General features: G+C 42.3%; 7 protein-coding genes across 8 annotated transcripts in view; 2 read left to right on the top strand and 5 right to left on the bottom strand.

The window, feature by feature from the left end:
* Positions 1-9,095: 9,095 nt before the first annotated feature.
* Positions 9,096-24,455, bottom strand: LOC106606232 (synaptopodin 2-like protein). The gene is made up of 4 exons (XM_014202382.3): positions 24,128-24,455; positions 21,934-22,085; positions 19,371-20,113; positions 9,096-17,474 (listed from the first exon to the last, which is right to left on the bottom strand). Exons 1-4 carry the CDS (start codon positions 24,227-24,229, stop codon positions 14,779-14,781), a joined length of 3,693 nt encoding a protein of 1,230 aa, XP_014057857.3. The 5' UTR covers positions 24,230-24,455; the 3' UTR covers positions 9,096-14,778.
* Positions 24,456-40,081: 15,626 nt separating this feature from the next.
* zgc:153169 (N(4)-(beta-N-acetylglucosaminyl)-L-asparaginase) lies at positions 40,082-43,840 on the top strand. The gene is made up of 11 exons (XM_045720431.2): positions 40,082-40,242; positions 41,076-41,214; positions 41,307-41,445; positions 41,564-41,720; positions 41,822-41,867; positions 42,318-42,356; positions 42,544-42,632; positions 43,077-43,092; positions 43,175-43,242; positions 43,454-43,558; positions 43,697-43,840. The coding sequence occupies exons 2-11, from the start codon at positions 41,106-41,108 to the stop codon at positions 43,838-43,840; spliced, it is 912 nt and encodes a 303-aa protein (XP_045576387.1). The 5' UTR covers positions 40,082-40,242; positions 41,076-41,105.
* An 808-nt stretch (positions 43,841-44,648) lies between these two features.
* On the top strand, positions 44,649-58,197 carry LOC145850185 (ras-related protein ORAB-1). The gene is made up of 6 exons (XM_045720453.2): positions 44,649-44,938; positions 54,879-54,951; positions 55,358-55,453; positions 55,851-55,946; positions 56,616-56,747; positions 57,011-58,197. Exons 1-6 carry the CDS (start codon positions 44,925-44,927, stop codon positions 57,206-57,208), a joined length of 609 nt encoding a protein of 202 aa, XP_045576409.1. The 5' UTR covers positions 44,649-44,924; the 3' UTR covers positions 57,209-58,197.
* A 339-nt stretch (positions 58,198-58,536) lies between these two features.
* LOC106606239 (centrosomal protein of 68 kDa) lies at positions 58,537-67,756 on the bottom strand. The gene is made up of 6 exons (XM_045720467.2): positions 67,239-67,756; positions 65,654-67,031; positions 65,333-65,538; positions 63,315-63,437; positions 62,969-63,065; positions 58,537-62,133 (listed from the first exon to the last, which is right to left on the bottom strand). Exons 1-6 carry the CDS (start codon positions 67,557-67,559, stop codon positions 61,976-61,978), a joined length of 2,283 nt encoding a protein of 760 aa, XP_045576423.2. The 5' UTR covers positions 67,560-67,756; the 3' UTR covers positions 58,537-61,975.
* A 15,594-nt stretch (positions 67,757-83,350) lies between these two features.
* On the bottom strand, positions 83,351-91,798 carry LOC106606249 (succinate dehydrogenase assembly factor 4, mitochondrial). The gene is made up of 3 exons (XM_014202399.3): positions 91,608-91,798; positions 85,469-85,582; positions 83,351-84,237 (listed from the first exon to the last, which is right to left on the bottom strand). The coding sequence occupies exons 1-3, from the start codon at positions 91,684-91,686 to the stop codon at positions 84,128-84,130; spliced, it is 303 nt and encodes a 100-aa protein (XP_014057874.1). The 5' UTR covers positions 91,687-91,798; the 3' UTR covers positions 83,351-84,127.
* Positions 91,799-94,278: 2,480 nt separating this feature from the next.
* LOC106606259 (T-cell leukemia homeobox protein 1) lies at positions 94,279-98,738 on the bottom strand. 2 transcript variants are annotated; one of them, XM_014202409.3, is made up of 3 exons: positions 97,991-98,738; positions 96,730-96,967; positions 94,279-95,536 (listed from the first exon to the last, which is right to left on the bottom strand). In XM_014202409.3, exons 1-3 carry the CDS (start codon positions 98,418-98,420, stop codon positions 95,326-95,328), a joined length of 879 nt encoding a protein of 292 aa, XP_014057884.1. In that variant the 5' UTR covers positions 98,421-98,738; the 3' UTR covers positions 94,279-95,325. The 2 variants fall into 2 exon arrangements, with proteins under 2 accessions (XP_014057884.1, XP_014057889.1); XM_014202414.3 differs by having other exon boundaries at positions 96,730-96,931; positions 97,991-98,736.
* Positions 98,739-142,654: 43,916 nt separating this feature from the next.
* Positions 142,655-144,179, bottom strand: part of LOC106608657 (transcription factor LBX1-like) — a 3,836-nt gene continuing 2,311 nt past the window's right edge. Inside the window, exon 2 of the mRNA XM_014206750.3 lies at positions 142,655-144,179. This exon is cut by the window's right edge and continues 1,026 nt beyond it. The gene's annotated coding sequence lies outside the window, so the exon portion shown is untranslated.

Consider the following 144,179-nt stretch of genomic DNA (forward strand, 5'->3'; position numbering starts at 1 on the left):
TGCGAGGACGATCAGCTGTCCGTCCTGTCTCCCTTAGGCGACTCACAGTATGGACATTGCAATTTATTGCCCTGACCACATCTGCAGTCCTCATGCCTCCTTGCAGCATACCTAAGGCACGTTCACGCAGATGAGTAGGGACCACGGGCAGCTTTCTTTCGGTGTTTTTCAGAGTCAGTAGAAATGCCTCTTTAGTGTCCTAAGTTTTCATAACTGTGACCTTAATTGCCTACCGTCTGTAAGCTGTTAGTGTCTTAACGATCGTTCCACAGGTGCATGTTCATTAATTGTTTATGGTTCATTGAACAAGCATGGGAAACAGTGTTTAAACTCTGCAATGAAGATCTGTGAAGTTATTTGGATTTTTATGAACTATCTTTGAAAGACAGGGTCCTGAAAAAGGGCCGTTTCTTTTTTTGCTGAGTATATATAGGGCAGGTAAGGAGGTGATGGAGTCCAGGTGAGTGTCATTATGCGCCTAACGCTGGTGACAGGTGTGCGCCCTAACGAGCAGCCTGTTGACCTAGAGGCCGGAGATGGCGCACACGTGACATTACTACATGATTCCATATGTGTTATTTCATAGTTTTGATGTCTTCACTATTATTCTACATTGTAGAAAGTAGTAAAAATAAAGAAAAACCCTTGACTGAGTAGGTGTGTCCAAACTTTTGACTGGTACTGTATGTGCCTGTTGGTGTTATTGGATCCATATGTTACACTAGGGTGTGATGTTTTGTAAATTGGTTACATTACATACTCACAGATAATTTCAAGTTGTCCCATTTAAAAGCGTGTCTGTGCAAATCTGTGCTCTGCGTTATCGTGAAAGTGAGGGTAATGTAGTCTACTGTAGGAAAAATTGGAAGTAGACAAAGCCAGGAGTGCCATCATCCCCCACATTCTTATTCTCACTTTGTGATGATTAATTTTGCGGTCATCATTAATGCCTCTCTCGTCCCTGCGTCATCACCTAGAAGAGAGGAAAGAAGAGAGGAAAATGAACCATTTACACCTTGCCTCTTTATTTGAAGTTTCCGTTAGGACGGAAGGTCAACAGTGACACAGGAGGCCTGAATGTTTAACCTTGACAGTGGACCTTGCAGGGCTTCACTGTTATCACAAGGAGCTGGGCTAAGATTGAATGAAACTCTGGAATGGTAGTGTTGTGTTATGGGGGAATTGTTGTGTTATAGGAAATTGATCCATTAATCACAAATATAAACTGCTGGCATAATATATTGTATTACACACTCCCAGTGGATTTCCCAGGTGAGAATGGATATCCCTAATTTATTTCCCATAATTCTCATTTTTATCTTAAAACCTCACCCTCTGCATGGACCAAGTTCTTTTTTTTTCTGGACTAATTTCAGTCTTGGTTTATCCGTAACAGATATAGGCTACTACTGTAACTCTACTGTTAAACCACTAGCATGTTCAATTGTATTCTGACTGCAATGTAAAAATGGGAGTGTTGAGCAGCCATAAATACTTTTCACAGCCCTATATATAAGTGGCAGGTTTACAAATGGAAAACATGCCAGCTAAATGCTGGGTTTGTAGTACTAGAATTTGTTGAAAATATAGCCCATAGCACCATCATGTGGTGAGTGGTTGTTAGGATTTCACTGTTCTCTGTAGAGATTGACCCTGGGCCGGATCAAGAAATCATGGCTAAATGATATGGCTAAATTATGCTCTCTAGTGTATTTTGAACATTGAGAGCGGGCTCCTTTGGTTGGATAAAAAAAAAAGTTTTTAGGAAAAGTATGTAATTATTGTATTTTTTTTGCCTCTTGGGCCCCCTATGGGCTTGGGCCCAGCCCCTGACTCACACAATTGACCAGTCACAATGATTTGTATATATATATATATATATATATATATATATATATATATATATATATATATATATATATATATATATATATATATATATATATATATATATATATTTTAATCAGTTACCCAATCAAGGAAGGGACCCCCAGGTACCCACATCGGCCCCCTACATCCTGTTCTCCCCCCATCTGATGATAAGCAGTGTCATCAGCAGGCTGTCTACACTCATTGAGAGCGGACTCCTGAGTCTTCCTGAGGTTGGCAGCTGCAGTGAAAAAATATGAAATATATACCACATATATAATATACACTGTATATATAACATTTACAGTATATATTTCCTTAATATATACAGTGCCTTCAGAATGTATTCAGACCCTAAAAATTGAGCTAAGGTGCATCCTGTTTCCAATGATCATCCTTGAGATGTTTCTACAACTTGATGGGAGTCCACCTGTGGTAAATTCAATTGATGGGATATGATTTGGAAAGGCACATGCCTACCATATGGTCCCACAGTTGACAATACATGTCAGAGCAAAAACCAAGCCATGAGGTCGAAGGAAATGTCCGTAGAGCTCCGAGACAGGATTGTGTCGAGACACAGATCTGGGGAAGGGTACCAAAACATTTCTGCAGCATTGAAGATCCCCAAGAACACAGTGGCCTCCATCATTCTAAAATGGAAGAAGACTCCTCCTAAACTGGCTGCCCGGCCGAACTGAGCAATTGGGGGAGAAGGGCCTTGGTCAGGGAGGTGACCAAGAACCCAATGGTCACTCTGACAGAGCTCTAGAGTTCCTCTGTGGAGATGGGAGAAGCTTCCAGAAGGACAACCATCTCTGCAGCACTCCATCAATCAGGAATTTATGGTAGAGTGGCCAGACGGAAGCCACTCCTCAGTAAAAGGCGCATGACAGCCTGCTTGGAGTTTGCCAAAAGGCACCCAAAGACTCTCAGACCATGAGAAACAAGATTCTCTGGTCTGATGAAACCAAGATTGAACTCTTTGGCCTGAATGCCAAGCGTCACGTCTGGAGGATACCTGGTACCATCCCTACGGTGAAGCACGGTGTTGGCAGCATCATGTTGTGGGGGTGTTTTTCAGCGGCAGGGACTTGGAGACTAGTCAGGATCGAGGCAAAGATGAACGTAGCAAAGTACAAAGAGATCCTTGATGAAAACCTGCTCCAGAGCGCTCAGGACCTCAGACAGACCAACAGGACACCGACCCTAAGCACACAGCCAAGACAATGCAGGAGTGGCTTCGGGACAAGTCTCTGAATGTCCTTGAGTGGCCTAGCCAGAGCCCGGACTTGAACCTGATCGAACACCTCTGGAGAGACCTGAAAATAGCTGTACAGCAACTCTCCCCATCCAACCTAACAAAGCTTGAGAGGATCTGCAGAGAACAGTGGGATAAATACAGGTGTGCCAAGCTTGTAGCGTCATACCCAAGAAGACTTGAGGGTGTAATTGCTCCCAAAGGTGCTTCAACAAAGTACTGAGCAAAGGGTCTGAATACTTATGTAAATGTGATATATCAGTTTTTTATTTGTAATAAATTTGCAAAAATGTCTTAAGCTGTTTTTTCTTTGTCATTATTGGGTATTGTGTGTAGATTGATGAAGGAAAAAATCGATGTAATCAATTTTAGAATTTGGCTGTAACTTATCAAAATGTGAAAAAAGTCAAGGGGTCTGAATACATTTTGAAGGCACTGTATATATATTTTTTCATTATATATTTTTGTTGATGCCTCTTGGGCCCCCCCATGGGCCTGGGCATGGGGGCTTCAGCCCCGGTAAGCCCCTGCATTAAGCCAGCCCTGGATTGACCAGATATACACTGAACAAAAATATAAATTCAACATGCAACAATTTCAAAGATTTGACTGAGTTACACTTCATATAAGGAAATCAGTCAATTGAAATGAATTAATTAGGCCCTAAACTATGGATTTCACATGACTGAGAATACAGATATGCATCTGTTGGTCACAGATACCTTAGGAAAAGGTAGGGGCATGGATCAGAAATCCAGTCAGTATCTGCTGTGACCACCATTTGCCTCATCTCCTTCGCATAAAGTTGATCAGGCTGTTGATTGTGGCATGTGGAATGTTGTCCCATTCCTCTTCAATGGCTGTGCGAAGTTTCTGGATATTGGCAGGAACTGGAACACGCTGTTGTACAAGTCAATCCAGAGTATCCCAAACAGGCTCAATGTGTGACATGTCTGGTAAGTATGTAGGCCATGGAAGAACTAGAACAATTTCAGCTTCCAGGAATTGTGTACAGATCCTTGTGACATGTGACTGTGAATTATCATGCTGAAACATGAGATGATGGTGGCGAATGAATGGCACGACAATTGGCCACAGGATTTCGTCATTGTATCTCTGTGTATTCAAATTGCCATCGATAAAATACATATTGTGTTCGTTGTCCGTAGTTTATGCCTGCTCATACCATAACCCCACCTCCACCATGGGGCACTCTGTTCACAACTTTGACATCAGCAAAACGTTCGCCCACACGATGCCATACACTCTGTCTGCCATCTGTCCGGTACAGTTGAAACCATGATTCTCCAGTGTGCCAGTGGCCATCGAAGGTGAGCATTTGCCCACTGAAGACGGTTATGACACCAAACTGCAGTCAGGTCAAGACCCTGCTGAGGACGATGAGCATGCAGATGAGCTTCCCTGAGACAGTTTCTGACAGTTTGTGCAGGAATTCTTCGGTTGTGCAAACCCATAGTTTCATCAGCTGTCCAGGTGGGTCATCTCAGACCGTCCCACAGGTGAAAAAGCCGGATGTGGAGGTCCTGGGCTGGCGTGGTTACACGTGGTCTGCGGTTGTGAGGCCAGTTGGACGTACTGCCAAGTTCTCTAACACAACGTTGGAGGCGGCTTATTGTAGAGAAATGAACATTCTGGTAACAGCTCTGGTGGACATTCCTGCAGTCAGCATGCCAATTGCACTCTCTCACAAAATTTGAGACATCTGTGGCATTGTGTTCTGTGACAAAGTTGCACATTTTAGTTTATCTTTTTATTGTCCCCAGAAAAAGGTGAACCTGTGTAATGATTGTGCTCTTTAATCAGCTTCTTGATATGCCACACCTGTCAGGTGGATGGATTATCTTGGCAAAGGTGAAATGCTCACTAAAAGGGATGTAAACAAATTTGTGCAAAACATTTCAGAGCAATACGTTTATTTTTGCTTCTGGAACGACTGGAACTCCCAACCTTCCAATCACATGAGCATTATCACCTTTATCCTAACTGATGCAGCATACTGGCTATAAATAAAAATGCTTAAGCATCAGGTTGCCCATCTGTATTTGTGCTAATCATTAGCTAGTTCTGTACTTCCCAAATTTTTTCAGTCATGCCCCCCTTTCATCATGGGTGATGTCCTGTGGAGGCTGCTGAGGGGAGGACGGCTCATTTTAATGGCTGGAACGGAGCGAATGGAATGGCATCAAACCATGTTTTTGATGTATTTGATACCTGCCAAGTTTACGGTTTTAATTACCGTTTTACTTTTTTCATTCAACTTTTTCACCCCAGACGCTTTATCTGGACACGGCATCCACCAGTCGAAGCTAAGCAGGAACATTAACATTATGCCTTCTAATTGCAGTCGCTGTACTCATAATATACGGGAGCAGTGTTGCCAACTTAGCAACTTTGTCGCTATATTTAGCGAGAATTCAGACCCCTCTAGCAACACATTTTCAAAAAAGCGACTAGCGACAAATCTAGCAACTTTTTCTGGTGTTATTGGAGACTTTTATGAGACTGACGTGAAAGCACGTATCGTTCTTACTCATCTCAGCGAGCAGCGGGTGCTGCCGTGGGCCCCACCCCCATCCCAAAGCACTCACAGGCGGCCCAGTCCTCGCGCAGCAGTCCCTCCCAGCTGCAGTCAGAGCAGGAGATGTTCACCCCTCCGCGTCCAGACTGAAAATGAATCGCGCATGCGGGAAGCCGCCGCTGGCTGATCCCACCCTGGCTTACGTAAAAATAAAAAAATAACCTGAATTAGGGCCAGACTAGTTACCATAATTTTCTCACATTGCCATTGACCATTTTTTCTATTGTCTTTTTTTGGTCCATTTAGATTGTTATTGTAGATTGTATACAAAAAATGTTATGGTTAAAAATGTTCATGTTTTACTGTGACTTGTTGTAGGCTCCTAAGTGGACCAAACCAAATAAAACATTTTTTTTTTTTTTAAACTAAGTAACTCCGCCAGAGTGTCTCTTTTGGGTCACTTTTGCCGGTCCCAAGCCCGGATAAAGGAGGAGGGTTGGAATTGTAACATCAAAAAAAAAGTATCGACATAAGAAAGTTCATTTGTAGTTCTAAACATATTTAGTGTGTTTTTTTCTCACTTTTTGTCTCTCCCACGACGTTATTCCTCTCTCTTACAGCGTCCATCACAATTACATGCACATGGCCAATTATGCAAATTAGGTGATGATGTCCTTTAGTGAATTGTAGCGACTTTTAACACAGCCAATAGCAACTTTTCTTACTGAGGAGTTGGCAACATTGTACAGGAGAACGATCGCCTTATTGCGAGGATAGCTGTGCTGCAAGCCCAGCTTCAGACGCAATCGTTAGGCAAGGGTAATTTAAGGGTAGGAAAGGATGAAATATTATTTGTGCCACCAATAAGTACAGATAGTAGTATAAATCCCCTCACACAGTCCCCGCAGCCGGACAATTTTCTCATGGCTTCTGGAAGGAAATGCTCAACTGGTGTCGCTCATTCACCCGACAGAAACTTTCAGCCGTTCTCCCCATTAAGCAACGAGTCGGAGTCAGAGTCTGAGTCTTCTCTGGTCTTTCCTCCACCCATTACGGGGTCAGAGACGCCGAAGGCTCCCACCATTAGCTCTGACAAATTGAAAACCCTAGTCATTGGCGACTCCATTACCCGTAGTATTAGACTTAAAACTAATCATCCAGCGATCATACACTGTTTACCAGGGGGCAGGGCTACCGACGTTAAGGCTAATCTGAAGATGGTGCTGGCTAAAGCTAAAACTGGCGAGTGTAGAGAGTATAGGGATATTGTTATCCACGTTGGCACCAACAATGTTAGAATGAAACAGTCAGAGGCCACCAAGCAAAGCATAGCTTCAGCGTGCAAATTAACTAGAAAGATATGTTGGCATCGAGTAATTGTCTCTGGCCCCCTCCCAGTTAGGGGGAGTGATGAGCTCTACAGCAGAGTCTCACAACAATCGCTGGTTGAAAACTGTTTTCTGCCCCTCCCAAAAGATAGAATTTGTAGATAATTGGCCCTCTTTCTGGGACTCACCCACAAACAGGACCAAGCCTGGCCTGCTGAGGAGTGATGGACTCCATCCTAGCTGGAGGGGTGCTCTCATCTTATCTATGAACATACAGGGCTCTAACTCCTCTAGCTCCACAATGAAATAGGGTGCAGGCCAGGCAGCAGGCTGTTAGCCACCCTGCCAGCTTAGTGGAGTCTGCCACTAGCATAGTCAGTGTAGTGAGCTCAGCTATCCCCATTGAGCTTCGATCTAGGTTGGGCAAAACTAAACATGCCGGTGTTCGCCTTTGCAATCTCACTGGAATAAAGACCGCCTCCATTCCTGTCATTATTGAAAGAGATCGTGATACCTCACATCTCAAAATAGGGCTACTTAATGTTAGATCCGTCACTTCCAAGGCAGTCAATGAACTAATCACTGATCATAATCTTGATGTGATTGGCCTGACTGAAACATGGCTTAAGCCTGATGAATTTACTGTGTTAAATGAGGCCTCTCCTCCTGGTTACACTAGTGACCATATCCCCCGCACATCCCGCAAAGGTGGAGGTGTTGCTAGCATTTACGATTTTCAATTTACAATATCACTGAAGACTATTGTAGATTTTCTCAAGTTGGTTCTGGAAGTATTCAAAGGGTGATTATAAGGTTGCATAAACATGAGTAGTGCTATCCCCCCACAATTTTCACATTTGTTTTCTGAATATATAAATAAGGAAGATTAGCAGCTGCTACAGGACTAAGATCGAATCATACTACACCGGCTCCGACGCTCGTCGGATGTGGCAGGGCTTGCGAACTATTACAGACTACAAAGGGAAACACAGCCAAGAGCTGCTCAGTGACACGAGCCTAACAGACGAGCTAATGCTGGATGCTGGCATTCTAGGCAGAGTTGCAAAGAAAAAGACATATCTCAGACTGGCCAATAATAAGAAAATATTAAGATGGGAAAAAGAACACAGACACTGGACAGAGGGACTCTGCCTAGAAGGCCAGCATCCCGGAGTCGCCTTCTTAACTGTTGACGTTGAGACTGGTGTTCTGAGGGTAATATTTAATGAAGCTGCCAGTTGAGGACTTGTGAGGCGTCTGTTTCTCAAACTAGACACTCTAATGTACTTGTCCTCTTGCTCAGTTGTTCATCAGGGCCTCCCACTCCTCAATAAATCAAATTCATCATGGTATATTATTGAGGGGGTCAAATTGACCTGTCTCTAATATCCAGGGGGGGGGGGGGGGGGGGTCATGAGCTATTCAAATGTAAGTTACATGCCTACCTATATTTTCTATTGTCTAATGCAATCAACATTATAGCGAATTTGGGGGTAGCCCCAACTGGGATTTGAACCCAGGTCCAGCAAATTTTCAAGCCAACACCTTATTCATTACGCAAAGAGGTCCAACCCTCTTGATGAGGTTGCTAGGTGTTGGATTACAGTCGCTATGTTAACCCCTTCCTTTGGGAGACCGTGTTCCCACGCTTCTCTACACCAAGTCCCTCTTTTTCAAGGAAAAGTCTGATTTTGTACTGGCTTCTTGGAACTGATATTGATGTGAATTCTTATCTTAATTCTATTCAGTTGGTAGGTAGCTGCATGTTTGTTAGGCTACCTTTTACAATTTAAAGACCATTTTCTGGCTGTAGAATCTGTGTTATAATTAGGTTTACTGTAATTGTTTTGAATATCACATGGGTATTCTCTTAGATTACTAAAACAGACAGACAGATAGATTGATACTCCAATAGTGTACTTGAATTGGATAAAAATGTGTTATTTTGGGGAAACAATGGCATTGTGTTTGCATGTAGATTTTTATCCTGTTCTGGACTGGTTTTCTGTAGTACAATAATATTGTGTATCTGATAATTGCAGTGTCACACAGTGAACAACAGGGGGCAGTGTGGAATCAAATGATTCAGACAATTGGAGACATGTCTATGTTTTATTCCTCTAAAAATAGCTCATCTCTCAGTCAGTGAAAAGCTCTTACTGCGGCTTCATTAACAGACATTTTCACACTCAAATTATAAGTCTATTATTGTATTTTTACACATATGCACAACATATTACATACTTTAAAACCTATAATGACATAAACACAACAGATAGCCTGTTGGGTTAAATTAGATTTATACATTTGAAAAACAACTAAAAATAACAACCATTTATCACCATCAAAAAGGTATGAGTCATGAACCCTGTCAGTGAATGGGGGTCGTATCCATATCCAAAAGCCTGTATGTATTTGCAGTTAATTACCATCAGCTGTTTTCAGGTTTAGAATAATATGAACGGTTATGGTCCCATTCATGACTGGGTTCATTCTCAGTCAACTCTCCCATTTTATACACTACCTGATCACCTCCATGTTTCAGAGGCACCAATGGGGTTGTCCCTCTTCTCTCTCTATCCTCCTCCCTCACTAGGCCTCAGAACCCAGGCTTTCCTACTCACTTTCTTCTCATTTCTAACGGCTGTGGGAAATCCTTGACAAATCCAAACTAAAGTTTTTCTCTCATTTCACACTTTGACATATCTCCCCTCCTCTAAATGCCAGTGAGAACCTTGACTCTGGGTTTATAACCGACACCCCTTTCAAACATTTGGCAGGGACCGTATGTCCCTGCTGCTTCCATATCTGCAGCCCCTCTCATGTTTTTAACACTTCAGTCAAAATAAAATAAAAAATACACATCCATCATTGGTGTCATTTGTTTTAATACAACGTGAGCGGTGACATCGACACCAGACATCCAGAAAGGGCACACTAGTCTGGGAAGTGCTAGGTTGGTGTGTTCATCCAGTTCGGTTCGCTGTCCTGATCAGCTCTGCAAATAGGCAGTGACAGGAGAGCAAGACACCTGTTGACTACGAGCCCAGCCAAAACAGATAGCATTTCTCGCTGGCCACTGGGAGCCAGGGATCTGACCACCAACACAAACAATGCAGAGAGGTCTAACAGAAATTATCCCTCCTCTCATCTTCCAAGGAAGGGCTAAAGCAGACTGGAAGGGAGCCCCAGCCCTAGGTCCATTAAATATTAGACCTAGCCATTGCCCAATGAAAAATGAGCAATGACCTCTTTTGGAGAGGTCCAAATGTCAGTGGTTTCCTCTGAGTGAAGCATCATGGTGCTTGGCACTCGTCTGATGGTGCTCACATTGAATCAGCGCTGCTCTGACCCCACCGCTTTTCACCACTCTCTGTGTTAGCCTCACCTCTTCCTCCTCTGTCCTCTCATCAGAGAGGGAAGACACAGGAACTCAGCAATCCTCCTGTGATCTTTTTTTTTTTTTAAATCCTACATGTCAACATTTCAAGTTTCAAAGAATAATTCAGTACAGACTTTCTCACTACCATGGCCCTTTAAACAGTACTTAGCTGACTGTGTAGAAAGATAAGCCTTACACAAACCTCCTCCAGGACAGGCGTACAGTGGGTAGACTACTGTGTATGTGTGACGTGACTGGACCAAATTCCTCTATTCAAATGTCCTGATAGACAATGATTCAACAGACAAACCAGACAAACACGTCAGCAACAGCATGTGCGACAAGCAAGCTTATTTACGACTGCAATCACATGGATGACTATGATTTAAAGTCTATCATAGTGCTTAGTTTACCTCATGCAAACCATCCAGAGCTTGCGAGATCAGGATGGTTCGTATGAGGCTAGTTCTTAGTGACGTTGATAGCCAATTACCTCTACTGCACAAACAAAAGGGTTGAAAAGAATCGAATGAATGGAAACACATTTCTGAGTTTCAGCAATCAACCATTCATTTAGCGAGGGTTTCAAATTATTATAATCCAACACACTTAATACAGTGGCTTGCGAAAGTATTCACCCCACTTGACATTTTTCCTATTTTGTTGCCTTACAATCTGGAATTAAAATAGATTTTTGGGGGGTTTGTATCATTTGATGTACACAACATGCCTACCACTTTGAAGGTGCAAAATATTTTTTCATTGTGAAACAAACAAGAAATAAGACAAAAAAAATGAAAACTTGAGCGTGCATAACTATTCACCCCCCCAAAGTCGATACTTTGTAGAGCCACCTTTTGCAGCAATTACAGCTGCAAGTTTCTTGGGGTATGTCTCTATAAGCACATCTAGCCACTGAGATTTTTGCCCATTCTTCAAGTCAAAACTGCTCCAGCTCCTTCAAGTTGGATGGGTTCCGCTGGTGTACAGCAATCTTTAAGTCATACCACAGATTCTCAATTTGATTGAGGTCTGTTCTCAATTTGATTGAGGTCGAGGCCATTCCAAGACATTTAAATGTTTCCCTTAAACCACGCAAGTGTTGCTTTAGCAGTATGCTTAGGGTCATTGTCCTGCTGGAAGGTGAACCTCCATCCCAGTCTCAAATCTCTGGAAGACTGAAACAGGTTTCCCTCAAGAATATCCCTGTATTTAGCACCATCCATCATTCCTTCAATTCTGACCAGTTTCCCAGCCCCTGCCAATGAAAAACATGCCCACAGCATGATGTTGCCACCACCATGCTTCACTGTGGGGATGGTATTCTCAGGGTGATGAGAGGTGTTGGGTTTGTGCCAGCGTTTTCCTTGATGGCCAAAAAGCTACATTTTAGTCTCATCTGACCAGAGTACCTTCTTCCATATGTTTTGGGAGTCTCCCACATGCCTTTTGGTGACCACCAAACGTGTTTGCTTAATTTTCCTTTAAGCAATTGCTTTTTTTTCTGGACACTCTTCTGTAAAACCCAGCTCTGTGGAGTGTACGGCTTAAAGTTGTCCTATGGACAGATACTCCAATCTCCGCTGTGGACCTTTACAGCTCCTTCAGGGTTATCTTTGGTCTCTTTGTGTCACAGTTGTCTTCAAGAATGGACCAAGGCGCAGCGGGTATGTGGATATTCATATTTTAATTCCAAAAAGGAGTAAAGCATCCACCGGACAAAAACAATACACAAGACAGGAACAGTCTTGCAGGCACACAAAACGCAATGCAAGAACAACTACCCACAACCCCAAAGAAAAACACACACTACTATATAGGACTCCCAATCAAAGGCAACTCAACACACCTGCCTTCAATTGGGAGTCCAATCACCCACACAACATTTAACAAACACAAACCCCCTGCCACATCCTGACCAAAACTAACACAATTACGCCCTCTGCTGGTCAGGACATGACAGTACCCCCCCTCAAGGTGCAGACCCCGGAATGCACCTAAAAAAAGAAAACACAAAAAAATCCCCAATACCCCAACAAAACCAATAAACAATAAGGGAGGGAAGGGAGGGTGGCTGCCGTCACCGACGGCACTGTGCTACACCCTCCCTCCCCAACCCAACTATCCTGGAGGTGGCTCAGGTGCAGGACGTGGACCTCGCTCCACCTTCGGCGTCGCCCACTTCGGTGGCGCCGATAGCTGCGCCGGGCAGACGGGCCACTCGGGCTGACCCTGGCAGACGGACCACTCTGGCTGGGCCGGAGGACAGGCGGGCCACTCGGGCTGGGCCGGAGGACAAGCGGGCCACTCGGGCTGGGCCGGAGGACAGGCGGGCCACTCTGGCAGCTCCGGGCAGTCGGGCCACTCTGGCAACTCCGGGCAGTCGGGCCACTCTGGCAGCTCCGGGCAGTCGGGCCACTCTGGCAGCTCCGGGCAGTCGGCTCTGGCAGCTCCTGACTAGCGGGCGGCTCCGGCGGCTCCTGACTGGCGGGCGGCTCCGGCGGCTCCTGACTGGCGGGCGGCTCCGGCGACTCTTGACTGGCGTGCGGCTCTGGCGACTCTTGACTGGCGGGCAGCTCTGGCGACTCTTGACTGGCGGGCAGCTCTGGCGACTCTTGACTGGCGGGCAGCTCTGGCGACTCTTGACTGGCGGGCAGCTCTGGCGACTCCTGACTGGCAGGCAGCTCTGGTGACTCTTGACTGGCGGGCAGCTCTGGTGACTCTTGACTGGCGGGCAGCTCTGGTGACTCTTGACTGGCGGGCAGCTCTGGTGACTCTTGACTGGTGAGGCTGGGCTGACGCACTAGATGCCTGATGCGTGGGGCTGGTACAGGACGTGCCAGCCTGAAGACACGCACCTCCATGCTAGTGCGTATGGCGGGAAACACCGGACCGTAGAGGCGCACTGGCGGTCTTGAGCGCAGGGTTGGCATCACCCCTTCCGGCTCGATGCCTACTTCGCCCTGGCACATGCGGGGCGCTGGTACTGTGCCTACCGGCCTGAAAATCCCAGGCCTCACCACTGCCCCAACCCCAAAGCATGGGACCTGTCCAGTCTGCCCTACAAGGGTACGGGTAGCTGGCCTGGGGCTCCAATCTCGCCCCGCCAAACAGCCCTTGTGCCCCCCCCAAAATAATTATTGGGGCTGCCTCTCGGGTTCCCTTAGCTCCCTTATTTTGTCCTCCCAGAATCTTCGCTCATCCTGCCAAGTCCATCCATCCATGCTGTTCTCCTGTGGCTTCCTCCTCTTCCACTGCTTGGTCCTTTTGTGGTGGGTAGTTCTGTCACAGCTGTCTTCAGGAATGGACCAAGGCGCAGCGGGAATGTGGATACTCATAGTTTAATTCCAAAAAAAGAGTAAAGCATCCACGGTGAAAAACAATAAGCAAGACAGCAACAGTTTTACAGGCTATACAAACGCAGTGCAAAACCAACTACCCACAACCCCAAAGAAAAACACACACTACTATATAGGACTCCCAGTCAAAGGCAACTCAACACACCTGCCTTCAATTGGGAGTCCAATCACCCACACAACATTTAACAAACACAAACCCCTGCCACATCCTGACCAAAACTAACACAATTACGCCCTCTGCTGGTCAGGACATGACACTTTGTTGCCTCTCTGATTAATTAATCCTTGCCTGGTCTGTGAGTTTTGGTGGGCAGCCCTCTCTTGGCAGGTTTGTTGTGGTGCCATATTCTTTCCATTTTTTAATAATGGATTTATTGGTGCTCTGTGGGATGATCAAAGTTTTAGATTTTTTTTATAACCCAACCCTGATCTGTACTTCTCCACAACTTTGTCCCTAACCTGTTTTGCAGAGCCCCTTGGTCTTCATGGTGCCACTTGCTTGGTGGTGCCCCTTGCTTAGTGGTGTTGCAGACTATGGGGCCTTTCAGAACAGTTGTATATATACTGAGATCATGTGACAGATTATATGACACTTAGATCGCACACAGGTGGACTTTATTTAACTAATTATGTGACTTCTGAAGGTAATTGGTTGCACCAGATCTTATTTAGGGGCTTCATAGCAAAGGGAGTGAATACATATGCAAGCACCACTTTTCCGTTTGTAATTTTAAAAAAAAAATTCCACAAGTTTTTTTTTTCATTTCACTTCAACAATTTGGACTATTTTGTGTATGCCCAGTATATGAAATCCAAATAAAAATCAATTCAAATTACAGGTTGTAATGCAGCAAAATAGGAAAAAACGGGGGATGAATACTTTTGCAAGGCACTCGTAAAAACATTTTTTGTTAGGTACTGAACAAGCTCATTGATCAGTATTTGACCACCTTATTACTTTATTGTTTTGCAGATATTTGTTTTAGGGCTGAGATGTGTCCAGTTCTTAGTGACAGACATGGTCTCCCACTCCCACCTGATCACATGGCACCTGGTCTCCACACACACGGCTGGACGCCCACCTTGGTGGCGATGAAGCGGGGTTTTGGCGCCTGCATGGCATTCGCCCTTAGGGGAGTGGGAAGGTTAGCAAGGAAAGTAAGCTCAGGGGCACTCTGAAACTGCTTGGCTCCTTGGAGCCCACTGTAGGACACTCCAGGATAGGGTGCTTGGTGGGGGATGGGGATGGGGTTGCGGACAGGGGTAACATTGATTCTGGGCAGCCCAGGCAGGCCCCCTGAATAGGTAGGAGCAAGGACGGAAGGTGGGGCAGAGACAGGAGCTGGGGCAAAGAAAGGGGGAGGGTGTGGGGAGAGAGGAGCAGGGGTTGGGGAGGTCATATCGGAGCGGGTCAGGCGCTCTCCCAGCGTTGTGGCTGAGCGAGGAGCGATCACGGTGGGGGCCAGGCTCGGGGCTGACATGGGCGTGGGTGTGGAGAAGCGTTTGATCTCATACACACGGGCCGCTTTGACTGGGATCTGTCTGGGAGGGGTCATGGTGCTGCCCACCATAGTAGTGTACCCTCCCTGCTGCTGTCTCTGATCCTGGTAGGAGGGAATCGCCGACAGCTTGGCAACGCTACCCCCGAACATAGCTGAGTTGAGCTGGTAAGGCTGCCTTCTCATGAAATCCAGAGCTTTGATTCCCTCCCTCTGAAAGGCGATCCCTCCTTTGCCTCCCCAGTCCCCCTTGTCAGACCTGCTGGTATCTCTCTGTGGCCCCACAGGACAGGAGGGGGCCAGCAGAGGGTTGTAGCCGATAGGCGGGGGGGCGCGGATGTTGGGGGATAACTTCCATTGTGAGTTGATATTGGGGTTGGGAGCATCCTGGGGCTCGACCCCTGGGCGGGTGACCTCCTGCCGGTAGGCGGGCTCCTGTGGGGTGTCTACCACATACTGGTCCATGCGGCTCTGCCTGCGGGCAAACAGCTGAGCACCCTTGCCTTCTTCCTGGGGGATCTGAGGGGCCTCGTGGATGACACGGGGTTTGGGGGCCACCAGTGGAGGCATCCTTCCCCGGCAGACTTCAGCACCCTGGTCTTCCTCTGCACCTGACTCAATGCCCATCACACTCTCTGAGTAGCTTCTGTAGCGGGGCCTGTCATCCAGGTTCTGCACCATGTTTAGCAGGTCAGGGTTGGGAGAGTTCTTCTTCTCAGCAGGGACTCGGAACATGGGCCTCCTGCCGCTGCGCCGACGAGCCTCCAGGAGGATGCCGGTACGACCACCAGGGGCAGGTGGGACCTTGGACATGGGGGATCTGAGTATAGGTGTTGGGGTTGTGGGGTTTGGGAGTGGGACAACTGAGACAGAAGCTTGGGGCATCTGGGCAACAGAAACTTGAGGTTGGTGTATGGGGTCAAATGACACTGGAGCTGGGGCTGATTGAGCCACTGAGACTGGGGCTTGGGGTATGGGTGCACCTGAGAATGGTGATGGAGGAGGAATTGAGGGTACATTGGCAAATGATCCTGGAGGTGGGGGTATGGGGCCACCTGAGAATTGTGCTGGGGGTGGAGGTATGGCTGTGAAGGAAGCCTGTGGAACAGAGGGCATGGGTGGTTCTGCCAGGTTCTCCACAGAGAAGGCAGGACAGGGATGAGTGGCCAGTGCTGAGGCGGAGGTGGAGAAGGGTCCTCTGGACACAGAGGGCGGGGGAGAGAAGAAGGCGGGATTACCACTTGGAGGCGGCTCTGATGAGGTGGAGAAGGGAGGTCCTACAATAGACACAGAGGTCGCCGGGCGCGGGGCGCTTTTGGTGACGACGGGGCGGAACACAACAGGAGCGGTGGTGGCTCGGTTGGTCACGAACCCTGGGTTGAAGGGGCGGGCTGTTCTGTTGAGCACAGAGCTGGAGGAAAGTTCTGGCAGCTGTGCTTGGGGTGGAGGTATGTGAGTGGTTAAGATCGACACTTGGGTGGTGATTGGGTTGGGTGCCACAGTCAGGGGTGACTTCACCATGCCGGCCGTGCTCACTGGAGAGTAGGCGACGTCTCCATTAGCCATGCTGTAGGCAGTAGGAGTGGCTGGGGCCGGTGCCATAGGCCTCTCTGCCACAGACCGAGCCTCCTCCTGGAAGGCTACAGGGGGCGGTGGTGCCATAGGCTGCTGAGGCTGGTACATCTGTGGTTGTGTTTCTGGCTGGGGCTGGCTCTGTGCATATGGCTGAGGCTGCTCCTGGATCTGTGGTTGGTTCGGTGATTGGGTCCTTATCTGAGGTTGGGCGGCAGCCACCTTCTTGGCATGCTCAGCCGCCCTCTTCCTCTGTTGTTCAAACAGCTGGGCGCCCTTCCCAGAGATGTTACTCAGGCCGGGACTGGGGGCATCTTCTGCCCCGTCCCCTCGCTCTCCACCTGCGGTCGCCCTCTTCTCCAGGGCATCCAGGTAGTCACTGTCCCAGGTGGTGTCGGGAGCGGCCGAGAAGCCATCCTCATCAAACTCCGACTCGCTTCCTGGGAAGAGACCATCTTCCTCTGGGGAATTGTGCTGCATGTCCTCATCCACGCTGCCAAAGCTGGTCAGCGTGTACTTCTTAGAGCGCTGCCTGCGCTTCTTGAACATCAGTACGCCCTTGGAGTTGGGGTTGGGGGCGTCTGTCAGAAGGGAGGCGATAGAGCGGCACTTGGTTCTGGCCTCCTTCACCTTTTTGTCTTGAACCGTGTCACCCCGGTTCAGTTCTGTAGGGGTCAGAGAGCATGTTTTATGGTGGGTACGTCTGTAGAAATGCCATTACTGTTTCTATGTCATCTTGGTTATGGTCATTTCCGGTTTCAGTCCAGTCGCACATTTTTTTTAAAAGCTCTGGATGAAATTTATATTCAATTCTTTAATAGGAGTTATAATTCATCTGAACTGATTAACTTAAATTGGAACTGAATCTAACATAATATACACAAAAAAGATCACGGGATAGTCTTTTATAGGGTGGACTTTGATGCATTGACGACAGTAAAGGGGGATTTTTTTTTTTTACCAGTGATGAACGACCAGATGTAACCTTTAAATGGAGAACTCAGCATGACACCAGGTTCTAAAAACAGCAGGGAGAGTCTTTAACAAGCATCCATCTTCTAAGATGCTACCAGAGCACATCCGGTAAAATGACTGGCAAGCCACAGGCTTTTCACATTAACCAAGGTAAAGGAAAAATCCCTAGTTCCCAACTTCTAACTTCACCAAATAGCATTAACGGAAAGTGTTAACGGAAAGTCCCATCTTCTAGGCAGAGGTTGTACATTTCCACTACTTTGTTATGGTTTTTCTTAGCATAGGGAGGCTAAACCTATGATCCCAATGTGCCCAACTATGTAAGGAGTTGTTATTTAATTTGTCACCGGCAATGTCCCTGAACAGGACATGTGAATGCGAACCTGTAATTAGGGACACCTAGGGATTAATGACATTTTATTTCTTTAATTTCTTAAAAAAGCAACATCTTCAAATAGTCTCAGCCCTCCCTGTCCTGAAGTTTATGACTGACAGGTGGACATGTTGTAAATATTTTCTATTTATGCACTTTGTCAGGAGTTTATTATTTGCATAAAGTATGAAATAATCATATACTCTACTGTAGATAACAGAGATTCTCTGTCATTGTAACAAAGTATTTTTATGTATGGAATTTCCCTTTAATCTGCCATTTAATCCATCTGTCTAGGGATCGTTATTGCTTGGCAAACTCAAAAGATTCCAACTACTTATTTGATCCTGCTTCAGGTGGCTTTTCAAAATGAGTTTTAGTGGCTGATATGTTTTCTCACACCAACATAATTGATTCATTTTTACTGATCCGTTCTTGGCCTTATCTTAAAACCATACATTTCTGTGTTCCTTTGGACTAAGTGGAGCATTTGAAACATCTGTGACGGAACGTCATCCCATAGCAAACCTCGTAATCTCTGATACACAAACATGCATTCTTCAGCTGTTAGCCCAGGTCACTGGTCCATACATCAGCTGCCTGACAGACTGATCAGAGCAGAGGGCACCCCGCCTCACTATTATTAGCTATTGGTGTATTGGTGCCTAACCATCCGACCACGTGTGTATGTATTTTGTATATTCATATGTGTATGAATGGAATGTTATCATATTTTGTTTACTCTGTTTTACATGTGTCTTACATATACATGTAAATATGTATGTTTTTCTTAAACGTACCCTTGTTTTTTATTTCAGTCTTAGCGAGATGTAGCAAGACATGAACGTGAGAGGGGAATATAGTGGAGGAGAAGGAAAGAGTGATATATGAAAGTGGTCAGAGAGGGAAAGTGAGACAGGGGAGAAGGACTCTGCTATTTGATACCAGATAGCAGCTGCATGGAAATGCTTTTCCCAGTTCATACATGCAGTGCTCAGGTTACCGGGCAACTGAACCAGGGGACAAATATAGCCCCTGTTCTTAAAAGGGCCCCATGCAGACTAATGCTGTCTCATGGGGAACACTCTGCCTTTACCTGAGAGGACAATGTAATTTGTTATGCAGTGCCACCCTCAACTAGCCATTACATTACTAATTATTTGTACAGTAACAAATCCCGCATCACCCTATGGGTCATGATTTGTATACTCACTGGCTTGCTTGGCCTTGTCCATGTAGGTGACACAGAGCTCCTCGTCCAGAGGGGTGTCTATAGGCCCCACCATGGGCACCATCTGCCTACGGGAGCTCAGCTGCATGGCCTCCTTGGCCCTCTCGGGTGACACCAGTGGGACAACGTTGGATGGCTCCTGGAAGGTTCTGTCCTCCTCCACCACTCTGTCCTGCCCTGAGACCTGGTCCTCAACCGAGGAGATGATAGAGGATGTCTCTGTGGAGGTCTGGGAGGACCACATCCCTGGAGGGGGCTGGTAGATCACCTCCCTGCGGGCCACCCCTGGCAGGCCCTCCCCCCCTCCTCTGCCATCCAGTAACCCGTGGCCCTGGAGCCCTGGGTAGACCCGGGCATCTGGGGCACTGTCATAGCCGCTAAACTCTGAGGTCTCCCCTCCCTCCGGGGAGGCTCTACCGAAGGCTTTTCCGGGTAAGTTGCTGGGATTTCTGTGCTTCTGCCTCCTCTGCCTCTCGTTGGCCGCCACTTCTGCGTCACTGTCTGTCTCTCCGTAGTAGGCCTCGCTGCCTGGGGGCGAGGTGAGGCCTCTGCGCACCATGGGGGATAGGAGGGAGGACCTGCCATGGGGGACCTCCATGACAGTGGCTGTGTGGTGCAGTCTGGAGGAGGGGGACATGGCACGCAGGGTGGCTCGGTACTCTTTGTCGATACGGGGTGATGGGGCGCGGGTCAACAGCACCACGGACTGGAAGCCTGCCGGCGCCCTGTAGGAGCAAATTCACAACACGGTTACTTAACTATTGTTGGTCATACTGTTCTGGCTTATCCTATTTGTGTAGCACTTAATGATGGTTTAGAACTTAATGATTGATTAAAACTTAATGATGGAGTAAAACTTAATTATGGAGTAAAACTTAATGATTGATTAAAACGTAATGATGGTGTAAAACTTAATGCTGGAGTAAAACTTAATGATGGAGTAAAAGTTAATGATTGATTAAAACTTAATGATGGAGTAAAACTTAATGATGGAGTAAAACTTAAATGATTGATTAAAACTTAATGATTGATTAAAACTTAATGATGGAGTAAAAATGAATGATGGAGTAAAAGTTAATGATGGTTAAACCTTAATGATGGACTAAAACTTAATGATGGAGTAAAAGTTAATGATTGATTAAAATGTAATGATGGAGTAAAACGTAATGATTGATTAAAACTTAATGATGGAGTAAAACGTAATGATGGAGTAACAATGAATGATGGAGTAAAACTTAATGGTGGAGTAAAACTTAATGAGGGAGTAAAACTTAATGATGGAGTAAAAGTTAATGATTGATTAAAACTTAATGATGGAGTAAAACTTAATGATGGATTAAAACTTAATGATGGAGTAAAACTTAATGATGGAGTAAAAATGAATGATGGAGTAAAAGTTAATGATGGTTAAAACTTAATGATGGACTAAAACTTAATGATGGAGTAAAAGTTAATGATTGATTAAAATGTAATGATGGAGTAAAACCTAATGATGGAGTAACAATGAATGATGGAGCAAAACTTAATGATGGAGTAAAACTTAATGATTGATTAAAACTTAATGATGGAGTAAAACTTAATGATGGAGTAAAACTTAATGATGGAGTAAAACTTAATGATTGATTAAAACTTAATGATGGAGTAAAACTTAATGATGGAGTAAATCTTAATGATGGAGTAAAACTTAATGATGGAGTAAAACTTAAAACCTCATGGATCGGCCCCTTTTTTTCAATTTTCGCCTAAAATGACATACCCAAATCTAACTGCCTGTAGCTCAGGCCCTGAAGCAAGGATATGCGTATTCTTGGTACCATTTGAAAGGAAACACTTTTAAGTTTGTGGAAATGTGAAAGGAATGTAGGAGAATATAAACAATAGATCTGGTAAAAGATAATACAACCTTTCCTTAGTATTTTTTGGTACAATCATCTTTGAAATGCAAGAGAAAGGCCATAATGTATTATTCCATCCCAGTTGCAATTTTGATTTTGGCCACTAGATGGCAGCAGAGTATGTGCAAAGTTTTAGACTGATCCAATGAACCATTGAATTTCTGTTCAAAATTTTGTATCAAGACTGCCCAAATGTGCCTAATTTGTTTATTAATAACTTTTCATGTTCAAAGCTGTGCAATCTCCTCAAACAATAGCATGGTATTCTTTCACTGTAATAGCTACTGTAAATTGGACAGTGCAGTTAGATTAACAAGAATTTAAGCTTTCTGCCAATATCAGATATGTCTATGTCCTGGGAAATGTTATTGTTACTTACAACCTCATGCTAATCGCATTAGCCTACGTTAGCTCAACCATCCCGTAGGGGACCCACCAATCCTGAAGTTAATGATGAAGTAGCCCTTAATGATGGAGTAGCACTTCACGATGGAGTAAAACTGTATGATGGAGTAGCACTTCAAGATGGAGTAAAACTTAATGATGGAGTAGCACTTAATGCTAATATAGTATGTAAAACAATATGTTAACGGCAGGGTTATTTGACAGACAGGTGTACCCATCAATGGTGAATGTAATTGCTCTCTGACCTCTTGACCTGGATGTGTAGTATTCCTGGGGAGCTGTCCATTATGGTCATGGCCTGGGCGTGGGACAGACCTCCACATGGCTGGTCGTTGATGGACACCAGCTCATCACCCTCCCGCAGTCCTGCCCTGCACGCCTTACTGCGCTTACGCACCTACACCAGCAGAGAGACAAAATATCACACACAGTATTCAATGTGAGACTGCCAACAGCACCCATTACAATACTCTCTCTTCATTACGATCTCTTTTTCTAACCATCACTCTCCCTCTCTAACTATTTATCTCTGTCATCTCTCCTTTTATCTGAAAAGTGATATTGCATGGAGAACATGACAAAGCCGCTCTTGATGTCGAGTCTTGATGACTTGCTCTGACAGCTTGGACGTGCTACAGACATTGCCCACAACCTGTGGCAGAAGTGAAACCCTCTTACCCACTTTATCAGGGAAATGCCAGCCAACACCTCTACTCCCCCATGCACTCTCCCTCTATTTGTGTACAGGGTCAACCGATAGGCAGCAGCTTGCCAGTCCTATGCTATTATACTGTGTACATGTAAGTTGTGTAGTACCTAGTATATTGCAGAGGAATTTATTTATCCTAGACCCCTAGAGGTTACTCTAGGATATGATACTGAAAACATCTGCATATTGAAAATGTTATGGCTACGAATACTGTGCATGTGTTCATTGTTTGGATCTGAGGCCGGGTATACAGGGTTCAACCCAATTCATCACTATAAGAATATTCAGGGCTGACATTGTTGACCCGTAATTATATCACAGGCCCCAGTTAGCTAACCCCATCAAAGTGGCCCTGACTTTGTGTTGCTACTTGAGGAAGGGGACATTAATAAGTCAATCAGTCACCTTGTGGTCTTAGCTCCTGGCTGCTGCCCCTGCATCAAAACACACACACGCACGTGCAGATTCACATGTGCACACACACACACACACACACACACACACACACACACACACACACACACACACACACACACACACACACACCTAACATGATTATTCCGCCTCCATTTCTGAGGTCAGGGGTCATACGCTTTTAGATTGGCCGCCACAGACACAGCTGTCTGTTCAGATAAGGTGAGCTGACGTCCTAAGCTCCTGTGCAGCTCACCTCCATGTTGGATTATGATCTACTATTTTTGAGGAACCATTATTCTAAGGGCTCTGATAATAATATTGTTCTCTATTGTGCAATTCAGGAAGTAGGGTACGGCCGTCGTGTTGATGCAACCTATGAGATCTCAAGAGTGTGTGCATGTTGAGGCTACATGACCTAGAACCCTCAAACACAACTCTGGACCTCGAAGCCAGTTCCACTGCATTTTTACATTGTTCCCCTCTAATCAGGGACTGCTTTAGACCTGGGACACCAGGTGTGTGCAATTAATTATCAGGTAGAACAGAAAACCAGCAGGCTTCAGACCTCGTAGGGTAAGAGTTGAATACCCCTGACCTATAAGAACCTTTAACTCTGGTAGAAACTGGATACATCAATGATTACATTGATGTACAAAATACTACAGTTTACCATAGAATACTACAGTACTTACTATAGAATTCTGTACTAAACTGAAGAATACCATACTACACACTGTAGTATCCCTCGATCATGTGTATTACTTACTATAGAATGTTGTCGTATACTGTAGAAGACTATAGTAAATACTACAGTATAATCTGCTAAAAAGTCTGCAAAAGCACCACTTTTTTAAACTATAGTAAATACTACAGTATTTAATTTGCATATACCCTACCTATTCCCTCCCCCATATTCCAACACTACAGTCAATACTATAGTATATAAATATAGTAATACTATAGTATTTAGATCATAGTGTAATATAGATTTTTTTTTATGGGTACATTCCAAGCAGTAGAACTTTAAAGTTCAACAGCTCTATCAAACCCTCCAATGTCTACACATGAGACCCATTCCAGAACAGACACATGAGTCATCCTCAGGCCTTTTGGCCCCTGCCCATGGTGGCAGCCAATATTCCATCTGAACCACAGTCACAACCCTTTATATCCCACTAATTCCAGACTCCATACAGTATATCATAGAATGCACTGTCATCGTAAAAAATGAACACCCACCATTTTTTTCTACAATTATTCAGAGCGTATCCTTTGTAACAGTTTTACCATCCTATCTTTCACTGAAGCCATACCTTGGCCACCTGAAGTGGTTTCTGGTGCTCCACGCCCCCCTGGAGACGAAAGCCCCATGGTGCTCCACCGGACAAGGTGATTATAACCTCTTCTGACACCATTATTGTGTGATACCTTCCCCTTTTTTGTGTTTCTGTCCGTTTGTCTGTCTTTTTGTCTTTCTGGGGGGGCCCTCAATGCGTTTGCTCCATAGTTGTCAGGGCCCCCTCAGAGAGCTATGTCCACTCTCCTTCAGCTATAATGTCCTGGAGCTGACTTCTCTCAGCCCCTACTCTGGCACCTGGGCACACATACACACACTCTCCCACTGACACCCACACACACTCTGAGTATATGCTGATAGGGTTGCAGGCTGGAGGAGCTGACATAAAGAGAGAGAGAGGGGGGAGAGAGAGGGAGGGAGAGAGAGAGAAAGAGAGAGAGAGGGGAGAGGGAGGGAGAGAGAAAGAGAGAGAGGGGGAGAACGAGAGAGAGAAAGAGAGAGAGAAAGAGAGAGAGGGGGAGAACGAGAGAGAGGGGGAGAGAGAGAGGGAGGGGGAGAGAGAGAAAGAGAGAGGGGGAGAGAGAGGGGGAGAGAGAGAGGGGGGAGAGGGAGGAAGAGAGAGAGGGGGGAGAGGGAGGAAGAGAGAGAGAGAGAGAGAGAGAAAGAGGGAGAGAGAGAGGGGAGAGAGAGAGGGAGAGAGAGAGACGGGGGAAGAGAGGGAGGGAGAGAGAGAGAGAGAGAGAGAGAGAGAGAGGGAGAGGGATAGGAAAAAAGAAGGAGAGAGAGGGGGGAGAGGGAGAGAGAGAGAAAGAGAGAAGGTGGGAAAGGAGAAGATAGGAGGGGGTGAGAGACCTGTGTCTGCTTACACAGAGAAATCCTGGCCTGAGTGAGTGAGGGGAGGTTCTAACTGCACACTTGTCCTGTCACTAAGACAGCAGAGTTGAACTTTCTTTCTATTTAACCTTTATTTTATAAAGTAAACATAGTCATAAAAACCAACACATTCATCAGTAATAAGGTCCTCAATCAGCGTTCTGAATTGCCCTAGAGCCCTCAAACTCAACTCTGGACCTCAAAGCCAGTTCCACTGCATTTTTACATTGTTCCCCTCTAATCAGGGACTGATTTAGACCTGGGACACCAGGTGGGTGAATAAAAAATAATAATAAAAAAAAAAAAAATTATATATATATATATATATATACACACATATATACAGTGGGGAGAACAAGTATTTGATACACTGCTGATTTTGCAGGTTTTCCTACTTACAAAGCATGTAGAGGTCTGTAATTTTTATCATAGGTACACGTCAACTGTGAGAGATGAAATCTAAAACAAAAATCCAGAAAATCACATTGTATGATTTTTAAGTAATTCATTTGCATTTTATTGCATGACATAAGTATTTGATACATCAGAAAAGCAGAACTTAATATTTGGTACAGAAACCTTTGTTTGCAATTACAGAGATCATACGTTTCCTGTAGTTCTTGACCAGGTTTGCACACACTGCAGCAGGGATTTTGGCCCACTCCCCCATACAGACCTTCTCCAGATCCTTCAGGTTTCGGGGCTGTCGCTGGGCAATACGGACTTTCAGCTCCCTCCAAAGATTTTCTATTGGGTTCAGGTCTGGAGACTGGCTAGGCCACTCCAGGACCTTGAGATGCTTCTTATGGAGCCACTCCTTAGTTGCCCTGGCTGTGTGTTTCGGGTCGTTGTCATGCTGGAAGACCCAGCCACGACCCATCTTCAATGCTCTTACTGAGGGAAGGAGGTTGTTGGCCAAGATCTCGCGATACATGGCCCCATCCATCCTCCCCTCAATACGGTGCAGTCGTCCTGTTCCCTTTGCAGAAAAGCATCCCCAAAGAATGATGTTTCCACCTCCATGCTTCACGGTTGGGATGGTGTTCTTGGGGTTGTACTCATCCTTCTTCTTCCTCCAAACATGGCGAGTGGAGTTTAGACCAAAAAGCTCTATTTTTGTCTCATCAGACCACATGACCTTCTCCCATTCCTCCTCTGGATCATCCAGATGGTCATTGGCAAACTTCAGACGGGCCTGGACATGCGCTGGCTTGAGCAGGGGGACCTTGCGTGCCCTGCAGGATTTTAATCCATGACGGCGTAGTGTGTTACTAATGGTTTTCTTTGAGCCTGTGGTCCCAGCTCTCTTCAGGTCATTGACCAGGTCCTGCCGTGTAGTTCTGGGCTGATCCCTCACCTTCCTCATGATCATTGATTCCCCACGAGGTGAGATCTTGCATGGAGCCCCAGACCGAGGGTATTTGACCGTCATCTTGAACTTCTTCCATTTTCTAATAATTGCGCCAACAGTTGTTGCCTTCTCACCAAGCTGCTTGCCTATTGTCCTGTAGCCCATCCCAGCCTTGTGCAGGTCTACAATTTTATCCCTGATGTCCTTACACAGCTCTCTGGTCTTGACCATTGTGGAGAGGTTGGAGTCTGTTTGATTGAGTGTGTGGACAGGTGTCTTTTATACAGGTAACGAGTTCAAAGAGGTGCTGTTAACACAGGTAATGAGTGGAGAACAGGAGGGCTTCTTAAAGAAAAACGAACAGGTCTGTGAGAGCCGGAATTCTTACTGGTTGGTAGGTGATCAAATACTGTTATGCAATAAATCAAATATGTTATGCAATAAAATGCATATTAATTACTTAAAAATCATACAATGTGATTTTACGTACGTAAAATGTATGCACACATAACTATAAGTCGCTTCGGATAAAAGCGTCTTCTACATGGCATACTTAGCAGACACTTTTATCCCCCCGTTCCATGGGGATGCTGGCTTATGTTACCTTCTATGCTTCCCACTGTTGTGTTAAGTTGGCTGGATATCCTTTGGGTGGTGGACCATTCTTGATACACACAGGAAACTGTTGAGCCTAAAAAAAAAAAACACCAGCTTTTCAGTTCTTGACACAAACTGGTGCGCCTGGCACCTCCTACCATACCCCGTTCAAAGGCACTTGAATCGTTTGTTTTGCCCATTCACCCTCTGAATGGCACACATACACAATCCATCAACAACCCCTCGACAACCGCTTCATTTATCTATGAAATGTATTCTAAATGTACATCAGTCGGGTTTTAGACCAGGTCATAGCACTATCTCTGTTACATCCCTAGTTATACATGATGTGGTTAACTGTATGAATAAAAGGCAAAATTGTGCTGCCCTTTCATTAACCTGTCAAAGGCCTTCGATACTGTTCATTACTCACTGCTAATTCAGAGGTTTTCCTCATTTGGCCTATTTCAGGCTGCATCTAACTGGTGTAATAGTTACTTGACAGATAGAACTCAATGTGTTTCTACCGATGGTGTTAAAGGTAGACTCAGTGGAAAAACGATGTCACGAGTAGCACCATAGAAATTGAGATGAGCGAGATGCAAGACTTTGGTCTCACACGGTCAGTATCTGCGCATTTGCACAGGTTTGCTTCCTGTTGTTCACAGTGTTGTAGCCAGGGCACCAAAATAGCGGAGAAGTTGAGCCTTGCACTTCAACGCTCTTAGTTGTTGCGGAAATTGACCCACTATGCTGTTTACTTTCTGCATCTACGTCATATCGCTGAGTCTACCTTTAAATCAGGTTTTTGTGACATAACGAAAGGGGGTAGGGGTTGATTCTGGGTCCTGTATATTTTACTGTTTACATTAACAATATTGACTTGACTGTAAAAAAAATTGTAACCTGCACTGGAATGCCGATGGTACTATTGTGCATGTTATTGCCACCACGGTTGACAAGGCTCTATCTGAACTACAGTCTGCCTTGATTGTTTTACAGAAAACATTTATTGACCTGAAATGTGTATTGAATGCAGATAAAACTAAGTATATGTTGTCTCTAGAGCACATTAAAATGACTTAGATGGTTTAAGGACTTCGGATGTACCCATATTGATTGGGTCTTCTGCTTACAAATATCTGGGGATCTGAAAAGACAAAAAGCTGTCTTTTAAAAAGCATATCGATGAGAAAGTTAATAGGTCATGTCTCTCGCTAAATAGTAGAAAGCAGATTATTCAGTCAACGTTTATACCGGTCCTAGACTATGCCGATATCATCTATATAAATGCAGCTGCCACTTCATTAAATACGAACTACAATTTTAGTACTCATTACTGCATTCTCTAGCAGAAACTTGGTTGGCCTTTGATGCCACGTAGGTTGATACATTGCTATGTTTTAATTTATGAAGCCCTTTTACAAAAACTCCCACTGTACCTAACATCATTACTAACCTTTAGACATACTGTATGTTACCACACCCAGTTACAAGGATGGATAACTCTCTACTGAGTTACGTAAAACCTGCAACATCAGCAGTGTATCAAATACGTGTTCTCCCCACTGTATGTATATATGTACTGTATATATTTATTAATTTTTTTGGGGGTGCTTGCCTATATCATTGAGTTAATAAAACAGCATACAAACAGACAGCTCCAAAATGCAGGTGTATCATCCTAGCTCAGTGCTTCTGTGGTGGTGGGGCAGGCCAGAAGAAAATAGGAACATTGCACCGTGATTGGCTCAGCACTGCACCGTGATTGGCTCAGTTTTCTGTCACTCATGGGGACACTACGTCACCACCTTTAGTAAGGGTAGACATCAAGAATGTGAGCCCTTTGGGTCCTGTCATAGACTTAGATTAGAAGTGCCCTTCCAAGAAGGCTCAAGGTCATTGGCCACAGATAAAATGATGTCAAATCACGTTATATGTACAGTAGCTTTGATTGGACTGATCATGTCAACATCTTACTTTCAAGGTCTTAGCTAGCAGTCATCATCAGTTGTCATCAGGTCGACAATCTACTAGCAAATCCTTTTTAATCCCTGTCAAATGAAGAGAAATATTAGATAAAACGTTTCGGTGCTCATCGGCCATTGGACATAAAGATTACACAACAAGTTGGAAATCGCAAATTCAACAAGGAGTCGTTTGGAAGGAATCAGTGGCTAACTGCAAGCATTGCAAAGAAACCACTAACCGCCTGCTATTCAATGGAGTGGCTGTGTTTTTCCCCCCCGAATTCCCACCATAAATCCAGAGAATGCCATACTTTGATGACAAAGTTTAATGACAAAATATGCCCACAAAAGACCGCTGCGCCACCTTCACAAGGTGAGTCCAAAAATGTATTGTATGCTGCGGCATATATTATGTAATATGCAAGGGAGAAATGTATACTGTGGCTAAGAAAGTAATATTAAGTGTATGTTGTGTAGTAAGCTGTTAGTAACCCATGTGCCTCATCCTAATAATTTTCCCCAACACGGTATTGTAAATACATCTAGTGGTTAGAGCATTGGGCCAGTAACCGAAAGGTTGCTGGATCGAATCCCCGAGCTGACAACGTAAAATCTATCATTCTGCCCCTGAGCAAGGTAGTTAACCCAGTTAACCCAATGTCGATTAAGACAGCCCCCCGCACCTCTCTGATTCAGAGGGGTTGGGTTAAAAGAAGACACATTTCAGTTGAAGGCATTCAGTTGTACAACTGACTAGGTATCCCCCTTTCCCTTATCGTTCGTGGCCCGGTGTGAGCTTGTTTGGCTAGTGTTTTGTACAGGTTTGACAGTGCTGCCAATAGTACTGGTGGTGCTTGGCTTTCATTTTCTGTTTATATGCCCCCTTTATTTATCCTACGGTTCTGACCTGTACAGGGAGTACACTGTAAGAACGGCCCATGTTCTGAATTCTGTCACTGCACATTTAAAAAGTGCTGAACAAATAGTTCTATTGACTACGTCCGTCGTAGCTTGCTCATTAATGTCTTAATCGAAATTATGGATTGCCTCTTATCCGCTTGTCATCCCCTTATGCCATAGTTTGTACATCTCAATTGTCAGTAGAAACCACATTTGTTAAAGCAAGTCTGCCATATCAGCTATGTTTTTTTAAAAGGCAGTAAAGGAGGCTAAATGAACTGTTTCGCTGCCAGACAAGGCTCTGCTGAAAGCCAGGTGTAGCCGTGGGAAGGTGTTGGGACTCTGCTGTTTGGACTCTGCTGTTGGAACAGCTTTATCTAGGCCCTAACAGTTTGTGGGCACCATTTGTCACCGTTATACTGCAATTAATGTATTGTTTAGTGTTGTGTTGTATAGTGGCTTTGCTGGCATGCATTCCCCCCCCCCCCCCCCACCACCAAGATTTACATGCTAAAATCACTGCTTGTTTCAAGGAAAACGTACTCAAAATGTATAATTTGACCAAATATTTAGGAAGAGGTCATCATTTCATGGAGTCTGTGAAGGAAGAAACCACATGGAAAACGTGTTAAGCAAGTTGGGTAAAAAAAAAATGATTTTCACCAAGTCAAAGGTTTCATGACACTTTTATCTATGCATCAGTTAGGGTCTATATAGGCTTCAATATGAGGTCCTAAACCTACAATGAAAGTGCATTCTTGTAGCTGTGCAGGCTAATAGAGTCAAAATGTTTGCCTTGGGGTAAATTGAGTCAATGGCCATGGGGTAAGTTGAAGCAATGGTTGAGCCAATGGCCAGTTGAGCAAATTGAAGTGTTTTCTTCCCAGGCGTAATGCAAGGCATTATCGCTGAGATAAGAAGAAACAACCGGGCCTGTGTTAAAAGAGTTTTAAAAACTACAGTGTTTGTTTGGTGTTTAGCCTGTGTAAAAATATGTTTAGAATTATTAAAAGACAAGAAACGTGATTGTGATTATTGATTTGTGTTTGGGAAATAAAGATAGACATGGTTTTAAAAAGATAGTGGTAATATGTAATTCAGTACAGAAATGTGTAGGCAGCTTAACTTACCCTGTCCCGTGGTTTGACTTACCCCATACTCGGGGTAGTTTGTGCCAAGAGACAATCTTTTGGGGAATAGCTATATTTTCAAAACTGTAATGTTTACATGAATTCTGATTATTTCCAGGGATACACAACATCCTGAAATATATGTCTATACAATATCTTTGTTCGAAAGAATACTATATTTCCTTTGACGGAGTGATGCTGAATGTAAAAAATGGCTCAACTTACCCCACTCTCCACTACCTGATCTAGTGTAAAGTAAAGCCTTTAAGTCCTATTGATGTGGATTGAATTATCTTTATCCCCCACAGTAGCTCCTATCTATTCAAAGCTGTTTTTATCAACAGTGCTGTGTTTGTGTTACCAATGATAGCTTATTCTTTGGTTGTTGTGTTCAGCAGCTGTCTCCATTGCTCAGATCACTAACTGGAGCCTGGCAGAGAGCAGGCCTTATCGAATGTTGAATGCATATCACACCCTCTGCTGATTGGGTTTGGGATTACAATCTCACGTGGTCAGTTGTCTCTCCCTGTTCCCTAATGTCCTCCTGTTCCATATGCTTTCTATTGGAACAACTATGGTTGTTATGATTTTTGTTTCCTGTTATTTTATTTTATATTTTTTACAGATTGGTCTTCATGCATTTAGTGCGTCATATCATAGATAGAGTGGGAGCAGGAGAAAAGGGGACAGCACTTTTTTGTCATCCAGGGATCTGTAAGGGGTGTGAGGGGGTATGTGGGGTAGCAGAGGAAAGATGAGGTGATTTTGACCAGGATGAGATTGGGTGGGTTTACATTTTACATTTGAGTCATTTAGCAGATGCTCCAGAGCGACATACATTTAGTGCATTCATCTTAAGTAGGCCTAGGTCTAAGCCCTTAGATCTCAATATCTACTAAGCTAAAATATGGAATTGTTTAAAGATGGTCATAAAATGGATCATTTAGCCATTTGATTTAGAATTTTAGGACCCCTGAAGGTATAGAAAAGATTTGATGAAAGGAAAAGACAAGTGCAAGCTTTATTTATTTATTTAATTTTGGGGGGGGGGATAATAAGACTGACATGTCTTATTTAAGATACTCTTTGAAGAGGTAGGGTTTCAGACGTTTTCGGAAGATGGGCAGTGGCTCTGCTGTCCTAGTTTCAGGGGGAAGCTCGTTCTACCATGGGGTGACAGGACAGAGAAGAGCTTTGACTGTGCTGGGCGGGAGCTGTAGGGATGGGAGGCCAAGAGACCAGGGCCCGGTTTCCCAATAGCAATGGAACTTAGGCTTACAAGTGTTTTACATTTTTTTGTACATTTTAGTCATTTAGCAGACGCTCTTATCCAGAGCCACTTACAGTTGTGAATGCATACATTTCATACATTTTTTTTTTTTTTTTTTTTGTATTTTGTACTGGCCCCCCGTGGGAATCGAACCCACAACCCTGGCGTTGCAAACACCATGCTCTACCAACTGAGCCACAGGGAAGGCTATTAAAGATGCTTTTAAAGATGCATCTTTACTACAACGACCGAAGATGTAACATGCGTTTCCCAAAACACCACGCAAAGAGAACAGTCGCTAAGTGTGTCATTGGAGCATGTGTCAGTACTGATAGTGTCGAAAGAAAGGGAGCGCTGCTCTCGGATTAGCTTTCTCCATTCAAATCTTAACTTAACATTCTAATTATTTCACAATACTGACTACGGATCAGCTCCTATTACAACCTAGTGCTGCAAATATTGAGGACGGCTTTTTCTAATGTAATGCTTACCCAATAAAAATGCACAAAATCACCGATTTGGCACTTCATTGCCCACGTTAGGCTACAAATCATGAAAGAAAAGAGAAACCTGCACACTGTTCTTGCTAGTATCACTGTTCTTTACTAAGCTTACGTATTGGCCTCAAGGCGTTCATCAGAGCTTTTGTAAGTGTTTTTCATTTGCAACCTTATGTAGACATTGCTCCACCCACATCCGTTCAGTGCATCAAATGTTGTAGTCAAGAGAAAAATAAACATGTGTTACCAAATATAACAATGTGCATTTCATAAATATTGTAAATATACATACAAAGTACATACTTTATTATCATGTACCTGCAACAAAGATACTGTAGCTCAGATGTGCGAGTGCCTTTTGAATTTTGAGGCTACACATCATGAAATAAATTTAGACAAATTATAGAAAGTAGTAAAATATAACTCAATTGACTGAACATGAATATGATTGAAATAGGCATATCCGGTTTTCATTTTGTCATGCAGAGTGGAACAGGTGAACCCAAGAGCAGACTGGGATGAGGTAACCAAGGTATTTATTGAAACACAGGTGGAGGATGGGGTGCAGGTCAGGGGATGCTTGGGTGGGTTACAGGAAGCCAAGTGCAGAGGCTGAGGCTGGAGTGAGGGGAGTTGGGACTGGGTAAGCAGGTCCGGAGAGGAATCCAAGGATATAGTAGGGTGGGGGGTCCAGGACAGAGTAACAGGACTGACGTGGGACTGGAGACAGGGGCCAAAGTCAGAGCGGGCAGAAATGTAGCGGAGAGGAAAACAGCATCAGGCAAGGGAAAATAGGCATAACACAAAAACAGGCTCTAATCAGGAACAAACGGCTAAAACCGCAGACTGACTGAGCAGAGGTTACGATCTGGCAGCGTGGAAGTGGCAGGGCTGAGTATTTGTAGAGGTCTTGATTATGGAACAGGTTGCAGCTAGAGTAGATCTGCTCTGCCTCCAGCACACCTGGCTCCGCCCACACAATCACACACATACACACACACACACACACACACACACACACACACACACACACAGAGGAAGAGGGAGAGAGCACTGGGGGAGTGGCGGCAGGTTAGGAAGACAGAGGATGAGAAGTAGAGGGCGTGGCAGGAGCAGATGGAACACGTTTGAAGCATCTTTTTATACGTTACTTGTTTGTATCAATTGCAAAGACAATGGCAACTTTGTATTTGTAGTCAACTTTGTTCTGAAGAAAATCAATTAGCATAATCTAAAAATCTCCATAAAATCAGCTAGAGATATCTGTTTTTTTGCATGAGCTGCGTCTCAATCCACCACATCCGCCGATGTCGGCCACCCGCATCTGTGGTGAAAGGTGGAAGAGCTACAGCGGTGTTTGTCAGACCATGAGACTGACCCGAAAATTGACCTTCTCACGAAAACGTCTGTAGTGTCTGAACGGTTGGCCTAGAAACTATTAGGACCCCTCTATGGAAAGATGAGACTCTCATGAACATGATCGTGTCTGAAGTCGGTACCACAGATATGCCAACTTCTGTCTGAAGTGTCCAAACAGTTTGGGCTACACGTTAATATGACCCCACTATTGAAAGGTGAGAACACATACAAGACTCGTCTGAAGGTAGCCCTGTACCAGTTTTTTTAAATTATGTAAGTATATTTGGAAGTAGTGCCTAAAAAAAGGTGTTAAATATGTGTCAATTTAAAAATAATCTGATCTTTCTTATATCTCTCAGATATAGGACAAACACTTCAAAAATAACTTCCTTTAGATTTGTGATTTTTTTTGCTATCTGTTTTTCTATGTATGAATCTGTTATTTAATGCGTTTCTATATGCTAAGGTCAAATTCAATGTTTCATCAAATAATTTAGAAGAAAAAAAATGTATATCGAAATGATTCCTAAAATTCAAATATGAACATCTTTAAACAATTCCATGTGTTAGCTTAGACTCTAGGGCAGGGGTGGGCAACTCAAGTTGTCGTGACATGACTTGCATTAATGTGATGACTGTTATTTATCAAATCAATTAACTATGTTTAATTGTTACTCGATTAAATTAATCATGTAACAATTAACTCATTAGGCATTTGGGGCACCACGGGAAAAGTTGTTTAACAAGTTACCATCTCCCGAATTAAACTCTTGGAAGATATATATCTCGATAACAGTCACTGATTAATCATTACCTCGTCAGTCTCATTCTGAATATCACATACTCCTTGATATCTGCAAGAACATTAACCTTATTGATGAATCAGCAATACACAAATTGGCTTCATTATTTATTTACTAACTAACTAAATAATAACACAGAATACATAAACACACACAGTACAGGTTATTGATTACTAATGTAATACAATGAAAACAGGTCCCTAGTGGACTAACAAAAGCATAACCATTTGGTTATAAAAGATGGAGGGATGGAAAGAGAGGGAAAGGGAGAGTCAACTATCGTTGTTACATTTGGAAGCTACGCTCACGGAAATATTAATAATTAGCACCCTAACCACCACTCATTCAGATTAGAAATGCAATATATATTTACGCAGAGCTGTCCTTAATCGTCGTCCATCTCTGTTGAACTCGATGGGTCCAGTGGTGAAGTTGTCAAGGGATATAAGACTCTGGTTTGTCCACGAGAGGTCACAATGTCCTTTGTAGAGCTTCTCTGGTAGTGGAGTGGTTGTTAGAACAGTTACTTCAGATTTACGAATGGTTGTCTGAGAGGGATCTGTTCTTCACCCTCTTGTCTTTGGTCAAATGTCCTAGACTACTTTACATGCCAGCTGCAGACTGGTAAATGCTACGGTATAGTGAGTTTCTTCTTCTGTAGAGATTGAGAGTTTCAGAGTTTCACCATTTCAAACGTATGGACTACTGTCTCATGTTTTCTGGTCTGTAGAGTTTAACCTCTATGGGCTAGGTGGGACACTTGCTGTTAGGTTAACCTGTTAGGGCTAGGGGGCAGTATTGACACGGCCGGATAAAAAACGTACCCGATTTAATCTGGTTATTACTACTGCCCAGAAACTAGAATATGCATATAATTATTGGCTTTGGATAGAAAACACCCTAAAGTTTCTAAAACTGTTTGAATGGTGTCTGTGAGTATAACAGAACTCATATGGCAGGCAAAAACCTGAGAAGATTCCAAACAGGAAGTACCCTCTCTGACCATTCCTTGGGCTTCTTGGCTCTGTTTATTGAACATTTAGGATCTTTGCTGTAACGTGACACTTCCTACGGCTCCCATAGACTCTCAGAACCCGGGAAAAAGCTGAATGATGTAATTCCAGCCGCTGGCTGAAAAACTTTAGCGCCTTGGTTAAGTGGTCTATCAGAGGACCATCAGACTGAGGCTCGTGCACGAGGGGATCCCATGTTTTTATTTTCTCTCTCTTTGAACGTAAACACGCTTTCCCGGTCGGAATATTATCGCTTTTTTACGAGAAAAATGGCATAAAAATTGATTTTAAACAGCGGTTGACATGCTTCGAAGTACGGTAATGGAATATTTAGAATTTTTTTGTCACGAAACGTGTCGGGCGCGTAACCCTTATTTACCCTTTCGGATAGTGTCTTGAACGCACGAACAAAACGCCGCTATTTGGATATAACTATGGATTATTTGGGACCAAACCAACATTTGTTATTGAAGTAGAAGTCCTGGGAGTGCATTCTGACGAAGAACAGCAAAGGTAATAACATTTTTCTTACAGTAAATCTGACTTTGGTGAGGGCTAAACTTGTTGGGTGTCTAAATAGCTAGCCCTGTGATGCCGGGCTATCTACTTAGAATATTGCAAAATGTGCTTTCACCGAAAAGCTATTTTAAAATCGGGCATAGCGAGTGCATAGAGGACTTCTGTATCTATAATTCTTTAAATAATTGTTATGTTTTTTGTGAACGTTTATCGTGAGTAATTTAGTAAATTCACCGGAAGTTTGCGGGGGGTATGCTAGTTCTGAACGTCACATGCTAATGTAAAAAGCTGTTTTTTGATATAAATATGAACTTGATTGAACAAAACATGCATGTATTGTATAACATAATGTCCTAGGGTTGTCATCTGATGAAGATCATCAAAGGTTAGTGCTGCATTTAGCTGTGGTTTGGGTTTATGTGACATTATATGCTAGCTTGAAAAATGGGTGTCTGATTATTTCTGGCTGGGTACTCTGCTGACATAATCTAATGTTTTGCTTTCGTTGTAAAGCCTTTTTGAAATCGAACAGTGTGGTTAGATTAACGAGAGTCTTGTCTTTAAAATGGTGTAAATAGTCATATGTTTGAGAAATTGAAGTAATAGCATTTCTAAGGTATTTGAATAACGCGCCACGGGATTCAACTGGCTGTTGAGTAGGTGGGCGATTTCGTCCCGCCGACCCTAGAGAGGTTAACGAGAGTCTTGTCTTTAAATGGTGTAAAATAGTCATATGTTTGAGAAATTGAAGTAATAGCATTTCTAAGGTATTTGAATAACGCGCCACAGGATTCCACTGGCTGTTACGTAGAGAGGTTAATGACATCACAAAATAATAAACAATATGACATGATTATTCTTTAGATCCCCACCCACTAACCATTCCAAACATTTGGATTTCAGAAAGAATGTTCCAGTGTCCAATCTTTTGATGTTAGATTTTTAGGGCGGGCCACACTCTCTGTAACAAAGGAACTTCAGTCTTCCAATACTGCAGGGCAAGGAAGAGAAAGTTCTCTCTAAATATACAACCCAGTGTTAAGGTTTCAAGACTGGCACAGCCCCCCCTTCCCCTCTTCTGTGGGAGAGAGGGGTTCTGGCTATCTTCAAGCATTTGCCTAGCTGATGGGTCCTTTGATCCACTGTCAGGAAAGTCATGACAGTCCTCAGGGGCCTGATTGGTGTCACATTTTTCCCCCCAGCCCCAGCTAAAACACCTGACTCCAATAATCAACTAATCATGAATGCAATTTGTTTAATCAGCTGTGTTTGCTAGGGATGGGGAAAAAGTGTGACACCACTCCAGCTCCCGGGGACTGTCCGGGCCATTCTTAAGGGTTTGATGAGCGTAGCACAGAGTAGGTTCAGGAGAGGGATGTCTGCCATGGATGCCCTGGTGACAGTTAGTACAGAGATAGCCAAGGCCCTGAAAATAAAAGAGGTGATGAGTGTTGTGTATTTTTTATGGAAGAGAGGTGGGAATGTGAAAAATGTGATGAGGAAGATGCAAGAAGTTGTGGAAGATTGGTCTCTAACATGGGGGTTTAGGATGTCTATGGCCAAGTCCTGCTTTTTGGTGTATTCTAGGAGGAAGGATAAAGATGTTAGGTTGCAAATATACGGACAGGATATAGGTTGGGTGTATTTAGGTATGTGGTTTGATGAGAGGCTTACGTTGGAAGAGATGTTGAGCATATTGAAGTTAAGTGTAGGAAGATGCGTGAGACGGTGTGTGGAGAGATATATAGATAATCCGTTTTTATTAATTTTTAAGAATATTCAGATGGTTCAAAGGATCCAGTCAGTGTTAGGGTGGGGGCAGGAGTGTACATCCCAGATTTCAATCTTAGAGTATGTAAGCGGTCAACTGATTATGTGTCAGTGTATGCGGCCGAGTTGGCGGCCATGATTCTAGGTTTGAGATGGGTGGAGGAGGTGAAACCACTCAGAGTGGTGATCTGCTCTGATTCGGCGGCAGTGTTGAGTAGTGTGAGGATGGGCAGGTCGGATATGACAGACTTGTTTGTGAAGATGATGGTGCTGTTATTGGGATTGGAGAGGATGGGAGTGGTGGTAAGCTTCTTCTGGGTTCCCGTCCATGTGGGTGAGGAGGGTAATGAGAAGGCCGATGTGGTGGCTAAGAGCGCTGTGAGGAGAGAAGGAGTAGATATTCAGCTCTCGCTGAGCCAGAGAGAAGTCAAGTTCTTGATCCGGGCAAAAGGGCTGGATCTTTGGCAAAGGGAGTGGGATGCTAGTAGTAAGATTAGGCAATTTTATTGTAATGCATCGGTCATGAAAGGAAGAGGTGGGGACTATGGGATGTAGACAGGGTTGGGTAGGTTACTTTCTAAATGTAATCCGTTACCTGTCCAAAATTGTAATCAGTAATGTAACTTTTGGATTACCCAAACTCATTAACATAATCTGATTACATTCCGTTACATTTAGATGACTTTCCTCTTAAGAAGCATTAGAAGAAGACAAAAATGTATGTTACCAATTGAACGACATCTATTGCTGGATAAATCAATGTTAAAGTTTACATAGCTGGCCATATATGGATGTTAAATTTTACTTTATGGCTTGGTTATGTTGGCTTCTTCTAACCCATCACTTTCTACTACAAATAATAATACGATTAAATTATATCTTACATTAAAAACCAAAATTTATCAGAATTGCAGTCATTCCAATAAATGTTATACCCCTTGATCTTCAAGAATAGAACTTGGAAATATGGAAGCATAGATTAGCCAAATTGTTTTACCTGAGCATGACCCCAAAACGAAGGACTTACTAAACAGCCCTACTCTGTCGTTTAGGATTTTGTTGTCATGGAGGACTGATTGGGCTCATTGATTCGAGTTGAAAAATAAATGCTGCGCTCATGGAATGGCACGATTTGAGCACTACTGAAAAGGGCTATTTACATGTGAAAAATGAAAGCCATATGCTGCATTTCCTATAGGCCTATTGTTTACATTTTTGTTAGTGACACTTTGATATCTTGAGCTGTTTAAAGGGAAAATCCACAGATGAAACAATAACAAAAAGATTGCCCCACCTCTGTTTTGGAAAAAAAAACACTCTCAGATTAATAGACAGAGCTATGGATGCAAGGACTGACCATCCATGATATAAAAAATGATTGTTTTATTAACCATGTTAACCATGTTGTCATATGCTGAGGCAGTGAAGGAAGTAGAGGAAGATGGGTCAGGAGGGAGGGATCCTGAGAGCAGTGGTGTGAGTAGTAGAGCTGTACCAGTATACAGAAATAAGCCAAGAAGTGATATGTTTCAGTAAGATTGGATTTTTAGCATTTATAGCAATGAGTATCAAATGTACTGCAGGGATGGAATGTAAGTTGCAGAAAATTGAGGTTATGGTGGTAGCTGCAGAGAGGTATTTGGGTGCGCGAGGCTTGACGTCAGAAGAGTTACAGGGTGTGTTAAATGGTGGTGTCCCATCCTTTCAGGCTGTTGGCCTGAAGTAGGACTAAATAGATTTAAATAGTGGAGTAGGGTGGTTTTATTTATTAATATTTTTTATTTTATTTGTGAGTGTAGTGTTAGATGGTAGGGTATTTTTATTTTTTTAAACAATGTATAAGGGAGTTAAACTCCAGTCTAGTAGGTGGCGGTAATGCAAAGTTTATTGGATGCCAACCACAGTTAAACCTCATCGAAGAAGAAAATCACTTTCGTTGGCTAGTGGTAGACAACATTCTGCAGTGGTTCTATTTTTCTTGTTCTGTTTGGTGATATTGGCAGCTTAGTTTAACATAAATAAGCATAAATAATATATGAGAGTTGTACTGTACAGGGAAGCTGAAAGAGAACTAAGGTAGGCGACGTGTAGCCTTTGGACCCAGTCTCTCTAGCTGCTTTTAGCAACGCGGGTGTATTTACAATGCATACACTAGCTTTGAGCCCAATTGTATTGGGTTGCACAAAAACAGTGCGTAGGAAGCCAGTTAAATACAATTCAATTTCGACTTACTGTGCCAGGTCGGTTGGTCACTATGACGAGGAATATAAATAAATAAAAGTTATGCAAATGCATCATGTGGTCAAAAAATGAACAACTTGTGGGGGACTTTTATTTTGACATGGGGTAAGCAGAGAAGAAATGGGTCTATAACAGACCCACGTTTGGAAGGTCTCTAATTCCCTGTTTTTGTGCAACCCAATACAATTGGGCGGAGCAACGCTAGTGTATGTAAATACACCCCGTTGATAAAAGCAGCTACCCTCTTCCGAGTACTGATGTAAACAAACATGCAATTATCATTACAAGCATGGCAGTTGCGTTACTTACACCAAGGATCCTCTCAGAATCGAATGATGATTTGTAGCCTAGTTGTTGTATCCAGAGTCATATAGTGATCTAATACTGGTTGTGGTGAAATCAGTGGGTTTAATCCTTGGTCATGTCCATATTCTAAAACCCCTTTTATTTTGCTCAGTAAATGCATAGGTAGGGATCTCTTGCTTTCACCAATCCAGCATTTCCGATGGTGATGACTTATGAAGGAAAGAAGATGATGAGAGGAAAGTGCTAGTAGTGCATCGTTAATCTATTTCTTTATTTACTCGTTTGTTTATCCCAGACCTTGGATGTGGGGACTTGAATTAGCATATGGCTTGGGACTATAACCCTGCGTTTTGTCCTCCTAGACCCAGTAGAGTTCTTCAGACAGCGGAACCATGGCAGCTGTGGGGACATGGGGTTTCTCTCAGCCTTCCGTGGAGAGAATACGGTCCCTGATTACCGCTGGAGGACACGCCACAGATGCTGTAGAGGAGGCCATGGCAGGTTGGCATGAGTTGGCGTGGGTGACTCACCTACTACAGTTCCGCAGTGCAGCATGTCTTATGTCCATTGTGAAACTCTTGTATTTCTTCTAGAGGTTGAAGATGATCCAAAGACTGGGCTTCACATTGTGGGCAGGGGAGGATTCCCTAACAGTGGGGGAGTGTTGGAGTGTGATGCTGCCATCATGGAGGGCATCACTGGCAGGTTCGGGGCAGTCGCAGCGCTACGAGGGTGAGAGAACCACCTGCTAAAACCACTGCCATGGCATGGGGAAAGAGATGTCTGAGAAAATGAATAGTCATAAGGAAGCTCATTAATAAATGTACCGGTATGAAACTATGGTTTCCAGGGTTGGGGCTCCGGTGCGGGTGGCTCGTAGGGTGATGGACAGAAGCCCCCACAGTCTGCTTGTTGGGGAGGGAGCAGTAGCTTTTGCCCGGGAGCAGGGCTTTACTATAGAGCCTGATGACAACATGCTGAGTGCACACTCAGCCAAGGCTTACCAGGTACCAATACTCCCTGGAGGAAAATGGCATGGCTAACCATTTTAAATATAAATAACAGATATTGGAAAACTACAAATTATAACTCGTATTCATTCTTGCAGGAATTTCTGGAACAGAAGCAAAGTGTCAGTGGACATGACACACTTGGTGAGAACTGAAACTTTCTTTTTAAAAATGTTGATTTATCATGATCTTCCTGCTCATTGTAGAGCATTGAGTGACAGTAGAACACCTACTGTAAAAACTGAAAATGACTGACAAATGTGACTGATACTTGTGCATTAAATTGTTTGGTCCTCTAGGGGGAGTCCTAATCCATATAATCACATTAGTCTGGGTTGTATATTACATTATTTATGGATCTCTAACCTGACACCTACTGTTTTTAATCTGGAATCTCTTTACAATAGTCTCGATTCCCCCCATCTCCAAAATCAAAGTTTCTCATCTAAGTTAAATAACCCCACTTTCCCTTTTTTTTTTATTACTGACCATTCCTGCAAGACAAGTTGGTACAATACATCTGTGGAACAAGGTCTAAAAGTGCAGGTTACATATTTAGTATCAGGTCTAACCACTTCTTCCCTTTCTCAACAGGACTTATAGCGTTAGACAGCATGGGGAACATAACTGTTGGTGAGGAAGTTGGTGTCTTCTGTTTTTTCTCTTGCTCTTTCTTATTTATTATGTAAACGACATATTGCAAGCTCCAGTCGTTGAGTATTTCTTTTCAGAATCTAGAGATACTTCCACAGTAGCTACAGTATGAGGTTAGGTTGAAGTATTATGATTCAGCTGATTTTGCTCATGTCTTGTTTTTCAGGAGTTTCTACTTCAGGGGCCCCCTTCAAATCACCAGGGAGGGTGGGAGACTCGCCCCTACCTGGATGTGGCCTATACGCTGAACACATGGTAAGTTTACAGCTACCAAAATCAACTCAATCCATGAACTGTACACACTGATGAACTTCTTTCCCTCTGTGTTTTAGTAGCCTTTTCTGGATAATTGTGTTATGTGACATACTACACAATGAATCCATTTTACTGCATGTTTGTTAATCCTACAAAGATTGCAGGTTTATGTAAAGTTTTAATACACTATTGTTATGTTAATGTCTCGGTTTCAGTACACTTAAAGGGAATCTCATTCATAGCCAATTCACCACAGTTTAACATCCTTATGATCAATTTTTTTTAAAAACACTAGAGCAAGGGAAACGCATGTTGAATTGAAAGTGGTTTAAAATATTCCAACTGAAGTAACAGTCAGATTGCAGGTTCACACTAAGTGTAACAGGCACATTTTTTCTATGACTGTCATCTCTGTCATTGTATAACCCTGCTCACTTTTTTCAGGTGGGAGCAGCGGCAGGTATGTGAACTATTTGGATGATCTTTTCTTTGAATGCTCAAATATATTTTTTATTATATTTTCTAATGACTTCTCTTATCAGCCACAGGTGATGGTGATAAAATAATGTGTCATTGCCCAAGCTTCCACGCTGTTCAACTGATGAAACAGGTAGTGTTATGAGATTATCAAGTCATAAATCATTTTGCTCTGTCAACCTTATACTGAGTCAGGTGTAGGTTTGATGTGCCCTGTGGTTGAGATGTTTGAGCAGCCACACCGTCCCATGAAATCTAACTAGCCAGCTATAATTCACACAGCATTAGCCTGCCTGGAACTTTTGGCCACCTTTACCTCAACTGACTCTCTGTCTCTCCCCCAGGGGTTATCACCCAACAGGGCCTGTTACACTGTCCTGGATGACATCATCAGGAGGACTGCCCCAGACAAGTGCTTTGAGATTGGACTCATCGCCTTGAACATGAAGGTATCTTTTCTACTCTTAGTACTATATTATAGAGATACAGAGTAGTCATTGTTATATAAATAAATTAAGTTGCACAAAAACCAGATTGGGTCTTTGTCTCCTCGACTCCCTAACACTAGATTGAAACCTATCCTCTAGGGTGAAGTAGGGGCTGCCTCTTCAGTGGAGTTTCCCTACACATTCTGGATCCAGGGGAAGGACTATGTGGAAACAAGTACTCAGCTTCCAAATTCCACAGAAATGGAGGGCACAGAAAAATGTGACACATGTACAGTAAAATAAAGGGTGTGTCATTGTTATCAGTGATGTCTTGAATTGTATTGATAGTAATTGATAATAAAACTATTGTATGTTTACTATAAGGGTCTAATAGTGCTGTCTGAAATTATATTTTAAAGTAGGCCTACACACAGGTATGAAAATAATGTTATAATGGTATGTAGCATACTTATTTTCGCCAATCTGTGGAAAGGAAGTTTCTAGCTTTAGCCTACTTGTGAAATTGTGAACGCCTTTAACATGCACAGTTTATGGGCTAACTGACTCATACCTGTGCTGACAGGTCTGACAGGTGACCATCCTAGGCTGACATGATGTCACTCACACTAACTATGACTCAACATTTTAGGATGGAAGATCCTTATGAATGTAAACATTTAGCTGACCTTTGTCGATGTATGAGCTGATGTGGCTGGTCAATTTCATGAGGGAACTGGACTGTGCCTTCCGTTAGTTTTGCAATTGTATCCTCCATGTGGTCCTTGTCATTAATTTACTCATCCAACAGACCATCATACTGTACATTTTGAGAACCTATTGACAGAGGAACAATTTGTTTTTTGAGCACTCATTTTATGATTCATTTAATAACATATGATAGACTTGATTAATCTAGATGGGGTGCATGTAATTGATTTCCCCAGGCCAGAGTGATTCACGCCAAAATTATGCCACGTTTCACTAGTAATGACGTAAGCTTTGACTGCAAGCGCAAGGGGCAAACGAAACATCGACCAGCCTAGTTTCCTAGCTACATTGTCATTAGGGTAGTGTAGTCATATTCGGCACGGCAGAACATACTCAATATAAGACGAGCCTTTAGGAACAAACTACGATTTCTGAGAATCGCTGATCTTGCTCTAAGGCTTCTCAGTTCAGTGTTTGAGTTGCTATTTCCTGGTTGATACTAGCAGCCATTTTGGTTTCAAGACAACTAGCCTGGGTTTGGAGGAATACCTTGCCAGCTAGTTAGTTACTTTTTTTCTCCAAAGGAATTAGCTAGCTAACTATTTATTTATTTACATTTTTCAGAGCGAAAGGGAGTGCCGTTTTATAAGAAAAGGGGATTTACTGTGACGAGTCCAAGATGAATCCCGAATAGTAAGTACAGTAGCTAACTGAACGTTAGCTAACCTAGCTGTTCTGCTAGCTACACAGCTAACATTATCTGACCTGTTTGTGTTCTGTCCATTTAAAAAGTGCAAACTAGTTAGTTAGCTACCATTAGTCACTGTGTTGTTTGTTGAGGTCATGTTAACGTTTCACACAAGTTAATCAATGTCAATAAATGTGTTTACAGTCAGCTAGTTAACTTAGTTGCTAACTAGCACCGGCATAGTTATTCAAAATTAATTAGCTAGCGTTAACTGCTAGGGCAGAGTAGTTAAGTTTAGTTGGTAACGTAGTACTAACTAATGTAAGTTACTTAGCTAGTTACCTTTTTTATTATAGTAGGCTGGCAAAGCGCATGTCAATTAGCTACTGTACATGTCATTAGATATGTTGTGATTATCGCTAACGTTATCTAACTAGTTAACATTAGCCAGTCAAGTCAATATCCCAATGTGTAACGTTACATTACTGCAGCCTTTTGCGCACTTGTGGTCAATAATTAATGTTAGCTAGCTAGTTATATCTATAACGATTTCATCTGTGGCTATACTACACAGTGGTAACATAACTCATTGCTAGTTAGGCAATGTAGCTAGCTAGTACACTAGTTGATGCTAGTTAACTACATTGACAATAAACCAAATTTGTGAACTAAGCATTGTGATTGATTCTATAACGTTATATCCATGTTATTCTGTGAATTTGGCCCTCAAGTGGAAAGCAACTAAGCAATATGACAGGATAGGAGTCAGTGGCACCCACCCACTACATCCTGAGTCAGTCATGTGTAGGTCACATGCGATATGACATGCCTCTTTCAACACACTCATTGGGTTGTTGGGCAAGCCACGGGTTTGTCTACCATCCCTCTAAACATGTTGGCAATTACCGGAATCCTGTGGTTTAGACATATAGGTTGGTGTTTTATGATACATATTTAGTATGTATTTTAGCTCAGTTAAAAATCAATCTAATCTATTCAACAGTCCCATGGCATGGCTGTGAACATCTGATTTGAAATGTTCTTCAGAATCTATTCTGATTACACAAGATAGTGGATATGCTTTTGCATTGCAAGGGTAGCCATTTCCTTTTTTGACAGACACACTGGGCTGTTACCCCCATTTAGAGACGGCATAACATTTATTTGAGACAGGTTTAATGGGTTCACACTCAAAGATGTTGCATAAAGCTTACTTCGTTATTCAATGTTTATACATTTTTTTCTGCATCAAGGATAGCGTACAGACGTTTCGGCTTTACAGCCTTCAGTGTGTAGGTACAATTCTCTTTCAATCAAAAAGTATTTCTAAAGAACAACAGATGAGGAGCAGGTGCTTCTAATCAGGGTTGCCACTCATCTGCCAATCATTGGCTCCTCTGGTCTAACTGTATACAAATTTGTCACAAAAAGAAACAGAATTATAGGGTATGGGAGCGGGCACGAAGGGCAACTCACAAATCAACTGCCCCAGGTGTCTGCTCACCTAAATACATCACATCAATTCATGAGCCAGCCCACCGCGAAGGACATCAGGCAAAGCCGTTCATAAATATGTGGGGCCAACTCATAAACGATATGCAAAATCTGATAAGAACATTGTTCTTGTACAGTCTAAATGTGGCTTATAGGAACAAGGTGAAATCTAATTCTTAGTTTAAACCGTGTGGAAATACAGAATTTTATCGATATATCCAGCCCTTGCTAATGGGAGAGCGCGATGGTTCTCTTTTGATCAGTTATTTCTTTGAGACCTCAAGGGGTATATTATTCATAAGTTGTTATTGAACTTTTAAAGGCCCAGTGCAGTCCAAAATTGTATTTTCCTGTGTTATACATATCTACATTATGCAGTTGGAATAATACTGTGAAATGGATTACCTTTTAGTGTAAGAGCTGTTTGAAAAGAGTGGCTGAAATTTCAACCTGTTTGGTGGGATGGACTTTTGGCCTCCCATGGTGACATCACCATGCGGTAAATTAGTTAATAAAGCAATGAGAGAGAGTTCCAAACCTCTTTGCCAATAACAGCACATTTTTCCCCTCCCCACTCAGACCTATCTTAAACAGTCCTAGCTAAATTCTTGCTTGAGAAATTGACCTTTGCTAAGAAGCTATTTTTGACAATTTTTATTGAAAACAATCACGGTAACGTACTTATTTGTTACTCAGAAATGATTTGGTATTGAGATAACAGGGGTCGCAAAACGGGCATTCTATCAGCAGACGGCGCTCTTGACTGATGTGTAGCTACTTTCTCTGGTACTTTTCTCGGTGTAGCCTACTTTTATTCAATTAAAATTCAGATTAACTTCAAGCAAAACATTTAGGAAATGTAGCTGGCAGCATTCTTTCTATGATAAACATTAGAAATATGATGGCTATGCATCGTTTTTGCCGAAAAGACCTTGCTTTTTCATTGTACGCCCATTTACTTGTGTGGCTGCTAGCCAAATAGCGTTGCACATCTGATGAAAATGAAGCTATTTTCTGCTGAATGTGTTGCACTTACGTATTTTCTGTGAAGGAAATCTAGTTGTATGCCCCTTATCACTCTAGATCATCAAAATAAATAAATCATAACATTTTTGGACTCATTCAGTTTTTACCTAACGTTTAATTAAGTAGAATACTATTGGAAATGAATGTGAAAAGTTAATTTATATTCTTAAAACATAAGTTGAAAATAATGCTGTTGCTGCTTCCCATTGACTAATGTTATTTATTTATATATATATGTATATACACACACACTTATATTTGAAGTCAATAGAGCGAGGGCAAATGTTTGGGGTGTATGCGCTGTTTATACTAACACTATTCAAAGGCCACAAAGAATTTACTTTTTATATCACTGGTTAGAAGAGAATTTGCTGAAGACCTTCATCCAGAATATCGGATGGAAGTTTTGCGAGGCTGCCGAAACGGGGAAGGAAACAAATCAGTTGCTTTGTTATTCAACCTAAACAAATCACCACCCACTGTAGGATATCAACAGTGACTAGGGTTGGCTTCTTTTTGAGTGATAGTTTGACTCGCAGATCCATGTATTGGTGTGAGATCGGATACTTTTATACAGAGAGCGTCTTGAATTTTCCCTGCCATTTGAGTTTGAAACATCCTAAGACGGCCAGCGCATATGACAAAATCAACTGTACAAAACCACTGATATTGATCCATTTTAAGATGATTTTGTCATTGTTTTTAGTATAAGCTTGTATACTAACATCACTAATCTGAGGTAGAAAGGATGTGTAATTACCCTCAATTCGATGTAGTCAACGTGAGGTTGTGTAATGTAGTAACACATACTGTCCACGTACAGGAAATTGCCACGTCTTAAATGACCATGTTTTCATGACTTTGATGATATCATTTTGAAGCCCATTCAAAAACACTACGGGACTAGATTTATTAGGATCCCCGTTAGCCGACTCCAATGGCAACAGCCTGTCTTACTGAGGTCTGACACAACGAAAAAGACAAGACTTTACAATTTACATTTTATTTAATTAACATTTGTTTGCATCTATCAGTTACACATACATGTCAGTACAAACACACAACAAGTAGGCCACATGGGGAGAGGCGTTGTGTCGTGAGGCGTTGCTTTATTTGTTTTTTGAAACCAGATTTGCTGTTCACTTGCGTTATTTGAGATGGAAGGGAGTTCTATGCACTCATGGCTCAGTATAATGTACCAGGAAGTAGGCTGGACTTTCATAGGGTATTGTCCCCAGCCCTTAACATCTCCCTCAGCATCTTTTGCTGCACTAAAGTCCAAACTCAATATTAGGAAGGTGTTCGTAATGGTTGTACACTTAGTGTATAGTGAGCAATATGTTTGGAATATCAAATCGCAATACATATAATCGTGAGAATTGCAATAGATACCGTATCGGCACTTAAGTATCGGATAATATCGTCTCATCAGATCCCAGGAAATTCCCAGCCCTAGTGTGTTTTTTTGCAGAGCGCTTGCTTTCATTATCTTTTGCCTTGCTCTAGCCCATCTTTTGTCTGCCGGAGCTGAGCAGCTGATGTGGAAGTCGAATAATGGTGGGCGGTATCGTGTTTGGTGCATACAAAGTATCATCCAATCCCACTTAAAACGCTGACTGTGATAGTGGGGCGGACAGATTTTTGCTGTATGCTATTTCCCCCTCTTTCAAGACTAGTCAGCGGTACTACTAGCCTTTCACAGGGCCTGTCATTGTTGTCCTCAACCATCTGCTTAACGAAGACTGCATGACTGTAATTCATAACAATGGGCGAGGGGGGGAAAAGGACAGGGAGGCAGGAAACAGGGCTGCTTCTGAGTTTCTTAGCCTCGGTGCTGGGTCAGACTAGAGCGTCGCCCAGGTTCATCCGAGCCTGCCTGCCTTCCTTGGACTACTGGAGAGAGTGGAGGAGGGTCCGATCTGAAGTCCAGCTGAATTCCCTTCTACTGTGGAATGCTTAATCAGCTTACTGGAGTTTCCGTACCTTTGTGTGTAGCCTAGTTGTATGGCATATTGCGTAGCACATGCCCCTGTTAAATAAATACAGCATACCAAGTGGAGGGGGTTGAGAGAACTCTGTGTGTGCCTCAGTTAGAACTGAGCATGAGTGGACAATAGCTGTATAGTTTGCTAGAGGTTTGTCTTTTGCTGGTCTGACCTATTTTGATAGGCTATGCTGATAATGCTTCCCTAATACACACGGTTGGGAGTGGGACAGGATGTATGGACTGGTAATGCTCTGCATTTTGTTGTCTTCATGGGTCCATCCTACTGGGGTTTCAGCTCATATACAGTTGAAGTCGGAAGTTTACATACACTTAGGTTGGAGTCATTAAAACTCGTTTTTCAACCACTCCACAAATGTCTTGTTAACAAACTATAGTTTTGGCAAGTCGGTTAGGACATCTACTTTGTGCATGACACAAGTAATCTTTCCAACAATTGTTTACAGACAGATTATTTCACTTATAATTCACTGTATCACAATTCCACTGGAGCAGAAGTTTACATACACTAAGTTGACTGTGCCTTTAAACAGCTTGGAAAATTCCTGAAAATTATGTCATGGCTCAAGAAGCTTCTGATAGGCTAATTGACATAATTTGAGTCAATTGGAGGTGTACCTGTGGATGTATTTCAAGGCCTACCTTCAAACTCGGTGCCTCTTTGCTTGACATAATGAGAAAATAAAAAAAACATCAGCCAAGACCTCAGAAAAAAAATTGTAGACCTCCACAAGTCTGGTTAATCCTTGGGAGCAATTTCCAAATGCCTGAAGGTACCACGTTCATCTGTACAAACAATAGTACGCAAGTATAAACACCGTGGGACCACGCAGCCGTCATACTGCTCAGGAAGGAGACGCGTTCTGTCTAATAGAGATGAACATATGTTGGTGCGAAAAGTGCAAATCAATCCCAGAAAAACAGCAAAGGAACTTGTGAAGATGCTGGAGGAAACAGGTACAAAAGTATCTATATCCACAGTAAAACAAGTTCTATATCGACTTAACCTGAAAGGCCGCTCCGCAAGGAAGAAGCCACTGCTCCAAAACCACCATTAAAAAAGCCAGATTACGGTTTGCAACTGCACATGTGGACAAAGATCGTACTTTTTGGAGAAATGTCCTCTGGTCTGAAGAAACAAATGGAACTGTTTGGCCATAATGACCATTGTTATATTTGGAGGAAAAAGGGGGAGACTTGCAAGCCGAAGAACACCATCCCAACCGTGAAGCATGGGGATGCATCATGCTGTGGGGGTGCTTTGCTGCAGGATGGACTGGTGCACTTCACATAATGGATTGCTTCATGAGGAAGGAAAACTATGTGGATATATTGAAGTAACATCTCAAGACATCAGTCAGGCAGTTAAAGCTTGGTCGCAAATGGGTCTTCCAAATGGCAAATGACCCCAAGCATACTTCCAAAGTTGTGGCAAAATGGCTTAAGGACAACAAAGTCAAGGTACTGGAGTGGCCATCACAAAGCCCTGACCTCAATCCTATAGAAAGTTTGTGGGCAGAACTGAAAAGGCGTGTGTGAACAAGGAGGCCTACAAACCTGACTCGGTTACACCAGCTCTGTCAGGAGGAATGGGCCAAAATTCACCCAACTTAATGTGGGAAGCTTGTAGAAGGCTACCCGACACATTTGACCCAAGTTAAACAATGGTAACCAAGTTAGGCAATGCTACCAAATACTAATTGAGTGTATGTAAACTTCTGATCCACTGGGAATGTGATGAAAGAAATAAAAGCTGAAATATATAATTCTCTCTACTAATTATTCTGACATTTTACATTCATAACTAAGAACAGATATAGCTCTTGGTTCACTCCAGACCTGACTGCCCTCAACCAGCACAAAAACATCCTGTGGCACACTGCACTAGCATCGAATAGTCCCCGCGATATGCAACTTTTCAGGGAAGTCAGGAACCAATACACGCAGTCAGTCAGGGAAAAAAAGTTTTGGGACACTGTAAAGTCCATGGAGAATAAGAGCACCTCCTCCCCACTGCACTTAGGCTAGGAAACACTGTTACCACTGATAAATCCACGATAATCGAGAATTTCAATATGCATTTCTCTACGGCTGGCCATGCTTTCCTCCTGGCTACCCCAACCAACAGCTCCACCCTTCGCAGCTATTTGTCCAAGTCTCCCCAGCTTCTCCTTCACCCAAATCCAGATAACAGATGTTCTGAAAGAGCTGCAAAACCTGAACCCGTACAAATCAGCTGGGCTAGACAATCTGGACCCTCTGTTTCTAAAATTATCCGCCGCCATTGTTGCATCCCCTATTACCAGTCTGTTCAACCTCTTTTTCGTATCGTCCAAGATCCCTAAAGATTGGAAAGCTGCCACGGTCATCCCCCTCTTCAAAGGGGGTGACACTCTAGACCCAAAATGTTAGACTTATATCCATCCTGCCCTGCCTTTTTCTAAAGTCTTCGAAAGCCAAGTTAATAAACAGATCACTGACCATTTTGAATCCCACCGTACCTTCTCCGCTGTGCAATCCGGTTTCCGAGCTGGTCACGGGTGCACCTTAGCCACGCTCAAGGTATTAAACGATATCATAACTGCCATCGATTTAAAAAATAAATAAAAACATACTGTGCAGCCATCTTCATCGACCTGGCCAAGGCTTTCGACTCTGTCAATCACCGTATTCTTATCGGCAGACTCAACAGCCTTGTTTTCTCTAATGACTGCCTCGCCTGGTTCACCAACTACTTCTGAGTTCAGTGTGTCAAATCGGAGGGCCTGTTTTCTGGACCTCTGGCAGTCTATGGGGGAACCACAGGGTTCAATTCTCGGGCCAACTCTTTTCTCTGTATATATCAATGATGTTGCTCTTTCTGCGGGTGATTCCCTGATCCAGCTCTACGCAGACGACACCATTCTGTATACAACTGGCCCTTCTTTGGACACTGTGCTAACAAACCTCCAAATCACTACTCTGGACGGTTCTGACTGATATGTGGACAACTACAAATACCTAGGTGTCTGGTTAGACTGTAATCTCTCCTTCCAGACTCGTATTAAACATCTCCAATCCAAAATTAAATGTAGAATCGGCTTCCTATTTCGCAACAAAGCCTCCTTCACTCACACCGCCAAACATACCCTCGTAAAACTGACTATCCTACCGATCCTCGACTTCGGCGATGTCATTTACAAAATAGCCTCCAACACTCTACTCAGCAAACTCGATGCAGTCTATCACAGTGCTAACCATTTTGTCACCCCATATACCACCCACCACTGCGACCTGTATGCTCTCGTCGGCTGGCCCTCGCTACATATTCGTTGCCAGACCCACTGGCTCCAGGTCATCTATAAGTCTTTGCTAGGTAAAGCCCTGCCTTATCTCAGCTCACTGGTCACGATAACAACACCCACCCGTAGCACGCGCTCCAGCAGGTATATCTCACTGGTCATCCCCTAAGCCAACACCTCCTTTGGCTGACTTTCCTTCCAGTTCTCTGCTGCCAATGACCGGAATAAATTGCAAAAATCGCTGAAGTTGGAGACTTATCTCCCTCACTAACTTTAAACATCAGCTATCTGAGCAGCTAATCGATCGCTGCAGCTGTACACAGCCCATCTGTAAATAGCCCATCCAATCTACCTTCCTCGTCCCCATATTGTTTTTATTTGCTCTTTTGCACACCAGTATTTCTACTTGCACATCTATCACTCTATTGTTAATTTGCTAAATTGTCATTACTTCGCTACTATGGCCTATTTATTGCCTTACCACCTCACGCCATTTGCACACACTGTATATAGACTTTCTTTCTATTGTGTTATTGACTGTACGTTTGTTTATTCCATGTGTAACTCTGTGTTTGTCGTACTGCTTTGCTTTATCTTGGGCAGGTCGCAGTTGTAAATGAGAACTTGTTCTCAACTGGCCTACCTGGTTAAATAAAGGTGAAGTAAAAAATAAAGTGGTGATCCTAACTGACCTAAGACGGGGAATTTTTACTTGGATTAAATGTCAGGAATTGTGAAACTGAGTTTAAATGTATTCTGCTAAGGTGTATGTAAACGTCCGACTTCAACTGTAAATGAGCATAGCCTGAATTGGTGTATTTTAGCAAGCATCAGTGGGCCAAGGAATGGTGTTTTAGTGTTTTACCGATCGTTTCAAGATCAGTTTTTGGCAAGCTCATAAGCGGTTGTTACGCTGTGAAAGCCAGTGTGATAAGATGTCCAATTTTTGAATCTAAGAACATCATCATCAAGGCTACAACTGTCTGTCACACATTGATATTGGTGAGCATCACCAGAGCTCACAGCCCCATGTCAACCCAGTCTTAAGTTCACACCTCAGCCCACACCTCTTCCTCCTCACTGTGAGTTGCTGCACAGGTACCCCTGCCTTGTTCCACCCAGTGTGCATGTCCCTACGTGTCTGACTGTTTCTGTTGTGTGCGTTTTTTATGTAGGCTATTTTTGTGCAAGTGTTTGTCTGCGTGTTGTGTGGTGTGTCTCACCGGATCAAGGTTAGCAGCACTCTGAAACCTGAGCTGATGAACTACAGAGAGCTTTGGCAAATTCAACAGCAGCTCTGTTTGTAACAAATCATTGAACACGCATCAGACTGATATGACATGAGCTCAGTTAAAGAAGGCTTCTTAGTGAAGTTGAGCATAGGCCTACTGAGTTCCTACTGTGTTCCAGTTAACATACTATGCTGTCGGCAGTCAGTGCAGTCTTCATCCTTTTTTTTAAATGCCATTGTTTAGTGTGTATCACATGAGCACTGAAACGTTGAGCTCCTCCACTGGTATTTAGTTTTGCTGATCGTGCACAGATCTGTATGGTCATAGCAGCGTGAGGTTTCATTTCCCTGCCAAACCCGATGTTTCACTGTCTGCTGAAATTGCAGACAATAGACATCCTTTGAAATCTCTTCTTTTCTGTACCAAAAGGCTATGCAGGATTGCATCTCTTTGTGTTTGGACTCAGGCTTGATTAGCCTGGTTTCAACTTGGGTGTGATTGTCTATAAAGGGGTCAGCGTGAAAGGCGTTAGGCAAGCATTATAACACATCAGACTCATTCTCTCTGTTGATTGTATGGTGGTGTGACCAAAGTAGTTCCGCTGAGAGTTAACCCAACACAGTATCTTGCCCAAGGCACTGAAAGCAATATAACCGCAATGGCGTCTTTTGAATTGTCCGATGCAACACCACAATGAAATCTCTCCTTGAGAGACGGTGAAGCGAGAAGAAACTGTTCTGTCTGAGGAAGCCATCAGCGCTAATGCTGTCGACAGAGTTTAGAGGCAAGCTTCCAATGGTTTCTGACAAGGCTAGCGTTTTTTAATTTTTTTATAGCTACTTTTGTTGAAACCGTGTGGGGAAACCTGGAATCCTGTGGTTTTAAAACATCTCTCTACTCTCCACAGTGACTATTTATTCAAGCTGCTCCTGATCGGTGACTCTGGCGTCGGAAAGTCTTGTCTTCTACTCCGATTTGCAGTAAGTGTCCTGTTAATCCGTCCATGTCCCGTAGTGTCTCATAGCCATTCATAAGGTGCTCGTAGTCACTCATTAGTTGTTCAAAGGCTGACCTAGTCATATTAATAATTGTAGTCCTCTTAATAATAATAATGTAATATTGGACTAAATTCAGAAGGTAAGAACTGGATGCCCTGTAATGTGAAAAGGTCAAATCGATCACAGAATAGTATTTATATTACAGTATTAATACTCCTTTATGTTAAATCAACATTCTCTGGTTTACTCTCCTATTGCGGCGAATGATCCTACATTTTGATTCCTTTTTTTCTCTAGACCAAGAATGTATAAAAGGTTAAGGATTTGTACTTTGAGCAGGACATCTGCATGTTCCCACACCGACTCCTCCCCTTTCCTTTCTCCCCAGGATGACACATACACAGAAAGCTACATTAGCACAATCGGAGTGGACTTCAAAATACGAACTATAGAATTAGACGGAAAGACTATTAAACTTCAAATCGTAAGTGCTTCCCCCCGACCACATCTCTATTGTCCTCTACTGTGTAAAGGGGAAGCTCCACGTTATACTAACAAGTATGTATTTCAGCATCTGGCCACATTTGGACCAAAAAAATGCCATTGTAGGAATTTTAGAAACTAACTCTAGACTGTTCACCAAATATCCAAAGGCAGAGGCCTATATTATTAAGACTATCACGGTTGACTACAAAATTGTGAATTATCAGTTAGAAATACCCTTCTCTCATTTGTGTGTTTTGGTCTTATTTGTCACAGTTGAATGTGCTATGAAGCAGCATCTATTTGGCAGAGGGGTGTGTGTGTGTGTGTGTGAGTGTTTGGCCTTCCCGCATTTGTGACGGTGACTGAGCGTCTCTGCTGTGTGTTGACACTGACAGTGGGACACGGCAGGACAGGAGAGGTTTCGCACAATCACATCCAGCTACTATAGGGGAGCCCACGGCATCATCGTAGTCTATGACGTCACAGACCAGGTCAGTCTGCCTCTTTAGCACAGCACATCTTTACCTTTTCACTGTGTTTGGGTTTTCTAGATTATTTTCCACTATTAGTTGTTTTTAATTGAAATTCCGGAGTGCAGGTTAACTAGTATTTTGAAAGACTAAGGCCTAGATTCAATCAGAGCAAGCATTAACCGGTGATCGCCGAAAACCGCATAGCTGATGTTTTCGCGGTGTCAAAGGTGTAGCTGCGTTGGCGCTGTCGAATCGGTGAGCAGCTGCTCTTGATCATTGTCCCGAAGCCACATCTGTCCCACTCACGTTAGAAGTTCAGAACGAGAAAGTGTAGGTTATAGAGAAATAATGATGCTCAAATAGAAAATCACTAAACAAAATAATGAGGATTTCTGTCAGCCAAATCGAGGTCTTGATTACATCACACGTTCAATTGTTTGAATTTGTAAACATGGCTGCATGGGGTTTCTCGTAATGCGACTCTATGCAGCCAATGGCAACGTCTGCTTTAGGTTTAATGCCAGGTGCTGCTTGTGGATTTGAAAGCTCTTAACGCATTTCCACCTCTGACACCGCCAACACAACCACTATGCGGATGTCGGCTAAAGTGGATCTGATTGAATAGAGCCCTTTACAAATATCTTGCCTACCCTGACATGCTGGTTTTGATTCTCTTTCTTCTTCTAGGAGTCCTTCAATAATGTCAAGCAGTGGCTACAGGAAATCGACCGTTACGCCAGTGAAAACGTCAACAAGCTATTGGTAGGGAACAAGTGTGACCTGACAACAAAGAAAGTGGTGGATTACACAACAGCAAAGGTAAGGGCTTCCATCAAAGTCAATGGGTTATCAGATGGTGCAGGAGTAATGCATTTATCTATTTGAAAAAATTGTCTACAGCTGTGGTTTCCAAACTTTCAAATTTGATATTTTGTTGAGGCCCCCAAACAAAGCAAATGTTTCTGGACACAATCGGATCTTTGTCTGCAACCCAGTAGTAAAATAGTAACAGTAATAGTGTACAGTACTGTCACGAATGCAGCAGCTCCTCTAACCCAGTCTCTCCATTCCTTTCTTTGCAGGAGTTTGCAGACTCCCTGGGCATCCCGTTCTTGGAAACGAGTGCCAAGAACGCCACCAATGTGGAGCAGGCCTTCATGACCATGGCTGCTGAGATAAAGAAGAGGATGGGCCCTGGGGCTACGACCGGAGGCAACGAGAGGTCCAATGTCAAGATCGACAGTACGCCTGTCAAACCTGCCTCGGGGGGCTGCTGCTGAGAGGGAGAACCCCACCAACACCTCTACCCTCACCTCAACCACCCCCCTCCACCTGGCCCCATTCTCCACCATGCCTCACCCACCCAGCTTAACAGTAACTGAGCGAGAGTGTGAGAGCGAAAACAAAATTAAGTTGCCTGAATTTGTACTGTAGCCGTACTACCAACAAAAACGTATGGTTATCACCCTCCCTTTATGCCCTGGTAGTTGATGATTAGTAGTACTTTCCAGGCTATCTGTTAGCAGTCAGCCACTCACTGGACCTCCCCTGGCCCCCTCCTGGATTGGCTTTACCCCCCACCCTTACCCGAACCTCATCAGAAACAATGGATTTTGTTTGAGCCCCCACCCCCATCTGTGTGAAGGTTAATGAGAATGTATGCGTGTCTATCTCACTGCATTCCTACTGCAGGGTTGGTCTGTAGTCAAATTCAATGTTTTCTTCTTCTGTCCCCCTCTTTTCTTCTCGGTTATTTTTCTGTTTGTATCAGTGTAGATCTCTGTCCCCTTTCGAAGGCGTTTATTCGCCAATATGCGGTCAGCCAACTGCACAACAGTGTCTCACTGTCTCGCAAAAAAGTCTAGTGACAAATATGTACATATACATGGTGTGTGTGTGTGTGTGTGTGTATATATGTAAGATCTGATTTGCTCGTTCTGTAGACTTCAGTACATTATCGGAGTAGTCTTGACTTAATCTCTGCATTAAATTTGTCTCAACATGTCACATTTAAACTGAAAAATAAATAAATGTTGTACTTCCAGACTGTATGATATGGAAAGATCTGTCTGCGATTCTTGGTGGGTATGTAGGAACATTTTGTTTTTAATAATTTATTCTACATTTATATGGCAAATATATTGTACCAGTAACTTAGACTGTATGCAAATTAGCCATTACCTGTGGAATATATCAGTACAGAATTGCATATATAAAACACTATGTTCTTTTTTCATAATAAAGGCAACTGAATACAGTTTTAAAAGAGCTCAACCATTTCTCTAGCACTGTTTACCTAGTTTGATGTGTTTGCTATATGGATAGGTGTGTCTAGCTAGATTTGTGCTATAGCACAGTGGTCTGTTGTATGTCCAGAGCATTCTGTGGTAAAGTCAAACCCTAACCCACTGTATCCCATTCTCATGAGTTCTCCTCTGGAGTCCCCACAGTACACCAACTGCTAAATTCAGACACATTCTAATTATTACACTTGAGCTCTACACTGATTATACATAAAAATCTAGTGGCCATACAGTATGAGGTTTACTCAGTAGGAACAAGTAGTGTAGTTTTCACCAGGTTTATTCTGTGAAAGAGGATTACAATGTTTTCCATGGCGTTAAAAAGTTCTCGTTTGAAGTGCACATTACCCTCATAACATTCACAATTGATTACTACAGTAACAAAGACGCTGGTTAAAAACATGTTGCACATTAAAGGCTTTAGGTACTTTATGTCTTAATGCACTTTTCATCCAGGTTTTCCATGCTAGGCTACCTGCAGCCCTAAGGCCACTGAATGGTCCAACATCCTACATTACAAATCTACAATGATTAGTGCAGACCACGTTCTAATATAGAGTGATGAGTAACGCTTCACCATCTGGCAGTCCGATGGATGAATCTGGCTTTGGTGGATGCCAGGAGAACACTACCTGCCCGAATGCATAGTGCCAACTGTAAAGTCTGGTGGAGGAGAAATAATGGTCTGGAGCTTTTTTCATGGTTTAGTCTAGGTCCCTTAGTTCCAGTGAAGGGAAATCTTAACTCTACAGCATACAATGACATTCTAGACGATTCTGTGCTTCCAACTTTGTGGCAACAGTTTTGAGAAGGTCCTGTTTCAGCATAACAATGCCCCAGTGCTCAAAGCGAGGTCCATACAGAAATGGTTTGTCGAGATCGGTGTGGAAGAATTTGACTGCCTGCACAAAGCCCTGACCTCAACCCCATCGAACACCTTATAGATGAATTGGCACACCGATTGCGAACCAGGCCTAATCGCCCAACATCAGTGTCCAACCTCACTAATGCTCTTATGGCTGAATGGAAGCAATTCCCCAAAGCAATGTTCCAACATCTAGTGAAAAGCCTTCCCAGAAGAATGGAGGCTGTTATAGCAGCAAAGGGGTGGACTAACTCCATATTAATGCCAATGATTTTGGAATGAGAGGTTCAACAAGCAGGTTTCCCCGCATACTTTTGGTCGTGTTCTGTACCTTGATTAGATAAGTATTCACCCCCCTGACAAAATACATGTTAGAAACAGCTTTGGCAGCGATTACAGCTGTGAGTCTTCTTGTGTAAGTCTTTAAGAGCTTTGCACACCTGGATGAACAAAATTTGCCCATAATTGTTTTTTTTATTCTTCAAGCTCTGTCAAGTTGGTTTATCATTGCAACCCTGAACAAAAATATAAATACAACATGCAAAGTGATGCTCCCATGTTTCATGAGCTGAAATAAAAGATCCCAGAAATGTTCCATACGCACAAAAGCTTATTTCTCTCAAATTCTGAGCACACAGTTGTTTACATCCATGCTAGTGTGCATATCAATAAGCTGATTAAACAGCATGATCATTACACAGGTGCACCTTGTGCTGGGGACAAGGCCACTCTAAAATGTGCAGTTTTGTCACATAACACAATGCCACAGATGTCTCAAGTTGAGGGAGCATGTAATTGGCATGCTGACTGCAGGAATGTCCACCAGAGCATTGAATGTTAATTTCTCTACCATGAGCCATCTACAATGTAGTTTTAGAGAATTTAGCAGAACATCCAACTGGCCTCACAACTGCAGACCATGTGTGTGGCGTCGTTGTGAACAGAGTGCCCCATGGTGGCGGTGGGGTTATGGTATGGGCAGGCTTAAGCTACGGACAACGAACACAACTGCATTTTTTATAGATGGTAATTTGAATGCACATCAACTCAGCAAAAAAAGAAACGTCCTCTCACTGTCAACTGCGTTGATTTTCAGCAAACTTAACGTGTAAATATTTGTATGAACATAAGATTCAACAACTGAGATATAAACTGAACAAGTTCCACAGACATGTGACTAACAGAAATGGAATAATGTGTCCCTGCACCAGATTTGCCGGTTCTTGCTGTGAGATGTTACCCCACTCTTCCACCAAGGCACCTGCAAGTTCCCAGACATTTCAGGGGGAATGGCCCTAGCCCTCACCCTCCGATCCAACAGGTCCCAGACGTGCTCAATGGGATTGAGATCCGGGCTCTTCGCTGGCCATGGCAGAACACTGACATTCCTGTCTTGCAGGAAATCACGCACAGAACGAGCAGTATGGCTGGTGGCATTGCCATGCTGGAGGGTCATGTCAGGAGGAGCATGCCGGAAGGGTACCACATAAGGGATGAGGATGTCTTCCCTGTAACGCACAGCGTTGAGATTGCCTGCAATGACAACAAGCTCAGTCCGATGATGCTGTGACACACCGCCCCAGACCATGGCGGACCCTCCACCTCCAAACCGATCCCTCTCCAGAGTACAGGCCTCGGTGTAACGCTCATTCCTTCAACGGTAAATGCTAATCCGACCATCACCCCTGGTGAGACAGAACCGCGACTCATCAGTGAAAGCACTTTTTGCCAGTCCTGTTTGGTCCAGCGACGGTGGGTTTGTACCCATAGGTGGCGTTGTTGCCGGTGATGTCGGGTGAGGACCTGCCTTACAACAGGCCTATAAGACCTCAATCCAGCCTCTCTCAGTCTATTGCGGACAGTCTGAGCACTGATGGAGGGATTGTGCGTTCCTGGTGTAACTTGGGCAGTTGTTGTTGCCGTCCTGTACCTGTCCCGCAGGTGTGATATTCGGATGTACCGATCCTGTACAGGTGTTGTTACACGTGGTCTGCCACTGTGAGGATGATCAGCTGTCCGTCCTGTCTCCCTGTAGCACTGTCTTAGGCGTCTCACAGTACGAACATTGCAATTTATTGCCCTGGCCACATCTGCAGTCCTCATGCCTCCTTGCAGCATGCCTAAGGCAAGTTCACGCAGATGAGCAGGGACCCTGGGCATCTTTCTTTTGGTGTTTTTCAGAGTCAGTAGAAAGGGTGCAGGATGCATTTTTTGGAATATTTTTGTTCTGTACAGGCTTACATTTTTTCCCTCTGTCATTTAGGCTAGTATTGTGGAGTAACTACAATGTTGTTTTCTCATATCACAACCAAAGTCTGTAACTGTTTTAAAATCACCATTGGCCTCATGGTGAAATCCCTGAGCAGTTTCTTTCCTCTCCGGTAACCGAATTAGGAAGGACACCTGTATCTTTGTTGTGACTGGGTGTATTGAGCCTAATTAATCATTTCACCATGTTCAAAGGGAGATTCAGCGTCTACTTTTTTATATTTGTACACTACCAATCGGTGCCCTTTATGAGGCATTGAAAAACCTCTGGTCTTTGTTAATGTTTTTCCATAGCCCCCATACTGCAGAACAAGCAATGAGGAAGTCTATTGCGAGTGGTCTAAGTTTCTGTGAACCAATCCTTTAAGGCATGTCAAAGTGAAGAAGCTCCTTCCCCTCATCAAGCCTGCTCCACCAATCCACACTCATTCTTCATTACTGAAAGACAATAGGAGGAAACTGACTTCTTATGATGATTAAATAATAAAACTGATAACATGTCACTAGAGGGTGCTATAGAGTAATCATATCCCAATCTCTACATAACTGTAGAAACATACTATCCGTGCCTTGAATGGAGCCTTCACTGAGCTGTCCTCTGGACCGCCATCCTATCCGGGACCCCCTGCCTGGGTCTCCTCTCTCCCACTGGGCTCCCTGGGCTGGGTCAGTCTGTCCATGGCCGAGATAATAGAGGAGAAGAGGTGCTCTGAGTGGGTCTCCAGCGCCTTGGACTGCCTCTCAATAAGACAGAGGGTCTCTTTCAGAACTGGGGGACATAAGAAGAGGAAGAGTGAGAGGGAGGAGAGACAGGGGAAGAGAGAAGAGAGAGTAGTATAGAGATGAGTATAGAAAACAGAAGAGAAATGGGAAACTGTAGTGGTACATTTCACATTCAACTCACTAAGATTCCTTTTTGTTCGCCTGTGACATGTAACAACTTGGATTAAGAGAAAGAGAAGAAAACAGAGCCCCAAAACTCTTAGTCATGCATGGCCGCATTCTCCTCACACAGCGTTTCCTGCTTCTGTCAGAGGAGAGGACTGTGTGTATAGAATTACGCCTGACCACCAGAACAAATCAACAGTATGCCAGTGTTAGATGTTGAACTGAACTATATGGGACCTGAAACAAATAGTCAAGCTCACCACTGTTAGCAGACAAGAAATTCTACCCTTTGATCAAGGTAGCCTTCACACAAACAAGTAAACTCATTTGTCATTTGTAATTTGGAGCCCTTTAAAACACAGGCAGGGCCCACTTCAATAGTCTCAGATGTTGTTGCTGTGTCATGCAATTCATTTTACGCTTCCGTTAGTAAAGGAGCACAAGTGTATTTCAGAATTCACATAGGGAAATAGTGTAGGGTGGGGTGTTGGCCTCATCGTCTTCTTCCGGTAAAACACTTCCACACCCTTTACTAAGAAGAAGTCTGGTCTGACAGGCTGATCCGCTTGAGTTGAGAGCAGGATCATTCCTGTGTGAAGGCAGCCTAATTTCTAAACCTGTCCTAATTATCAGGTGGTGGGTGACACCTGAGATACAATAGGTATCAATTAAATAGCTGCAGGCAAAGAGTAACTTGTCAGTGATGGAAGGGTCACCGGGAGAAGTGGAGGTCAAACAACCCAGGAGAAGCTCTCCAGTTTGCAGAACAGAGGTGGTCAGGGGCTGGTGGGCGTTTACTTCTCTCTGAAACCTCTGGAGGGAGAAAGGGAGGGGGGAGGAGAGAGTGAGATGGGGTGAAGAAGACAAAGGGAAAAACAGAGGGAGTGGGGAGAAAGAGGCATATAGAAATATTAAGAGAGAGAGAGAAGGGGGCAGAGTGGGTTGATTAATCAATTTCCCCAAGCTATAAAGCTGAGAAGACGCATAGTGTACACCCAAAGAATTAAATATAGAATTGATTGATATGATCATTTAAAGTGTTTGTGTATGTGCACCAATGACCTTATAATTCGCCAGGGATGACTTGACACTCTTGATGTCCACAGTGGGCGGCTCCAACACCTCCATCCTCTCCACCACCGTGTACAGCCATTGGATGAGCTCCTCCAGGTTAGAACAGAAGGTCTGATGGGTAAACAGGTCGTAAGTCTCAGAATTAATATCAAATTGCCCCTCAACAGCTTGTTTGTGGATTTGAATATAGTAGTATTTAAAGGTGCTACACATAGGATTTGTGTTGTTGTTGAATTTGTGCATTGTAATTTCAGAAAATGACCATAATATATCTGTAGTAATAGTGGAATGGTAGTGTTTCACGGTATTATTTACCCGCCAGTGTCACGTCCTGACCATAGAAAGCTTTTATTTTCTATGGTAGAGTAGGTCATGGCGTGACAGGGGGTTTTGTCTAGTTTAATTATTTCTATGTTGGTTCTAGTTTATTTTTTCTATGTTGGGGGTTTTGTCTAGTTTATGTATTTCTATGTTGGTTCTAGGTTTTTTTTCTATGTTGGGTTTTGTCTAGTTTATGTATTTCTATGTTGGTTCTAGTTTCTTTTTTCTATGTTGGGGTTTTTGTATGATTCCCAATTAGAGGCAGCTGGTTATCGTTGTCTCTAATTGGGGATCATATTTAAGTTGTTGTTTTTCCCACTAGGTTGTGTGGGAGATTATTTTGAGGTAGTGTATGTTGCACCTCTTCGTCGCGGTTTGTTATTTTGTTTAGTAGTTTATTTGTATGTCTTGCATAGTTTCACAGTTTAAATAAAATGTGGAATGATACACACGCTGCGCCTTGGTCTCCTTCATCATACGACAAACGTGACAGCCAGTATTGTGATTGGCTGTGATATTCGCCAATTGATTTCGCCGGAGTGGCAGCTGTTCTGACTTTGTGGCTGTGCTTCAATTTGTTGTAGTTTCTGTGAGAGAACAAGTACTGAATAGTGTAGGGAATCATTGTATCATCTAAATCGCTGAGAAATATATTTCTAGCAACAAAAAATATTGTTTTTACGGCTGTTTGACGCTGGTGAATTAAAACCGAAAGTAAGAATATTTTTTCGTATTGAAAAGATGTTTCACAGCGATTTAGATGGTGCAATGACTCCCTACGCTATTCAGTGCTAGTTTTCTCACATAAACTGAAATTGATCGAACAGTGTAGAATTTTTGCAAATATCACAGCCAATCACAGTAATACTGTGAAACACCGTCATTCCGCTATTAGCGCCAGATACACTGAGTGTACAAAACATTAGGAACACCTGCTCTTTCCATGACATAGACTGACCAGGTGAATCCAGGTGAACGCTATGATCCTTTATTGATGTCACCTATTAAATCCACTTCAATCAGTGTAGATGAAGGGGAGGAGACAGGTTAAAGAAGGATTTGTAAGCCTTGAGACAATTGAGACATGGATTGTGTATGTGTGCCATTCAGAGGGTGAATGTTCAAGATGAAATATTTAAGTGCCTTTGAACGGGGTATGGTAGTAGGTGCCAGGCGCACCAGTTTGTGTCAAGAATTGCAATGCTGCTGGGTTTTTCATTCCCAACAGTTTCCCGTGTGTATCAAGAACGGTCCACCACCCAAAGGAAATCCAGCCAACTGTGGAACGCTTTCGACACCTTGTAGAGTCCATTCCCCGACAAATTGAGGCTGTTCTGAGAGCAAAAAGGAGATGCCACTCAATATTAAGAAGGTGTTCCTAATGTTTTATACACTCAATCTATTATAGAAATTTTCTGAAATGACAAAATTGGCAATGAAAAAAAAAATATATATATCCTGTGTGTAGCACCTTTAAGAGAGATGTACCTATGTACTGTACATGTATTATGCAATATACCATTATCAACACCTTGCACTGATTGTGTAATGTGTATTGTATCTCATTGTGCCGTGTATCATATTGAATTATTGTATTGTATTGTTGTATTGGTGGAAGTGGCATATGCTTGTTATTATATTCCACAGAATACAGTGATCATCTTACAGTAGCTCTCTGTCCTAACCTGGATGTGCTGCATGAGGGACTCCCTTTGCTCCTGCTCCCCCTGGCTCCCCGTCAGGAACACAGGCAGGGTTAGTCCACTCAGCTGGTCCACCATGCCTGCCGCCTCCCTCAGACTGGCCCTTCTCTCTCCCCTGCCTACTACCCCAGCCTCCATCCTAAAACCAGAGCCTCTGGCTGCCTGGAAGGACTCCCAACAATGGATCGCTTCAGAGGCGGAAAGTATTTGAAGTCAAACACGTGCTAAATTAAAAACTATTACAAATACTATAAAATACCATAAAATAATAGAGCCTACTAAAATGCTGCCACCAACACATACCTTTATTGAAGTATTGAAGTGCTTCAGAAATGGACACTTCCTCTTTCTCCTTCTCATCCTCCCTTTCTTCCTCCTTTTTCTGCTCCTGTTCTTCTCTCTCCTCCTCTGCCTCCTGTTTCTCTGCCATGGTCATGCAGGACTGGACGGAGGTGTTCCCCCTCTCCAGGGAGTCCCAATTGGCTGTGACAGACTGGCTGAGTTGGGCCGTCACCTCCCTGACCTGCTGGGACAAACCCTGGAGCTCCTCCAACTGCTCCGGGAGAGGCCAGAACTCCTCGTCCCAATCCCACTCTCCGAGGTACCCTGGCCGGGGAAGGATACTGGTTGTGCGGATGAACGTGGTGGAAGAGGAGGAGGAGCTGCCATGTTGGCGGTAGTGACCTCCCCCGCTACGATGTGAATGGTTCAGACCACCACCACATCCACTATAGTCCAGACTCTCTACTGATAGACCAATAGGGTCCGCAGAGAAGAAGGGGCTAGTGGAGAGGCGACCATCAGAGGACTTGGAGTGTGAGAACCCACGCAGCTCAGATGACCTCTGACCTATACCCAGCATTCCCATCTCCCTGGCCCTACTAGTGCCCACCCCTGCCATGACACTTAGGGAAAAGTCCAAAGCTGATAGGCTGATGGAGCTGCAGAGGCGGTCCAGTTCTATCCCCGAATCCAGGAGGCCTGGGTCTGTTTGGATGAGAGACCCACCCCCGAGCTCTGAGGTATCCCATCCACCCACCACACTACCTGGCTTGAGGGGGTAGGTGTAGTCCAGGAGGGTCTGATACTCCTTATCAGGGTCCCAGCTTGAAGAGTGTTGGTCTGGGGAGTGGGGCAGGGAGCTGGAAATGATACAGGGCCAGCAGTTGGCCTGGTGGGGGGACATGGTGTGGAGCGCAGGGTTGGAGCGACCCTTGGAGTCGCCCACTGAAGGGCCTACGTTTAGATACGTTTCCCCTCCCCCTTCACGTGATTGATAAACTTCACCTGCATCCATTCTCAGCTCTGTCCGTCTCTGTCTGGAGGGGCGCAAATGGGGGATGTAGGAAGGCGAGAGGGAGGATAGCAGAGTGGAGGTCCACTTGGGTCTGAGTGGAGTAGAGAAGCTATGGACCTCCAGGGGTCGGCTGGAGAGGCTGTGTCGGCCGGGCCTGCTGCCCAGGTATAATGACCTGAAGGTGGGTTCTTCGTGTGACAGCCTGGTCCTGAGGTCTGACACCCCCAGAGAGGTGTTGAGGTCCTCTTTGGAAGCTGAGCAGGGTGAGATGTCAGCCTGAGAGGGGTTAAGGTTGTCTGGGGACTCCTGTTCAGCCCGTCTGAGCTGGAAGTCAAACACTCTATGATGGTCTGCTTCATTACTGCTACCTTCCCACTGTCGCTCCTATGGTGAGGGATAGAGTAGGAGTAGGTACAGCTAACATACACTGTAGTATTCATTGTTATTATTTGTATAGTAGAAGTAGAATTAGTTTCAAAGCAAAATAAATCAGGTCATCTAAATGTAACATGTGTTCTTTATCCTTCTCAGAAGTCATACAATTGCAGCAGTCAATGCATTTGTTACAAAGCATATACACTCCCATCTCACGTTTTCTGGGTGCTCCTGTAGGTATGATTTCTTTAGGATGGAGGTCTGCTGCTCTGTGGTGACCACCGGTGCCCTTATAGAGTACTGCCTCCTGTCACTCATATAACCGGAGGTGGGTGCCATGGTAGCCTTCTTCCTGGAACCACCGCTGTCCCCTTTCCTCCTCTCCTCGTCTTTGTCTTTGGAATGTTGGGTTGTTGTTCTGCCTGTCCCACTCCTCTGGATAAACTCTGGAATCCGGGTCTTCTGTCGCCCACTGCAGCCCTTGGACTCCATCGGAGAGACGTATGCTGGGAAGGCCCTGTCAACTCCCAGCTCCATGGTTACAAGGAAAGGCCCAGAGACGCGTCATGTGTCCAAGGCAACCGCTGAAATTGACAGCAAACAAATGTACATTTCAGTCTGTAAACAGTTGTTGCGATGTAAAACAAAGACTGGTTGCATAGCACAGATACGTATGAGGGCGCTTATTGGGTCCATGTGAGCGGAATGATATCATATGTTTCCTCCTGCCTGCCTGACTCACCTCACTGATCTCATTAAGTCTGCATGCGCAGGCTTGCCTTGCTAGTGTTCACTGGACCAGGAGAAAGAACACTGCCCTTTGTCCACTTCTGCAGTGTACCTGCAGTAACGTAGCTACAACCAGACAGACCAACCATATAAACACACAAACATTTAGCATCCATCCAACTAGAGCCGCCTGACAGGTCATGCTGATATGGCAATGTAAACCACCATATTAGGGTAACGTGCGGTAACAAGTGGTTTATTTATAGTAAGGCTCCTCTAATGGTATATACACTAAAAGACCAAAAGTATGTGGACACCTGCTCGTCGAACATCTCATTCCAAAATAATGGGCATTAATATGGAGTTGGTCCCCCCTTTGCTGTTATATCAGCCTCCACTTTTCTGGGAAGGCTTTCCGCTAGATGTTGGAACATTGCTGCATGGACTTGCTTCCATTCAGCCACAAAATAATTAGTGAGGTTGGGCACTGATGTTGGGCGATTAGGCCTGGCTCGCAGTCGGCGTCCCAATTCATCCCACTGATCGCGACAAACCGTTTCTGAATGGACCTCGCTTTGTGCAAGGGGCATTGTCATGCTGGAACAGGAAAGGGCCTTCCCCAAACTGTTGCCCACAAAGTTGGAAGCACAGAATCGTCTAGAATGTCATTGTATGCTAAAAGTTTTAAGATTTCCCTTCACTGGAACTAAGGGGCCTATCCTGAACCATGAAAAACAGCCCCAGACCATTATTCCTTCTTCACCAAACTTTACAGTTGGCTCTATGCATTCGAGCAGGTAATGTTCTCCTGGCACCCGCCAAACCCAGATTCGTCCGTCGGACTGCCATTCTTTGATGAACTGACTTGTTGGAAAAGTGGCATCCTATGACAGTGCCTCGTTGAAAGTCACTGAGCTCTTCAGTAAGGCCATTCTACTGACAATGTTTGTCTATGGAGATTGTATGGCTGTGTGCTCGATTTTATAAACCTGCCAGTAACGGGTGTGGCTGAAATAACCGAATCCACTCATTTGAATGGGTGTTCACCTGTGATAAATTCAATTGATTGGGCATGATATGGAAAGGCACACACCTGTCTATATAAGGTCCAACAGTTTACAGTGCATGTCAGAGCAAAAACCAAGCCATGATTGTGTTGAGGCACAGATATTCTTCAAAGTAGCCACCCTTTGCCTTGATGACAGCTTTGCACACTCTTCAACTTGAATGCTTTTCCAACAGTCTTGAAGGAGTTCCCACAAATGCGGAGCATTTCAACCAGTTGAAGCTGTTTGAGAGAATGCCAAGATTGTGCAAAGCTGTCATCAAGGCAAAGGGTGGCTACTTTGAAGAATCTCAAATATAACATATATTCTGATTTGTTTAACACATTTTTGGTTACTATATTATTTCATATGTGTTATTTCATAGTTTTGATGTCACTACAATGTAGAAAATAGTAAAAATAAAGAAAAACACTTGAATGAGTAGGTGTTCTAGAACTTTTGACCGGTAGTGTACAGTCGTGGCCAAACGTTTTGAGAATGACACAAATATTAATTTTCACAAAGTCTGCTGCCTCAGTTTGTATGATAGCAATTTTCATATACTCCAGAATGTTATGAAGAGTGATCAGATGAATTGCAATTAATTGCAAAGTCCCTCTTTGCCATGCAAATGAACTGAATCCCCAAAAAACATTTCCACTGCATTTCAGCCCAGCCACAAAAGGACCAGCTGACATCATGTCAGTGATTCTCTCGTTAACACAGGTGTGAGTGTTGATGAGGACAAGGCTGGAGATCACTCTGTCATGCTGATTAAGTTTGAATAACAGACTGGAAACTTCAAAAGGAGGGTGGTGCTTGGAATCATTGTTCTTCCTCTGTCACCATGGTTACCTAAAAGGAAACACGTGCCGTCATCATTGCTTTGCACAAAACGGGCTTCACAGGCAAGGATATTGCTGCTAGTAAGACTGCACCTAAATCAAACCATTTATCGGATCATCAAGATCTTCAAGGAGAGCGGTTCAATTGTTGTGAAGAAGGCTTCAGGACGCCCAAGAAAGTCCAGCAAGCGCCAGGACCATCTCCTAAAGTTGATTTAGCTGCGGGATCGGGGCACCACCAGTACAGAGCTGGCTCAGGAATGGCAGCAGGCAGGTGTGAGTGCATCTGCACGCACAGTGAGGCGAAGACTTTTGGAGGATGGTCTGGTGTCAATATGGGCAGCAAAGAAGCCACTTCTCTCCAGGAAAAACATCAGGGACAGACTGATATTCTGCAAAAGGTACAGGGATTGGACTGCTGAGGATTGGGGTAAAGTCATTTTCTCTGATGAATCCCCTTTCTGATTGTTTGGGGCATCCGGAAAAAAGCTTGTCCGGAGAAGACAAGGTGAGCGCTACCATCAGTCCTGTGTCATGCCAACAGTAAAGCATTCTGAGACCATTCATGTGTGGGGTTGCTTCTCAGCCAAGGGAGTGGGCTGACTCACAATTTGGCCTAAGAACACAGCCATGATTAAAGAATGGTACCAACACATCCTCCGAGAGCAACTTCTCCCAACCATCCAGGAACAGTTTGGCGACGAACAATGCCTTTTCCAGCATGATGGAGCACCTTGCCATAAGGCAAAAGTGATAACTAAGTGGCACGGGGAACAAAACATTGATATTTTGGGTCCATGGCCAGGAAACTCCCCAGACCTTAATCCCATTGAGAACTGTTGCTCAAACCTCGGGTGAACAAGCAAGTCGGGTGGACAAACAAAAACCCACAAATTCTGACAAACTCCAAGCATGGATTATGCAAGAATGGGCTGCCATCAGTCAGGATGTGGCCCAGAAGTTAATTGACAGCATGCCAGGGTGGATTGCAGAGGTCTTGAAAAAGAAGGGTCAACACTGCAAATATTGACTCTGCATCAACTTAATGTAATTGTCAATAAAAGCCTTTGACAGTTATGAAATGCTTGTAATTATACTTCAGTATTCCATAGTAACATCTGACAAAAATATCTAAAGACACTGAAGCAGCAAACTTAGTGAAAATTTTATATTTGTGTCATTCTCAAAACTTTTGGCCACGACTGTACACTACCGGTCAAAAGTTCTAGAACACCTGAACCAACTGAAATGGTCCACCCACACAGACAGTGTGGTGAAGAAGGCACAACAGCACCTTTTCAACCTCAGGAGTCTGAAGAAATTTGGCTTGTCACCAAAAAACCCTGACAAACTTTTACAGATGCACAATTGAGAGCATCCTGTCGGCCTGTATCACAGCCTGGTACGGCAACTGCACCGCCCTCAACCGCAAGGCTCTCCAGAGGGTGGTGCGGTCTGCACAATGCATCACCGGGGGCAAACTACCTGCCCTCCATGACACCTACAGCATCCGATGTCACAGGAAGGCCAAAAAGATCATCAAGGACAACAACCACCCGAGCCACTGCCTGTTCACACCATTATCATCCAGAAGGCGAGGTCAGTACTGGTGCATCAAAGCTGGGATCGAGAGATTGAAAAACAGCTTCTATCTCAAGGCCATCAGACTGCTAAATAGCAATCACTAACTCAGAGAGGCTGCTGCCTACATTGAGACCCAATCACTGGACACTTTAATAAATGGATCACTAGTCACTTTAAAAAATGCCGCTTTAAATAATGCCACTTTAATAATGTTAACATATCTTACATTACTCATGTCACATGTATATACTGTATTTTATACCATCTATATTGCACCTTACCTATGCCGCTCGGCCATCGCTCATCCATATACTTATATGGACATATTCTCATTCACCCCTAGATTTGTGCGTATTAGAATTGTTAGATATCACTGCATTGTCAGAACTAGAAGTACAAGCATTTCGCTACACTCGCATTAACATTTGCTAACCATGTGTATGTAACCAATAAAATGTTATTTGATTTTGATTTGATTTGATTTACTTGGCTAAAATGCTTGCTCACTAGTCTACATCTAGCTACGTATTGAACTTCCATCCTCTCAGGCCAGGTGCACAATGTATGAATTTATGGTTGGATCAAAATCGTCGTTATAATCATTGGCCAGTATGGAGAATTAAGTCAAAACACAAGTCCACATCCCTATCTCCACCCATGACAAATTTAGGAAAGGGACTATTTTAGCTAGCTAGCTAGGGATCGGTGGACAACACAACAAGATGCAACAATTCAAGTTTTCTGTCAATGAAGTTTTGATTTTGATGTGATGCGATTGGTGTGAAGCCAAATCCAAACTAGTTTCACTTGACACTTTTTTTTTGGTTCGCCAGGAACATTCACAGTTGAGCTCACTCAGTTTAGCTCAATGCTGATTTGCTATTATTGTAGGGAGGCCAAATACTAGCTGGCTTTGCATTCTATGCTACAGGTGGCAACAATGTCATACTCTTTTTGATCAGACTGCATCAGATAGATGAGCTACACATACCGAGACAGAGCATCCGCTCAGATGCTTTCTCCAGTGAGATACATTCAGCCTCTTGCCAATTAAAGGAAAATGATTAAATACACATGAATACACACCACTGTTGGTGACAAAGTGGTTTCCTTGAGAACTACCCTATCTGTATTCATCAGGAAGTTGAATATCTCCGATAAGCTCCATTATATTTAATGACAGTAAGAATCCATTCTAGACTCACACATTAGGAACACAACATTTTTGTTGTAAATACAACAGCACGTCACAGTCAGTTTTTCTTTAAACAGACAGCTAATGCTCTTTGTGTCTGGGGTGTTGCGCTCCCTCTAGCATCCTTCCTGCAGGTTTGAGTATGTCCTGTTCCCATGGCAACGACTAAAGAGTGGCTCTCTAGAATGCAGATCATGAGGGTGGTGACCATAGAATTAGGAATTCAAATATTTTTGTCAGCTGATTATTGTCAAGCAAATAACTGCCGGTCTCACGGTTATTGACTGTTAATGAATATTAACACGTAGCATCTCCTGGCTTCCACACATAGCCTACAAGCCACTGACGCAGACCTTTGGAACATCTACATTTGAAGTCTAATAAATCCATGTAATATATATAGCCCACACCATCACAATAAATCAATTATTTATTTCTAAAGAAGCATGACATGAAGAAAATGTCTATTTCAGAAGTACAGAATAGCATACTCTGAGTTGCCCTTATGTTAGGCCCTGATCTGGCTAGGCCAAATGGCTGTGGGCTACGCTAGTTCATTTAGCAGACAAGATTTTCTTAGAATTCTGTGGCAATAATTTAAAATAATTTTATAGTATGAAGAATACAATTAAACAAAGCTGAATAAAATAGAAAGGTTATTTTCTCCAAACGATTTTTAATACATTGTAAGGCTGTGTGATGCGACTCTAATGATGATTTGAAAAAAAGTCACATGAAAGGCATGGGCTCTGCTTTGTTTTTTTGTGCAGGCTGTACACACTCCAATAGTCTCTCATTCACAATTTGACAAGCACTTGATAATGCCTCCAATTTACTGGCGGCATCCACTTTGTGTGGCCGTAATGCCCCCTAAAACAAATCCATGCCTTTAGTGGCCAGTGGCAGTTGTGCCCTGAATATAATATTAATTATTCCCTTCTCCCATCTGCGTGCTCCGAAGCATCTCTCACTCACATGGCTCTCTCAGATATCTCAATTCTTATTAGCCAATGCCCATCACGTAATTTGATTTTTCTCACAGGCTGCAAGTGAAGACAGACACATCGGGGAGGCAACTGCGTGCATCCTTATCCAATTCCGAGGCGCATATTGAAGATATTGGAAGAACTGTCCACATTTACTTTTTGTCAGCCAACAAGATGAGTAGGCCTAACGAGCAGCAAAAGCACTAGCCTATGTCAATCTACTATCCCCCATAGTACAAAAGTTTACCTATTCTATTTTTGCGATAAATAAATATTGGGACAGTTGTGGGATGCGATAAATTGCAAATTAATACAACTACTAGTATCAAAAAAAATGTAAGCAATGAGGCTGATGCAACAGATCAGAACGTTTATCTTAAAATGTTGATAAACTTTTAGGCTATTTCTTCACATTATAAACGCATCATTGCGCATACGGCAGTAGACTATAAACGCACATTTTCCAAAATCAATTAGCGGGAAAACACCATTCTCAAAAATGACCGCAAATGTGATTATGCATGTAATGCTTTTATTATAAAAGGTGCATTTTTATGCTAAAAAGAATCTTCCCAAAACTTGAAACTCACACGCTGCTTATGTACGCCAGTTAGGCTCCACACCCGTTGAAAAGCGGATTCATGTGCTTCATTTTAAGAAGTTGTTTGGCCACTTTAGTTGTGATACAAACATATTGGCCTGTGGGCTAGGCTACATGAGGTGTGCAACTATGATTGGAAAAAGCCATACTGCACACAAGCTGGGCATCATTCACAAGTAATAATTTATCATTCACAAGTGATAGGCTAATATTGTCACCCATCAGACTATTCTTGATTTAATCTTGTCTTTACATATATTAAATAATATATGTGTGAAATTTGTTTTGATTTAGAATGGACCATTATCATGCAACTGTCTCTAAACAGGGGCAGGGGAAAACAATACACGTCATCTATGCACTTAAATAGCTAATGGAGGACGCTTTTCCCGTGGTTCATTTTCATGCCAGCCTGGTAGTCTATACTCCTGTTGTAAAGAGAAGCAATTATGCTTAATATTAGGAAAGTTGAGAAATAAATATAGTAGGCCTAGCCTATAGAAAGCTGATGGGATCCTCCTCTTTTTAATAGAAGCCATCACTCTGTTTTCTCACGCAAATGCATAGCCTATAAAAATGTTGCGTAACATGAGCTCATGAAGGGTTTGATTTTCATACATTTGCATTGACATCAGAGTGATAAGAGAGACAATAGAGTGCTGAGTAGTTAGTTAGAGTGCTAAGTACCTGGCTACTAATGACCATCAGCAGCATCAGAGCATGGAGAAGCCTAATTACCGTGACTAAATGTTCACGTGAAATTTGACTGCCATCTTGACTTGTGAACGCCGGTGTGGTGGTAATACGGTCACCGTAACAGCCCTTTATCTGCATTTTCTGTGTTAGCTAACGAGCCAGACAGTTTTAGAGGAATGATTCCATACATTTTTATAATGAACTGCCAATATGCAAACATTCCATTCACACAACGCTGTCAATCCACAGCCATAGACTGTTTCAAATCAGTTGATGATAGGACTTAGACAAGTTGTAAATGCAACAAGTACTGATATTGTATTAAATAATAGGGACTCACATCTTTCCAAGAACATGTATGGTCTGTTTACACATATTTTAGAGGCTATTCATACAGAAAGTGTATAAAACCTGTATAAAATGTATTTGTAATTATATGGCAATATCGTAGTTTGACTATAATTCCATTACACCATTTCCGATACACGGAACAAAAATATAAACGCAACATGTTAAGTGTTGGTCCCATGTTTCATGAGCTGAAGTAAAAGATCCCAGACATTTTACATACGCACAAATAGCTTATTTATCTCACATTTTGTGCACAAATGTGTTTACATCTGTTAGTGCGAATTTCTCCTTTGGCAACATAATCCATCCACCTGACAGGTGTTTCCATATCAAGAAGCTGATTAAACAGCACAGTCATTACACAGGTGCACCTTGTGCTGGGGACAATAAAAGGCCACTCTAAAATGTGCAGTTGTGTCTCACAACAAAATGCCACAGATGTCTCAAGTTGAGGGAACGGGCAATTGGAATGCTGACTGCAGGAATGTTCATCAGAGCTGTTGCCAGAGAATTGAATGTTTATCTTTCTACCATACGCTGCCTTCAATGTCGTTTTAGAAAATTTGGCAGTACATCCAACCGGCCTCACAACAGTATGGCGTTGTGTGGGCGAGCGGTTTGCTGATGTCAACATTGTGAACAGAGTGCCCCATGTGGGCAGTGGGTTATGGTATGGGCAGGCATAAGCTACGGACAGCAAAAACAATTGCATTTTATCGATGGCTATTTGAATGCACAGAAATACCGTGACGAGATCCTGAGGCCCATTGTCGTGCCATTCATCCTCCACCATCACCTCATGTTTCAGCATGATAATGCACGGCCCCATGTCGCAAGGATCTGTAAACAATTCCTGGAAGCTGAAATTGTCCCAGTTCTTCCATGGCCTGCATACTCACCAGACATGTCACCCATTGAGCATGTTTGGGATGCTCTGGATCGAAGTGTATGATGGCGTGTTCCAGTTCCCGCTAATATCCAGCAACTTCGCACAGCCATTGAAGAGGAGTGGGACAACATTCCACAATCAACAACGAAGGAAATGTGTCACGCTGCATGGGGCAAATGGTGGTGCCACCAAATACTTACTGGTTTTCTGATCCACGCCCCTACCTTTTTTTAAGCTATCTCTGACCAACATATGCATATCTGTTTTCCCAGTTATGTGAAATCCATAGTTTAGGGCCTTATGAATTTATTTAAATTGACTGATTTCCAAATATGAACTGTAACTCTGTAAAATTGTAGAAATGTTGCATGTTGTGTTAATATTTTTGTTCAGTATATTGCATGCCTTACTTTTACTTTCCTGCATAAGTAAAAGCAGGAAATGCAACACCTTTGCCTCTACTGCCATTCAATCCAATTAGACTGGTTTTGGATTTCTCCCAGACCAAGATGGCTGCCATTTTTGCCCCATTATGGAACTGAGGGTTTTTGACATATCCCCTCTACCCTCTAGTAATTGAATAGGATCTCTATGGCGTTGTCAATCAAAGCCTACTACAGAACAAAGACTGACAGAACACTCAGTCTGCCCCATTTCCTTAGTTGTTACCTTTATGCTTACCCGATTTGAAATATCCTACTGTATTATGTCTGAATACAAACAAATGCACATCAATTTAATCTAAGTTAATTTCTTACCTCTCTGTTGAAGTTGCCACTGTGATCAAATCATTTCGGTCCCCGGTGCTTCTTTGTTACTTTCATTTGAGGAAGAACAGTTGTGAATACTGGCTTAGCAACAACTCGTTTGCATTTAATCACACATGGCAGAGCAATGCACAGTGAATAACTGATATTGTTGTTAAAGAGCCAATGAGTCTTCTTGTAACCATGCTTGCCAGACTTACAGACATTTCTGGGAACAGGACTAGTTTTCTTGTATATGTATTTATATTATTAAGAGAGCCTAACTTTCAGAGATATGCAGGTCATTTGACACCTCAACACTAACTAGGGTTGTGCACTGTGACACTGTACTATAGTATGGACTTAATACGCAGATTTAGTTAAATAGCATAGTTTTAAATGAGGACAATGATACAGAAGCTTTGCTCTGTGAGAAAACCCTCTAATGTTTTAGGATGCTGACTACTCTTCTGACAGGCAATGTTTTGTAGGGGGCTGAAAAAATACACAGATCTCACTGGGCGCCAAAGGTAAACCCAGTGATTCCAAACAAATGAACAAAACAAAGCAGCGATCCTGGGTGAATAAAGCTTGCTCACTGTCCAAAATGGTCCCCGTCATAGACATCTATTTCTTGGTTAGTTTGGCCTACATTTCCTAATCTTGTTTGTAAAGAAAGTTCTTAATTGTCAATATAATGTGTCAAATAAAGTTCCTAAGAGCCTTCCAGGTCTTTCAAAAATCCCATCTTTGTGTGAAAAACAAACAACTATGGTTGCCAGGCTGAAACAAAATAGCCTCGAGTTTACAATAATTTATGATTCCTAATATTTTAACTGTGATTCGCTACGTAGATCCTAGTAACTTTAAATGATTGCATGGGTCTACACAAAGTACAAGTAAAAGATCAGTCAATTGAGAAGAAAAAAAAAATACCAGTGCAGGGCTTGGGGGGTGGAGGGGGGTCTGTGTACATTTAGTTAAGATTTCTGACTGAAAACTGAGAATTAAAAAAACGGAAAATGGTAAATGTTCCGTTTTTCGTTTCTGAATTTGAAAAAGAAAAATCGGAAATCGACTTGTTTTCTAATTTATTGTGTCAAAATTGGACATGGAATAACAGAAAATAAATAAAACGGATTACATTTTTGATTGTAGTTTTTGTTCATACATGGAAGTACATGTCTCCTCGTAGAATATTCACGGGGCTTAGGGTGTGTGTTTATAGCCTAGGTTGGCAGCACAAAGAAAGGTTTAGACTGTATGAGTGTGACAGGAGTATAAAAATACTCATGCTTGCTAAAATGCATTACTTATTATGAAAATTAGCATAAATAAATAATCTTAATAAATAATAATAATAATAATAAACTAAATAAACTTATTATGAAATTAGCATGCCAATAGAAAAACTCAACAACTGAACAAAGTTGGCTTGCACTAGCTGACTATTGACTAGCTAGCAGGCTAGTTAAGTTAGTCCCTCAACCTGCAACAAGATTAAGGTGGCTTCTATAGTTTGTAATTTCCACTTTAAAATGTCAGACTTGATTTGTCCTAACTAAAAATGCTTCAACCCTCTCAGAAATTTCAATTAATTATAATCCACACAATAATTAACATTTTCTGTTGCTGCGGGATTACTTTCCTGCTTTGAGAAAATTGTAAATATGACCCTACATCTGTATATACACCCTGTGGGGAGGGGGGTTGATGATCAATGATACGGAACCAGTCTAATATTGCTTGGTTAATGATTCCTTCCCCCCACAATCTTCCTCTTTCTCTTGCTCACACACCGACTGGACCATTCACACAGTTCAGTCCTATGGATGATGCTCTCAAGGTCCTGCACTACTCCTCCTACAAAACCCCAATGAGAAGCAATAAACCTGGCCCCATGACTGTACAGTAAGTGTGCGTAACTCTCTAACCCTGCTGTACCTACTGTGCTGAGACAATATGACTCTAGAACAGTTTTACACTATTTTAAATGGAATGCTCAACAGTGATTATCTCTCTCTCTCAATTCAATTCAAAGGGGCTTTATTGGCATGGGAAACATATGTTAACATTGCCAAAGCAGGTGGAATAAACAATCACAAATTAACAGTTAACTCTCTCCCTTATCGCTTGACAATCTTTACAGTTCATTCACAGATGGTATGGTATGTAGGCTGGTTGACGCCACCTGCAGGCCTGTTTGAGGGACAACAGGAACAGAACATATCAGAATTCTTGGACTTCAGCTGAGACCCTCCTCTCCTTCCCAGTCCTTCAAGGAAAGACCCTTCTTTACACTTCCTTTAAGGCATGATGAATCTCAAAGTGTGTCTCTCCATTTCTCTCATGTTGTGTGGTATTCTCTCGCTCTCTCTCCAGGATACATTAGGGGAAGTTGTTTTGTTGTTGGCACCAACATCATTGCCAAGCAGTTGACTTGGCAAAGTTCAAGTGTCATACAAAGTGGGTCATGTTGAGCCCCCAAATCCTGTCTGTCACTGAATCAATTACATATCTTAAACATATACATTTGAAGGTGTGGTCTGTACCTTGTGAATATTCCCTTTTGATTGCACAAATATTCCCATTTGTTCTCTCAGCTTTAAAATAAAGATGTTTTTTCAGAATTACTGCCACAGACATATGTTAAATAGTCAGACACTCGCACATTAGAAAAGAGTGGAGGGGTCAGAGAATTGAGAGGCAAAGACCTGAGGCTATAGCCCACTAACAAATGACCGACCAGGCCTGAGTATTTAACATACAGTATATGTCTATGGCAGTAATTCTGAAAAACACATTTATATTTTATAGCAGAGAGAACAAATGGGAATATTTGTGCAATCAAAAGGAAATATTCACAAGTTACAGACCACACCAACTGAATATGTTTAAGATATTTAATGGAGGCCTCCCGGGTGGCGCAGTGGTCTAAGGCAGTGCTAGCTGTGCCACCAGAGATTCTGGGTGAACAGAAAAACTTGCACAGACCTCTTTGAAGGTGCTAGCACATTACTGCCATCTAGTGGATGAATGTTTTTACAACACAGGGGTTAATTCTCTAAATACGCTACAATTCAGCCATATGAGACTTGACACATGATTAATAATGCTAACTTCAACCCATATCAGATATAATAATTTTGGATACCTTATTGTACATACAGTACCAACACATAAGCATAATAATACAGGCTGTCACATTTAACATTTCATCCAAAGTGCTTTACCGTAAAATGTTAAAACAGGCTTAAAAAAAAGAAATGCTTGCTGAAGTGGATTGCTGCATTTGGCTAGTAGTGAATAGATGTGTAAAGACCAGGGTTGTGTAGGTTACGTTCTAAGTGTAATCCATTACAGTTACTAGTTGCCTGTCCCAAAATTGTAATCAGTAATGTCATTTTTGGATTACCCAAACTCAGTCACGTAATCTGATTACATTCTGTTACATTTAGATTACTTTCCCCTTAAGAGGCATTAGAAGAAGACAAAAATTAATGTTACCAATTGAACGACATCTATTGCAGAATAAATCAATGTCAAAGTTTACATAGCTGGCCATATATGGATGTTACATTTTACTTTATGGCTTGGTTATGTTGGCTTCTTCTAACCCATCACTTTCTACTACATATAATAATACGATTGAATTATATCTTTACATGAAAAACCAAAGTCTATCAGAATTCCAGTCATTCCAATAAATGTTATACCCCTTGATCTTCAAGAATAGAACTTGGAAATATGGAAGTATAGATTAGCCAAATTGTTTTACCTGAGCATGACCCCAAAACTAAGGTATTAGCCAGCCCTAGTCTGTTGTTTCTGATTTTGTTGTCATGGAGGACTGATTGGGCTCATTGATTCGAGTTGAAAAAGAAATGCTGCGCTCATGGAATGGCATGCTTTAAGCAGTACTGAAGAAAAAAAAGCCCCACTTGTATTCCATAGGCTTGGATCCACACTGTGCAGCTGTTGCAAAAGCAAATTTTTCACTGTCTGTCCACTGGTTTCAAAACAATGATTGATAGGCAGCTTAAAATTCTTGAATTCAACCATTATTGGGTTCAAATACACATTTATATTTGTGAACAGCAATCCACAACAACCACAATCCATAAAGCGCAAATAGCTAAATGATAGAGCAGCAGTGTGATTCACATCAATGCACTATGTGGATATCAATAACAAGTGAGATCTGTATCACCGTAGACTAAACCATTGCTGTCCTCCTTACCTCCAAGCATTTATTCAAGTTGGATAATCTTTGCATGTCGACAGCAGTCTCATCATTGGTAGACATACTGTAGCTTGGACTGTAGCCTAAAAAAGCCTATTCCTGCTCTTTTCCCGCGATCCATCAAACACATTTGGTGTGTCATCATAGTGATCTCTGACTTGTGGTCAGACTCACTCAGGTGGAACAAACTTAAACTTGCTCCTTTTTTCAATGCTGATTTGAATGTCATTACGAAAACAGAGAAGTGTCAAAGATTTTTCGCAAACATCCTTTCTTAGTTTAAAAGTAATCCTAGAAGTAATCATCTAGTTTTTCAAAAGTATCTGTAATCTGATTACAGTATTTTTGCTGGTAATGTACCATTTTTTTGTAATCCGTTACTCCCCACCCCTGGTAAAGACAAAGTAATATCATGAAATCTAATTCTGTAAAATATTATTAATATTTTACCACAGACCATTTGATTTTATATCACAGTTAAAATGCAGCAATTACATTCCCTTGTATTTCTTGAAATGAGAAGGAAGGGAGGTAGGGTGATTGGGAGTTTCTTCAACCAAACCCATCTTCACCCATCTATCCACTCTTGTCCCACACCCATATCCCTCCATACAAGTGCCATCTTTTAACTTTCACTAAAAACTACACTTGAAGCAAATATAAACATTAAATTAAACCGATTTAATCAAAGGGCAGCTGAACAAGAGTGAGACAAGTTTAGCATGGAGGGAGGGGGGGGGGGGTAAAGGGGGGTAAAGCAAGGCCTGGCAGCATGAGATTGGTGCCACCATTAAAACAACTTCCCCTAATGTATCCTTGATAGAAAGAGAGAGCGAGATAAGTCTAGTCACATTGTCTCAGCACAGTAGGGTACAGCAGGGTTAGAAATATGCAGACGTATAGTTATGGTGCCAGGATTATTCTTTCTTATCAGGGTGCTGTAGGAGGCAGTGATGCAGGACCTTAAGAGCCTCATTTCCACTGGCTAGGGCCGAGTGACTGAACTGTGTGAATGGTCCTGTCGTGTGTGTGTGAATAAGTAACCAACTAATATTAGACTGGTTCCGTATCATTGATCATCAACCCCCCCCACAGCGGGTATGCACAGATGTAGGATCTTAATTTGATAATTTTCTCACAGCAGGAAAAGAATCCTCCAGCAACAGAAAATGTGAATTATGTGGATTTTAATTCATTAACAGGCAGATCAAATTAAGATCCTACACCTGTGCATACACGCTGTGTGTGTGTGTGGGGGGGTTGATGATCAATGATACAGAACCAGTTTAATATTAATGGTTGTGTTCACAACTAAAGAGTAAAGAGTATAGCCTGTCTGCCTTTCTTCAGTGAGCAGGAAAGGATGTTGGCGAAGTATACTCATACCAATAAAAAGGCTTATTTTAACTTACTGTAATGGCTGATGATCTGCTGAGATGCCATACATTCAGAACTCACACACAAATAGATACATCAGCACTGACTACAGTTTAACTGGATATTGTTGTATGTGTAAGCAATAGCTAAGTTATCTGGCACTTTCCATAGCTAGGTAACCATTTAAACTAACTGTTGTTCATTATTACTCAGTCAATAAACACCATCAACCGACAAAAGATCTAGCAAAGTTCGCTACAGAAAGTAATTAAGAAATTTGACCTTTCTGCGGCAGGTAGCTCTGGCCGGGCAGCTTCATCTTGTAACAGTTCAGTTGTGGTTGAGTTTGTTATATTGATATGCTAAGTTCTGCATCTTAGCTAACAGTATTTTCTGTCTTCCTGTCACACAATCTAATCCTTTCTTTGTTGTGCCAACCATGGCTGTAAACACACCCCCTAAACTCCCTGAATAATCTGAGCTTGTGTGTACTTCAGAGTATGAACAAAACAAAAAAATAAAATTGAATAAATGTTTGTTTTCTGTTATTCCATATCCAATTTTGACAATAAATGAGGATACAAGTAAATTTCCGATTTTACAATTCAGAGACAAAAAACAAAAATGTGATTTTCCATTTTGTGGTTTGACTCGGAAATCAAAATAACGAAATTTCAATTGACCGATTTCCTTCAATGAACTGTAACTCAAATCTTTTAAATTGTTGCATGTTGCATTTATACATTTGTTGAGTACATGTTACAGGGTAAGGGTGTGCCAGTCAGACAAGACGTAGAAGAGCAGCTCAGGTCAGGACGTCATGTGGTTGCCTGTTGAGTGTCGCTGAGCTGGAGCGCTTCCCTTCATTGTACAGTACGCATAGAATCAATAAAACAACCGAGAGACAGGAAAGAGAAAGGGAGTAGAGTGAAAGGAGACATGGCCTAATGTAGGAATACTGACGATCAGAGGCATTGTAGAGGACTCTCAATATCATGAGCATACATCAAAAAGCGATAACATGCCAGAGTAATCTCCAGAATTTTTTACATTGCATTTATTCACAACATTGACATCTCTGTACAGGAAGCAATAACCTTGCATGACAATCGTTCACCATCAGTGGAGCACTAGCGGTTCTGCGGGGGCCCAGGGGGGGGGCCAGTGCCCCTGTGACAATCATTTTGGACCCCCTTGTGGCTCCCCTAAATGTGGAGTATGAAATCATTTTTACATAACACATTTTTGATATCGTTCTTTTTTTTTTTTACATCAGTTATTAGACAGTGGCAAAGCGGAACATAGTCTTTTGCCTGCTAATGCCTGCAATGCAGTGAAGAAAATGATATGACAACAATAACGTGTAATGTAACTGGCCCCTCTATCAGTACAACTGGCCCCAGCTTGGCCCCCCCAGTTGAAATGGTCTAGAACCGCCACTGCAGTGGAGGTTGCTGAGGAGGACGGCTCATAAAATGGTTCAGAATGGAATCAAACAGCTTTTTCTTTTTTTGGGGGGGGGGGGGGGGGGGGGGGGGGGGTCATTCCATTCACTTCATTTCAGCCATTATGAGCCATCCTCCCTCAGCAGCCTCTACTGTTCACTAGATCATCATCATCATCATCATCATTATCAATTTCAACAAAGACAATATCAGTGTGCAAAGTGAGTATTGCACCATAAAAAGGAAATAGTCCAGCCTGATTCAGTATGGTGCACTATTCCTGGTCTCTTGCACAACAATCCTCAGACATAGATGCATAAGTTATAGCTAAGGTATGTCCACATCGCATGTGTAATATACCAGGAATGGAAGCTAGAAGTCAACACAGCGGCCCTTCCTCTCCCAGTCCCCGTAGCGCGTGGGTTCTGGGCCTCGGGGCCCCCCCTGCTCCTTAGTGGCTGGGTTCACATCATCAGGGAACTCTGGTAAATCAATGGGGAATGATTAGTGTGAGAGGTAATGGAGCATCCTAGAAGGTATCTGCAACCTTTTGCCTTATCTGTGACATAGTGAATATACAGTGCAGTCGGAAAGTATTCAGACCCCCTGACTTTTTCCACATTTTGTAAAAACTGAAATATCACATTTACATATACTACCGTTGAAAAGTTTGGGGTCACTTAGAAATGTCCTTGTTTTTGAAAGAAAAGCACATTTCTTGTCCATTAAAATAACATCAAGTTGATCAGAAATACAGTGTAGACATTGTTAATGTTGTAAATGACTATTGTAGCTGGAAATGGCTGATTTTTAATGGAAAATCTACATAGGTGTACAGAGGCCCATTATCAGCAACCATCACTCCTGTGTTCCAATGGCACGTTGTTTTATCTAATCCAAGTTTATCATTTTAAAAGGCTAATTGATCATTAGAAAACCCTTTTGCCATTATGTTAGCACAGATGAAAACTGTTATTCTGATTAAAGAAGCAATAAAACTGGCCTTCTTTAGACTAGTTGAGTATCTGGAGCATCAGCATAGAAAGAGGAGTGGGAGGCCCCGGTGCACAACTGAGCAAGAGGACAAGTACATTAGTGTCTAGTTTGAGAAACAGACGCCTCACAAGTCCTCAACTGGCAGCTTCATTAAATAGTACCCACAAAACAGCAGTCTCACCATCAACAGTGAAGAGGCGACTCTGGGATGCTGACCTTCTAGGCAGAGTTCCTCTGTCCAGTGTCTGTTCTTTTGACCATCTTAATCTTTCATTTTTATTGGCCAGTCTGAGATATGGCTTTTTCTTTGCAACTCGGCCTCGAAGGCCAGCATTGCGGAGTCGCCTCTTCACTGTTGCTGTTGAGACTGGTGTTTTGCAGGTACTATTTAATGAAGCTGCCAGCGAACATTAGACTCTGTCATTTTAGAGAATTTGGCAATACATCCAACCAGCCTCATAACCGCAGACCACGTGGTGGTGACACCAGATGGTGACCAGATTCTGACTGTTTACTGATGCACATTCCTACTTTTTATTTTTTATTAAGGCATCTGTGACCATCAGATGCATACCTGTATTCCTAGTTATGTGAAATCCATAGTTTAGGGCCTAATGAATTCATTTCAATTGACTGCTTTCCTTATATGAACTGTAACTCATTAAAATCTTTGAAATTGTTGTATTAATATACACAAAAACAGTGTATTTGTCCTACTTTCAAGGGGATCCTTTGTCTTCTCATCGTTCATGTCAAAGCGGCCCTGGGGGGTTTTGGCCTTGCGCAGTGGCTCCTTGTCCTTCGCTGCTCCACTTGCAGTCCGCAAGCATCCTTTACACAAGAGAACAACATTACAGCTCAGGCATTAACCACTTCATACCTAACCTAGAAGATACATTTGTGTCGATATTTTGAGATGATTTTTACATATCAACATGAGATGATCGTTTAACAGGTGGCTTGAAGGGTATTAAATCGCTTGGTGTAGATTTTCTAAACAGATTATGTGTGTGAGTGTAGGAACCATTTCCTGACTTAAAATAGTTCACCTAATTTCAGTTTGTGACAAAACAAGCAAGTATAGCATAGAGAATCATTGTACCAGGGCTGACTACTTTTGAAAAAAGCTTGGAGTGAGATTTGCCATGTGAATTTCATTGCCCGCTGGCACAACCCCTAGATGGAAAACGTTACCGTTTTAAAGCAAATTTCCTGCAATTCTACGTATTGTGACATGGCTTAGGCGCAGAACCAGGGTGGAATTTTTTAAAATTAAAAACAGGTCAGGTGTATTCAGGATGCTTTGAACATTAAATGAACACACAATTCAATGACTGCTACTTTGAGATCTTTGGGGGATGAAATTTAAAGTAACATTTTAATGTCAATGGCAGTGGGTAACCAAATCAGATCGCAGTCTCCTTGTCCATAGACTGCTTTCAAGGTATGGACACAATTTTTTAAATGTGGGTGAACTCTCCCTTTAAAAATAGGTCTGGAAGAAAATCCTGCTTGCTCTCCAGAAGGGTTGGCCTCCTCCTTGTTACAACAATTCATTTCTTAAAAAGCACCCAACCTTCAAGAAAAATCCAATGAATACCAATATTCAGAAGGTTTATGCCTACTAGTTGAAGATCCTTGCCATTATCTTACTCTAAATTATGGTTGCAAAGGGTCGGAAACCTTCCGGTAAATTTCCGGGAATTTTTCAGAATATTTTCCTTGGTATGTTAAGCCAGGGAATTTGGGTAATTTCGCTTAAATTCATCAAAAAAAAGTTAGCTTATAACAGTGAACCTTTTTTTGTGGGATGCACATAAGGCAATTCTAGGTCTCGTGGCATATTTTGGTTAAACTATCCCCAATTCAATGGAATTGCAACCCTCTGCATGCACAGTACATTCTTCCATCACATGTACAGCTGATTCTCAAGATCTTGCACACTAATGAGATAATATTGAGCCCACACTACTACACTGTCTGAGCCAAGGACTACCTGCTTTCTGGTAAGTTTTGATTACTACCTGGTTGGGGTGAATATATTTCATACGACATACATGATCTTTTGTTAACTAGTAAATAGTAGCCTACAGCAAAGTGTGTTTAAATCATTTCTAACGTGTTAACAATTTCTGCTAGTTAGTTTTTGCCACCTGTTTCCATACATGTTTAATTTTTTAATATTTCTAACAAAGGAGTTGTTTAATCTAACTGCTTAACTATTTACCTGTACATGGAATTGTATTAGGGTTTTTTAAACTCATTTTTGCCACGGGCACAATATGATGTATGGAGACATTTCACTGCAGCTAACGTAGAAGGAAAAGCTGAGTACATTTGCAAATACTGTGCCAAATCATATGTGAAGAATGCAACAAAGATGCAGAATCATCTGGCCAAGTGCATAAAGTTCCCTCAGCGCTCACAACAAGCAACCTCTGACAAAAGTCCCTCTACTTCTATTCGAGGTGAAAATTATGAATCAGACACCTTATCGATATCAACAGCTCACGGTCCTCCTGGAATCAAAGTTTTTTTTGACTCAATGGAGGAACGTAGTCAGAGAAATTCTGATGAATGTCTTGCTCGAGCTGTGTATGTAACTGGTACACCTCTGATGCTCACAGGCAATGTGTATTGGAAGAGATTTCTGAACGTTCTTTGCTCAGCATACACCCCTCCAACCAGACATGCTTTATCTACTCATTTGCTGGATGCAGAGTTCAGAGTTCAAGTGAAGGTCAAGGAAATCATAGAGAAAGCAGACTGTTTTGCAATCATCTCTGATGGGTGGTCGAATGTTTGTGTGCAAGGAATAATTAACTACATCATCTCCACCAGTCAACCAGTATTCTCAACCACACTGTATATAGACTTTTTATCTATTGTGTTTTTGACTGTATGTTTTGTTTATTCCATGTGTAACTCTGTGTTGTTGTTTGTGTCGCACTGCTTTGCTTTATCTTGGCCAGGTCGCAGTTATAAATGAGAACAATTTATTTAACTACCTGGATAAATAAAGGTGAAAAAAAAAAAGAATAAAAATAATTATAATTCTACAAGAGCACAGACACAAGGGACAACAGACACACCAGTCTCTACATTGCAGATGAGCTGAAGCCAGTCATCAGTGACCTTGGACCACAAAAGGTATTTGCACTGGTGAGAGACAATGCTACAAACACGAAGGCTGCTGGTCTAAAGTGGAGGAGTCCTACCCTCACATCACACCCATTGGCTGTGCTGCTCATGCATTGAATCTGCTCCTCAAGGACATCATGGCACTGTAAACAAGAGCGCCAAGGAAAAGGTTAGGTATGTGAAGGGTCATCAAGTTAGAGCAGCAATCTACCTCACTAAGCAAAGTGAGAAGCATAAGAGCACCACATTGAAGCTGTCCAGCAACACCAGTTGGGATGGTGTTGTCATCAGTCTCCTGGGGGGGAAGGAGTCTCTCCAAGAAACGGCCATATCACAGTCTGCCGACATGCACAGCCCCATCAAGAGGATCCTCCTGGATGATGTATTTTGGGAAAGAGTGGTAAGCACCCTGAAACCTATGCACAGATTGAGGGAGACAATGCCATCCTGTCTGATGTTAGACTCTGCTTGCAGATGTAAGAGAATACATCCATACTGTCCTGCCCACTTCACTGTTGCTCCAAGCAGAGGAAACTGCAGTTCTGAAATGTATAAAAAAGCGTGATGACTTCTGCCTGAAGCCCATACACACTGCAGCGTACATGTTGGACCCCAAGTATGCTGGCAAGAGCATCATGTCTGGTGCAGAGATCAACAATGGTGTCATCAGTACCGTGTCTCACCACCTTGGCCTGGATGAGGGCAAGGTTCTTGGCAGTCTGGCGAAGTACACTTCCAAGCAAGGGCTTTGGGATGGAGATACAAAATGGCAGTCATGCCAACATATCTCATCAGCCACCTGGTGGAAGGGACTTTGTGGATCTGAGGCTCTTTCCCCTGTTGCCTCCATCATCCTCCAAATCCCACCAACATCAGTCGCCTCAGAGCGCAACTGGTCCTTGTTTGGGAACACACACACTAAATCATGCAACAGGCTGAGCAATACAAGGCTTGAAAAATTGGTGACCATCCGGGCTAATTTGAGGCTTTTTGAGCCTGACAACGAGCCATCCTCAACAAGTTTGGAAAGAGACAGTGTAGATGAGGCCTCAGAGTCTGATGTTCAAGAGGTGGACATTGTGGAAGTCCAGGGAGAAGACATGGAAGTCTGAGAGGAAGACAGCCGAAGCTTGAGAGGAAGACAACCGAAGCTTTAGTTTCTAGACTATCATTTTACAGATGTATGTTGAAAACATTTTTGGGAGATGCGATGGATCATTGGGGATCATTCAATATTCCCATCTGTTGTTCAGTGAAATCATCCCATGTGAAGAGTCAACTCATTTAATTAAAGTTCAATTCGTAACTAAATTGTTTTTTAAATTTCTATTGGAAGGATTTAATCATTTGCAATTATGTCTACTTATGATAAGGTAAAAGGTTTATGTTTCAATCTCAATATGATATGGTAAATATATCCATTGCAAAAAACATTACATTTAAATGGTATTAATATTAATTTGCATATATTTCCATTAATTCCCATATATTCCCGTTAACTCCCACGGAAAGTTTCCTCCTCTGAATATTCCCCAAAATGTGCAACCCTACTCTACATAGACAAAATGAGTTGTGAGTACCCCTACCATCTCTGCCTAGCATGTGCACAATACTGAAATGTCAAATGATATTTGACTCCTATATTTCAATATTTAATATCCAATGCTTATTTGTATGATATTCAAAACTGTCCATGAATGGCTGCAAAAATATATAGCCTCAATTCATTTTCAAAGACCCCAAGTAGGCATATAAGATTTTAAATATGTGACTTTTTTCAGGAAACTAGACGCATGTCTTGCGTCACTACTTCATAGGAGAGACATTTGAACGTAAACGCTTTTTTTCTTAATCAAAATGCTTCTTTGACAGAAATGCCTTCAGGAACATTTGAGCTTTCATGTGCCTTAATAACAAACTTGTATGCCAACTGTAAATACAAATAAAATGGTTAAATTACGAGCCTAATTGGTTCAGCCAAAGAAAAAGAAAGCAACCTTCCCACTAGCTATGATTGGCTGAGATAATGAGTGGGCTGGACATGCCGAGAGACGAATTCGGATTGGTCTGCCATGTAGCATGCTTCTGGCTATAATATGAGCTGGTCAGTATGTGTAGGTAATCCTTTCCAACACTGTTTTTTTTAAAGATATCACCTAGTAAAACTGTATAAGTGTTGCGCTCCACTTTCTGGAGGACTGATTTTTTAAATCTGTGTAATTAGAATATGATAGCTAAGGAGATGGAGAAAATTCTGACATTTCATTGCAAATATGCAGACAGTCAAAAACAGAACACACAGAAGGCTGTTGAAAACACCTGTCTCCAGATTACATCTTCAAACTAAGGGCAACCATGTCATCCGTAAGAGTCTAGCTAGCTACATTTTTAGATATTACACATTTCTAATTTTGTCTGAAAGTAATTTCCATTTCAAGTGTACTGTTAGCTAGCTAGCTAATGTTAGCCGGCTGGCTAGCTAGCTAACGTTACGTATATGATCTGTGTAGTAATATTATTCGTATCTAAGAGCCATTTGCATTTCTAGTTACAGTCTAATGTTAGCTAGCTAACATTGAACATGGTTGGTTAGCTACCTGCAGATTCATGCAGGGTAGTAACGTTATGAGTTGGGATTATGGTTCATTGTTTAGCTTGCTAGCTACATGTCTAAACAAAAGACTTCGCTGTGCAAGTAACTATTTCAATAGAATGTTATGATGTCACTGCGACAATTGTCGATAGATGTAGCTGGTAAATTTGCTCTGGCAATCTATTCCAATTTCAGAGCACTCTCATCTGAGTGTGCAGAATAACTGACGAATTTACGAACGCGTCACCCGGTGTCAGTAAACGTTGGCAAAAAAGCATAATTAAATTGTTGCCAGCAGCACAGCTGCAGTCACCAACGCTTTGGATACATAAAAGAACAGCCTAACCAGCTCTGCTAGGTGGAGTAAAATGGTCAGAGCGAGCTGTTCTCTCATTTGTGTCTGAAAGTAGCTAGCAAGCTAGCCAACATTAGCTTGGGTGCTTGTCTGCTGTTAGGTCAAAACGCTCAGATCAACCCTACTTTTCAGCCAGAGCGTCCAAAACGTTCCGAGGGGGAAATGCTCTGAATTTACAAATGGTCAAGCTGACAACGTTCTGTGTTTATGAACACTCCAGATTAAATTTACAAACCCACCCGTAGTACAAAACAGATTTTAGTTTTAAGAAATGGGTGGGGCGAAAACTTGTGTGAAAGACGCTGAATGGGTGTAGACAAAGACCTCGCCAGTAGATACCAAAACATTAAAGGGCCATTTTCTCAAAAGTTGATCAACTTTCAAAGCAGAATTACTTAATTGTAGCTCAACTGTTGTGTATGATATACCATTTTCTAGCTCTGAGTCTCTACTTTTATCCAATGTAAAAAAAATAAACTTTTTTAAATGTTACTACATAAGACCGAATCGAGCCGGTCGGTCGCATGTGCTTACACTGGCAAAATTGGAAAGGTCTGTAGTGACGCCTCTAGCACTGCCCCACACACACACAGTCCTACATTGCTGAGGAAGAACTTGCAAATAAGAGTTTCACTGTACTAATTACACCTGCTGTATATTTTGCACGTGACAAATAAACGTTGTTGTTTACCTTTCTAGCTAGCAAGCATGCGCACATTGTGGGTAGTCGCTTTGAGAAACGACACTCTTCGAGTTAAGACACGCACCTGTAAAAGCAGACTCCATGAATAACCCTTGGGTCGCACGAAAAATCGATGTAGAAGCACATACGCGTAGAAGAGACATGTTCCTTGCCGTTAGCTGGATACACTGGCTTGTTAAGAAAGGTCAAACAGTCATTTACACAACTTTATGGTGTTTTGGCAAGCATTAATGACGTCTGGAACGTCATCATATTGCGACAAAATGAACTCTGCAGTAACTACGTATGGACACTAGGGCGAGCCAAAGTAAAAGGTGTGAGTCAATCAGGATGCAGTGCAAACAGAATCCTTGGGACGTCCATACCCTAAATCCTAACCTTGACCTCTACTCTTACCCTACCCCTTACCTAACTCTAACCTTAACCATTTAAAATGTTAACTTCAATTGGGTCAGAGTTGGGACGTCCTAAGGATCCCGGATAGCACCAACCATCAATCAGGCATTGGGATAAGATGCTGCCTTGTACACAACACAACCTAGCACCACCGGTATGTCCCTGTGTAAGTGCTTTCATCATCATGTCTTCTGGATGCAGAACGTGATATAACATCATTATGAATGTCTGTTGGAGAAGTCATGGGTCTATGTTCTTCTCCTTATAAATTGTATGCATGTGTGCATATGAGCAAAAAGTATATTTTTTTTGGCATGACTATTTGTGACACACACAGATTGATGTTTCCCATGGGTTTTCTTGCTTTCCTTGGATCCTTTATCACTAAAAACAGTGAAGTGTGGAAGAAGTATGATGTAACCTATCAATCCACCAATTAGTGGTCCAGAGGAGATGAGAAAATAAAGCCTTGTTACAAATTGGTGCATTCACCTTATGATATCCAGTGGAACAACCACTTTACAATAGTACATCTATATCTTTTTTTTTTTTGGGGGGGGGGGGGGGGGGGGGGTAGAAGGATTACTTTATCCTATTCCTTAAAGAGGTGGGGTTTCAGGTGTTATCCTTTTATGGACAATATTTAGTCTCTTCTTATATTTCAAAAAAGACAACTAATGGGTTAGAAGAGCCAAACATTTTTCAAATACAAAACCATGAGACAAATACTACAAATGATACAAAATCATTTAATACAAATTTGTAACATACAAATTGCCCTATTCTGTTCATGACTATGATTAAACAATGATTGCAGGATAACGTCTGCAATAAACTACTTATTTTACATGCAGTTCTAAATTAAAAAGAACCTTGCTCCATTCATACATTTTAAATTCAGAGACATAGGCTACACAATGATTTATGGCTTTGCATGGTACAGTGATTCATCTGGGTCTAGACGACAAGAGATTATACTGTAGCTAATTTGACTCATACAGTCCTATTCATAAATCAATAGGATTTATTGCAAATGAATTGTAGCAATGTTCATGAAGGACATGACACAGATCGGTTTATTGCAATTTATGTTTCAACTTCTTAATTGATGATGTTCAAGATATGCTGCTTTGTTTCCCTGGTGGTGAATGAAAAATGCATGGGCTTCAGTGACTCACTGTGGCTGAGTTATACATTACTGTAGTAGAAACAGGAGACTAAGCTGTAACTCAGGGTTAACGCTCATTGGGAGTGTGTAGTGATGAATGCATTGCAACATTACAGATTATAGAGAAGAAAAGCCCAATAAAATCAAACAGAGGACATGTTTAGAAATATCCATACTTCATACAGTATGTTACAAAAAGGTTGCAGAATAATAGCAAAATAAGAATTGAGTAATATTTGTGGCTGTGCCACTAATATTGTTTGATTGTAGTTACAACGTGGAATTGTGGCAGAGAAAACAAGCAGTAAATGCTCACTTGGTCAAAATGCAATAACATGGTTAGTCAGTTCTGAAATGCACAAAGGAAATGTATTTGATTGCATAAACCAAGCCTGAATAATTTTCATTTAATGAAAAAAACAAATAAGAATACTGATTAAAAAAAATTACAAATGAGAAGACTGAGGACACGAAAGAAATGCAAGGTGTTGCCTAAGCCCTCACTCTAATCTGCCGCTCACTGTGCTTGTCCACTTCTTTTAACTTATCAGCCATTTTGACCACCTTTTTCCCTTGAGGGCTTTGAAACAACTGAAAGCCAGCATGCTTGCTTGGTTTAGGAATTTCAGGAGTTTTGGAAAAGCCACTTAAGTGATGCTGCAGTGCTGATATTTCTGAGTAGATGGTGAAATTCTACCCTACATTCCTTTTTGACCATGGGGAGAGAGGCCCTGGACTAACTCACACACACACACACACACACACACACACACACACCACACACACACACACACACACACACACACACACACACACACACACACACACACACACACAGCTGCATAAGATCAGCATCACACACACACTTTACAGTTGCAATAGGAGTGTTACACTAACACACAAGTACAGAGCCGCATACTCCATACTGTAGATGCACATTCATCATTATCATGCAACCAGTGTCAATCACTTGCTGGAAACACCCATTCTAAAGGTCTGGTATTGACTAATAGGGCAGATATACAAGGGATGGTTCCTATAGTCAAAGAAGGTTCTGGCCATCAGTTGTCCCAGACACAGCAATGTAGTTGCTTCCATGCACTCCAAAATGCATGATGACCATTGGTTTAAAACAAAATATGACAAAAACACAAAGAACAACACTGCTGTATTCATTATTTTAAAAGATTTTATATGGCCTTATAATTCTAGCCTGTCATCATATATATAAATGGATCACCAGAACTGAAATTATTAGAGGACTATAGCCTAATGTACAAGAAAATTGAACAAATAACATCTTATTTTACAGGCATAATTCAGCGGTTTACCTGGTTTTTATTAAGAAATGATAGGCTAATAGTAACACTGGATAGGCTACCTAACAAAAAATAAAACATTTTCACTTCAACAAACTCAAGGCAATATTAATATTTCTACCATCGTGCTTGTTTGAAAGATAAAAACAAGAACTAATATTGGATAATTAATTAGTAAAGTATGTAGCTAACTAATTTCTAAGCAAATACCAGGTAAATAGCAGACTGCAATAAAGTTTCATCCAAATGAATAAGTGCTTGAGTGATGTGGTAAAAGATAATTACTACTTTATAAGAGAGAAACTTGATGAGATGGTAAATTGTCAAATATTGTCACTGCTTCTTCTTCCCTGCACAGAGAGAAGGGGGTTGCGTCTAGTCAACTGCTAAAACCTAATTTATAACCATTGTTATCAATATCAACATTGTTATGAGACACAGATAGGCTACTGAATGTATGCCACCGAATCGATACATTTTTCTTGAATTAGGCCTGTTCCTCAAATGATCAGGTATGAATATCTATACGTTTTCCTGTTAGAGAAAGTGCTAAAATAAGTGCTCACTTATTATTGACTTATATCAAGGTATATATATATAGGCGTAGTCCATAATTAGGACTGGATTATGTTTTACTGAAAATGTTAAATAAAAACTTCTGAAATTAAATCACGTAAAAACAGGCAGATAAACTGAAACTCAAAAGCCCGTTGCTATTGAGCTCGTGTCGTGGCTTAAGTTCACTGACACTATCAACCTAAACTTTTTTCGAGGCAGTGTCAGATAAATCCGGTCCTCGTGAGTCATATTTTTTCAAGTCCTCTTCATGATCTTAAAAAGTTGTTCACTATATTACTACAATCACTTTAATGAGAGAAAATAAAAGCGGTCAGAGTTTGTTATTCGCAGGCGGACACGCTGCTGATTTTGGCGGTGTTTTCAGTCCACGGCTGGAGGTTCTGAAGCGCAAACAGGGAGCTGTTATGCAGGCAGAGCGGGTCCGGGTTTGCCGGTTGGTTTATCGTTTTCTGAAAAGCCTCCTGTTGGAGTTGCATGAGGATCCGGTTGGCTTGCTGTCGCTCTGCTTCTCTCTCTTCCGCTGTCTGGCGCCTGGAACACCGGAGACACAAGAGAGACACTGGGAGGCGTCAGAGGGAAATTATATCTAAAACAGGCTGCGTCGTATGCGTACAGGCCTTGAGGCCTACATCACATTTTGACACAAAGTGGATGTCTTCTGGATTCATTTGACCACGTTTAGTCAATAATGATTAGCCTAGATTATAGCACATTGTTTAACAAAATTAGACTGTGTTAAATTGTTTGCTTACGCATTATTAACTTGTTGGCTAAAAGCTGATATCCAAATACAAATTGCCCACAATGTTCGACATTTTTCTCAGCCAACAATAGCCTATGTGGAAATAAATACAGTTTTGGCAATTCATTTCTCTTCGTCTGATGGCATAAATCTTTCTTTAGATTTTGCTGTTATGTTCTCCCATTGACTGAATAATTATTATTAGGCCTAGACTATATAACATACAATTAATCGTTGATTGATATGCTATTTTTAAATTTCAGCGATGTATTTAACTGCATCAGTAGACTACGGAATACATCTTCAATCTTAATGAGTAAAAGACGTGGCTAAATTGGCCTTCCACTTTTACCCACGATATGTTTAATCAGAAAATATCTTTAATAAAGACCTTAGAAATAATTATTTTTGTCTGAAATGACATTATTTCGAAAGTTGAAAAAAAAACGTTCACTTTTACAAGAGTACTCATATGCTACGATAATCATTATCCTACTTTTGTGGGATAGGATATAGTTAGTCGCCACAGAATGTAACTCATAAGACTGACTTTGTCTTTTCTTTGACTGTTGCAAGTCAACATTAATCAACGCAATGCAACGGTTTACAACCGAAAACTTCAATAGTAAAATACAATTTACGACCTGGGGTAGACAAAGAGGTGTGGCGATTGGATTGTTGTATATATTTGTTATCAAATGCACACAATTACTTAATGACATATAATAGATAAAGACATCCTTTTCTATGCGTTATTATATTAGAGTTCATATTTGTCAAACATCACCCAAATGTGTAGACCTATTGCTATTTTTGTTGGGTTTGTAGCATTCTTGGAGTGTAAATAAATTGCCCATGCTATACATAAAAGCACCAACAGACCTAACACACATACAAACAAACCATGACATTCCGCGCTGGAGCGTACACCTTATAGGCTACGTTAAATGTGGCCTATACAGATAATCATCAGTAATCTCACCTCCATTTTGTTCTTCTGTTCTGGAACCATGTTTTGACTTGCGCGTCAGTCATCTTGAGGGCCTTAGCCAAAGCCGCTCGCTCTGCGGAAGCCAGGTACTTCTGACGGTGAAAGCGTTTCTCCAGCTCGCAGATCTGCAGGCGGGTAAAAGACGTCCGGGGCTTTTTCTTCTTTGGGGGCGTACGGTTCTGGTACGGGTGACCTACACGGCGTGTTACAGTGAGGGGTGAAAGCGCCACTGGATTGGGAGACGGATAGATAGCGGCAAAAGCAAGCAGCAAAATCAGAAAGAGAGCAGCAACAGAGCAGCGAAGCAAGTTCAAGCAACGTCAGACAGAGGGGAGATCTATAGCTCGCAGGGAAAATTAAAGGGTTAAAATGCCCGAACGTGACACAAAGAAGCGCAAATTCATTATGAAATGTCAAATTCCTGGACCAAACATCCTATTGTTGACAGTCTACTGAACCCCAGCGGTTCTTCTTCACAACCAAAATGTGTGCATTGTTTTTGCATTATTATTGCTAGGTATTACTGCACTGTTGGAGCTAGAAACACAAGAATTTCGCTGCACCTTCGATAACACATGCAAATCTGTGTACGTGACCAATAAACTATGATTTGATTTGAAAATTGGTTCCTTATAGAACCCTTGAGTTTCATATCGGATTTCTAAATGGAACCAATTTCGGTTCTATATAGAACCTTAAGCGGTTCCATACATGGACCAAGCATAGAACCCCTTTTGGTTCTATCCAGAAACTTTGTTTCTAAGAGTGTAGGCTTGAAGTTAACTTTTAAAATGTCAGTTTGAAGGATAATTTTCATGTTAAATCATGGAGCACTAAGAAGCAAAAATGCGTAAGTGTTAGCCTGTACTTGGTTGTAGCAATTTGGGAAATGTAAATTAGGCTATTTCGATAGCATGCATATGTCATAGGCTACGTTATCTAAGTCACTGTTAATTGTAGGTGCTTCTTATGAGCTATAAAGGCCTAGTAAAATAAGTAAAAGCCATTGGTGTTCATCAACTAAAATTGTCTCCTGAAATTACACAGCGTGTTAAGCAGTAGCCTAGCATATGATTTATTATCGATTATTTCAGAGCTGAGTTCATCAGGAAAAATTACTAGGCTACGGACCAACATCAGAAACAAATAGCATGACGGGGATTGTCTCATAATAAACATGGCAACGCCATGCATATTGCTATTTAATTTCCAGACAACCAACCACATTTTATGTGCATTAGAGGTGGTCTACCTGTGAACCTGTCTTTGGTGTATCTTCTGTTGCTCTCCATCCAGGGGAAGGTAAATCCCGTCAGGTTGTTAATCGAGCCTGGTATCGTGGACATACCACCGGGGATGGACGAGTGTCCACTGTTCAGAGGCCGGTGCGCGGGCACACGGATGACTCCAGCCGCGTTAACGTTATTCCCACTGACGTTCATCCCCATGTTCATGTTATAGGTGCCGCTCAGATTGGCTACCCCATATGCGTTGCTGTTATATCCAGAGTTGTTGCCGGTGAAGTTACCCGTCATGGTGTTGTAGGCAGTGCTGACAACGCAGCCGAGTCCATAGTCCGACTCGGGCATCCAGCTCTGATCCACATTGTTGAGGATGTGGTCGATTCCAAAGCTGATGGGCTCGGCGTGAGTGTGCTGGAGATGCGCTCCAATATGATCCATGGCCTCCTCGAGCCCCCCGCGAGGTACAGAGGTGCTCCACGCCGTGCGCCTTATCTTGGAGCTTAAAAACGTATTCTGCTCTCGCTCCAGTCGTTATCTAATAAGTGTATGTGTGTGAGTGTGTATGTGTTTGTATGTGTGCGTGAGAGAGTGTATGTGTGTGACGCTAAACTAAAAGCGATTGTCAGTTTTTTTCTTCTTCCTTTTTGGCTCAGGCAGCCTTGCCGGCTGGAGTAAGAGAGCATCAATCAAAGTGCCAAATAGGCAGAGCGAGATTAAGACCCAATTTTAGGCCTCGAGACTCAATTGGCTAAAGACACTACGGAGAGGCCACAAGCTCATTCAGTGAAAGCTGCGCGCCTTCTCTATGGACTCGTGGCACACTTCATAAACACCAGGCGGAGTCTTGTGAAAGTAGGCAATGTTTATATTATGTCGCCTATTCATTTCACCTCATGGTACAGTACATTTTTACAACATCAATTACAAAACTGTTTTACAAACCTCAAAGTAACCTAAGGTAAATAGATGCGTGGTCAGCTCCGTGCAAGCAGTGAAAGTGTTTAACGTGCTCTCGAGAGCTCCGTCCATCCATCCATCATAAATAAATAAATGGGTATAGGCCTCTGTGTTCAACTTATTTCAGGTAGGCCTAATCAAAGGTCTCCATTTGACAGTGGTTCTTGGGAACACAATTAAACTGGAGACAAATCTGCGTCCATGGTCAAGCAAATACGCAACCCAACAACATTACGCACAATAAAACCCCATTCGGTTATAATTGGGGAAAAACATAAACAAATAGCCAACTTTGTTGAGGAAGTAAAGATGAGAAAGTAAATCGATTAATAGCATACTAAACCTTTAGTTAACTGCATATCATAATGAATTTCAAGCAGACCTGCAATGTGCTCATATTTTATATAAAACGTATTAATGGCATAGGCCCATGCGTAATTCCAAAGTTATTCAATTCATTTGTGAATTGTGGGCTCATCTCTTGATTCTATATTTCTTAGTAGCCTAGCCTATATGTAATTAAAATCCAATACTGCCAAATAGATCCATGCCTTAAACAGCCGGGAGGAGTTTATTAGGCTTTCAGGGGAAAAGGGAGGTCAATTCATGATAAGCATATCCCGTGCTCAACTCCTATAATCATCTCCTATAATTACCCCATTATTTATTTATGTTTCCTATAGTGGCATCATTACAAAACGAATGTTTTTTAATTAGCCATTGACTGAGCGTGCATGTGTCAATACTCCCCCCCCCCCCCCCCCCACAGAAATATTCAGGCTACCCACACACGCCCCGCATGCCTATCAAATATGTCGTGAAATAAAATAAAAATAGTATAAACCATTTGACTACAAACTCGGTATTTTTAATGCAACATATCCACTGTCTTACTCTATCTCTATACGCCATAAATGATTAATGGCTTTGTATTATGTATTCAATAACATTCAAGTTAAACATAATAAAAATTGGCTACCTGTAGTATATCTACATAAAAGCCCAATAAATTATCAAAGCGAGTTTTTGGAATGCGTTATTAATCTACACCTAATAAATGTTAAGAAATGAGAAATTCAACAAACAAAAACATACACTTTAAAATAATTCAATGAAAATGAAACGATATGGGTCATTGATTTTCTCTCCTCTCGAAAGCTTCAGGGACGTGATTATTTAACCGAGAGCATTAAAGTATTCATATTTGATCTCCTGATTCTCTCTGGCCAATTGACCAACATTAAAGTTTAATGGCTCGCGGTGCTCCCAGACTTCTGTGGTATACCAACTCGTTAAAATCTGGACTAGGCTAATAACGAACGTTGAGGACTTTCAGGGACGGGTAAATAATTAAAATGAAATGCAATAGTCTACTAATACAGTCACGGAGGACTGCACGCGTTTCTTTTTTCTTCTGAGAAAGAGAGTTAGAGCTTGAGCCTATACACACACGCAAGTAGCTCTTCTGAAAATGTTGCCTATCTGTCCATTTAATAGGCACTATGATAAGGCTTATTATAATTAATCGAAATGGTGGTGTAAATGATTAGCTGTTCTCATGCACAGTGGGCCATGGGTCTTGTGTGTGAGTGTGTTTGCCTGTGTGTGTTGTGTGTGTGTGTGTGTGTGTGTGTGTGTGTGTGTGTGTGTGCGCGCGCGTCGTACGCCTCCAATCCAACTAGGAGTAAAACTGTCAGCGGCATTTTATCAAACTCGATTATTGAACGGCGACCTCCGATAGCAGCTCCGGTGTGGGGTTTGGCAAAACTCGTCTTTAGAGACATTTAGCCTATTGATTTCTTACCACTTTAACTAGCCTATGCTTAACAGTGCACTAATCCCAGTGTTTTAGGCTACATTAGCCTATCCTAATAAATTAAGCCATATAGCCTATAATAGGCTATTAAGGCCTATTTTCAGATTTGTTTTTAGTTCTGCTGCTTTATCGTGTGAGCACAGTCTCGTGGTGGTATGTGGTCCTCTATCCGGATGTTGTGTTTCTTCCCCCCTGTGGTTGTACCAGAGTGTATCGTCTTTCTGGCTCTACCTGCGCAGTCCTTGATCCCTAACCCCGACCTCTCTGGCGCCAACTCCATCACCCCATCCGCCTCACGCATGCACTTAACAAGAAGGATCGCCTGAGTCAAGCGCACGTGGCCAAGAATGGCGACAGTTTGGGTGAGCGCTCTGTTCCCGCATACACGCAAATTAAACCATCCCTCTCTCCCCAATCTCTTCTGTCCCGCACCGCCAACTGTGGTGTAGACGTGGACATTTCAATTGATTGTAGCAGAGCGCAGCAGCCACATTCTCAAAGAAGACAGATAAAACATTGCATGGACATGTAGCGACACACAGAACAGCCGTCAAATACAACCAATGCCTCGAGCCAAACTTATGTCAGTGCCTACGTGCTTGTGCACCCGGATATCCACTGGCGCAAAAATAGGCCTACCCTATTGAACAATTATTTTATACACAGATCATGTAAACAAGCTGAACAAATACCATGTAAACACATTCATTTCACATATTCACATATTCATTGTAGAATAAGGCTGTAACATAACAAAATGTGAAAAAAGTCAAGGGGTCTGAGTACTTTCCCGAATACACTGTGTGTCATAGTTTCACCAACCAGCTCTCACAGTCTCTCCCCTGAATTAGATGTTCATCCATGCTTCTCAATCATAAAACATTTCGAAGTTGTTCCAAACGTCAAATTTTGAAGTGTGAATGGATGTCAAATACTGTTGACCTGGCTGACTTTGACTACATTTGATTGGTTTGTAGAGTAAAAATGTGTAATGCAATTCCTAATTGACTTAACACCTTCACTTGGGTGAATTAGGCCTAATGGATTCCTTGGCATAGGTCTACATGAGCTTTTTTAAACTGATATGAGCTGAGTGTCCCTGTGATCGAAGCTGGTCAAATGTACACTATTTCATACAGTCTGTGAATGACTTAGGTTGATGCACTCTGCTCTTACCCATGATCTGAAGGGCTGAAATAAGTTCTGAAATAACAGTTATCAACGGGATAAGTGAACTATCATCCTGTTTGTTTAGTAACACAGGGAAATGGCCGCCTCCACAGGGATCTCACACGCCAGACACGGCTAGCCCCACAACCTCTCCACTTCCTCCCGAGCACGCAGGCACGCACACACACACACACACGGTCTCTGAACACAAACATATGAGACATGGGATTCACGCACAGGAAAAACATGAGGAAAAAGATGGGCATGTTTTGATTCACACCGCTGCAGGCAGACTGATCCATCAGAGTTAGATGCCCTTTACTGACACATCTGTAGGTAATGTGAGGCAGTAAAGACAACAGATTTAGTCTTGAACACTGTATAACGGTCTAATTGACAAGGGGAACTCTCCCTGGGTGTATTCATTCTCAGAGTCGTGTTTAAAAGCATACTTTTTGTTTAAAAGCATTTACTACTTGTGAGGAGGAAAACACAAGAGAAGGTTGCCCGGAGCTGAGAGCATGTAGCCAGTGGATAAGCTGTGTTATGTTTGTGTATGGTGCTTGGGGTGGGGGTGTATGTGGTGTGAGTAGAGGAGAGTTGCTACAGTCCAGGCCATAGGTGTAGCCACATGAAAGTGATGACCTCATACAGTCTGTCAACACACATACACACACGCAGACTGTAGTCTCAGAGCGATGGAACAAGCCGTTTTCGTTCCTTCACCTATTTTCTTCAAACAGGACCAGAACTTCACAGAGTAACTCACATTTCCAAGTCTTGCAGGACATAAGGTTGACTCTTTCCTCTGCCTTGTGTGAGTGACCGGTCCCTTATCTGAACATCAGCAACTTCCAGAAAAGCCCATTTTCAAGTGATGGATGGGACCCGGGCAGAGAGAGAGACAGAGAGAAAGAAAGTAGAAAAAATTAAGCAACCATGGACACTGGAGTGAGTTGCCTTCAGCTAGTTGGACACAGATGCACCTTAGTTTAATGACAGCCATCCATGATAACTTAAAGGAGAATATTTTTTATGTAAATGGCATGTTATGGAAGGGTCCAGACACTGCGTTTTCACATGTTTTTGAGAAAATTACCCCAACCAGCAATTCACTTCCTCATCCTCGTTGTGCAATATTGGGGCACTGAAAACACATGAAAAAATGCTAAATAAAAATTCCCAAATATGTCCTTTTAGAAACGGAAACGTTCTCAGTGTAGTGATGCAGGTCTTTAGATGTTGTACACATGAAATTGTGTCATTCTGAACTTTATCCGCAACATCATATTCCATTTCGTGGGACTCCTGCTGTTTCCCATATCCAGCAGTTCCACTGTCTGTGTAGCCTGCTACTAGAATGTATGGAAAGCTATCGCTCGAGTGGCAACAAAATGGAATATAACTTTGCAAATAAAGTTCTGAATGACACAATTTCATGTGTACAACATCTAAAGAACTGCATCACTATACTGAGAGCTTTTCCATTTCTAAAAGGACGCATTTGGGTGTTCTTGGAGCCTTTGTTTATGTTTTTTTCGGAGATCCTGTCGTGCACAACTAGGATGAGGAAGTGAATAGCTGGTTGGGGTAAGTTTCTCAAAAACATGTGAAATCACAATAAGGTGTCTGGACCTTTCTAAACTGAACAAAAATATAAATGCAACATGTAAAGTGCTGGTCCCATGTTTCATGAGCTGAAATAAAAGATCCCAGAAATTGTCCATACACACAAAAAGCTTATTTCTCAAATAATCCCCGGCCGAGTCATACCAAAGACTGTAAAATGAGACCGATGTGTCTCTCCTTGGCATTCAGCATTAAGAAGATAGATTGGGGGTAAGGCCCTGCAATAGACTAGCTTCCTGTCAAGGGCCTGTACTTGTACATCAAGCTGCCTCACGCTACAGAAACAGGAGATAGGCTCCTGCTCCTATGAGCCATTCTGGCTCGCTCAAGCCAAGGCTTGTGCAAGGCTACGTACGGATAATATGGACCAGTATGTTGTTAGGTTCATTTCTGGAAGGACAAATTCTATTTTAGATAGTGTCATCATCAATTCATTTTAATTCACTTTGGAGTAGAAAAGTCACCAGAACTGACTTTCTCACAGTCATTCAAAAAATAATAATATTACAAGGGGCATGCCAAGTGTGGTGAAGTGTACACAAATAGAATAATGGGTTACGACATTTAAATTAAGTTAAAGCGGGGGTTTGGTGGTGACTTTCTAAACTGTTATAGTTAGACCAAAAGTTTAAAGTAATACAGAAATTATTGGTAGTTCAGTTCTGGTTGGGATATATTGATCAAATTATCAGGAAAAGATCCCCAACATTTTCCATACGCACAAAAAGCTTATTTCTCTCAACATTTGTTTACATCCTTGTTAGTGAGCATTTCTCCTTTGCCAAGATAATCCATCTACCTGACAGGTGTTATCACGGCTCAGGCTAAGACCCAGATGCAGACACAGGAGGTGGATAGTACTTGTCTCAGAGTTTATTATAGTACAAGGGGCAGGCAAAGAGTCATAATCCAAATCAGAATCAGGCAGGTACAGGACAGCAGGCAGGCAGGCAGGCAGGCAGGCAGGCAGGCAGGCAGGCAGGCAGGCAGGCAGGCAGGCAGGCAGGCAGGCAGGCAAAAAAAAAGGGCAAAACCACAGGAACCACACTGGTAAGACTTGACAAGACAAACTGGCAACAGACAAACAGAAAACACAGGTATAAATACACAGGGGATAATGAGGGGAGATGGGAGACACCTGGTGGGGGGTGGAGACAAGCACAAAGACAGGTGAAACAGATCAGTGTGTGACAGGTGTGGCATATCAAGAAGCTGATTAAACAGCATGAGCATTACAGCATGCTGGGGACAATAAAAGTCCATTTCAAAATGCACAGTTTTGTCACACAGCACAATGCCACAGATGTCTCAAGTTTTGAGGGATTGTGCGAGTGGCATGCTGACTGCAGTAATGTCCACCAGAGCTGTATGGCGTTGTGTGGGTGAGCGGTTGTGAACAGAGTCATACAGCCATACAGCTAGCATAAGCTACGGACAGCGAAAACAATGACGTTTTATTGATGGCAATTTGAATGCACAGAGATACCGTGATGAGATCCTGAGGCCCATTGTCGTGCCATTCATCCGCCACCATCACCTCAGCATGATAATGCACGGCCCCATGTCGCAAGGATCTGTACACAATTCCTGGAAGCTGAAAATGTCCCAGTTCTTCCATGGCCTGCATACTCACCAGACATGTCACCCATTGAGCATGTTTGGGATGCTCTGGATTGCCGTTTACGACAGAGTGTTCCTGTTCCCGCCAATATCCAGAAACTTCGCAGAGCCATTGAAGAGGAGTGGGACAACATTCCACAGGCCACAATCAACAGCCTTATCAACTCTATGCGAAGGAGATGTGTTGAGCTGCATGAGGCAACTGGTGGTCACACCAGATACTGACTGGTTTTCTGATCCACACCCCTACCTTTTTTTAAGGGTATCTGTGACCAACAGATGCATATCTGTATTCCCAGTCATGTGAAATCCATAGATTAGGGCCTAATTAACTTATTTAAATTGACTGATTTCTTTATATGAACTGTAACTCAGTAGATTCTTTGAAATTGTCACATGTTGTGTTTATATTTTTGTTCTGTGTATAACGTGCTATTCACATCAAAAATAGAGATTTGGCTGTTAAAAAAAGCAACATTCTCCTTTTAGGTTGGATCCACTGCCCCCATGCCTTTCCCATACAAGGCCTCTTGTCACTCAGGTTCAGTGAGTTTAACCCCTCAGGGGGGATTGATGGTCAGGGTGAGAGGAGTGACTCAGGAATAGAAGGCAAAGATCAGGGAAAAGGACAGGGAATGTTTGGCCTGAATGCTTGGAACGGAAGCAGGGACTCCACGTTTGGTTTTATGGACACACCATCAAATATATAAAAAAAGGCTTATTCTGAACTTTGACGTTGTATGGTGGATGCTAGCTATGCACTGCACTGTGTGAATTTATACTGAGAAAAATACAAAGGCATGGATCCATCAATCAATCTCATGACCAATCTGTCAAATAATGTGCAATCAAGAGGAGTCATTCATACATTTTAAAATGAAACCTGAACTTAATCAATACATGTTTTGGAGTCATATTTTCCAAATTCAAAATCATGTGTATGGCTGCCCCAATGGCTAAATTGGTTGTACACATGGTACTGGCAAACACAAAGGCTGTGGGTTCAGTTGAACCCTATGTCATGTTGGATAAAATGTGTATAACTTCTGCTTTGATGGTTAACGCCTAGTGCAGGAGATACTTGAGATAATTATCCCAGCAAACCAAAATTGGTTCTGTGAAAGTTCTCACAACATTTGTTAGGTCGCGGAAAATGTTCTCATAACACAAAAACTGTCCAGTCGTGCTGATGATTATAGAATGTTTGTATAAAATGTTTGCCTGATGTTGCAAAAATTTTCCTCGGACATATTTAATCTGTTCTTTACAGGTTCCCAAAATGTTTCATTAGGCTGTAGGAACAGGTTCCAAAAATGTTTCATTAGGTTGTAGGAACAGGTTCCCAAAATGTTTCATTAGGTTGTAGGAACAGGTTCCCAAAATGTTTCATTAGGTTGTAGGAACAGGTTCCCAAAATGTTTCATTAGGCTGTAGGAACAGGTTCCCAAAATGTTTCATTAGGCTGTAGGAACAGGTTCTCAAAATGTTTCATTAGGTTGTAGAAACAGGTTCCCAAAATGTTTCATTAGGCTGTAGGAACAGGTTCCCAAAATGTTTCATTAGGCTGTAGGAACAGGTTCCCAAAATGTTTCATTAGGTTGTAGGAACAGGTTCCCAAAATGTTTCATTAGGCTGTAGGAACAGGTTCCCAAAATGTTTCATTAGGTTGTAGGAACAGGTTCCCAAAATGTTTCATTAGGCTGTAGGAACAGGTTCCCAAAATGTTTCATTAGGTTGTAGGAACAGGTTCCCCAAATGTTTCATTAGGCTGTAGGAACAGGTTCCCAAAATGTTTCATTAGGCTGTAGGAACAGGTTCCCAAAATGTTTCATTAGGTTGTAGGAACAGGTTCCCAAAATGTTTCATTAGGTTGTAGGAACAGGTTCCCAAAATGTTTCATTAGGTTGTAGGAACAGGTTCCCAAAATGTTTCATTAGGCTGTAGGAACAGGTTCCCAAAATGTTTCATTAGGCTGTAGGAACAGGTTCCCAAAATGTTTCATTAGGCTGTAGGAACAGGTTCCCAAAATGTTTCATTAGGTTATAGGAACAGGTTCCCAAAATGTTTCATTAGGTTGTAGGAACAGGTTCCCAAAATGTTTCATTAGGCTGTAGGAACAGGTTCCCAAAATGTTTCATTAGGCTGTAGGAACAGGTTCCCAAAATGTTTCATTAGGTTGTAGGAACAGGTTCCCAAAATGTTTCATTAGAGGCGTACCTCACGTGCACTGAGATAAAAGAGCGGCAGAGCGTATGGCAGAGGATGCACTGACCAGCTGGCAAGTATCTTCACTGACAATTTCAACCTATACCTGACCGGGCTGTAATACCGACTTGTTTCAAGCAGACCACCATAGTCCCTGTGCCCAATAATGCAAAGGTAATCTGCCTAAATGACTATCGCACGGTAGCACTCACATCTATAGCCATGAAATGCTTTGAAAGTCTGGTCATGGTTCATATCAGCACCATCATCCCAGACACCCTGGACCCACTCCAATTAGCATACCGCCCAAACAGATCCACAGATGACGCAATCTCTATTGCACTCCACACTACCCTCACCCACCTTGACATAAGGAATACTTATGTAAGAATGCTGTTCATTGACAGCTTAGCATTCAACACCATAGTCTCCTCTAAGCTCATCACCAAGCTCAGGACCCTGGAACTGAACAGCTCCCTCAGCAACTGGATCCTGGACTTCAGGCAGTGAGGGTAGGCAATCATCCACCACACTGACCATCGACATGCGGGCCCCTCAGGGGTGTGTGCTTAGTCCCCTCCTGTACTTCCTGTTCACCCACAATTGCATTGACGCGCATGGCTCCACGACGTGTTAGGACTGATCACCAAAGCCGATGAGGCAGCCTATAGGGAGGAGCTCAGAGACCTGGCAGTGTGGTGCCAGGACAACAACCTCTCCATCAACTTCAGCAAGACAAAGGAGCTGATCGTGGACTACAGAGGGCCCAAAAAATTGTCAAATACTCCATCCACCCAAGCTATAGACTGTTCTCTCTGCTACCGCACGGCAAGCGGTACCAGCAGTACCAGTGGACAAGTCTGGAACCAACAGGACCGTGAACAGATTCTACCCATAAGCTGCTAAACAAGACTTCTAAATAACTAATCAAATAGCTACCCTGAACTACCTGCATTGACCCTTTTCTGAACTACCTCTCTTGCACACACACCGGACTCTACACTCACACTCACACATACTTAGACTGACACCCCAACATATATACACACACACACACACACACACACACACACACACACACACACACACCACACATATACACACACACACACACACACACACACACACACACACACACACACACACACACACACACACACACACACACACACTACATATGCTCACACACACATAACATGCGCACACATGCATACTGACGCCACACACACACTCACACACGCTCTCACACACACTTTCACACTCACAACATACGCTGCTGCTACTGCTCCACATACGCTGCTGCTACAGCTCAGTCTTATCTATCCAGTTGCCAAGTCACGAAGAATGAGACAGTTTTATTTTATTTTATCGTCAAAAGTCCGACGAGGGGCAATCTACTTTTTCACACGGCACTCTATCCCCACTCTTTCAAAGAGAAAGTGACATATTTTTTTTGTTTAGGGAGGCGACAGAGCGCTGTTTAATCTAGGGCTTAGACATAACTAACCCAGGGAAATACTGGTAACTGGGCTATTCACCATCACTTCATCCCAGTGGAGGCTGCTTGGGGATGACAGCTCATAATAATGTCTAGAATGGAGTGTAATCACGGGAATGGTGTGGCAGGTAGCCTAGCGTCTAAGAGAGCTGACCCAGTAATTGATAGGTCGCTGGTTTGAATCCCAGAGACAACTACACTACCGTTCAAAAGTTTATTTAGAAATGTCCTTGTTTTCGAAAGAAAAACACGTTTTTTTGTCCATTAAAATAGCATAAAATTGATCCAAAATATAATGTAGACATTGTTAAATGACTATTGTAGCTGGAAACAGCAGATTGTTTATGGAATATCTACATAGGCGTACAGAGGCCCATTATCAGCAACCATCACTCCTGTGTTCCAATGGCACGTTGTGTTAGCTAAGTTGATCATTTTTAAAGGCTAATTGATCATTAGAAAACCCTTTTGCAATTATGTTAGCACAGCTGAAAACAGTTGAAGCAATAAAGAGGCAATCAAAAAACTGGCCTTTAGACTAATTGAGTTTCTGGAGCATCAGCATTTGTGGGTTTGATTAAAGGCTCAAAATGGCCAGAAACAAAGTACTTTCTTCTGAAACTCGTCAGTCTATTCTTGTTCTGAGAAATGAAGGCTATTCCATGTGAGAAATTGCCAAGAAACTGAAGATCTCGTACAGCGCTGTGTACTACTCCCTTCACAGAACAGCGCAAACTGGCTCTAACCAGAATAGAAAGAGGGGTTGGAGGCCTCGGTGCACAACTGAGCAAGAGGACAAGTACATTAGAGTGTCTAGTTTGAGAAACAGACGCCTCACAAGTCCTCAACTGGCAGCTTCATTAAATAGTACTCGCGAAACACCAGTCTCAACGGCAGCAGTGAACAGGCAACTCCGGGATGCTGTCCTTCTAGGCAGAGTTGCCAGAGTTGCCATATAGCCATATCTCAGACTGGCCAATTAAAAGAAAAGATTAAGATGGGCAAAAGAACACAGACACTGGACAGAGGAACTCTGCCTAGAAGGCAATTTCTCGCATGGAATAGCCTTCACTTTATTTTGTTTTTTGGGGCGGGCATTTTAATTGAAACCAATCACAGTAAGGTACTTGATTGTCACCAAGTAATGATTTGAAATTGAGATAAAAACAGCTGCATTGGACCTTTAAATCAATAAAATATTATTGTGCTGAACCTGAATTTGTTTTGGTATATGAATTATGAATCATCATTTTCAGAATGGGTATTGCAGGCATTTGTATGTTCTGAGCCTGTATTTAAGAAGCATATGAATACTTAAGAATACAAGTTATTTAAAGGAAGATCAATCCAAGTAAAATCACATTTCATAAGTTTTTCAACATGTGATGAAGAAAGAAAATCATAAAGTACAATGGAGTCATTTCAGGAAACTAGGTGTATGTCGTACGTCACTACTTCAAAGGAGCGGCATTTGAACGTAAACATATTTTTTAATCAAAATGCATAAATCCATAAATACGAATACAATTGTTAAATTATGAGCCTACTTGGTTTAGCCACAAAAAAAAATACATTAACCTTCCCGCTAGCCATGATTGGCTGAGATAATAGATGGGCTGGACATGCCGGGAGATGAGTTTGGATTGGTCTGTAATGTAACATGCTTCTGTCTATAACATGAGCTGTTCAGTATGTGTTGACAGTCCTTTCTACCGCAACGTTTTTGAAAGATATAACATTACCATCGAGAATAACAACATTGATGCCCTGAATTTAGCAGGCACTATCGACAGATCAGTTGGAAAAAGTGATGGGCTACTTTCTGCACACGCAACGGTCAGTGTGAACCGGAGTGACTTGACACAACTCTGGCCAAACAAGATGTAGCTACAAACATAATGGAGTTAAATGGTTCCAGTCTGCTGTGAAGCGTTCATCCATGTATACGGGTAAGAACCTAGATACATTTTCAGATATAAGTTTATCATTTAGTCAGAAAGAATTTTTTTATTGCAAGTTAAAGCTTACTGTAAGATAGCTAGAAAAATGTAGCTTGCTGGCTCGCTAGCTAACGGTACGTGTATGATCTGTGTAGTAATATTTTTTGAATAAGAAATCCATTTGCATTGCTAGTTATAGCCTAATTTTAGCTAGCTAGATTCATACTACAGCAATGACATTGTTTGTATTGGTAGCAGTATGAGTTGGGATTATGCCGGTTCATTGTTTAGCCAGGTAGCTACATGTCTAAACAAAAGACTCCTCTTCGGCCAGATTACTACATGACCCATCAAATTAGCCAGGTATGTCTGGGGGTGATAACGGCCATCTATTGTATTTCATGAACATGTTTACAGGTCTAGACAATAGTGACCCATCCACTTAGCTGGATGTAGCTGGGGGGTGGTTAAAGCATTTCCTTCACATGACCCATCAATTTAGACATGTGTGTCAGGTAAGAGTCATTTAATAATGATAAAATGTTTATTACTTTCTGCTTTTGATATTGCTACAATGCAAGTAACCACTTCACTGTACCATTTACCCCTTCTGTATCCTGTGCATGTGACAAATAAACCTGGATTTTATTCCATATAGCTTGTGTTTACCACCGGGCCTCATGTCAAGCCTTAAAGAGATGGGTGGGGCTAAGGCTTAAGAGGGTGTGAACGATGCTGAATGGATGTAGACAAAGAAGAACTCTCCAGTATGTGTATTTGTATTTATTATGGATCACCATAATACTCTTCCTGGGGTCTGGTCCGTACTCCACTACCACATATCTGCAAAATCAATGTGTATGTGTGTATAGTGCATATGTTATCATGTGTGTGTATGCATGTGTCTGTGCCTATGTTTGTGTTGCTTCAAAGTCCCCGCTGTTCCATAAAGGTGTATTTTTATCCATTTTTTAAATCTGATTCTACTGCTTGCATCAGTTACATGATGTGCAATAGAGATTCATGTAGTCATGGCACTATGTAGTACTGTGCACCTCCCATAGTCTGTTCTGGACTTGGGGACTGTGAAGGGACCTCTGGTGGCATGTCTTGTTGGGTATGCATGGGTGTCTGAGCTTTGTGCTATTCATTTAAACAGACAGTTCGGTGCTTTCAACAGGTTTTACCTCTCACAAATACAGTCCCCTCCTGTACTCCCTGTTCACTCATGACTGCACGGCAAGGCACGACTCCAACACCATAATTAAGTTTGCTGATGACACAACAGTGGTAGGCCTGATCACCGACAATGATGAGACAGCCTATAGGGAGGAGGTCAGAGACCTGAAAATGTGGTGCAAGGGCAACAACCTCTCCCTCAACGTGATCAAGACGAAGGAGATGATTGTGGACTACAGGAAAAGGAGGACCGAGCACGCCCCTATTCTCATCGTCTGGGCTGTAGTGGAGCAGGTTGAGAGCTTCAATTTCCTTGGCATCCACATCACCAACAAACTAACATGGTCCAAGCACACCAAGACAGTTGTGAAGAGGACACAACAAAACCTATTCCCCCTCAGGAGACTGTAAAGATTTGTCAAGGGTCCTCAGATCCTCAAAAGGTTTTACAGCTGCACCATCGAGAGCATCCTGATGGGTTGCGTCACTGCCTGGTATGGCAACTACTCGGCCTCCGACCGCAAGGCACTACATAGGGTAGTGCGTACGGCCCAGTACATCACTGGGGCCAAGTTTCCTGCCATCCAGGACCTCTATACCAGGCGGTGTCAGAGGAAGGCCCCAAAAATTGTCAAAGACTCCAGCCACCCTAGTCATAGACTGTTCTCTCTGCTACCGCACGGCAAGCGGTACCGGCACGCCAAGTCTAGGTCCAAGATGCTTCTAAACAGCTTCTATCCCGAAGCCATAAGACTCCTGAACAGCGAATCAAATGGCTACCCAGACTATTTGCACCCCCCCCCCCCCACGCTGCTGCTACTCTCTGTTATTATCTATGCATAGCCACTTTAATAACTCTACCTACATGTGCATAATTACCTCAATTACCTCGACACCGGTGCCCCCACACATTGATACATTGACTCTGTACCGGTACCCCCTGTATATAGCCCCGCTAATGTTATTGACTTCCTCAAATCAAATTGTATTTGTCACATGCGCCAAAAACAACAGGCTAAAAATACCCCCGAAAAGTAGTAGATAATTTGTTATTAATTAATCATTTGTTATTCTTATCTACTACTTTTCAGGGGTATTTTTTTACAACTGCATTGTTGGTTAAGGGCTTGTAAGTAAGCATTTCACTGTAAGGTCAATACCTGTTGTTTTTGGCGCATGTGACAAATACAATTTGATTTGATTTGAGGAAGTCAATCTTTCCTCCACTTTGAGCCATGAGAGATTGAGATGCATATGATTAATGTTTGCTCTCTGTGTACATCCAAGGGCCAGCCGTGCTGCCCTGTTCTGAGCCAATCGCAATTTACCTAAGTCCCTGTTTGTGGCACCTGACCACACGACTGAACAGTAGTCCAGGTGCGACCAAACTAGAGCCTGTAGGACCTGCCTTGTTGATAGTGCTGTTAAGAAGGTAGAGTAGCGCTTTATTATGGACAGACTTGTCCCCTTCTTAGCTACTGTTGTATCTTATTATGGACAGACTTGTCCCATTCTTAGCTACTGTTGTATCTTTTTATGGACAGACTTGTCCCATTCTTAGCTACTGCTGTACTGGCTTTACTCAAATTGGCATGTCGTTAGTAAATATTGAAAAAAGTAAGGGGCCTAGACAGCTGCTCTGGGGAATTCCTGATTCTACCTGGATTATGTTGGAGAGGCTCCCATTAAAGAACACCCTATGTGTTCTGTTAGACAGGTAACTCTTTATCCATAATATAGCAGGGTGTGTTAAGCCATAACACATACAGTACCAGTCAAAAGTTTGGGCACACCTACTCATTATTTTTACTATTTTCTACATTGTAGAATAATAGTGAGGACATCAACACTATGAAGTAACACATATGGAATCATGTATCTCAGCAAAAAAATAAACATCCTCTCACTGTCAACTGCGTTGATTTTCAGCAAACGTAACATGTGTAAATATTTGTATGAACATAACAAGATTCAACAACTGAGACAAACTGAACACGTTCCACAGACATGTGACTAACATAAATGAAATAATGTGTCCCTGAACAAAGGGGGGGTCAAAATCAAAAGTAACAGTCAGTATCTGGTGTGGCCACCAGCTGCATTAAGTACTGCAGTGCATCTCCTCCTCATGGACTGAACCAGATTTGCCAGTTCTTGCTGTGAGATGTTACCCCACTCTTCCACCAAGGCACCTGCAAGTTCCCGGACATTTCTGGGAGGGAATGGCCCTAGCCCTTGCCCTCCGATCCAACAGGTCCCAGAAGTGCTCAATGGGATTGAGATCCGGGCTCTTCGCTGGCCACGGCAGAACACTGACATTCCTGTCTTGCAGGACATCACGCACAGAACGAGCAGTATGGCTGGTGGCATTGTCATGCTGGAGGGTCATGTCAGGATGAGCCTGCAGGAAGGGTACCACATGAGGGAGGAGGATGTCTTCCCTGTATCATTGAGATTGCCTGCAATGACAACAAGCTCAGTCCGATGATGCTGTAACACACCTCCTAAGACCATGACGGACCCTCCACTTCCAAATAGATCCCGCTCCAGAGCACAGGCCTCTGTGTAATGTTCATTCCTTTGACGATAAACGCAAATTCGACCATCACCCCTGGTGAGACAAAACCGCGACTCGTCAGTGAAGAGCACTTTTTTCCAGTCCTGTCTGGTCCAGCATCGGTGTGTTTGTGCCCATAGGCGACGTTGTTGCCGATGATGTCTGGTGAGGACCTGCCTTACAACTGGCCTACAAGCCCTCAGTCCAGCCTCTCTCAGCCTATTGCGGACAGTCTGATCACTGACAGAGAGATTGTGTGTTCCTGGTGTAACTCGGGCAGTTGTTGTTGCCATCCTGCACCTGTCCCGCAGGTGTGATGTTCGGATGTACTGATCCTGTGCAGGTGTTGTTACACGTGGTCTGCCACTGCGAGGACGATAAGCTGTCCGTCCTGTCTCCCTGTAGCGCTGTCTTAGGCGTCTCACAGTATGGACATTGCAAATTATTGCCCTGGCCACATCTGCAGTCCTCATGCCTCCTTGCAGCATGCCTAAGGCACGTTCACGCAGATGAGCAGGGACCCTGTGCATCTTTCTTATGGTGTTTTTCAGAGTCAGTAGAAAGGCCTCTTTATTGTCCTAAGTTTTCATAACTGTGACCTTAATTGCCTACCGTCTGTAAGCTTTTAGTGTCTTAACGACCGTTCCACAGGTGCATGTTCAGTAATTGTTTATGGTTCATTGAACAAACATGGGAAACCGTGTTTAAACCCTTTACAATGAAGATCTGTGAAGTTTTTACGAATTATCCTTGAAAGACAGGGTCCTGAAAAAGGGACGTTTCTTTTTTTGCTAAGTTTATTAACCAAAGCAGTGTTAAACAAATCAAAATATATTTTATAGTGGAGATTCTTCAAAGTAGCCAACCTTTGCCTTGACGACAGCTTTGCACACCCTTGGCATTCTCTCAACCAGCTTCAGGAGGTAGTCACCTGGAATACATTTCAATTAACAGGTGTGCCTCCTTAAAAGTTAATTTGTGGAATTTATTTCCTTCTAAATGTGTTTGAGGCAATCAGTTGTGTTGGGACAAGGTAGGGGTGGTATACAGAAGATAGCCCTATTTGGTAAAAGACCAAGTCCATATTATGGCAAGAACAGCTCAAATTGGCAAAGAGAAACGACAGTCCATCATTACTTTAAGACATGAAGGTCAGTCAATATGGAACATTTCAAGAACTTTGAAAGTTTCTTCAAGTGCAGTTGCAAAAACCATCAAGCGCTATGATGACACTGGCTCTCATGAGGATTGCCACAGGAAAGGAAGACCCAGAGGTACCTCTGCTGCATAGGATAAGTTCATTAGAGGTAACTGCACCTCATATTGCATACCAAATAAATGCTTCACAAGGAACAGACACATCTCAACATCAATCGTTCAGAGGAGACTACGTGAATCAGGCCTTCATGGTCGAATTGCTGTAAAGAAACCACTACTAAAGGACACCAGTAAGATGAAGAGACTTGCTTCGGCCAAGAAACACGAGCAATGAACATTAGACCGTTGGAAATCTGTCCTTTGGCCTGATGAGTCAAAATTTGAGATTTTTGGTTCCAACCGCCGTGTGTTTGTGAGACACACTGTAGGTCAACAGATGATCTCCGCATGTGTGGTTCACACCGTGAAGCATGGAGGAGGAGGTGTGATGGTTTGGGTGTGGTTTGCTGGTGACACTGTATTTGATTTATTAAGAATTGAAGGCACACTTAACCAGCATGGCTACCACAGCATTCTGCAGCAATACGCCATCCATCTGGTTAGCGGTTAGTGGGACTATCATTTCTTTGTCAACAGGACAATGACCCAACACACCTCCAGGCTGTGTATGGGCTATTTGGCCAAGAAGGAGAGTGATGGAGTCCTGCATCAGATGACCTGGACTCTGTAATCACCCAACCTCAACCCAATTGAGATGGTTTGGGATGAGTTGGACTGCAGAGTGAAGGAAAATCAGCCAACAAGTGCTCAGCATATGTGGGAACTCCTTCAAGACTGTTGGAAAAGCATTCCTCATGAAACTGACTGAGAGAATGCCAAGAGTTTGCAAAGCTGTCATCAAGGCAAAGGGTGGCTACTTTGAAGAATCAAACATATGAAATATATTTTGATTTATTTAACACTTTTTTGGTTACTACATGATTCCATATGTTTTATTTCATAGTCTTCACTATTATTCTACAATGCAGAAAACAGTAAAAATGAAGAAAAACCCTTGAATAGGTGTGTCCAATATTTTGACTGGTACTGTACGTTTTTCCAGCAGCAGACAACGTCAAAAGCCGCACTGAAGTCTAAGAAAACAGCCCCCGCAATCTTTTTATCATCAATTTTTTCTCAGCCAATCATCAGTCATTTGTTTAAGGGCTGTGCTTGTTGAATGTTCTTCCCTATAAGCGTGTTGAAGGTCTATTGTCAATTTGTTTACTGTAAAATAGCATTGTATCTGGTCAAACACACATTTTTACAGAACTTTACTAAGGGTTGGTAACAGGCTGATTGGTCGGCTATTTGAGCCAGTAAAGGGGGCTTTACTATTCTTAGGTAGCGGAATGACTTTTGCTCCCCTCCAGGCCCGAGGGCACACACTTTCTAGTAGGCTTAAAATGAAGATATGGCAAATAGGAGGGGCAATATCATCCCCCTATTATCCTCAGTAATTTTCCATCCAAGTTGTCAGACCCGGGTGGCTTGTTATTGTTGATAGACAACAACATCAAAATGTCACCTCTTCCACACTCACTTTACGGAATTCAAAATGACAATTTTTGTGATTCATAATTTGTTCAGACATACTTGGATGTGTAGTGTCAGCGTTTGTTGCTGGCATGTCATGCCTAGGTTTGCTAATCTTGCCATTATCAGTTGGCAATATCAGTCGGCTTTGCAATGAATGAGCCATCTGATTCAATGAATGATGGAGCTGAGATTGCCTTTTTTCCAAAAATGTAATTGAAAGTGCTCCAAAACTTTTTACTATCATTCTTTATGTCATTTATCTTTGTTTCATAGTGTAGTTTCTTCTTTTTATTCAGCTTCGTCACATGATTTCTCAATTTCCAGTACCTTTCCCAATCAGTTGTGCAGCCAGACTTATTTGCCATTCCTTTTGCCTCACCCCTCTCAACCATAACATTTTTAAATTCCTCATCAATCCACAGGGATTTAACAGTTTTTACAGTAATTTTCTTAATGGGTGCATTAGTAACTGGGATAAGCAATTTCATAAATGTGTCAAGTGCAGTGTCTGTTTGTTCCTCATTACACACCACGGACCAACAAATATTCTTTACATCAACAACATAGGAATCACTACAAATCATATTGTATGGCCTCTTATACACTATATTAGGCCCAGCCTTTGGAACTTTTGTTTTCCTAGATATGGCTACTATATTGTGATCATTACATCCGATGGATCTGGATACTGCTTTCAAGCACATTTCTGCAGCATTAGTAAAGATGTGATCAATACATGTTGATGATTTCATTCCTGTGCTGTTTGTAACTTATCTGGTAGGTTGACTGATAACCTGAACCAGGTTGCAGGCACTGGTTACAGTTTGAAGCTTTTTCTTGAGTGGGCAGCTTGATGAAAGCCAGTCAATATTTAAATCACCTAGAAAATGTACCTCTCTGTTGATATCACATACATTATCAAGCATTTCACACATGTTATCCAGATACTGACTGTTGGCACTTGGTGGTCTATAGCAGCTTCCCACGAGAATGGGCTTTAGGTGAGGCAGATGAACCTGTAGCCATATTACTTCAACAGTATTTAACATGAGACCCTCTCTAATCTTAACAGGAATGAGGTTCTGAATATAAACAGCAACACCTCCACGACTGGCATTTCTGTCTTTTATGTAGATGTTATAACCTTGCATTGCTACCACTGTATAATCAAAGGCATTGTCTAAGTGAGTTTCAGAGATAGTCAGAATATGAATGTCATCTGTTTGTAGTAAGTCATTCATTTTATGAACCTTGTTTCTTAAGCTACATATGTTAACGTGGGCTATTTTGAGCACTTTTCTGGGATGCTTGCTTGTTTTCATTGCTTTACTGGGAAGCTTAGCAGAAGTAGATATTCTCATGTTATTTATGTTAGTGCAGGGTGAGCTGCACACAGTGGACTTCCTACTAGGGCACACTGCCTCAGTGCTAACAGCATAAATCTGGTTCGTCGGCACATGATTGCTGCATACAATAGCTGTAGGATCAGCAGAGGCATTCAGGGCAGTTAGAGGGACATAAATTAGGTTATTTACATTGTGTCTACCAATTCCCCCGGTATAATGTACGTTTGATAAAGCATTATGATAACTCAGTGACACAACGGTAGGGATTACCGGAGCTTGGGTTATAGATTATTTTTAAATTTTAACTTTATTTAACTAGGCAAATTAAGAACTAATTCACAATGACAGCCTACCGGGGAACAGTGGGTTAACTGCCTTGTTCAGGGGCCAAACAATAGATTTGTACCTTGTCATCGCAGGGATTTGATCCAGCAACTTTTTGGTTACTGGCCCAACACTCTAACCACTAGGCTACCTGCCGCCCCAGATAAGTCAGTGTCTCAACGCAGCCTTCTAACGCTGTGAAAGGATCCAGGAACCCAAATGATTTGGGTGGATTCCATTCTCCTTGTAAAATGTGTTTTGTTTTCAAAAGGTATCGAAATTGTGAACAAAAATCACACCCACTGAGCTGCAATAATCACATAGCCAGATGTGAAGAGAAAGAATCCTGCTAAAGCGTTCAATGCCACAATTCAGAAAGGGCACAGGGCCAGATATGATGGGTCTTTCATTAGTGTGTAGCAGAGAGTCAATCAGCTCTTTGAAATCCAGTTTCAACTGTTCAGAGCTAATGTCATAATGTCATTAAAACCCACATGGACTACGATAGAATCGATGACCATATCCTGGCGTAGTACAGCTTAATAATGCCATTTTCTCGAGCTCCAGGATAGGACATTGTTTTTGCACCAGGAACAGTCACATTTCTTACCATGGAGCTGCCCAAAATCATGACTGGCGAGAAGGACGAGGAAATCCGCCTATTCCCACGCTTCACAGGATGGTGCAGGTCTCCGATAGATGGAGAAGCCCCGCTCGATCCAGCGCAGGAACGGAAGGTTGCCGACATCGTCTTCGAAATCGTGGGGAAAGATGTAAGAGTAGGCACAGTGGCCGCAGACACAGGTACCCCCAGTGGCGAAGGTGCAGGAAGAACAGGCACCAGGACGGAGAAACTATTGGTTGTTTGTATCCGCTCCGGGCCTCTCGTTGGGAGTGTAGACTGCTTTGTAGGAGGCCGCTGTCTTCGGCTTCCACGCCTCGTGACATGCGACCATCATTGATTGCCGTGCTCCTCTTGCTGTGCTCCTTTGACACCCCGTTATATGATGGGGGAGGAGAAGCAGGAGATGGCTTCACGGGCGAATGAACTCCGGGCAACACCGTCCAGTTGGATAACGACAAACGACAAGACGGAGATGCATCCAACATGCGCGTAGAAAAGGTCAACATTTCACTCTGCATTTTCCCGTTTCTTACGTAGGCTGGCAACCTGCGTGATCAAGGAAGCCACCTAAAGCCTATAATCCTCTGCAAGCAAACAATTGCCACATTGGAAGTCTGAATGATCCAGTTTGTCCTGAAACAAAGCGTAGTAGATACAGATCCTACAGCGCTGGAACCGTTCATTTACTTCTCCAGACAAAGAGGGCTCCATTGGAAAACTCATCTGGGACTAACATAGCTTGATGGCTAATTTAGCAGCTAGGTGTGAGGCTCTTTCAAGCAGACTTTAACCTGTCAGTTCAGCGGGATACCAAAACATTCAAGGGACATTTTCTCAAAAGTGACGTTACAAGTTTATCAACTTTCAAAGCATGATATATCATTTTTAGCTCTGAGTTTCTACTTTTGTCCAATGTAAAACACACAATTTCAAATTTTGCTACATAAGACCGAATCGAGACGGTCGGTCACATAGGAAGAGTATGAGATATTTTTAATAACTCAGAAATTGTGTTGTGTACTGATTGACCATATTAGGCTGAAAAAACTGTAATACAACAGCTGTCCCCTGGTGATGCATAGGGTTAATGATCTGTCTGCAGAGCTGAAGATTGCAGGTTCAACCCCACATATTCTTTAACCATGTTTCTTTTGAAAGAAATTGTGAAATTGAGGCTCAGATATAATCCACTAAAAGAGAGAATGTCTTTGTTGTGACCAGATTTATAAATCCAGTCAGAAATGCAGAATTTAGACTAACTGTAAAAAAAATGTTTACATTGTGTAAAAATGTACTGTTCAACTTCAAGAAACGCACCCGATATAATTCCTACTTTGAGATGCTTGATTTGGTTGCCATGGCTATATACGGAAAAAATAAGATGCAAGAGAGCTTCCCTGGTGGAGCAGAGGATAAAAGACCTTGCTTGAGAACCAAACTTTGCAGCTTAAAACACACATGTGCAGATTGTCAGCATATGAAGTGTAAAAAATAAGGTTTTGTTTGTATGATTCAATTCTATTCAAATGTCCTATGCAGATTTTCAACATATGAAGTGTAACAATGTCTTTCTATGATTCAATGCTGTTCAAATGTCCTATGAATAAAATTAAAATGCCATATGTCTTTATGTCACTTACAATACAGTCCTCAAATGTTAATTGCCATTAAATCTGGAGAAAACATAATGGGGATGCATTCCAATTTGCTTTCTTATGCTTTAAAACCTCTACAGGATCGGAGGGTCCCCCCGGGGACTGTTGAGCTAACGTAGGCTAATGCAATTAGCATGAGGTTATAAGTAACAAGAACATTTCCCAGGACATATTGTCACGGTTGTCGTAGGATGAAGCGGACCAAAATGCAGCGTGATTATCGTTCCACATATTTTATTGAACTGTGAAACTATGCAATACATAAACTAAAGAACAACAACAACAACAACAACAACAACAACAACAACAAAAAATGTGACGGAGAGGTAAAACATACACTAACTCAAAAACAATCTCCCACGAACCCAGGTGGGAAAAACACCTACTTAAGTATGATCTCCAATTAGAGACAACGATGACCAGCTGCCTCTAATTGGAGATCATCCCAAACAAAAACTCAACATAGAAATACAAAACTAGAACATAACAACATAGAAAAACTAAACTAGAAAACCCCCCTGTCACGCCCTGACCTACTCTACCATAGAAAATAACAGCTTTCTATGGTCAGGACGTGACACATATACATATCTGATATTGGCAGAAAGCTTTAATTATTGTTAATCTAACTTCACTGTCCAATTTACAGTAGATGTTACAGTGAATGTATACCATGCTATTGTTTGAGGAGAGTGCACAGTTATGAACATGAAAAGTTATTAATAAAACAATTAGGCACATTTGGGCAGTCTTGATACAACATTTTGAACAGAAATGCAATGGTTCAGTGGATCAGTCTAAAACTTTGCACATACACAGCTGCCATCTATTGGCCAAAATCTAAATTGCACCTGGTTTGGAATAATACATTATGGCTTTTCTCTTGCATTTCAAAAATGATGGTACAAAAAAAATACAAAACAACACGTTTTTTCTTTGTATTATCTTTTACCAGATCTAATGTGTTATATTCTCCTACATTCATTTCACATTTCCACAAACTTCAAAGTGTTTCCTTTGAAATGGTATCAAGAATATGCATATCCTTGTTTCAGGTCCTGAGCTACAGGCAGTTAGATTTGGGTATGTCATTTTAGGCAAAAATTGAAAGAAAAAAAACAGGCGGAGTGGCCCATGGGGCTGTGTACAATTGGCCCAGCGTCGGAGGGTTTGGCTGGCAGGGATGTCCTTGTCCCATCGCACTCTAGCGACTCCTGTGGCAGGCTGGGTGCATACACGGGTCGCTGGGTGTACAGTACAGTGTTTCCTCCAACACACTGGTGTGTCTGCCTTCCGGGTTAAGCAGGCATACATCAAAGAACAAAACTGTTTGATATAGGAACACCAGATTTTGATCTGTGTTTTTTAAATGATCTTTATTAATGATGAAATTATGAAAAATATTAATAACATTCCACCCATGAGGCCAAAGAGGGCACTTTTGGTCATTGACTGCAGGAAAGGGCTACGGGAATATCCTGTGCAAACTAACTTAAACGTTGTATGAATGTCATACAGTATTTTGTGTTTTGGGAACCTATCTCTTGTCATATCCCCACAATGTTCCGTCAACCTAAAGAAATGTTTTATGAACTTTTAAAGAACATAAAACATTTGTTCAGGGAAAGTTATTGTAACATCAGGTGAATGTTTTTTTGCACCCTAAAATAAACATTGTATAATCATCCGCACAATTGGACAGTTTATGTGTTTTGGGAACAAATCTTGTGGGATGTCCCCACAATGTTCCCACCAGACTGTTCCCACAACCTAATAAAAAATTCTGGGAACCTTTAAAGAACAGACTAAATGTGTTCTGGGAAGGTTCTTGTAACATCAGGTGAATGTTTGTTCAACCCGAAAAGAAATGGTGTATAGTCATCCGCACAACTGGACAGTTTTTGGGTAATGAGAACATTTACCCCAACTTAATGTATGTTTTGGGAACTTTCACTGAACCAATTTTGGTTTTCTGGGAAAACATTACCGGTACATTGTGTTATTACATTACCTGTAAACCTAATGAGAACTATTGAGGAATGTTCTGTGTTGGTTGTTACAGATGTTGTGCACAACATTTTAGTGAATGTTAGGAGAACATTCCAAGGATATATATATATTTTTTTAAATGTATGAAAAAAACATTCAATGTTTTTGGGATGTTATCCTAATGTTAGATAAAAACCTAACTAGAACTTAAAGTGTAATATGCAGAAATCGCTCTGACATTTCCTGGTTGCTAAAATTAGAATAGTTCCCCTAATTTCAGTTTATGTGGCAAAACAAGCAAGTATAGTGTAGAGAATCATTGTACCATCTAAACCGCGATTAAATATATTTTCCATAACCATTTTTTTTTTCTTCAGTTCTTTGAAGCTGGTGTACAAAACCAAAAGTAAAACACGCAAAAACGAAATTTAAGAACGGTAAGCATAGAAAGAGCGCACATAGAACAGATCTACCACTTCTCTGACTTGCTTGCAATGCGAATGACAGATCTATAACTCACATTTCTATGTGAATTTGGTCGGGTCACCCAAAAGGTTACATATCGCAGCTTTAATGGGAATCTTAGCTAATGTTCTGGGAATGTTCCCGGTTTGCTGGGATGGTTGTAAACAGGCCTCCGGTGTATAGGTGATAGTGGGCTTCACCACAGGGTAGTGGCTTAGAGAGCAGGGAACTATGAGACCATGCTACACTGTGTTGTGTCTTCCTGGCTAATTGCTCAATTCAACTCCTATGAAGGATCTGTCCAAATTGAACAAAATGATGAATTGGTCATCATTTCTTAATTCTGCTGACATTCCAGAGAACATTCAGACACCAATGGCACTGATAAGACACAGCACTGATAAAGTCACACTTGTCTGAGTGGTAATGAATGAGGGCAACATGTGCCATGAGAGCGTCAGAGATGGACACAACAACAGAGCCACATCATATCATCTGGGACACAATCTGTCACTACAGCTCATGTGAAGTCTACCATTTAACAGCAAGCGCAACCTAGCGTTGTGCTCATTGTGGATATCATCTATAATACACAATACACAGCCTGTTAGTAGACTATCTGTGACTGTTATCTGCTGCCTAAGTGTAACACTGAAGTGTGGTTTGGCAGAGGCAGAGCATACTGTTCGAGGACGTACACGGTCTCTCTGCTTGCTTATGACACATGACGTTTGGAGGTAGTTTGGAGGTGTGTGTGTGCCCGTAGTAGCTGCTGGGATCACTCAAGAGGAATAGGCTGTAGATTTATAGCCCCCTCCCCTCACGCACACACATCCTGTTCCTGGCCAGCAGCTGGACTCTGTCCGTCCAAACGGTAGCCCCTGTCAGCACTGACAGTCCAGCCCCTCCCCACCCCCCATTGCATCGTGGGTGCCTCCCCTCCCGTTGAACGGTGGGTCGAGTGTGCACTTCCTGTTGTCTGTGTTTGATTTGGGAAGATGAGTGGGGCATTCCCGCTTCCCTTTCCCATCCCACATGGCCAGCTGGGAGACGCTGAATCCTCACAGACAGATGGAATCATCTCACTGGCTACTGGTCAGAATGTTTAAGGATAGTTTCATACATATATTTATGACCCTATTGTTATAAGAAGAGGTGATAACCCTTCATTTAGCCCTGATTATGTACCTAGTGTAAAGCACAGCAGAGAGCAGAGAGGGCTACAAACGAAACTAGCCAGACCCTTTATTGGCAACCTATTCAATCAAAACATTAAGAAATCTAAACATTAAGAAAAATGACTGTAAAAACTGTTAAATCCCCTTGGATTGATGAGGAATTGAATAATTGTATGGTTGAGAGGGATGAGGCAAAAGGTATGGCAAATGAGTCTGGCAGAACAACCGATTGGCAAACGTAGTGGAAATTGAGAAATCATGTGACTAAACTGGATAAAAAGAAGAAACTACACTATGAAACAAAGATGAAAGATAGTAAAAAGCTTTGGAGCACCTTCAATTACATTTTTGGCAAAAAGGCAAACTCAGCTCCATCATTCATTGAATCAGATGGCTCATTCATCACAAAACCCACTGATATTGCCAGCTACTTTAATGATTTTTTCATTGGCAAGATTAGCAAACTTAGGCATGACATGGCAGCAACAAACGCTGACACTACACATCCAAGTATATCTGACCAAATTATGAAAGACAAGCATCCAAATTTTGAATTCCCGTAAAGTGAGTGTGGAAGAGGTGAAAAAAGTATTGTTGTCTATCAACAATGACAAGCCACCGGGGTCTGACAACTTGGATGGAAAATTACTGAGAATAATATCGGTCGATATTGCCACTCCTATTTGCCATATCTTAAATGTATATCTTAAATCATTCACTACACCCTAAACTCACTACACCCTAAACCTCAACTAAATATTGTAATGAATAATGTGGAAATTGAGCAAGTTGAGGTGACTAAACTGCTTGGAGTAACCCTGGATTGTAAACTGTCATAGTCAAAACATATTGATACAACAGTAGCTAAGATGGGGAGAAGCGCTGCTCTGCCTTTTTAACAGCACTATCAACAGGCCAGGTCCTACAGGCTCTAGTTTTGTCGCATCCGGACTACTGTTCAGTCGTGTGGTCAGGTGCCACAAAGAGGGACCTATGAAAACTGCAATTGGCTCAGAACAGGGCAACACGGTTGGCCCTTAAATGTACATGGAAAGCTAACATTAATGATATGCATGTCAATCTCTCATGGCTCAAAGTGGAGGACAGATTGACTTCATCACTACTTGTTTTTGTATGAAGTGTTGACATGCTGAATGCACCGTGCTGTCTGTTTAAACTACTAGCACACAGCTCGGATACCCATGCATATGGGGCGGCAGGTAGCCTAGTGGTTAGAGTGTTGGACTAGTAACCGGAAGGTTGCAAAATCTAATCCCGCGAGCTGACAAGGTAAAAATCTGTCATTCTGTACCTGAACAAGGCAGTTAACCCACTGTTCCTAAGCTGTCATTGAAAATAAGAATTTGTTCTTAACTCACTTGCCTACTTAAATATAGGTAAAAAATATACTCCACAAGTTATCTTCACAACCTCCAAGTCCAGAACAGACTATGGGAGGTGCACAGTACTACATAGAGCCAGGACTACATGGAACTCTATTCCACATCAGGTAGCTGATGCATGCAGTAGAATCAGATTTAAAAAACAGATAAATGCACCTTATGGAACAGCAGGGACTGTGAAGAGATACTCACATGTATATGGTGGTATTATACATTTTATATTGTAGTGGTGTAATAATGTTATATGATGTAATGTTTTATGTGTCATGTAAGTGCCTTAATGTGTTTGGACCCCATGAATAGTAGCTGCTGCCTTGGCTAAGGGAGATCCCTAATAAATACATACACAAATATAAAACTGCAATGAAAAAATACAAATAAATCTTCCCAGTCAGATTTTCATTTTTTCACACTGTAAACATTGTGTTGTGGCATACATTAATACTGCAGGAGCTTTGGAGTGAACACACACACAACCAGACCGGAGATCTTTCAGCACGCCCACACACACACGAAGATACACACACACACACACCCACACACAGAAACACTAACTTGTCATGACAGTGATTTGGACAGGTAGGATGTTTCACTGTTTACCGGTTTGGCCTCATTGCACAGCCTTCCCAATTACACAGCAACGCACACCAAAACAAACAAGCATCCAGCCCAACACACACAGCCACACCCGCACAAACACACACACACAGACTGCCTGGTGCCTGTGTTGCCCCAGGGGCCCATGTCTAGCTTAAAAGCTGCTCTGATAGGGCTGCAGTGTCTCTCTAGTCACACTTAGTGGGAGGATGAGCTGCAACAACTGATCCATGCCTCAGCCCTCAGCCTCCCTTATCCAAAACACTATTACAGACCTGTCTGAGTCCGGCTCAGATCCTATCCCTCACTTCATTAAAACACTGCTGTCTGCATTCCTCTGTCTGTGTTTCTGTCTGTCTTTCTTTCTGTTTCTGTCTGTCTGTTTCTGTCTGTCTGTGCCAATATGTTTAGCTGCCTGCTTTCTGCCTTTCTGTCTCTGTCTGTCTGTCTGTCTGTCTGTCTGTCTGTCTGTCTGTCTGTCTGTCTGTCTGTCTGTCTGTCTGTCTGTCTGTCTGTCTGTCTGTCTGTCTGTCTGTCTGTCTGTCTGTCTGTCTGTCTGTCTGTCTGTCTGTCTGTCTGTCTGTCTGTCTGTCTGTCTGTCTGTCTGTCTGTCTGTCTGTCTGTCTGTCTGTATGTCTGTCTGTCTGTCTGTCTGTCAATATGGATGTGTGTGATAGAGAGAAAGAGAGAGAGGGAAAGAGGAGCAGGACGAAAAAAAATAGAGAAAGACAGAGAGAAAGTAGAAAGTGCGTGCAGGCAGAGCAAAAGAGAAAGAGACAGTAGAAAGTGCATGCAGACAGAGAGAAAGAGACAGTAGAAAGTGCGTGCAGACAGAGAGAAAAAGAGTAGAAAGTGGATGCAGACAGAGAGAAAGAGACAGTAGAAAGTGTGTGCAGACAGAGAGAAAGAGACAGTAGAAAGTGTGTGCAGACAGAGAGAAAGAGACAGTAGAAAGTGCGTGCAGACAGAGAGAAAGAGACAGTAGAAAGTGTGTGCAGACAGAGAGAAAAAGACAGTAGAAAGTGCGTGCAGACAGAGAGAAAGAGACAGTAGAAAGTGCGTGCCGACAGAGAGAAAGAGACAGTAGAAAGTGCGTGCAGACAGAGAGAAAGAGACAGTAGAAAGTGTGTGCAGACAGAGAGAAAGAGACAGTAGAAAGTGCGTGCAGACAGAGAGAAAGAGACAGTAGAAAGTGTGTGCAGACAGAGAGAAAGAGACAGTAGAAAGTGCGTGCCGACAGAGAGAAAGAGACAGTAGAAAGTGCGTGCAGACAGAGAGAAAGAGACAGTAGAAAGTGTGTGCAGACAGAGAGAAAGAGACAGTAGAAAGTGTGTGCAGACAGAGAGAAAGAGACAGTAGAAAGTGCGTGCAGACAGAGAGAAAGAGACAGTAGAAAGTGCGTGCAGACAGAGAGAAAGAGACAGTAGAAAGTGCGTGCAGACAGAGAGAAAGAGACAGTAGAAAGTGTGTGCCGACAGAGAGAAAGAGACAGTAGAGAGCCGGTCTGTGCTGTGCTGCGGTGCCTCTGTCTTTGCAGGAGCATGATGTGACAGACAGCTCTCTCTGTGGGGTCAGAGGTCAGCTCTAATTGGGTTAATGGACACAGAGAACCAAAACAAACAGATCTCAGGTCAGCCCAGATCAGAGGCCAAGCAGCGTCGCCCAGAACCAGAGAGGAACAACAAACGAGCAAACAGAAGCCCCTAGACACAACACCGTCACACAACAACAGGATAGGGTTACACGGCAACACTTAATACAGTCTATGTAGTTGTCCTTATGACATGTAGTTACTTTGATACTATTTTGGTCACTAGAATATCTATACCCCGTATTGGTACAATTCTAAAAGTAGTCTAAAATGAGTTACTGGTATTTATACAAAAAAAAGGAAATCCTCTCAAACTACACACCACAAGGGTAACATAAACTCTGACTAGTTACATTACAGCAGTACACTGAGCATGAATGATTGACATTTCACAGTTAGGCACTAGATCATGACATCTAAGATTCCGGAAATGTCAACGCAATCCTGGGATTCCCATTGTCTTAGTGTTGCATGTGAACTCTAACTTACTGTAAATGACTAATCATACTACGAACTTGAGCCTGTAATACCACAATGCCCATGGCTTAGCAAATAAATATCCCTGATGGAGGGGGTAAAGATGCGGAGACAGCACCTTCCGATCCGCAACAGGAAGCAGGAGGGAAAACACTTACTGAGGAGTCATAAAGATCCCTAACCCTAACCCTAACCTGACACTAACACCCAAAACATGAGAACAACAGGCTACGTAGGATTTCTAAGGTATCTGATATCATATCTGGATGCATGGGATTGTAAGTGATATCAAATGTTGCTCTCCTCATAGAACAGTCTGAGGAACTCTAAAAAGTAATCACTCATAACATGCCACAGAGCCCAAGCCAGTGTCGATCTAATGGTCTCCGTAAAACGTCTGTCCAGCTGTTAAGCACCTGCATCCATCTCTCTCATACAGATTCTGTTTAGACGATTTGGCACTGAATGTGTCAGAGTGTGTGTCTCTGTGTGAGTTCACGGAAGCCTGAAGTGCGCGTGCTTGTCGGACTACGGAAGGGCTGTGTGCGAGTGCGTTGTGAAAGAGTTAGGATCTGTTTGGGTCAATAACGAGGAGAGTCACTCAGCAAGATAAACAGTGTCAGAGTTTAAAACAGCCCAGACCCCTCTGTACACACACACACACACACGCTCACATGCACACTCCCTGTTGCTTAGGGGAACCCCAGACGTTTCACCATTGTGTGGTAGCCCTGAACTAGATCACCTGATTGATCTAGTCAAAGGCTTGTTGATTAGTTGACAAGCTGAATCAGGTGTGCTGGTGCTGGAATAGATCAAATAAATGGAATGGCTGGGGGTCCGGTAAGGTATCTTCTCCATATTTCTACAAGCACCTCCACGTCACAGAGCACCTCTTCTTTATCTTTACACACGGCCTATCTCTCTCTCCCCACTACATCCTCTCTCCTCTCTTTCCCCAGTAACTTCAGGCAGGCAAAGCCACCAGCCAACTGTCTAACTTGTCCTGATGTTGTCATCATGCCACCCAGTGACAGCGTAAACACCTCAAACAGCCCCGGTGGGGGGGGGGGGGGGCGCCGGGTGCCTCAGGGGCCCCACGACTTTAACTGCCTTTAATTGTCCAAACTTTTGTTTGACATCACAGGAAAACATCCCGGCATCAATCTAGAGCCAATTACAGCAAGTTCACGCCAGGCAGGTGGAGTCAACGCCTATCGGGCCTCTGTCGCCGTGACACCAGGATGATTGATCACCGCGCTGCGGCAACGGCTCTCTAACCTGATCAGCCAAATTACCGTGGCGACCGCGGGGGCCATCTGAGCCTCGCACCGCAAATTAAATCCACAGCACTCGTCACATCACACACACACACACACACAAACACACGCACACACGCACATCACACTTACATCACACACCCAAGGCAGACTACATCCTCTTGTCCTCTCAATCAGAGAGCGAGAGGGACCGCCACCATTGTCCCAGGGGACCACAGCACCAGGTGATGGGAACGGCAGGAGGACATGAAGACATATTAATGTACTAAAGACTTAATGAAGCTCAGTCCAGTACTCAGAGAGAAGAGAGAGGCTACCGGAGTGGAGGGTATCGTGTTTACTTTATTAGTTTACAGCAGATTAATGGGGCTAATCATTTAAGTGATGGAGATGGATTACCCTCTCAAAGCTGGCCCTGGCCCCAACACCAACCCCTCCTTACCCCCCCACCCCCACTCCTCTTCTCTCCCCTCTGGATCGCCCACCTCTCTCTCTCCCTGCTCAGCCAATCTTAAAGCAACATGGAGAGAGGGCGCATCGCAGAGGGTGCATCTTTTGAGCCTAAAAGGAAGACAATCCGTGCAAAACTGTAAGAGTAGACCCCGCCGCAAATAGACGATCTAACAGGGATTCAACAGCACAGATTCAAGAAAAGAGAAAGTGACTGACTGTGTGTGTGGGGGTGGGGGGCTGCTTTTATGATTTCCATTCTGAGTCTTAAACGGGGGAAACAGAATCACTGTCAAACCTTGACGTGGAAATGGATTAGCTCTCTGATATATCAAAGGTACAACTTAATTGTAGTCGTGTGTGATGAAATGGACTGGATGCAATAGTGCATGAGCCTACTGTGAAACCTTCGTAAATCAAGATGAGGTCATAATGTATACTGAGGCAGGGCCTGTTCGTTGTCTCATTGTGTTTGGGACTGTGCTTGTGGTTCATGCCACAGCAGACGGCTTCTCTTTATGGCAAATTAGGACACCATTGTCACTGCGGCCCAGCCCCTTAGACAGGATATTGCATCGCTTTGCTGGTAATGAAAGTGTCACACACACTCCTCTTTACATCTCCCTCCTCCAACTCCTCCTACCATCTCCATCACTCCGCCCGCTGCTGGCAGTATTTGAGTAACACAGCATCCACCAAGAAGTTTAATTACTGTCTCCTCTTTCTCTATTTCTCTTTCAATCCCCCACTTCCCACTCTCCTACCCACTGCAAGATAGATCTCAGTGTCAGAGGCCCTGACACATGAAGACAGAGCGCAGGTACCACTACATATGCATGCACAAGTGTCACACACACACACACACACACACACACACACACACACACACACACACACACACACACACACACACACACACACACACACACACACACAGTCCCTCAATTCCTTCTCTCTCTGATTCCGTCGCTACAGGGGAACACAGTCAGAGTATTGTTCCAAGACAGAGTGAAAGGTGTGGACTGAGATATAAATCAGAGTCAGTGTTAAGTAAAGTTTAGATCAGAACGTGCACGCAGGAGAAGAGCTCATTCTAAACAGCACTTAACCCGTAAGAGGCTACAGTAACATACATATAATCATAGGTTCATTTAAAGTGTTATATATACGGTGGTGCATCAATGTATAACAAACGCAAAACCTCACAAAGTTACATTGACTGATACTGTACTCATATACGCACAGCAACTAGCCTAACCTTTAAATCCCTCAACTGCAAACAAACCCCAAAACCGCATAACCACATATTCAAACATACACACTCATATCCTCACAAATAGTTACACGTGCTAAATCAATAAACAATACCACACAGTCATTTATTACAGTTTCTCAATCATGTAGGCCTTTAAGCATTTTTTGGAACAATTATGCCTTCTCAAAATCTTAAATACATTCATCAAAAGAACGCGACTGCCTATATATATATATATATATATATATAAAAGGTAACCGTACTTATCTCTTGAGTCAAAGCAGGCAAAACTGAAAGTTAGTCTGTGTTTTAGACATCCCAGTAGATCAATACATTTTCTTTGCAGTCACTAAATCATGACGATCAAAATCGATAAAGTGCAGAATGATGGGCAATTACTGTCCTTTTATGCTTATTTCACTAAACAATTCATACACATCAAATGAAATATTTCTCCTGATAAAGAAAATCGATAAATAAATAGGGTAAGCACATTGTGTGCAGGATTCAATTATCGGTATCGTCACAATCCAATTCCATGTATTAAATACAAATGTTGGTTTGCTCATAGTTTTGTGGACTTTCCATTGTTGCACAGAAACACAATCCACAATAGAAATAAGGACAGGTCAATACAATGGAGGAACAAAACTGAAATGAATGTATGGCCGTCAACCCACACCAAAGCAAAGCTCTATAATGGAAGGAAGGTTGGAAATGATGAGGAGTAACCAAAAGTTACCAGGAAGTAACCTAACTTCATCTCTGTATGTCCACAATATTGTAAAAAAAACGAAAAAACAATTAGACGGTCCCCATTGACTAGATATTTCCATGTATTGTACATGGTATGACACTGATGGGATGATTTAGAATTTTGTGTAGTATTATAGTAGTAGTTTTTACTGATTGCCTGAAACAGTGAACACAATTGCACACATTTGTGACACTTTATTTGGATAGTCCGGATAGTCATACTATCAACCATCGGTTACAGTTAGGGTTAGATTTAAAATAAGGGTAAGGGTTAAGGTATGGTTTACGGCCAGGGTTAGGATAAAGGTTAAGGTTAGGGCTAGGGTTAGGATTAGGATTAGTAGATAGTAAGTTGAAATGTTACTGATAGTCTGTAGAGCATCTACAGATGGACTTTCCAAATAAATACCCATTTCTCTGTGTTAATGTTCTGTGAACAAAACATTTAATATAGGATTTTGTATTCACTGAGGACATTTGTATTTAATGTTTAGCAAAAGGTGGTCTAAGATGAGCACGTCAGGTACTAAGGCAAGACAATGATCAGAAGTTCTGTAAATATTTCAGCATTTGATCATTGCTGTTCTGCTGTAGATACATCTCCAAACAGATCCAAAAATGGCTAGGACGCGATTGAGAAAAACGGTATTATCTACTGTTTGGAGTGGAATTCTGTAGATAATACTGTGATTATTTTCTAGTGCTTTCTACTATTTTGTTTTGCCAACTTTGAGAGATACGTTGCTCAACTGTCTCTTCTTACACGAAAAGAAAAAAACATTCAAAGAAAAAGGTAACCTTTATTTGTCATATTGACAATGAAATATTAGCCTTTTTTTTGTGGTTGTAAAATATCCGTATCAATTATTTACCATGCAGCAAAATGCAATATGATGGAGAGTAATATGTTTCCATACTTCCAATGCCTTTTATTCATGTGAATATAAATGAGACATTATAATAAAGCTCCTTGCATGGGCATGGTAAGAGCTTTACATGATATGAATAAGAAGGGTTTTTTCTGTCACTGGTAAGAATATTCCCTCTACTTCCCTCTGGTGGAGAAAAAGAGTAAAGAACAGACGAGTCCAATGAGAAAATCTGGAGCAGGATACCCAGTCGGATGAACAGATATACAGTCCCAGTCAACCGTTTGGACACACCTACTCATTCAAAGGGTTTTCTTTATTTTTACTATTGTCTACATTGTAGAATAATAGTGAAGACATAAAAAACTATGAAATGACACATATGGAATCATGTAATAACCAAAAAAAGTGTACATTTCATATTTTAGATTCTTCAAAGTAGCCACCCTTTGCCTTGATGACAGTGTTGCACACTCTTGGCATTCTCTCAACCAGCTTCATGAGGAATACTTTTCCAACAGTTATGAAGGAGTTCCCACATGTGCTGGGCACTTGTTGGCTGCTTTTCCTTCACTCTGCGGTCCAACTCATCTCAAACCATCTCAATTGGGTTGAGGTTGGGTGATTGTGGAGGCCAGGTCATCTGATGCAGCACTCCATCACTCTCCTTCTTGGTCAAATAGCCCTTACACAGCCTGGAGGTGTGTTTTGGGTCATTGTACTGTTGAAAAACAAAACAGTCCCACTAAGCGCGAACCAGATGGATGGCGTATTGCTGCAGAATGCTGTGGTAGCCATTCTGATTAATTGTGCCTTGAATTCTAAATAAATCACAGACAGTGTCACCAGCAAAGCACCCCCACACCATCACACCTCCTCCTCCATGCTTGACGGTGGGAACCACACATATAGAGATAATCCGTTCACCTACTCTGCATCTCACAAAGACGCGGCAGTTGGAGCCAAACATCTCAAATTAGGACTCATCAGACCAAAGGACAGATTTCCAGCGGTCTATTGTCCATTGCACGTGTTTCTTGGCCCAAGCAAGTCTGTTCTTATTATTGGTGTCCTTTAGTAGTGGTTTTTCTGCAGCAATTTGACCATAAAGGCCTGATTCACACAGTCTCCTCTGAACAGTTGATGTTGAGATGTGTCTGTTACTTGAACTCTGTGAAGCATTTATTTGGGCTGCAATTTCTGAGGCTGGTGATTCTAATGAACTTATCCTCTGCAGCAGAGGTAACTCTGGGTCTTCCTTTCCTGTGGCGGTCCTCATGAGAGCCAGTTTCATCATAGCGCTTGACGGTTTTTGCAACTGCACTTGAAGAAACGTTAAAAGTTCTTGAAATGTTTCGTATTGACTGACCTTCATGTCTTAAAGTAATGATGGACTGTCGTTTCTCTTTGCTTATTTGAGCTGTTCTTGCCATAATATGAACTTGGTCTGTTACCAAACGCTATCTTCTGTATACACAACACAACTGATTGGCTCAAACGCATTAAGAAGGAAATAATCTTCACAAATTAACTTTTAACAAGGCACATCTGTTCATTGAAATGTGAGGTGACTGCCTCATGAAGCTGGTTGAGAGAATGCCAAGAGTGTGCAAAGCTGTCATCAAGGCAAAGGGTGGCTAATTTGAAGAATCTCAAATATAAAATATATTTTGATTTGTTTAATACTTCTTTGGTTACTACATGATTTCATATGTGTTATATCATAGTTTTAATGTTTTCACTATTATTCTACAAACTCTTGAATGAGTTGATGTGTTCAAACTTTTGACTGGTAGTGTAGGTAATATTTCATTATTTAGTATTGTGTAGTATTTGTTTGCATTATGTAGTATTATGTAACCTGTAGTTTAGATGAAAAGTAAAGTACAATTTCTGGGGGCTTTCTGGGGGGGGGGGGGGTCTGACAAGCCATTACTGCAGACAGGTCCATAACTATGTGAGATAAGTAAGAGCTGCTGCTGAAATGGCTTGTGTCAGCTGCCACTGAGTGAGTGTGTGTGTGTGTGTGTGTGTGTGTGTGTGTGTGTGTGTGTGTGTGTGTGTGTGTGTGTGTGTGTGTGTGTGTGTGTGTGTGTGTGTGTGTGTGTGTGTGTGTGTGTGTGTGTGTGTGTGTGTGTGTGTGTGTGTGTGTGTGTGTGTGTGTGTGTGCGTGCGTGTGTGTGTGAGTCTGCATGTGCATATGTATGCATGACTGCTTGGTCATTGTCCTGCAGTGAAGCGATAGCCTGACAGGCAGTTTGTGTGTCTCACCTCTCAGACTCTCTATGTACAGTGCCTTTGGAAAGTATTCAGACCCCTTGACTTTTTCCACATTTTGTTACATTACAGCCTTATTCTTAATGGATTAAAATATTACTTTTTTTCTCAGCAATCTACACACAATACCCCATAATGACAAAGTGAAAACAGGCTTTTATTTTTTAAATTACAGAAATACCTTATTTACATAAGTATTCAGACCCTTTGCCATGAGACTCGAAATTGAGCTCAGGTGCATCCTGTTTCCATTGATCATCCTTGAGATGTTTCTACAACTTGATTGGAGTCCACCTGTGGTAAAGTCAATTTATTGGACATGATTTGGAAAGGCACACACCTGTCTATATAAGGTCCCACAGTTGACAGTGCATGTCAGAGCAAAAACTAAGCAGTGAGGTCGAAGGAATTGTCCATAGAGCTCGGAGACAGGATTGTGTCGAGGCACAGATCTGGGGAAGGGTACCAATAAATGTCTGTGGCATTGAAGGTCCCAAAGAACACAGTGACCTCCATCATTCTTAACTGGAAAAAGTCTTAACCGCTCGGCCAAACTGAGCAATCGGGGGAGAAGGGCGATGAGGTGTCAGGGAGGTGACCAAGAAACTGATGGTCAGCCTGAAAGAGCTCTAGAGATCCTCTGTGGAGATGGGAGAACCTTCAAGAAGGACAACCATCCCTGCAGCACTCCACCAATCAGGCCTTTATGGTAGAGAAGCCACTCCTCAGTAAAAGGCACATGAAATCCCGCTTGGAGTTTGTTAAAAGGCACCTAAAGACTCTCAGACCATGAGAAACAAGATTCTCTGGTCTGATGAAACCAAGATTGAACTCTTTGGCCTGAATGCCAAGCGTCATATCTGGAGGAAACCTGGCACCATCCCTTTGGTGACGCATGTTGGTGGCAGCATCATGCTGTGGGGATGTTTTTTAGCAGCAGGGACTGGGAGACTAGTCAGGATCGAGGAAAAGATGAACAGAGCAAAGTATAGAGAGATCCTTGATGAAAACCTGCTCCAGAGCGCTCAGGACCTCAGACTGGGGTGAAGGTTCACCTTCCAACAGGACACCGACCCTAAGCACACAGCCAAGACAACGCAGGAGTGGCTTTGGGACAAGTCTCTGAATGTCCTTGAGTGGCCTAGCCAGAGCCAGGACTTGAACCCAATTGAACATCTCTGGAGAGACCTGCAAATAGCTGTGTAGCAACGCACCCCATCCATCCTGACAGAGCTTGAGAGGATCTGCAGAGAGGAATGGGAGAAACTCCCCATATACAGGTGTGCCAAACTTGTAGCGTCATACCCAAGAAGACTCGAGGCTGTAATCCCTACCAAAGGTGCTTCAACAAAGTACTGAGTAAAGGGTCTGAATACTTACTATGTTAATGTGATATTCAGCTTTTTATTTTTAATAAATTAGCAACAAAAAAAACTGTTTTTGCTTTGTTATTATGGGGTATTGTGTGCAGGTTGATGAGAGAAAAAAATGATTTCAGCAATTTTAGAATAAGGCTGTATGTATAAAAATGTGGAAAAAGTCAAGGGGTCTGAATACTTTTTAAATGCACTGTATCTCTGAGTGTCTGTATGCCCCAAGTGAGTCCAATGACTCTGTTTCTGTGTCTGAGTGTGTGCATATGTGTGTGTATCTCCATGTTTCCTAGAGAGACTGCCATTGTGTGTGGATATTTAAAGTGTTTGTGTCTTTATTCTTTTGTGTCTCAGAACATGCCTGGATCTCTCTGAGACTCACTGTGTGTGTACTATCTCTAGAGCATCAATCGTCCACACAGTGGTTATCTCGGAGCTGTTTTCCAGACACTCCAATGCTCAGCAGGCCTGGACACACCCCAGCCCTCCCCCGCGGGGTACACAACAACCCAGCCCTCCCCGCAGGGTACACAACAACCCCAGCCCTCCCCCGCGGGGTACACAACAACCCAGCCCTCCCCGCAGGGTACACAACAACCCAGCCCTCCCCGCAGGGTACACAACAACCCAGCCCTCCCCCGCGGGGTACACAACACCCCAGCCCTCCCCCGCGGGGTACACAACAACCCAGCCCTCCCCCGCGGGGTACACAACACCCCAGCCCTCCCCCGCGGGGTACACAACAACCCAGCCCTCCCCCGTGGGGTACACAACAACCCAGCCCTCCCCCGCGGGGTACACAACACCCCAGCCCTCCCCCGCGGAGTACACAACAACCCAGCCCTCCCCGCAGGGTACACAACAACCCAGCCCTCCCCCGCGGGGTACACAACACCCCAGCCCTCCCCCGCGGGGTACACAACACCCCAGCCCTCCCCCGCGGGGTACACAACACCCCAGCCCACATACTCAGGGGTAAAATGTGTTTTTCCTATTTATCTTTCTCTTACTGTATCTTGCTTGTGGTAATGACTGTATCAAATGCATCAAACACATGGGTTCCATGTGTTTGATGCCATTCCATTACCTCCTTTCCAGCCTCCACTGGATTTCACCCACTGTCATACTTTCTTTTCCAACTGCAGAGGATGCGGTAATATCAAACATGAAATCCTGTTGAATTTGTTTCTTTCAAGATATAGTTATGTGCGTTTGGTGTGAGAGGAAGGAAACCATTCCCCTGAATGCAGAACCATTTGTGGCGCAGCGGTTTAAGACACCGCATCTCAGATCCCATAGGGCGGCGCACGTCATCCGAATTTGCTCTTAACTAACTTGATTAGTGAAATAAAGGTTATATTAAAAAATGGAGCGTTCCTTTATGAAGGAGGGTGTAATGCACATACTACATCACAAGGTGGCAGTAAAGGCACATACATTCATATCTGAGCACACATATCAGGTGAACATTATCATCTCTGGTCACACGGGGGGCATTAGTAACTCTAGATTAACCACTAAGGTCAGAAATGTTGGTGTGAAGGCAGAGGATGTCACTGAAGACCAATTAGCAAGAATTATGTCACCATAAACACTCAGCTGATGACAGCTATGTCATGAGATAACTGTGGTGGCAAGTCAGTAATGCTTAAGAAAAGTACACTGATGATCCCTCTGAGGCTCTGACGTACGAACACACACACACACACACACACACACACACACACACACACACACACACACACACACACACACACACACACACACTTGCAGACACAACATTGGTGCACATTGGGTTATCAAGAAGGCTTTCATATTTCCAAGTCAAACCAAAGAACTCAACATTGGAATGGAATAATGTGTGTCCATAAATAATGATTTATCCTGATTCAATAACTTACATTGTTGTTTATGAAGATGAGCAGGGGAGTGTATTTAATCGACATCACGGTTGGATCTATAATTAATGCACATTTGGCCTCCTAATATAGCTAATGACCGTGTCTTGAGGATCTGAGGTTATCTCTGCTGTTTCCATGGAAGTCAATAACAATGCATTGTCACGGCTCTGATAAAAACACAAGAGAGTGTTTTGAAGATAAGATCTCTAAGCACCAAAAAGGCATGTCGTTTAAAGTCAGCTTTGGATTGCCTGTCGGTGAACTGTGTGCCAATATTAAACTGATCACGACAGATTTGTCTCATGTCTTCTGAATCCAAAATCCGAGAGTAAGCTGGAGACAGCAGCTTTGCTGGTGAGCCATTGCAACGCATGTGGGGCAGAGACATAGTCAGTGAATTTTGTTTGTCTATAAGCTTCTACTAAAATGAATAGATGAAGTTGATTTTGCCCATTAGATAAGAGTGCTTTCACCTGAGTATTTTCAATGTGGACAATGCAAGCAAGCTGGGAGTAGGGATACTGTTGATTTGTCTATAGTTGAGGCTGTTTGATAACTGATATAGCTTTATGTGGCCTGGTATTTTCCCTTTCAACTCAGTTTTCTGCACTGTTTTGACAATTTTTCTGTAGCCTCTGTATCTATCTTTTGTTGGTGCCTTTGTAATCTTGATTTTTTCCCCCCCCACATACTTGCACACTAGATACAGATAATAAACATAGAATATTATTTCGTTCTGCACATTCCAAAGTTCAAAATGGAAGTTTGACCAATAGCTAGTTATTTATATTCAGTTCTATAGCTATAGAGGATACAGAAGTTAGTGGTAACCAACGGTCTCCATAATCACACACACACACACACACACACACACACACACACACACACACACACACACACACACACACACACACACACACACACACATACACACACACACACACACACACACAGTAGGTCTCTTTCCCTTTAAATCTTGAGATCTGCCTGCCCAGCATGAACACATCATAAAAGTAGACAGGCAATTTCTGTTTTCACCAAATAGCCACGCGAGCTCGTTCTGCATCTCAGATTTTAATACACTTGACAAGCGGCTTAGCAGCACGCAAGGGAGAGTGAGCCGAGCCCGAGGGAGAGAAAGAGGTCCGGGAGAGATATTTTTGCGAGTTATGCCTATCCAATACCTCTAAATCCATTTGCCGTTTGAATTATCAACTAGAATTTGATTAATATGCAAATTAAAGGGGAAAAGGCTCGTATAATTATCTCAGTGGATAGTAATTAATCTCTGGTTAAAGTAAATTAATACATCTATCAATTTTGTCAGCGACATGCTCTGTTCAATAGCCTGTAAAATTGAAGTTCGAAGTGTTAAGGGGCTGTACAGGAACTTAATAACTAAAACTTTAAAATGTACCCTATTTAGTGATTAATCAAGCTTCCCCCCGATCTTAATCTATATTATTTCTCACTTCAAATCATACTTGGGGGACGTGGTCGAGACAAGAATCGTTCAAATTCTTCTTCTTCCTTTGTTTATGATGTTGACCACTTGATCCTACCCTGATGAAAAGCTATTTCAACCGAAAGGATTTTTGTCCAGAAATGATTGAAAGACAGAATGCTTGATTATTTCCATTATCCATTCCAATTCTTCAAACTATTGTATTAGGGCTAATGTTAGCGAAATATGTTCTTAATAACAAACCTGAATAAATAAAGGAAAAATATAAATAAAATGAAAAGACTATTGCCATCAGCGAAAGTGACATATGCCGGCATGATAGGGCCTACTTGAATTAAAAAAGAGGACAAGCAAAAAATAAAAATGCTTTGTTAGCCCTAAATAACTGTGGATAACTTTCAAATATAATTTCAAATCAAATGACCAATTATCAAAACAAATGATTAGGACCGAGAGAGAGATTGTAAATGTAATGTTTACTGTAAATGTGTTATTGTTTATTTCACTTGCTTTGGCAAAGTAAACATATGCTTCCCATGCCAATAAAGCCCTTAAATTGAAATTGAATTGAGGGGGAGAGAGAGAGAGAGAGAGAGAGAGAGAGAGAGAGAGAGAGAGAGAGAGAGAGAGAGAGAGGAGGGGAGGGGGTAGTGGAGGGGGAGAAGGGTGCAGACCCTATTGTTTCAGCAGGGATTCATGCATCAAACTTCAATTTTCCAACCGAATGAACTAGTGATTTTCTTCTCCCTCCTGAGCTGAAATACACTTAAAACTTGTGGATGAATTACCATAGTGAGGTATTGGGGATTGTACTTGTCTTTGCCGTTGGAGAACACATAAAATAAGGAACTGAGACCAGCACGTGCCTCACTGGAATAGCACACTGTACTGGTCACTGTTGGACCCTGCATTAAACACATCCACATAAGAAACCATGTTCTAGGATATGTTTTGCGGTGAAAATTATTTCACGTCAAGTAACGTTGGGAAAAACAGTGCAAAAACAAATCCTCGACCTAAATTTTACCCACCACAGCCAATCAAAATTGAAATGTGGCTCTGTGAAATGAATAGAGCAGCGTACAACATTGATAACCGTAAAAAAAAATCAACATTGTCCACACATGCATCCATAGGCTAATTAAGGCCTGTAATTGTTAAAGGGATACTTTGGGATTTTGGCAATGAGGCCCTTTATCTACTTCCCCAGAGTCAGATGTCCTCATGGATACCATTTGTATGTCTGTGTCCAGTTTAAAATAAGTTAGGTCGTTTCGCAAGCCAATGCTAACTGGCGTTAGCGCAATGCCTGGAAGTCTATGAGTATCTGCTAGCATGCTAGTAGATTCCCATAGCCATAGACTTCTAGTCATTGTGCTCTAGCGCTCGATAGAAACTTCCTTCAAACTGCAGGCAAAGACATAAACATGGTATCCACGAGTTCATCTGACTCTGGGGAAGTAGACACATGGCATTGCCAAAATCCCGAAGTATCCCTTTAATTCGATTTTGTTTTTTTATTATTTGATTTTGTATTATTTATGTCAGGTATTTACGTGACATAAACGTAGGGCTTTCGCAGTTTAATTCAGCCTCAGGGATGGGACGAAGTCGGCTTACCCTCTGTGAGCGAGTCATAGGCCTATAACGCAGCCTCGAGCCTATTCTGCCAGACATCTTGAGCAGCGAATTTTTTTTTGCTGGGAAGGCAGCCTGCTTTAACTTCCAAACTTTCCAACCAATAAATACTAATAGCACTAAATGGAACAAATTAGGGACAGTATTTATAACACCGCCCAAATAATGACAACAAGAATAATTTAATAATAACAACAATAACATAGCCTAATTATAATGACATTATCAAGATAGTGTTAACAGGCCTAATAATAAACTAGGTTACTAACAACAATATACACGGTAGCAATAAACTAAAAGTAAACTAATGACGATAATAATAAACAAATTGTAGGCTAATATTAACAAAGAAAATACTAATTTCAATAATAATACTTCCTCCTATAATTTAATTTCTACTATTACTGCTTCTACTACTCCTACAATTACTACTACTACTACTAATAATAATAATAATGAATACAAATAATAATAATGATGATTAAGTATTATTATTATGAGGACAGCCTAATAATAATTATGTGGATTGAATACAATTAGGTTTTCATTAAACTAGTTCTAACTAAAAACAATACATTTCTAGTAGGCAGCCTAGATAATAGTTTGTAATAAAATTGGTTGAAGAATTATCCTCGATCCTCAACTACAAAGGCGAGTTTTCTATTAGGCCTAGTGCGTTTTGTGTATATATATATATACACACACAAATACATCTAACTCCACAATAAATTATTAACATGGGTTCACATTATTAGGCTCTCAGCTTCATAAAAAAAAGTCATATACAAAGAAAAAACGTAGGTAGCTAACAGAAGAACACAAAACGAAAACAAAGCTCTCTACCAATCGCACAAATGTCACCGTTTAAACATGGGACTTCCCTACTTAGCATGAAAAACACCCAGGCCACAAGATGAACTGCTGGAAGATCTATCGCCCGAAAAGCCAAACATATTATTTCTAGCCCCTCACACAAACACAAAGCACAGACCAGACCCCTCTCCAGAATGAGACTTCAATTGTGATGCATAGACTTGTTAAAGACGCGCGAGTAAAAAAGGGTCGACAGTGATAGCTATGATGAGCCCAGATGCCCTCAGAGGAACTATGTATGCATTACAGCCTTTGTAGCAAAAAAAAGGAGGGCTTAATCAATCCATCAAATTGACTGGAATTGTGAGGAAACGTCAGAAACCATATGGCCTCCAAACGTTTGTGTCCTTTTATGTGGAATGGGACACGCTTGTCTCCGTATTGCGCGCGGCTGGAGTTCGCCCTTGCCCCATTGCCGCTGTCACACCGGGGAGCAGTACTCATTTGTCCGCCGGTTTCACGCTTCTACGCAGAGAGCGAGTGAAAAACTCACAAACAGCCTGGAGAAGCTGGCCCAGAACTCGACGTTTTTGTGCCTCCTTTATGGCCTCTCTGTGCTCCAGATTGGCGTTTCTCACATCAATTCTATTGAGGAAATGAAAACACACTTTGCCGGGTCAGAAAGCAGGTTTTCAATGTGTTCAATGTATTTTCAATGTGAAAGAAAAATGATACTTTGCCTCGAGGTGCATGTTAATTTAATATTAGACCGAAATTTGAGCAAATATTTGGAAACATCTAAAATATGTAATTATAATATAGAATACTGATTGCAATAAGAGCTGGAATTAAACTAACACTGGTCCCAAAAGCATTTCATGCTATTTACGCCTGTTCTTCAATAAAATGAATAGGAATAGTGAGAAACGAAATGTTTTATTTTGGAATACATTACACTTCATATGCCTACATTAGGTTTTAAATGGTGTTCTGGCATTAAAAGGCACTTACAGGTATACAAACCATTATAAATATATTAAAATGTGCCTGATATTACAAGCAACCAGATGAAATATGATCTATCTTTGATTATTATTTTAGAAATGTATTCCCATCGTTATCAAACGTTTGAAATATGTAGGCCTAACGTATAGCTATAACAC

Source organism: Salmo salar, chromosome 01, assembly GCF_965601325.2.
Source record: "Salmo salar chromosome 01, fSalSal1, whole genome shotgun sequence".
In the NCBI taxonomy this organism is placed as follows: Eukaryota; Metazoa; Chordata; class Actinopteri; order Salmoniformes; family Salmonidae; genus Salmo; species Salmo salar.

Bases quoted from the DNA above. Each gene is read 5' to 3' on its own strand.
- LOC106606232 (XM_014202382.3), bottom strand. From the start codon at position 24,229: ATGGTGTCAGAAGAGGTTATAATCACCTTGTCCGGTGGAGCACCATGG. The intron at 22,086-24,127 runs GTATGGCTTCAG...CTGCTGGTGTAG, and splicing joins AACCACTTCAGGTGGCCAAG to GTGCGTAAGCGCAGTAAGGC. The intron at 20,114-21,933 runs GTCAGAGAGCAA...TTGCTCCTACAG, and splicing joins CTACACATCCAGGTCAAGAG to GGCGCCGGCAGGCTTCCAGT.
- zgc:153169 (XM_045720431.2), top strand. From the start codon at position 41,106: ATGGCAGCTGTGGGGACATGGGGTTTCTCTCAGCCTTCCGTGGAGAGA. The intron at 41,446-41,563 runs GTGAGAGAACCA...TATGGTTTCCAG, and splicing joins GCAGTCGCAGCGCTACGAGG to GGTTGGGGCTCCGGTGCGGG. The intron at 43,243-43,453 runs GTAGTGTTATGA...TCTCTCCCCCAG, and splicing joins CTGTTCAACTGATGAAACAG to GGGTTATCACCCAACAGGGC.
- LOC145850185 (XM_045720453.2), top strand. The intron at 54,952-55,357 runs GTAAGTGTCCTG...CTTTCTCCCCAG, and splicing joins GTCTTCTACTCCGATTTGCA to GATGACACATACACAGAAAG. The intron at 55,454-55,850 runs GTAAGTGCTTCC...TGACACTGACAG, and splicing joins AGACTATTAAACTTCAAATC to TGGGACACGGCAGGACAGGA.
- LOC106606239 (XM_045720467.2), bottom strand. From the start codon at position 67,559: ATGGAGCTGGGAGTTGACAGGGCCTTCCCAGCATACGTCTCTCCGATG. The intron at 67,032-67,238 runs GTGAGATGGGAG...CCCTCACCATAG, and splicing joins TACAGGAGCACCCAGAAAAC to GAGCGACAGTGGGAAGGTAG. The intron at 63,066-63,314 runs GTCATTGGTGCA...TTCTCCCTCCAG, and splicing joins CATCCCTGGCGAATTATAAG to AGGTTTCAGAGAGAAGTAAA.
- LOC106606249 (XM_014202399.3), bottom strand. From the start codon at position 91,686: ATGTCTCTTCTACGCGTATGTGCTTCTACATCGATTTTTCGTGCGACC. The intron at 85,583-91,607 runs GTGCGTGTCTTA...TCTTGTGTAAAG, and splicing joins CATGGAGTCTGCTTTTACAG to GATGCTTGCGGACTGCAAGT. The intron at 84,238-85,468 runs GTAGGACAAATA...TTGATTTACCAG, and splicing joins GACAAAGGATCCCCTTGAAA to AGTTCCCTGATGATGTGAAC.
- LOC106606259 (XM_014202409.3), bottom strand. From the start codon at position 98,420: ATGGATCATATTGGAGCGCATCTCCAGCACACTCACGCCGAGCCCATC. The intron at 96,968-97,990 runs GTAGACCACCTC...CTCCCAATCCAG, and splicing joins CACCAAAGACAGGTTCACAG to TGGCGCTTTCACCCCTCACT. The intron at 95,537-96,729 runs GTGAGATTACTG...CCGGTGTTCCAG, and splicing joins AACAGAAGAACAAAATGGAG to GCGCCAGACAGCGGAAGAGA.